Raw genomic sequence first — 144,179 nt, forward strand, 5'->3', positions numbered from 1 at the left:
CTATTAAAACTTATAGGCATAGCATTTATTTGTTATTAAGCAGTAAATTAGGGAAACAGCTGTATGCAGCAAGATAGTACAGAAATAATTACCTAAGTAGTCTAGGCAATAGCTCTAGATTTTTACACTTTATCATCTCAAAATTTAAAGACAGGTTATTTTTATTATTTTATTTTTTATATTATTATATAAAATTATATTATATATAATAATATTATAAAATTATATTATTTTATTGTTTTCATGATAAAAATCATTACATAAGACATCTTTAAAACTTATTTTTTTATTTTTTTAAGATTTTATTTATTTATTTGTCAGAGAGAGAGAGCAGAAGCAGAGGGAGATGCAGGCTCCCTACTGAGCAAGGAGCCCGACGTGGGACTCAAGCCCAGGACCCCGTGATCATGACCCGAGCCGAAGGCAGATGTTTAACCAACTGAGCCACCCAGGAGTCCCTTAATTAATTTCTTTAAAGTTAAAGTGCAAACTTTGTCAAACCTGTGGCTACCTGACCTAACAGTCTCTTTGGAGATTCTATTTGACATGCTAAAGAGGAAAGTAGGCTTTAGGGTTTGACAGACAAAGGTCCCGATCCCAGCACTGACCTGTCCACATACATTCCCTATTCTATAAAATGGGGGCAATAAGACATGATTATTGGGAAGGTTGCCTGGGCTGTCTGTAGAGATCATGGGGTGTGGCCTATAAGAGATAATGAAATACGAACTCCCCCCCCCATCGTGGTTACATATAAAAGGAGAACTTCCTGCAATTATTTATGAAAATAGGAATAGCCATACATTAATACAAATGAACATCTTGAATACAAATATCCAAGCCCAGACCATTTGTAAACTGAAAAGAAGGTGGAGAAGAGAGTAGAACAGGAGGAGAAGGGGAAGGAGCAGGAAAAGTTGGTAAAAGGAGGAAAGATGGGAGGAAGGAAGGAGAAACTCTTTTTCCACCAATTATAGCATTTGATGAAGTATTAATCAGTGCTTAGGGTTTTATTTCATTTTTATGTATTGGGTTGCTCTACCATCACTATCCATTTTAATGCCATTCATAAATGAGATGCTGTTGTTATTTTGTTTTGTTTTTTTTTAAAGATTTTTATTTATTTATTTGAGAGAGAAAGAATGAGAGATAGAGAGCACGAGAGGGAAGAGGGTCAGAGGGAGAAGCAGACTCCCCGCTGAGCAGGGAGCCTGATGCGGGACTTGATCCCGGGACTCCAGGATCATGACCTGAGCCGAAGGCAGTCGCTTAACCAACTGAGCCACCCAGGCGCCCCTGTTGTTATTTTGTAACAGGTAAAATTCGTGAATGTCTGCTCTGCTTCATTCACTAAGCTACGCTTCGTGGATAATGTCTTAGATATGAAACCAACCCAGTGGATTAGACCTAATTATTTTTACTGTGCTGCTGGGATGACAGAGAATGATGTTGACCGACCTAACTGAAGTTACTTGAGAACACAAACTTACTTTTTCATGTAGACATGGGTGGATATTACGAACCATAGCATTCCCTTTGAAAGGTAATCAGGAGATAGAAGGTTATTTCTCAGTAGCCAAGAACTTAATACAAAAACAAAAAGTAAAGCCATCCTAAGTGTTATCAAATTCTTTTGAGGAAATGCCTGGAGTAAGTGAATGTACTGATAGATAAAAAGCATGAGCAACTTGGTTAATGGAGAATCCGAAACATCTGGGCTGTCCATTTGCTAGCTGGGTGATATATTTGGCAAATCCCTTACTATCTTGAAGTTAAAATTTTCCTTGTGTGTAAAATTGGGAAATAATATTACCAAATCATATTTGTAAGGAGATAAGATGAGATAATGTATACAGTATATAGTTGAATTGCTTGTATAATTATTTTTGCCTGTGACCCCTAAAGGATAACTGTTCTGATTTTATAAAAATCTGAAAATGCTTATAATAACATTGTTTGGTCAGAAAATAGATTATAGAACCATACTCTTTTTTCCCCAACTATGAAAATCTCTGGGCAAGCAATAAGAGACCATAAAGAAATGAAAAGTTCCTTAAGTGGCATATTGTTATCGAATACTTTAAATTTTATAAATGGTACTTGTTCAATAAAACATACACAGTTACAGTGCTTTTAAAAGATATTATAAACTGGTTAGTCATAATGTAATATTTAATATGGTATGAAAACTTACCAAGGAAGTTATTCAGATACAAATAAATAACTTGAATCTTGAAAATATATACATAGTATGATATATTTTGATAAAGACACAAGTTTAGGGTGAATTTGCTTTAACTTTGTAGGACCAGCATGTAGAATGATCTCCCAGGACTAAGGGCACAGAATTACCACAACAGGAAAAAAAACCTTGGAAATATTACTTGAGTATTGGTCAACAGAGAATGTGATACTTTATTCTAAGAGTTTGGATTAAATAAAATATAAAAATGTGAACACCTTTTTTGGTGGGGGGGAAAGGAGGGGGGGGATGAAAATGGTGCCTAATCTCAAGTCCTAATAGGTGGATTAACCATTTGAGATAGGTAGAAACGACAGACATTATTAATACATTCTGTTACATATGAAGAGGTCAGTCTAGAGACTGTAGAAATCCAGGGGAAAAGAGTTGAGTGTATAAAGGACTAAATATCACTATCAGGAAAAACGGAAGTCAAAAGTAGCTCTGCTTGTTTGGTCCGTTAAAAGAATGTTAACGCCACTGATATTACTTGAGTAATATCTGACCTAATTTCTAATTTGGCAAGAGTGGAGAGTTGTGAAGATTTCACTACTACTCTTACCTGGTTTCAATATTAATCAAACAAAAGGTGGATATTCTCAGTCCGTCACTCATATACTTCCATTTATATTTATGACACAAAACACATTGCTGACTTCTTCCCCGAAACATAGCCAAATGTGTGGTATCTGTGCAGGTATATATTAACAACAGCAATACTCAGACCTTGACTAGACCCATATAAGGAGAGAAAATCCAGGGAAATGTCCCATAACAAATTCTAGGTTGTTATATTAATTATATTAAAACCTTATTTAGCTTTTCTGTCTGCCAAATATCTGATTTAGTTCTTATTATTATTTGTAAAAGTTAATTATTTATGTGTATCTATGTGTGTATACATATGTATAAATATGAATATATACATATACATGTATAAATATGTATGCGTACACAGAGAGACAGATTTTCATTTTAGATTCTCAGTGGTGTCAACTCAAATGTTCACAGAATTTACTCTTGGGAACTAAGTACATTTATAAATTTTCCTTGTGCTATGGAGATGTAATAGAAATCAGACCATGTTATCATGACTATGCTATTCAGGAGGCCAGTGGATAACCAAGAGTCTAACAAACTTGCCAGAAATCACATAATCAGAAAAGCATGGAGATCAGACCTAGATCTTTTGGTTTCAAGGTTATATCTCTTTCTTTCTTCTTTATAAGAGGCAAACATGTTAATCCATTTGTATAAATCTTCCTTAAAAATGAAAAAAGTATATCCTTATTGTGTTATTGAAACATAAAAATAATTTAAGATACTGCTTTGACTTTTGAAACCAAAAATCTTTTATTTTTTGAAAACTTTTTAAATGTGTTTTGCTTTATGCTTACTAATTTTTTAAAAAAATACAATTATTTTTTCTAAGATCAATTTATATTTCATATTTTCTTAAAATTGTACCATACTATGTAATAAATTTGAGCTGCTTCTTTATTTTTTTTAAAGATTCTATTTATTTATTTGACAGAGAGAGAGAGATCACAAGCGGGTGGGGGGGGAGGGACAGAGGCAGAGGGAGAAGCAGGCTCCCGGCGGAGCAGGGAGCCCGATACGGGGCTCGATCCCGGGACCCTGGGACCATGACCTGAGCCGAAGGCAGACGCTTAACACACTGAGCCACCCAGGCGCCCCTGAGCTTCTACTTTAAAGAAAATATTTGTTTTATTTCATCCTATCAATATTTACAAGAAGTGACATTTATTACCATAAGTTTCAAAATACCTTTATAACTATCTTAAATTCTATAATTTACCTGTTACAGGGAATTTATTTCTCTTTCTCTCATTCAAGGCCATAAGACATGGTAAATGTCCTCAGTAAAGGTCCAAATAGGTAACGACCTATTTGGACAAGAAAAATACACATGTAACCCCGAATCAGAACCACTACAAACTTCTGCACAACAATAGCAAAACTATCAACGTATCATATGCCTAAATATCGAGGGAGTGTTGTTTATTGCCGTTTTATAGGTTTGGGGTGAGGAAGTGTGTTCAACTTGAAAATATGTTCAGAATAGAAAACTATGTGTTTTATTACCATACTTTGAATAATTTTATCCTCTGCCTTTGAAATATCATCTGGGAAGAAAAGACAGCTGAAATGAACATTGCTAGTTTTACTTAACCATATCGATTCTGCTTTGAGAATTTTGAGAAAAATAAATTGAGCACATTTTGTTGCTTTCAAAAATTAGGTTTGTAGAAACAACAAAAACAAAATACCTGAGCATTTCTCCAATATTTCTTTGCTAAGATGTGAGAGCACATGCGCTGCACTCCCTCCTCTGCATCAACTTCATGGGTGCCATATTCAATTGGGTTGCATCTGCCATCCTGTGTCATGTCACATTGCATGGTGCCTTATAATGGATGCTGACATGAGGTAGCAGGCTGCCCTCACACCTGTAAATACAAATTCAGAATGCAAGCAGATGGTACATTGTTTGCTACAGCAACTGTTATGGTAAATAAAATATTTAAAACTAATTGTGGAAATGATTATAGTATCGCTAACCCTTATAGTCTGAACTGCATCTAACATGTCCTGGTACAAAGGATAAAAGTTATTTGATCTAGGGTATGCTTTTTCTTCAATCATGTGATCAAGCGAAAATTAGGCTAAGAAAAGTTTTTTTTTCTTTTTCTTAATATGGCAGTAGTTATTAAACCAGAAAGTATCGTGTGACCACAACCCATGCTACCATGATTATGTAATTTGAAAAAAAAATAGTAACACTAGTGCTTTTGTATTTATATGCAGGGACACTGAAGCCAAAATGATTTAATAGTCAATTCTTGTTTTGGAGAAAGTAACAGTAACCATTTTTTTTTTTTCCATGACCACTTCAGATTCTCCAATCGTGGCAGAGTTGCCAATGCAGATGTCAACAACCATTTCGGATATGATAACCATTTTAATAGGACACAGAATGAACAATGTTGCTAAATAAGTCCAAATGTAGCTAAACTATTCCTGAATTACATTAAATTTCAGGCTAGGTCAGTGAACACTGGAAATAAAACCTTATTATTTTCAGTTGAAAAGTTCAACATCACCATTATGATCTGACCTATTTTGGAAACTCTTGAAGTTTTTTTTTTTTTTGCTGCAGCGAGTAGCAGGTCATTTAAGCTATTTTTAAAGAATACTCAACTGTTGTGTGCTATATCATAATTATGATTAGCAAATTGATATTTTATATTATGAATAGAATTAATTACGAGAAAATAGATGTTATAATTTAATGAATCTCTGCTTAATTGTGGGATTATGGTTTTCTTTTACAATCAATATAATATTTAAAGAGAAATACAATTAAAAAGATCAATTAACCCAATGAATTAAAGATAACAATTAACTAATTTCATAATTAGCTTATATAAGCTTTAAAAATGTAGTTATTCCTTATATAGATTTTTTTCATCTTAGACTTCATGCGGATATGTGTTAGTTTTGGTTTTAAGTAAAGGAATATCAATAAGTGAAAAATTAGTCTTACTACATAGATTGGTCAATGAGTTCAAAATTAAACCCTCAAAATAAATGAACTGGTCTAGTACTTTGCAAAACATGTTTCCTGGATGCTTGACTGAAATATTTCAAGGTTTCTTCATAGCAAAAGAAATCCGTATTCAAGTAGTTCTGATATGTTCTATGTAAAAGTTTAGTGCAAAATTTGAGAAGGGATGGATATGTTAATATCTTTTATGAGCACAGAAATGAAACTGAACTTACGTTTATACTTATAGCTATATTTTTATCTCAGGAATTAGTCTGTCTAGTATGACATCACAGACGTCCAAGCTGCTTAATAATATTAGGTCATTTTTCTTTGTTTGAACTTAGCTGTAAAGGAACATTCATTCTAAATAGATAGTTTCAGCTATTTTAATTGGCTCTGCCCGTGTGTGTGTGTGTGTGTGTGTGTGTGTGTGTGTGTATTTATTTATTTATTTATTTATTTATTTATTTATTTATTTAAGGTTTTATTTATTTATTTGAGAAAGAGCATGAGCCTGGAGGAAAGGGGGAAGCAAGCTCTTCACTGAGCAGGGAGCCTGACACGGGGCTCGATCCCAAGACCTTGGGATCATGACCTGAGCCCAAGGCAGACACTTAAACGCCTGAGCCACCCAGGCACCCCCATGTGTATATTCTATAGTTGCTTCATAAAAAGAACAAAGAGCACTAAGCTAACTACCTAAATAGATGATGATAGATAGATAGATAGATAGATAGATAGATAGATAGATAGATGATAGATAAATAGGTAGATAGTTAGATAGATGATGGATAGATAGATGGATAGATAGATGATGGATAGATAGATGGATAGATAGATGGACAGATAGATAGATGGATAGATAGATGGATAGATAGTTAGATAGATGATGGATAGATAGATGGATAGATAGATGGACAGATAGATGGATAGATAGATGGATAGATAGATGATGGATAGATGATGGATAGATAGATGGACAGATAGATCGATGGATAGATCGATGGATAGATGATAGAAGAGTCACCGTATTCTTGCTGTGGAACTGTCCGGTGTTTGCTCATGCTGGTTCCCGTCCTCCAACCATGATTTCTGACTGTACTTGCTTCTTTCATTACAAACTCAGCCTCTTCTCCGTCTGCATCCTCTAGACCTCCCCTCAACATTTGAAACACTTAACCAACCCTTTCCCATTGAAATGATTTTCTATCTGGGTGCCACCCAAATATTTCTCTTGGTGAAAAACCTATCTTTAGGATCCCTGATTCATAATTACAACGCTCTAATGGACATTGGCTACTCAACTAGTCATTCATTCATTCAACAAACGTTAATCTGCCCTAGCTACATTGGCTGTTGGGCTAGAAAACCAAATACAATACAGTGTCTATCCTGTATTGAGGGAAACAAGTGTGTAAACATTGAATTCAATGAAGTCCATTATGAGAAAATATTTACAGACACATTGAAGACAAGTAAAAGTAATTTTTGCATGTGATCTTGAGGGAGAATCTCAGAGAAAAGAGAAAAAAGACTTCAAAGAGAGTAACTGTGTTGGGGTTAGTCTTGATTTAGAGGTGAAGATGGAGTCTTGTTTTAGAGGCTCTGTTAGGACATATGAAACAGTGGGACTTCACTATGAGAAAACAATGGAAAGATTACCTTTGGTTTTTTTCTGAGAAGTATGATGACCAGGTGTTCATTTTAAAAAAGGTAACTCTTCAGAACGGCCTATATGTCCTACAAACATATTGTCCAGGACATAATATTTTCCTCCTAATTTTGTTTCTCCTAGTTTCTTTCTGCATATTTTCTAAATAGCTATCTCCACAATGGAAACCCCACCTATCACTGACTTGATCCATTAATTCACCCCTTACTACCTGCATTATTTACCATAGTAAGTCAATTCTACCTCAAAATAGGTCTTTAATCCACTCCTTCCTCTCTGTCTCCAAGGAATTTTTTTTCTATCTCAGCGTCTCAGAATCCCTCACCTAAAACCCTGTACTATTTTTCTAACGTTACTCATGCCTTAATTCTTTCTAATTTATCACCAACCTTGTCACCAAGGTTGCTGTTTTAAATTAACTTTATCATAACCCTCCGCTGTTGGCTCATTACTGGGCAAAATCCAAACTCATCAGCACAGAGTCAAGATTTCCTTTCTGTCTGACCCCAACATTCTGAATCTTGAACCCCAGTTCTGGCCTTCCCACAAAAGGTTCTATAATACTGGTGGGTAGAAATGAGATTCTGCCTTTTATGCGTGCCTGGTACACAAACTCTATGCAAGTGTGTGGTATTTGCTGTTATAATTAACAAAAGCCACAGATGGGAATGACACCAAGAGAATACATTAATAGGAGAATCAAACATAAAGGTAAGACTAATGAACTGGAAAACAGATTCAGAAGCTGTCTACAGAATTGAGGTTTCTGAAACACATAAAAATGCTCAAAAATTGATTCATGCTCAAAAATTAGGAATCCCAGAAGCCCGTGATGTACAGGGCAATGGATAGCAAAAGAATATGGCAGGGGAATTCTCTGGATGTCTTTGCACATAGACCATTTTGACAGCTGAGTCCTGGATCAGTCTGAATGCCACCTACACCACTTCATCACTATCTTATTGTCTTCTCTTTTTCATGGCCTACCCATATTTAAGACTGAGCTTATTTAATTGATGTTGATGAGAAACATTCTATTCCCTATAAATAAAATATTGCCACTCCTTCAGCATATTATTCTGATTAGCACCGAAAAGAGAAAACCTTGATTTACACACAAAGAAAAGTCAAACAAAGGGTGTCTTCAGGATCTGATGACAATTTCACTTGTCTTGATTTTGATCTGTTGCCAGCTAAATCCAATTTGAATTTGTATTCACCTGTGTCCAGTGAAGTTTTGCCTTAACATCTCAAGCAAGAGCTGAGAGGCAGCTTTTCTCCAGCAGATGTAAGAGGCTTCAGTAAGGAGCAAATACATTAAGTTTCAGACCTTCCAATCTGAGTCTTCTCAACCACGTCTAAGTACTTGGCATGGAGCTGCTCACTATCCTTGGTGCATATGGTTTGTTTTGGAACCGAATCTAATTTAACTCTTGCTAAGTGCTGATCAACAAACCAGTGTCTTTCCATAATGAGATTTTATTGGTTCGTGTCAAAATGAAGAAGAAGAAGAAGAAGAAAAAAAAGATCAACTCAGTAAAAATTTCCCAAGCCCAAATTTATTCATTATCCAGGACTTTAAATTAAGGTTTGAGATTATTTCCTCTTGGATTTAGGTATTGAAATATCTTTCCTTTCACAAAATGACGGTGATGAAAGATTCTGCTTTGGACGGTAGAATCTAGTTTTCTATTTTGTTTTGTTTTGTTTATATTCTTACTAGAAAAATAGTGTTGCCAACCCAATTACCAATCTCCCTTATATATTTTGAATTTTATAGGTCTGTGAAATTTATATGTATTTTTCTACCATACATTAACAATGGTCCTTATCCCATCATTTTATTTTTTTATTTTTTTATTTAAATTCAATTAGCCAATACATAGCACATCATTAGTTTTTGATATAATGTTCAATAATTCATTAGCATATAACACCCAGTGTTTAGGCACATCACTCCTGAATGCCCTTAGCCCAGTTACCCTGTCATTTTAAAGACAATCCTCTCATTTTAACATTAGCCCTGACCTGCAAGGGAGAGCAAGCTCAGAACATGGGTATCTCTCTCAAGAGAACATCCTCTGTGGCCTTGATGGATGGTACATTCTCTGGGTGGTCCCATGGAGCATAATCCTTGAGCAGGTCCTCTGGTATTGGATAATAGATCTGTTCTAGCACGCGCACCCCTCTCAGCCTCTTTATACCTTCCTCTACCAACTGGGATAGCAACTCAGATTTATATATTTCACTGAGCTTTGTCCCCACCTAGCCCAGATCCAAAGAGCTATGCTACCAGTGTGTTTGCCTCATTCCTAGGGTCTTGGTCAGAGTCCTGTACCCTAAGAAAGTGCTACCAGGTCAATGAATTCTTGCTTACGTCGTCCTCAATTCTAGCCCTCTTAGTCAAGTACACCCAAAACTGAATCCAAAGGATGTTCCCCTGGATCCCACAAATACGTGCTCTCCAACTCTTTAATTTTTTTTTTTAAGATTTTATTTATTTATTCATGAGAGACAGAGGAGGAGAGAGAGAGAGAGAGGGAGAAGCAGAGGGAGAAGCAGGCTCCCAAGGAGCAGGGAGCCCGATGCGGGACTCGATCCCAGGACCCCGGGATCATGACCTGAGCCGAAGGCAGACGCTTAACGACTGAGCCACCCAGGCACCCCATGCTCACCAACTCTTGCAGCCCCTTTTCTGTATAGTCTCCTTCCTCCCCTGTCAGTCCCAGCAGTCCCTAGCCAGATTAGGCTCAGTTTAAACCATGGCTATCAACTCAGAGGCTCCTAGAGGTGGATTTCTGTTTCCTGTTCACCAGAGGGGAAGGATTACCTTTCCTAAGGAGGGGTGGGCCTCTTCCCCAAGCAATGACAGTTCAGGGGGTCTGCAAAGCCAAAATCTGCTAGTGCATCCATCCAGATGTCTTCCTTCATGTTTCAAGTTGTCAGATTTTTGTAAGCAGGGTCTTAAACCTAGCCTAAAAACTGGATTTTACTGAATATTTAAGCCTCTTTGGAGATCTGCAGCTCTCAGGTTCCGAGTCTGCTCTTCAGCTTTGTCCCCTTTCTCACTATGGGAGAGAAGAACCTCCTAATAAACTTTCAGAAAGGACTTCTAGTTCCCATGGTTAACATTTAACTACTTGGTAATAGCATTCAGTGTCTCATTATCTCTCTTCGGAGAGTATGATGGACTTAGTGTTTATGTCCCCTCCAAACTCATGTGTTGAAGCCCTAATATTTGGAAATGGGGTCTATGAGGATGTGTTAAAGATTAAATGAGGCCATAAGGGTGGGGACTTAATCCAGTAGGGTTGGTGCCTTTCTAAGAAGAGGAAGAGACACTGGAGGTCCCTCTGGCTTGTGTGAGGGCACAGCAAGAAGGTGGTCATCTGCAAGTGCCGAAGACACCCCTCACCAGGACCAATGTTAGTTGCCACCTCGATCTTGGTCTTCCCAGCTTCCAAAACCGTGAGATAGAAATTTCTGTTATTTAAGCCACCCAGGCTATGATATTCTTTTTGGCAACCCAAGCTGACTAAGATAGGAAATTCATACAATTTTTCAATAACCCATCAACTCTTTGTATATATTGTTTCTTGCCTATGATTTAAATGCTTAAATCATACACTTGTTTCTTTCCACCTGAATGTTTTCCTGGTCCCTGCTGGTGAAATATTCATTAGTAAGGCTGCCATCTCATGCCAGGGAGCATCTTTGACTATGTACCCTTAGCATATTGTCCTCCTTGCCTACCAAGTGACCCAGTGATGAGTGTGTCAGTCACCAAATCACATCTTACTTCCTGTTTTCTCACTCTAGGTATCACCTATGTTTGGGTTCTCTGAGAAAAACACACCTAGAAGGGATTAGCCATGTAAAGGAAATATGAGTAACTCATCTTCATCATCTTCATCAAGGTTACATAGCACATTCATAATACGAAAGGACGATCATGGAAGGTAGGAATTATGTCTAATATTGATCCTGGATTACCAATGACACAGAGTTGCCTAAAATGACTGAGTAAAAATGTATGGTGGATTGAATGGCTTTAGATTGAAAGTGTTCTCATTGTTTGGTCATTTCATGGGGAATTCCAGGGGTCCATAGTACTGAAGAGTGTAAAGAGGGCTTTTCTTTGATCAAGAAACTCCAAGTGGGGCACTTGGGTGGCTCAGTCAGTTAAGCATCTGCTTTCGGCTTGGGTCATCGTCCCAGAGTTCTGGGATTGGGCCCTGCACTGGGGGCTCCCTGCTTAGCGGGGAATCTGCTTCTCCCCCTCCCTCTGTTCCTCCACCTGCTTGTGCTCTCTCTCTCGCTCTCTCACTCTCTCTCAAATAAATAAATAAAATCTTAAAAAAAAAAAACTTCAAGTAACAAGATCTAAAGTCAGTGGAGTGTTAAGTCAACTCTTTTTTCCCATACCAAGTATGCTATAGCTCTCCTAAATGTCCTTATACTAACCAAACAGAATTATAAGGTAATACTTTGTGAAGTTGGTTTTCTTATAATGTTTTGTCTCTAGTTCCTCCATTTTGTATGCAGAATGAAAATAAATTGCTATTATTGTGTGCAATTAATAATGTCCTTGGGGGCAGGGTGGGTAGATTAGAGAGGTGGGTGTGATCCAAGCCTCAAAATGTTTAGCTAAATGGATATTTTCTAAAGGTAAGTGATCAAAAAGATATTTATCATAAGATAAATACCTGATACTATGAAGCAGGGAGTCACCAAATAATCTAATAAATTGTTTCTTTTTAAAAACCAATATTTTTTAGCGATTAAAATTTATTTAGGGGCTTCTGGGTGGCTCAGTCAGTTAAGCGATGGACTCTTGGTTTCAGCTCGGGTCGTGATCTCAGTGTCATGAGATTCAGCCCCTTGACTAGCTCTGTGGTTAGCTGGGAGTCAGCTTGGGACCCTCTGCCTCTGTCCCTCCCCCACCGCCGCTCTCTCCCTCCCTTTCAAATAAATAAATAAATCTTTAAAAAAATTATTTAGAGAAAATGGGAAGAAATGCATTTCACATTGATACATATTATTTCCTACTTCTTAATCACTAATATTTTCTATCACATATATACATGAATTATTTCATAATATATCTAACTCCATAGAGAAACATTATTTTACAAATTTACACTAAAAACAGACAATGATTTAAAAAAATAGTAAACCTGTTTCTATTTTTAATTAGTTATGTTCTTGTCTGTTTCCTTTTCTGATTATTTTTTCCCTGAAATGGACAACTTATTATGATACGTATGAAGGATTTAAATTTTAAATTAGTAAATATATTCTGAGGAAATATCATTAGGGTCTTCATTCTTGTGTTTCAGGATTTTAAATTTTTTTAATTTATTTTTTAAAAGATTTTATTTATTTATTTGACAGACAGAGAGAGAGCACAAGCAGGGGGAGTGGCAGAGGGAGAGGGAGAAGCAGGCTCTCTGCTGAACAGGAAGCCCGATGCGGGGACTCGATCCCAGGACCCTGAGATCATGACCTGAGCCAAAGGCAGACGCTTCACCGACTGAGCCACCCAGGAGCCCCTCAGGATTTTAAATTATTGAGACTACCTTGTGTATATGAAAAATAATCCATGGGCTTAGATGTGTATGCATTAGAGTGCTTACTTGGGACTGATTCGTGTTTCATCAGTGTATTGGTACGTTTCAGGACTCCTTACAAATTGGCAGCCTATTCTTATATCTCTTGATGTGATCCTCTATAATCCTTGTGGAGAAAGATGTAGAAGTAACTTTCATTGGGGTTGGGTGTGGGTATTGTAAAATGGGAAATGGGAGTGAGTATTGTGAAATGTTGCAAATGTTAAGGTTTTGTTTTTTCTATTTCTTATAAAATATAAAATGTCACCTTCTGAAGCTAAGAGGACAAAAACAACAAGAAACAAAAACTCTATGACGTAGGTTCCAGGATGTAGCAGGCACAGTGAGATTAATAAAATGTATTTTTAGGGGCGCCTGGGTGGCTCAGTCGTTAAGCGTCTGCCTTCGGTTCCGGTCATGATCCTGGGGTTCTGGGATGGAGCCCCACATCGGGCTCCCTGCTCCGCGGGCAGCCTGCCTCTCCCTCCGCCACTCCCCCTGCTTGTGTTCCCTCCCTCGCTGTGTCTCTCTGTCAAATAAATAAATAAAATCTTTAAAAAATTTTAAAAATATAAAATATATTTTTTAGATACTTTAAGCCAGCCACAAAACAACAAAGGATAGCCATTATTGAAAATAAAGCTTTGGAAAGGCCCTACAAGAATTGATATGTCAGATATTTGAAGACAGATAATTAGCTTGTTGGTTTTCAAGTTTCAAAATAAATATTCATGGTTTGGTTTAATTGAGTAAAGAAGTTTAAGAGAGAGAACTTTTTACATTGGATTTCATACGGGCATGTTACAGTGGTCTCAGTACATATGAGAGGAGTACTACAGATAGAATATTCTGTTACATACAATGCTTTAATGTCATAAAGCCCCAAAATAAATGCATAATACTGTTAAATACAATGCTTCAATGTCATGAAATCTAATAATATGCATTTTTGATGACTTTCATTGATTCTTTTTGATCCTTCACATTTTTGTCATCTGCTCAGCTACAATTACAGTCTTATGCTCGTCTTTCATGGCCCAAATTCAACCCCATTATATTCATATTTATAATAGTTCTTTGTCACCTACATGGCTGAAACAGTAGAGGCCATCAAATATGATATCCCCCGACTTTCTGCTTTTCCAAGTTTCCAGGGTCCTTATTTATCCTTTGTTATGTCCTACTGGTCTCAAAGTAAGAGATATTCCTCTTTTATCCATAGAAAATTCCTTAATCTCTGCTCTGGATCTGACTTCCTCTCAACTTCTCTCATTAACTAAAAGAGGAAGTAAGGAAGGATGGGAGGGAGGGAGGGAGGAAGAGAGGAGAGAAGGGAAGGAAAGGCAAGGACAAGAGCATTCTTTGGTTATTTTTCCAGAAAAAATTTACTTCTTCCATTTTATTTTCAGTTCACCTTCTTAGTGGATGATGCTAGAATAGATATCTCTACATTCTCAGGTCTTATTTCATCCACAGTCAGCTAAAATCTTGCTGACAACAAAGGTCACCAGTGATTGCCTACTAATGCTTGCCCAAATGGGAAAAAAAAAAAATCCAACCAATTTTTTCAGGCATTTTTTTATCTGGATTCTACAAAACATTTAATAATTTTGACAATGCTCTAACACATAGGATAGGATCTTTTTGCCAAATCAGACTAATAGAATCAGAAGTTTTACTGATTGTTGAGCTTTACTAATAATTTTAATGCTCAGATAAAGCAGAGAAAGGTCTAGGATATCAAAGGTAGCTCCTCAGGGTCCTGCGTTCCTGCATCAGTCATGTATCTCTGGTTCAGAATAATGGATGAGGTCTCTAATGAGGTCCATGTTCATCTAACACAGTGGGATTATTTAAGTTATTAATATCTCTATTTTATGTCCAGTTAAGTGTTGTACAGCTTATGTGACATTCTCCAGGGAGCCATTCCTCATGCATATTGGACTCAATTTCTTACAGGTGACCCTCAGTCAGGGACATCCTGCTAAGGGTATTTCAGAGATAGGTTTTCTTTCTTATTGCAAATATCAGAGGTCCAGGTGACAAAGAGATTGGACCAAGCCACCTGCCCATCTGTCTCCTTTCTTTCTCCCCGAGTGAGTCTCAGATGAAAGAAATGAGTAGGTCGCAGGCTAGCTTCTTTAACTTTCCCCTCCCACCCATTCACTTTCCTTTGTCTCTTTCTTTGCCTGGTTCTCTCCTAGTTCGCCTTCTATCGTCTGAATATAACTCCAGTTTCCTTTCCTGGAACTTTTCCTTAATATTTCATCAAGTGTCAGTCCACGGCATTCTGTTTACAGATTCTCTTCTGTTTTTTCTTGCTCCACATTCCCTTTATACATGCTTTTTATATTTTCTTATGTTTTGAGCCATGACCCTATATCATGACTCAAAATTTATTTTTTAAACTGCAGAAAGAAGTGTTGATTTGCATACATAAGGAGCTGCTAGACAACACTTACCTAGGTATACAACAAGCGTCTCAAATGCAACCTATTCTTAATGGAAATGAAGGTCTCCCTTCTGCTCCATAATTGGATCTTCACTTACTCATCATCATCAGTATCAACAGAGAAATAATGGGATTCTTTTTTTTAATGTATCAGTCTTAACTCAGTATTCAATGACCAAAATACTTAAACTTGACTTACCAACTGTTCTCTTTGTGCTACTTATAATTATTTAACTTAATGTTCTCACACCCTTAAGCATTATTATTATATCAATTTTTATATGTAGAAATTGAGGCTAAAAAAGTTTAATTGACTTACACAAAGTCTGCCAATAAGTGGCAAAACAGGACTTGAACAAAACTAACTCCATGGATGCTCATATTCATGACTTGCCAACTGAGCTACATCCTGGTGAACTTCTTTCTCTAAACTATGAAGGCGTGAGCAGAAAGATGCTGAAGCATCTGAGGTCTGGGCTTCTGAGCTTTGCATAGGTCTGTGTGCTTTTGAAAGTCTAAAGTAAGTTGCAGGGAACTATGAGATGGAAATGGTACTGACATGTCCTGGGAGTGAGAGAGGGAATCAGAAAGAGATAGAGGCAAGACTGTGTTAGGTAGGGTTCAAGATACTATTCCTCTAGCTCTTCAAACAGAGTTCACTGAAAATCCAATGAGTTACATAAAATGATAGTTTGTTATGGTCTCAAGTCCATCTCTGAACGGTTCAAGTGGGTGAGATTTCTTTGCCTTTTTCAACATCTTTCTTCCATCTCTGGGTCCATTTCAGTAACTCTAGTTTTTGCCATGTCTTTGCCAATAGGAATAAGAAAAAAGAAAATGAAGGGCAGATAACCTCCTTTTTAAGAATATAAACAAGGAGTGCACCAATTACTTTTATATCCTATGTCTGCAACTTTAATCACTTTTCCTGAAAGGAGAAAAGGGATAATGTGTACTGGGGAAATCTGATTATCTATGCCATAGTCATCTATACAGAAAGAGCAACAACCAAAAAAACATGAACCTGGAAATACAAGCTGACTTGCTCAGACATAATTACAGGCCCCATTCAGACATGTCTGTCCTTGTCAAGCTCATTTTCCATCCCTTACTCTGAGCAAGCTTACCCAGAGAGTTCAGCTGGCGCACACTAAATCTCCAAACCATCCACAGACTTGATTCCACACTTACTCTTTCTTGGCCCTGGGCTGCTTCTGTTCAGGCTCACCATTCAAATGAACACTTTATATACTCCACACCAATAATGCCCAGCACACTGACCATTCTATACACATTGTTACTGAGATTTATCTGGGTGCAATCCAAACACGACATATATACACATCTAGACGTCTTGTATAAGCCATGACTGTTGTTTTAAAAGATGTTAAAATTGACAGGTAATCAGGTATTTTGAGACATTTTACAAGAATTGTGTGTATTTCTGACCACTCATTTACATAATAAGTTTTCATCAATGTTATATTAATGTTCTGTTGCTGATACAAAGCGACCACAGCCTTAGCAACTTCACACAACAAACATTTATTGTCTCACAGTTTCCATAGGTCAGAAGTCAGGTATCTGCTCAGGGTCTCCCAAGGCTGTAATCAAGGGGCATGAGAGACCACATCTGCATTTGGAGGCTAGTCTGGTGAAAAACCAGCTCTCAAGCTCGTTCAGATTGTTAGCAGAATTCATTTCATGAGGCTGTACAACCAAGATCCCCTTTTGTTTGCTGGCTGTCAGTTGACAACGGCTCTCACTCTTGGAAGCTGCCCAGACACCCTTTCAAAACATGGTGGCTTACTTCTTTCAAGGCCTTCTGGACAATCTCTCTTTCTCAAGTCTAAAATGGAGTGTCACATAACACAATCTGTGAGTAACTATCCCATCATCTTTGCCATAAAAGATAATCAAGAAGGTAACTACCCTATTACCTTTCCATATCCTATTGTCCAGGACCAAGTTATAGGTCTACCCACGTGGGGAGGGGTTTGCACAGAAATGTGGGTCATTTCAGGTCATTGTAGAATTCTGCCTACCACAAATCTTAAAGTCTTATTTTATTTATATCTCCAACTTACTATAGTAATAAAGTATGTGAAACTGGTTGTAATAATTTTATGAGCTTGTCACAGTATCAGTCTTCCAAGGCAATAGGCAATCTTACTATATAGTCTGATATTGCACTAAATCATATGTGCACATATATGTATAAGTATGTACACACATGTATATATGCACACACATATATTCTTTTTTATTCTTTTTTTAAAAGATTTATTTATATATATGAAGGAGAGAGAGAGAGAGAACAAAGTGGGGGAGGGGCAGAGGGAGAAGCAGGCTCCCCTTGGAGCCGGGAGCTTGACGTGGGGCTTGATCCCAGGATCCTGGGATCATGACCTGAGCCAAAGGCAGACACTTAACCGACTGAGCCACCCAGGCGCCCTGTTCTTATTCTTAAATTGTGTGGTTTTAAATGTATTATTATGCTTCATCATTTACATACATTACATAGACTACCTAGATATGGAATAAAATAAATAGAAATCATTATTAATTTGTATAAGTGTAAATTAATGTGAACCAAATACCTCTAGCTCTCTTTTGTACATTTTCTTCCATTTTTTAGTATTTTAAAACATTTCTTGATCTACAGACAAAATATTTATATGCAAAGACCCATAAATGAATAAATGAGTGATGCCTTAAGTGGAAATGAGCGTATGTTGGCCAAAGAAAAAACTCAGAAAAAAAACAAAATATTTGCCACCATTTGTGGCTCATCTGTAGGCACACATTATGCTGCCTGACTCCTAGGTATATTCTAGACTTACTCAAAGACACACGGATGAAGAAAGGCGAGATATGTCTCTGGACAAGTTCCAGGGGCAAAGGTATTTCCAGGAAGTGCAGGGCTCTTGTGTGTTCATAATCTCTCTTGTGAGAAAAATGGTGAACATTTAAAAAAAATTATGTACAGAGTTTTTCTAAAATTGAGCCTCGAGAGGAAGGGGTGTGTATGTGTGATCTTCCCTTCTGATTCTGTAACAGAAACGTTCGGATACTAAGCATGCCTAACTTCCGGATAGAGAGCGATATCATAGGAATTTCATAGAGTATTGCATGTTTCTGTTTCCTTTCCTTCTTGGAATAGTATGTATTATGTAAAGATGGAGTGTTAGAGCCTTGCACCGCCAAACTTCAGGAAAAAAATGTGATGGTTTATCAAATCCAACTGTTCCTGGGGGAAGGCAATAGTACACGTCATTGATATCTACTATGCAGCCTCAAAGAGCACCTTCCTAGCTCCTGAGGTCCCTTTGTGATTGACTTTAAAAAAAAAGGAAAGATTTTATGTATTTATTTGAGAGAGAGAGAGCATGAGCAGGGCGAGGGGGGGACTGAGAGGGAGAGGGAAAAGCAGACCCCCCCCACTGAGCAGGGAGTCCCATGTGATGTGGGGCTTGATCTCAGGACCCCAAGATCATGACCTGAGCCTAAGGCAGATGCTTAACCAACTGAGCCACCCAGGCGCCCTGTGTTTGACTTTTTTATTAACCGACCCCCACAAGTGAGTGTTCTCTTTGCCTTGATTCCCTCATGTTTTTAGAATGTTCTTTTAAACATATATAAATTTTATATGTATTTAATAAAAAAGGGAAAAACAATCATGAACATGATGACAGAGAAAGAGCAGAAAAACTGAGAGAAAGCAGCAAGGAGGGCAGAGAAGGAAAGGAGGGAGAGAGAGAGAGAGAGAGAAGAAAAGTGGATGATAAAGAGAGATTTATGGAAAGAGACAAAGGAGAGGGTAGAGACATCCCCCTTGGCTTTTCAGGTTAATCCAAGACTTGGATGCAGGTTGGAATGTTTATGCACGTGCATGCTAATGGCGTTTTAGTCTTGGCACATCCGACTGGATTCTTCATGACATCATCATTTGCAGTGTTCCCTGAGAGCAAGAGAGTGTCTCTTCTAGTCTCATTATCTTATTCTAAATTCCCCATAAAAACAGTCTGTCCTCACTTGCTCGCTGTCTGGCATATCTCCCAAACTTAGGAATTTGACTTCTGCCTGCAGCACGCTCTTGAAACTGCCTTTTCTAATTTGACCTCCTAATTGTTCGATGCAATGTCTTTTTCATTTTCTTTTCCTTCTTTCTTTCTTTTTTTTTTTTTTTTAGTCCATCCCTTGCTAGATAGAGCTCTCTTCTTTTTTGTAAACCTACTCTAAAGTTCTGTTCCTTTGGTGTCCACCGTAGAACTCCAGCAATGTTTAAGGCTTTATAACTGTTTCTTCCAGGCTAGTTCTGAGCTCCTCCTCAGCTCCTTCTGGAACTCACAGGGTGGTGTCTTCAGGCTTTCACCCCCCTCTCCCTCCCACCATCCCTAGACCATCCCACCTGTTTACAGGATTCAAAGCACCATTCATGCTGAAGACTGCCAAATCTCTGTCCTCAATTCCAGGCAGCTCATTTGTGGCCTGGGTCACGCACCCAACTGCATGCTGAGCATAGCTCTGGACGTTCTATAAACATCTCAAGTTTCCTATGGTCAAGACCCAGATTCATCCTCTTCTTAAGTAAACCTGCACCTCTTTCTCTCTGTGACTCCTATACCCAGGGAAGAACCTAGAGGCATTTATCACCTTACTCACTCCATCTAGTCAATCTCTAAATTTTAGGATACTTCCTAAGATTTAAAAGTACACTCTTATTCTCTATCCTCATTAATGATAGCGGTAACATATTCTTTTCTCTTGTGTCTGTGTTTTGTTATAAAATGCTGAAAGACCATCCTGCATTCATTAAGGAGTCTCTATAAGCTACCATTTGCACATACATTCAAGATTAATGTAAACTAAGGGGCTCCCAGGTGGTTCAGTCGGTTAAGCGTCTGACTCTTGATTTTGGCTCACGTCATAATCCCTGGGTTCTGAGATTTCCCCCACATTGGGTTCTGTGCTGAGCGTGGAGCTTGCTTAAGATTCACTCTCTCTCTCTCCCTCTGCCCCTCACTCACCCTGCTCACGTTCACTCCCTCTCTCAAAAAAAAAAAAAAAGATTCATGTAAACTCTAAAGTTCCCCACATTCCTTACTTGTACAACCCTTCCACAATTTGTCATAATCAAGAAAACACGGTCTAAGCCTCTAAAAATGGCAAATACTATCTGGGACTCTCTCTCCCTTTTTATCATTACTTCTTGGCACTTTTTCCCTCAGAATTTAACGGTCACAGTCCCAGTCTGTTTGTGGTTCCCTTGATCACAAAATGCTGCTTCCACGTGCAGATCTCCCATAGTCCACCTTCTCCCTGGAATCCCAAGTTTGCTTTTTAAAATAAATTCCTACAGAGAGTTTTCCCGTACTGCTAGAGACTGGGGCACGTGCCCCTCCTTTGTGCTACCATCATATTAAACCTGTTACTGGTATGAAAACACTGCATTGGAGTTGTGTGCCTGTGCCTGCCAGAGAAGCTTAGGTATGTGAAGAACGGGGAAGGACTACTCCTCCCCTTACCACCAGGAAAATGGAGCTCAGGCTATAAGTTAGCAACTTTCCTTCAAGCCATAAAAGAACTTCAGTCTTAGGGCAATCAAACCAGTCCCCAAATCTGGGGGGAGACACAGGAATAAACAGATTGAGAGCATTTGGTGATCTGGGAGAGATGCCCCTGGACACCCAACAGCTGTCAAGATTCAGCTGGAAATTTATCATTCATTTCAACAGGCCAACTATGCGCTACTGAGAGAGGATGAAGTCCTTGAAGGCTTCAGACTGAGGAAGGTTTACGCCTCTTGCCGACTCTACACTGGGAGCTCCCAGGGAAGATGGGGGGCGGGTGTGGGTTCTGAGAAAGCTCCCGCTTTGCAATGCCTGGGGTTGGGGACACCTGCCATTGTCTAAATATGCCCAGACCTACTTTCCCTCTCTGTCTTACAGAAACCAAAAAAACCCAAAAAACAAAAAACAAAAAACAACAACTTAATATGCAAGAGAAAGATAAGAAAAACTGCAGCCCGAGGGCATAGACTGATTGTCACATCACTCAATTTTATTCTGTTAAAAAATGAAGAAGAAAATCTTTGGGTATGCATTCCAAATATTTATATCTAAGAAAACACATGGTCTTAAAATGCAAAGGAATTGGAACCCAAAGACTAAAACAGTAATTTAATTATAATTAGTTGTATGATTTTTCGAGTTACTGCCTCATAACATGAAACTTGCATTGATTATAAAGCTAGGTTTAATTAGTAGGTGGTTGAAAACATTTCATTATTTTAAATATTAATAGCATAAATGAGGAACAAATTTTCCTCTGGGGAACTACCTCCACCAGAAGTAACTGAGGGCAAGGTGGTAGGTCAGCATCTCATTGTCTCTTTACTTTCATCTTCATTTAGCCCGGGAAAGCATTTTGCTGAATGCCATGCTGTCCCACTATGGCAAGTTACCTCGGGAGGTTCAAGGTGTTGGACACATCGAAGCGGTTCCTCCAGAGCTGGTGGTCCTATCTCCAGCAGATTCTGATCTTCACAATCTCAGTTACAGTCTATAGCCAATGGCAACTCAAATTATGAGAGCAGAAGGGACTAACTGCACGTTTCTGTTAGGATGGTGAAGTAGTGGGACACCTGGGTGGCTCAGTTGGTTAAGCGACTGCCTTCAGCTCAGGTCATGATCTCAGGGTCCTGGGATGAGCCCCGCGTCAGGCTCCGTGCTCAGCAGGGAGTCTGCTTCTCCCTCTCCCTCTCCCCCTGCTTGTAGTCTCTCTCTCTCTCTCTCTCTGGCAAATGAATGAAATCTTAAAAAAAAAAAAAAAAAAAAAGGATGGTGAAGTAGCAGAATAGCTTTGAAACTAGTTATTTTCAGGCCCCAAATCTGACTCTGCTTTAATTAACCCCTTGACTCCTGAAAAAAATCATTAACTTCCCTCAGCTCCTGCCTGAAGAGTTTCTGTGGGGTTTAATGGCCTCGTGGCTTCAGTTTAACCTGATCGTTCCTTAAAGAAACCTGCCATTATTGTCCTTATTATTATTAGAGTTGTTTTTATTTTTTAAATAAACAGCATCAGTTTTATGTCTTTGTTTTATTTGACTAAATGGATTCCCTATGTTGGATACCGATAAATATATAAGAAAAATGTGCCGTTACTGGTACGGCTTTATTTGAATTTGCTGTAATCGTTAAATTAGAAGAGGGAATGTACCTGTTTTGACTAGGAGAGCCTTGTCCTGGGTGAAATAGTTCACAATTTATCAAGTGCTAAGGCCCATTAAGAGTTCTTTCAAAGAATAACTGTCTAAACTTGCACACCGCAGATGGAAGAGCTGATGTGCATATAATGGACTCGCGGTACATGACATTTCATCCGGCATTCAATGAGCTAAATTTAGAGCAGCACCTAGCATAATGGTACCACGGAGTCAAATAAAATCAGTGCTAGGATGGCAACCTACAAAATTCAAAGGCATTTGCAATGTTAATGCATTTGATTTATTAATCTTTTCTATTCAGCATTTTATTTGATTTTAAATGGTCAATACTTAGCATCACATTCCTGGAGAGAAAATGAATCCCTGTCATATACTAAATTTAAAATAAAAGGCTTATACCTGGTGACTAGCACTGACCCTGTTTACATTCATGATGGATGAATCAAATGCAGTAGAGAGACCATTTTCTCTGTCATTGAATTCAATTGAGATGGAGCCATTTTTAGATATGTTTGTGTCTGTGAAAGTCAATGCCTCATAAATATGGTCTGGGAAGAACCAGGTAATCCTTAGGATAAAAAAAAGACTATATATTCATTAGTCTTACCTTACATGCACGCACACACAACCCTTCAATTAATTACACAGTGCCGTGCAGTGATAGGATATATTTGGGCAAATCGAGCATGCAACTGATAATCCGGCATCCCCGATTTTCTTCCTGAATTTACAGAACTTTCATTTCAGCCCTTCCTTGAAAAGCAAGACTTGCAAATGAAAAGATCTGTATTTTAATCAATTTGATATTTGATATTACCTGTCTTTCTTGTGTTTTGTGTGTATACAAAACTAATTGCTGTATCTAAGCGTTCAAACCACCCCCACAGTATCCTTAAGTAAGCCACTGTGAGAACAAAATATTTTAATCTAGTTGTTGAATAAATAAGTTAGCAAAATGCAAAAGCCATATTTTTAAAAATTGCAAATCCTCAGTCTTCTTTCCTCACAACGGTAGGTGAAACTGGTTTCACTGGACATGTGAAAAAATAATTGTAAATGTTTTTTAATTACTAAAAAAATAATTCTACAATTGTCATACTTAGGACAAAAATATTATATAAATATTTCGCTATATGCTCACTCAACAGTGCAACTCCATTACGCTGTGAAAATCTAGGGGTTCCCTGGATTGAGGTTGAGGTCTTAAATGGCATGTGATTTGCAGAGAACTCAGGCAACTTTAGTTATAAACAAACCTAGGGCAGAATGTCAATATCTCTGAGACATTTGGATAAATATTAATATTCAGGATTGTAATGTTCTATAAATCCAAACTTTCTAAAAATAAGTAAATAATAATCGGGATTATGGAAACATAAAATAGAATTGGATCTCAAAAGTTGGAAATGTATCAGATATTATACTTTCAAATCATGACCTCTAGAGAGTAAGTGGAATTACTTTGGAAGTTTCTTTGGATTATCTAGGCCCTGCTAGAACTATTTCCCGAATATACTAGTATTAGCGATGATACCACATATTAATTGCAGTATATTTAAATCAAAGTACCATGTGTTACATCACATTTACCAGAATTATGTCACATTTGCATCTCAAAATCTCTCTCTATAGAGGGGAATAGGCCACATTAATTCCTTTAAGTCCTCAGAACTTTCTGGAGAATGGAATAATCCGCACTTTCCCCAAGTTCCACAGGTAATGAGTGGGTACCTACACAGATTTGGGAACTTGTCAGAGAGAAGAACAATAATTATCATAAGTGCAACCCATATTGTCTGTTACAACATCCATATAATGAAATACAATTCATAGTCATCAATACAGTACTCTATTCTTAGAAATGACCATGACTGTTTATAGAAATAGAAATAACAGCATGTTATATAGTTAATTGACAAAATTCAGATTTTAAAATGGTATAAAATGGGATGATCTGTTTGATTCTCATATAGTAAGCCAGATGATACAGATACATAGATGGATAGCCAATAGGATAGTGATGGTAGATAGGAAGATAGATAGATAGATAAAGACAGAAGAGAGAAAGAGAAAAAGAAAGAGGAAGAAGGAAAGAGGAAGGACGGTAGGATAGAGGAATATACAGAAAATACACCCACGTTTACACTGTAGTCGGGTTATGGTCATATATCAATACTAAACCATTAGCAAGGGCGTAGGAAACTTGAATAAGAGTGTCTTCATGCAATACTGAAAATTAGAATTCCTATTTTCTCTTTAATGTGCACTAATCCTATTCCTCTTTTATAAATCTGTACCTTTGGAAAAATATTTAAATTACTCAAAACACTCTACTTACTAATTTCCTACGATTTAGTGACTGTTAGTCAAATAAGCATCTGAAATTTTAACAGCATAAGGGTTCATAAGAGAAACCAGAATCTGAGGTCCGATGAAAGATAATAAACCATTGATCACAGGTTATTTTTTAAATCCTATTTCCTGTTTGAAAATACAAAGCTCCCTCTTCCCCACGTTCGATCACGCAGCGATTGCATCTGATGGGCCCTCCTAAAGTTCCTGCTGAGTGTTTTAGAAAAGATTAGATGACAAATTTGTGCAGTTGAATTGCAAAAACGTATGTACGCCACAACTGAGGGTTTAAACTATTTATTTTCTTTTTCAGCTCACATCGTTTTTGATTGTTGCTTTTAGATGGGATTAAAATTATAGCAGTTGAACAGCAATGCTATTGAAATAAATATAAAATATTATCCATTATATGAATCTGAGAAGTTGCCTCAATTTCTATAGTAATCTTACAAAGCCCAACCATGAAACACAAAAAATTATATTCAGAGGAGGAAAAATAAGCTCTAGTTCCTACAGACAATTTGCATTCATCTATAATTTTATCAAAACTTTATATATGCTGGAAGAACCATTCAAAGGAAGATATAGACACTCAAGAATTAGCGGGATTAGGGCAAATCTAATTTGATGGCATTATAAGTGAAACATCAGGATTGCTTTGGCCAGAAGAATGACTATTGGCTTGTAGGAAGAGTCTAAAGGAATTCTTTTTTCTTTTCACCTGTGATGGTTTTTTTTATTATTATGTTATGATAATCCCCATACATTACATCATTAGTTTTTGATGTAGTGTTCCATGATTCATTGTTTGCATATAACACCCAGTGCTCCATGCAGAACGTGCCCTCTTTAATACCCATCACCAGGCTAATCCATCCTCCCACCCCCTCCCCTCTAGAACCCTCAGTTTGTTTTTCAGAATCCATAGTCCCTCATGGTTTGTCTCCCCTTCTGATTTCTCCCCCTTCATTCTTCCCCTCCTGCTATCTTCTTCTTCTTCTTCTTCTTCTTCTTCTTCTTCTTCTTCTTCTTCTTCTTCTTCTTCTTCTTCTTCTTCTTTTAACATATAATGTATTATTTGCTTCAGAGGTACAGATCTGTGGTTCAACAGTCTTGCACACTTCACAGCGCTCACCATAGCACATACCCCGCCCCCCAATGTCTGTGATGCTTTTGTACAAATAGTGAGATTGAATTCGGGTGGTGTTAGGAATGCCTGATGCCATTGAAACATCACATCTGGTAGCATCGTCTGTATAATTATGAGCCTTCCTAGGCAGAAAGATAGAATAGTAGAAAGAATGTGAAGTGATTCGTTTCATACAATACTCATGACAATCTCAATGTAAATTGGAATTCGACTTTTTTAAAGAAAAAGAATATTTATTGGCCAACTTACATACGATGAGAAATAAAAGAGAAAATTTTATTCACAGCCATAACAATAGCCAACAAGCAACGGAGGGTTTCTCTAAACCAGGGGTCCCCACATTGGGGTGCATGTTCAAGGAAATTTATTGGCACACAAGAAGAAAATATTAGACATTCTACTTAAATACTTATATAATTATGAAAGAATTAATTATTACTAATAGATGATATTTGGTGGTAACATATTTACAAATGTAGAGTTAAATGTACAAATATTGTTCAAAATTTCATTTACTGAGAGTTCAGGGCCATGCTGTTTTTGTGTATAAAGTGCTGCAGGGACACAGAGCCAAGTTATTTTTTGACCACTTCTTTAAGCAAGGGGAAGGGGCATAATGTTAATATTTCAGTGAATACTTTGTCTTCAAATTGCTTTTAATCGTACTTTTTAAGCTTTTTGATGCATGGTAGTGCATCTCCCACTGTCATATCTGTGAGCAGAGTTTTGTTGCAGGAATGTTTCAGAACACACACTAGAAAGAGCCCTTCTCCTGCACTTAAAAGATCTACAAAATTCTGTGTCAACAACAACAAAAAACCCACAACAACAAAACATAGGATGATACAAACTAAGTAAAGTAATTTTAATTAAATAATAAAGTGAGTTTTGCAAGGAACCCAGTACAGTGGTGCTTGGTACTTAACATAAACAATTGATCCTACCTTCTGCAATTTAACATTTAAAATTCATGCTAATACAGCACCAAGGTCAGTTTACATAAGCTGACTGAAGAGGCTCTGAAGAGAGGTTGATGGCATGGGACACGGAAGAGGTCAATGAGGAAGCTGGTGGTGGAAGAAGAGGCACTCTGAACACTCAGAAGTATTTCTCCAGCCACACCTAGTAGATGTTACTAATGCTATTGTATAGAAGTATCAGCATTATGATATATATTCATATATTAAATATGTTATATATAATTAATAAATGATATATATAATATATGAAAATTTAAACATATCTACAAAATATAAATATACATATTACTTATATGTATATTTATATTTATAATGTTAGGAAAGACAATCTCCTGCCTGCAGACTTATTTTTTTATTTTTTTAAAGATTTTATTTTATTCATTTATTTGAGAGACAGTGAGCGAGAGAGAGAGCACAAGCCAGGGAAAAGGCAGAGGGAGAAGCAGACTCCCACTGAGCAAGGAGCCCAATGCAGGACTCAATCCCAGGAACCTGGGACCATGACCCAAGCCGAAGGCAGACGCTTAACTGATGAGCCACCCAGGCGCCCCAGCATGCAGTCTTTCAACGCCTGATACTCAACTGCTTAAGAATGGGCCCTGGGCCCAGAACATTTCCTTACCAAGAGGTAAAGAGCCCATAAAATTTGTGGACTTATCACTTTGTATATAGGAACATCTCGTTTCAGACTCAGTGAGTAGTCTTTCTCTCTACTTCAAGTATGTGCATCATACTGCACCTGGCCAACCCTAAAGATGTATCTGTCCTCTGGAGGGAGGGGACAGGGTCCTTCTACTGCAGCACAGAAGGGATGGATATAGGCCAATTTTCCTGCCTTGGGCATCGGGAGAGACCCCTGGCCATGGGGGACTGTTGCTCACCACTGAAGCTGATCTTGCCCTGTCCCTTTCCTATGTGAGGAAAGTTCTGTTCCATTCAGTGTTTGGCTTCATTGCACTTTCCTTCGTGACTCTGATTCCAAGGTGCAATGGGCAGAAGTGTTTGACTTCTATTGCTGGTAGTTAACACGGTGTTAATTTTTGCCATCCTCCATGTATTTGGAGTCCTCCTCTGGCATTGGTAACTGGTGCACAGTACTCTGTTAAACATATAAAATATATGTAATATAATATATGACAAATATATATATATTTAACTAAAATGTTATCTTGGCAAGAAAAATAAAATGTTGACTTGGCAAATACATGTTTATATTAATCCTTATAATCATGTACACCAAAGTTAACTTTAGTAAGTTGATCGTAATTATTTTCACAGTGTAAATTAATTTCCTCTCAAATAATCAATTTGATACCTTAAAACTTTCAAGTCAAGAACAGTTTCAATTTTTCTTAGATATGTAATCAGCCTAAACACAATGTCTATGTGATCAGAATTGAAAGCACACAAAAACAGTGCCATGACTGCATTTCTCAAAGTGCAGTCGACTAACCGCATGCTTCAGGAATGCCTTAGATCCTTGCTTAAAAAAGGCAGACAACCAGGACCCAACTTAATACCATAATTGAACCAAATTTGGTAAAATGGCATCTTTACTAGAAAACCTTGGCAATCTCCATGTTTAACAGTTCCCCCACATGTTCCTTGCCAAGCTCAGATTTGAAGATCAATGTTTACCAACTGGTAGTCAGAGAAACCTTATTCATATTTGTTACGCCACTCATAACACTTTCTCTTTTTTTTTTTTTTTGAAGATTCTATTTATTTTTTTGAAAGAGAAAGAGAGAGAGAGTGAGCAGGGGGTGGGGGCAGAAAGAGAGGGAGAAGCAGACTCCCCGCTGAGTACAGAGACTGATGTGACTCAGAGTCCAATCTTAGGACCCTGAGATCATGATCTGAACTGAAGTCAGCCTCTTAACCGACTGCGCCACCCAGGTGTCCCTCATAACACTCTTAATATAAAAATTGTGTTTGTAACTTTCAGTGCTTCCTCATTGAAGTCTCTGTGAAAGTCCATCTAAATCATTAAAATTGTATATTGATGCTTTAGCTTCAAATATGTCCTACAGCAAACAGTTTAAATTACTATGCACATTAAACATTTAAGTTTACCAAAATGGTATCCTGCTTATGGGAAAATGATAATCCCTTTTTAGGTTTGCTCTTTGTTACATGAAAAAAATTTTCTTTTCCTTCTTTATTTTCTCCTTCTCTTCTTTTTTCTCGATATAGTTTATAGCCAGGAGTTTATCATAAAAGTGATAAAGAAGAGGGAAAGACCATATTATCAATTCTAGACTAACAAAATATCCATCTGTTGTATCTGCGTAATAAGCTTTGTGCCATGTTTTTAAAGATGGTATGCAATTGCCTAAGGATTTATAACACCCATCATGTAATTAGCCAGTAAAATTTCAAAACTAGATCAGAACCCTCAAAATACTCAACCATATATTGTCTGCATAAAATTTTGATGTTTGGAGGGGATTTGGAGTGGTTTGAAGTTTTAGTCCATTTACACTTATAATTTCTGATAAAATAGGATTTACTTCTCCATTTTGTTATTATGTTCTTTGTTCATCTATTGCTTCATTGTTGCATCCTCTTATATCAAACATTTTCTAGTGTGCCATTATAATTCTATTGTCATTTATTTTGCTATATTTTGGTGTTATTTTCTTAGTGATTATCATGGAGACATAGCAAACCTTTCAATTTATAATAAATAGTTGGAATGAATAACAACTTAATTTCAATAGTATATAGAACCTTTTCTCCTATGTTATTCTGTGCCTTAGCCTCTCTTTTGTGCTGTTATTGTCATAGAAATTACATATTTATCATTGTGTTCATCAACACAAATTTATAATTATTTTATGCAATTGTTTTTTAAATAAAGTAATAGAAAAAAGAGTTATGAATAGAAAATATATTCATATCTTGTTTTTTAAATATTTTATTTATTTATTTGAGAGAGAGAGAGAATGAGAGACAGAGAGCATGAGAGGGAAGAAGGTCAGAGGGAGAAGCAGACTCCCTGCCGAGCAGGGAGCCCGATGAGGGACTCGATCCTCGGACTCCAGGATCATGACCTGAGCCGAAGGCAGTCGCTTAACCGACTGAGCCACCCAGGCGCCCTCATATCATGTTTTATACTTGCCTATGTAGTTACAATTAATGATGTCTTTTATTTCTTCTGGTGTATTTGAATTACTGTCTAGTGTCCATTTCCTTATGCCAGAAAGACTCCCTTTAGTATTTCTTATATTTCTCAATTGTATCTGGGGATGTTGTCATTTATTAGTTTCTCATTTTTTGAAGAATACTTTTGCTGTGTATTGAATTTTTCTTTGACAGTGTATTTTTTTCATTTGTTTGAAAATATAGCCCCGTTACCTGCTGGCCTTCATGGTTTCTGATGAGTCATCAGCTGGAAAGCTTATTAAGGATCTCTTGTATATGATGAGTAAGTTTTGCTCTTTTTGTCTTTGTCTTTTGACAGTTTGGTTAGGATGTGTCTAGCTGTGAATCGCTGAGTTTATCCTGCTTCCAGTTTGTTGAGCTTCTAAGATGTGTAGATTACTAATTTTCTTCAAAGTTGGGAAGTTGTTGACCATTATTTCTTCAAATATTCTTTCTGTCACTTTCTCTCTTTTTCCTCTTGGACTCCCTTTGAGAGTATAATAGCAAATTGACGGAGCTAAATTTTACTTTATAGACCACCTGATGATGTCCACTGATTTCTGAAATTCTGTCTATTTTATGTCATTCTTTTTACTTTCTGTTCTGATTAAATAACTTCAGTTGACCAATCTTCAGGGATGCCTGGGTGACTCAGTCATTAAGTGTCTGCCTTCGGCTCAGGTATGATCCCAGGGTCCTGGGATGGAGTCCCACATCGGGCTCCTTGCTCAGTGAGGAGCCTGCTTCTCTCTCTCCCTCTGCTGCTCCCCCTGCTTGTGCTCTCTCTCTCTCTGACAAATAAATAAATAAAAATCTTAAAACAAGTTTTATAAATAATAAATAAATAAATAAATAACTTCAGTTGCCCAGTCTTCAGTATGGATTAATTTTATACTGGCTCAAATCTGTTATAGAACATCTCTACTACATTTTTCTCTATACTTATTGAAAATCTTAACTACAGAATTTCTATGGTTCCTTTTCATAATTTCTATCTCTTTGGTGGTATTCCCTATTGGGTGAGACAAAGTTCTCACTTTGTCTTTTCTTTCCTTGGAGATTATTTTTTTTAGTCCTTTGTACATATTTAAAATAGCTCATTGTTGGGCGCCTGGGTGGCTCAGTCGTTAAGCATCTGCCTTCGGCTCAGGTCATGATCCCAGAGTCCTGGGATCGAGCCCCGCATCGGGCTCCCTGCTCCGCGGGAAGGCTGCTTCTCCCTCTCCCACTCCTCCTGCTTGTGTTCCTGCTCTTGCTATCTCTCTCTCTGTGTCAAATAAATAAATAAATAACATCTTTAAAATAAATAAATAAATAAAATAACTGATTGAAAGTCTGTCTGGTATATATCCAGTGTTTGGGCTTCCAGAGGCAGAGTATAGGCATATTTTCTCATTTCTTTCCAGGCCTCATAAATTTTTTGTTGAAATTGGACATTTTAAATAACATAATGATGTGATATCTCTGGAAACCAGATCTTTCTCATTCCCAGAGTTTACTGTTGGTGGGAATGGTATTTGTTTGCTTAGTGACTTTACTGAATTAACCATAAAGTGTGTGTTTTTGTCATATATGGCCATGAAACCTCTGGTTAACTTAGTGGTCAGCGAATAATTGGTCACATACCTCTTTACATACTTGGAACCATTTATGTCCCAGTTTTACCAGAGTGTTCTTTATGCATCATGGCTGTGGCTTCAGTGCTCAACCAGAGAGCTGACAACTCTGTTTCAGATCTGGCATCCACTGAGGCTCAAGGTCAGCCAGTGGTGAGAGATTAGCACCTTTTCAAGTCTTTCTGACATGTGTACAGATCCATGCATGCTTGTGGTCTTCTAGGTTCTCAGTAATATGTCAGTTTTTCAAAGCCCTTATGGACATCTCATTCTTTGATTTTTCTTTTTTCTTTTTAAGCTTTTTTATTAGCCGATTGCCTTCCTTAACTCCAAGATCTATGATCTTGGGCAGCTGGAAATAAACAATTGCCGCTAATTGTTTTTGACAACTGTCCCTAGAGAAAAGGCTTTTGTACTGGGTAAGCTCTGAGTCAGGTCAGATAAAAACATTCTTTCAAGTGGAGTCTTTGGGGAACCCCCAGACAGGTTAAATAATAACATTTTTCTTGAAATAGGGTTTTGAAGGAGCTCCCACCTTGTTTTGCCCCTACTTGTGGCTGACAGGTAACTTGTTTTGACCATGATTACAACTGTTGGTTTTCAAGCCTACTGAAGAGCTGAAGAGAGGAGAATGGAAATAACATAAGTAAAAATATCACGAGGCTCACTGTTCTTACTAAAATCCAGTCATTTTACTTGAATCCATACTCCTCAGATTCCTGCAAGCATTTTATTACTATCAAGAGTTCTAAAATATTGATTCTGCTCATTTTTGCCAGTTTTCCTGTTGCAGTTTCCTGTAATGACAATATTGGAGAGAATTTTTGGAGGTCTCTACTCCATTATTTTCACTAATGCCACTAGCTTCAATTAAAACTATATTTAGCTTACACATTCCCTAATATATTTTTTCAAAAAAGTTAAAGACATGACTATCATTCTAATATAAACACAGAAGATTTTCTTAGCTCATTAGTGAGGTAATAAATAGGATGGTAATTCTGGTTCAAAGACACCTTAAGGGACTGAGTATCAATATTCAACAGCTGAAGAATACAGAAAAGAATTTGCTAATAGATCAAAAACCGGTTAATGCCCTATAGGGCAATAAGACTGTAACTTTTGTGGTTATTCTCTCTACAGGACAGAAATCATTTGCATCTCTGCTGGAGAAAAAATATACAAGCTGATACATAACTGTACAGAGCCTGTGTCTTAATCAAGTATGCCTAATAAGCCAAACTGAGGTTCATCAGCTAGAAAATTAAATAATCCTCTTGAAGACCTGTTACACAATGCTCCAACGTAGCAGTTAAAGAATTTGCAATCCTCATTTTGCCTTATCAATTCTGGGAACTTAAATTCTTTTAGCATTTGACATAATGATTATTTATTGCTTCAAAATAAATCACTCCAAAGCTAAAGGTCTTAAAAACAACTGGCAGTTATTCTATTTATGAATTTATAATTTGGTCAGGGCTTGGTGGTACTTTATAGAACATTAGCTGGGACAACTCCCCTAGAAAGTGGAGGATCCATTTCCAAGATGGTCCATTTCTTATATGTCTGGCAACTTTTGCCTGGCTGTTAACCAGGAGCTGAAGATGAGAGCTGAGACTTCAATTTTTCTCTATGTGGGTTTCTTTGTTGATCCTGAACTTCACAATGAGTAAAAGAAATCCAGAGAAAAGGTGTATCTCATTTTTCGGGTTTGGTTTCATCACTTCTTTCTTATTCTATTAGTTGTAGCAATCACAAAGACTCACCAGATTCAAGGGGAGGAGACATAGATTCTACCACTTGATGGAGGAGTGGCAAGATTCTGGAGGTGAATGAGTGATGACAAATAATGCTGAGGACATTTTTGAAAGTACAATCTTTCAGAACCCACTTGGGTTTTGAGGGTTTTGTTTTGTTTTTTACATATGTGCCACTAGGTGATGGGTATTTGATTTCTGAACATGTGACAAAGACTAAGTGAGCCTTTTGAATAGAAAGTAAAATAAGTTGATCCAATTATTTCAAGAAAATTAGAATTATAAGTAACCTAAAGATGTCCCTTAAATAATTAGTGGTTTTCAAATTTGTGGCTTTAATAAGATATGAGTGAAATAGGGTGCGAAGATTAGATCCTAACATTTTAAGTCATAAATACAGTGTTAGGTACATCTCTTTATAATTTCATAAAAAAGAAAAACTCAAAGGTGTGGGCATTTAAAAAGTTCATGGAGCGATTACTCCACTGGCCATACTTTTGTAAACTATGATTACATCTATAACAAGTCAAATTACTTGAAAAGTGAAAATGGCAGTGCATCAACTAACTGGTTTTCGTTTTGATTCATTAATAACTTATTGAAATGTTTCTCTTTGTTCCTTATTTACTCTTGGGTGTAATGATGTAGTTTGGTATCACTGTGACCCAAACCAAGGTTTTTAGAATGTGTTTTTGCATATGGGTGGCAGTGCTTACATAAGCTTTGATGTACTAATTCATAGGATTTTAGATCCCACCTTTTATAACTACAAGAACTCGGCAGCAGTGACCCTTGCTTCACATAATCTTCTCTAGAGTTCCTGGGAATATTTCTATGTGTTTCCAAACATTTCTGCACAATTTCATTTGCTTTGGCTGCTTCATCGAGGTACCTTACTCTGTCGCTCTTAAGAATTTATGAATCCTTAGATTACCCAAATTCATGGATCACAATAGCGAGGTGTCTGCAGTGGAGGAAGAAAGCATTGAGCTCAACTCAAATTCGCATCTCACTTGTCCCTGTGGTCCCAACTGTAATAGATTCTGAAAAGTTTTGTTGTTAAAGTTATTATTAAAATAACTTCTTAGCTTCTGGGGCACCTCGGTGGCTCAGTTGTTTAAGCATCTGACTCTTGGTTTTGGCTCAGGTTATGATCTCATGGGTTGTGAGATTGAGCCCTGCGTGGGGCTCCGTGTGTGGCAGAGAGTCTGCTTGAAGATTCATACCCTCTGCCCTCCCCCCCCACTCTCTCTCTCTCAAATAAAATAAATAAATTTTTAAAAAGTAAATAAAATAACTTCTTAGCTTCTGATTTTAACAGCACTGTGGTCAATTTTATGTGTCACCTTGACTGGCCATGAGATGCCCAAATTAACATTAGTTCTGGGTGTGCTTGTGAAGGTGTTTCTAGGTTAGATTAGCACTTGAATTGCTCAACTCAGTAGATTGCCCTCCTCACTGTGGGTGGGCATCACTTAATCCATTGAGGGCCTGAATAGAGCAAAAGGCAGAGGAAGGATTTTATTCCTTTTTGGTTCCTACCTGCTTGATTGAACTGTGACATTTCATCTTGTTTTCTTTGGTCCTTGGAGTCGGATGCAAACCATAGACTTGCCTGGTTTTCAGGCCTTTGGACTTGGACTGAATTACACCACTGGCTTCCCTGGGTCTCTTCCTTGCAGAGAGCAGTTCATGAGACTTCTCAGTCTCCAAAATTGTGTGAGTCAATTCTCTGGAGAACCCTAACACAAGCATTCTCACTATAGAGAGCTCTCAAAAATAGTTTACCATGGTGGGCAGTCAGAAACCATTCATTATTCACTGTTTTCCCTCCATCTCTGACTCTGTCTCTCTCTCTGCTCCCCTACCCACTCTGTTTATCTCTACTCTTGCACATGTCTCCAAAAAAAAAAAAAAAAACCCTAAAAGCTTTTGAGAAACTCATGAAAATATGTGCCAGAGAGATGAACAGCCTACCAGTTTCACAAACATTCAAAAAGAATCTTGGTTTGAGATCAGCTGGGACACTGCTACATTGACAGGAAATAGAGGGGAGCCTGAAATTAAAGAATCATTCTTTTGAATCAGAGATGCTTGTTTAGGGCTATTTGAATCTATCAAATGACAAATTAGGAAACCGTAATGACAAGTGATCTTTAAAATATCAGAGGAACATGAATCATTTTATAAGTCAGAATGAAATTCAAAGATGCTGAACGAATTATCCCTCTGTGTCTACTGTAGAATTAATTCATCAGAGGTTCCTCTCTGATCAAAGGAAGACACATGGCATTTATCTTTCACAGAGTGAAAATGCGTATATTCTTCCAAATGTGCGATTTCCTTTTGATTTGTTTCTTAAAATTTATGGAACTTCTTATAATAATGGGACTCATTAAGGGAAAGCATAGCTGTGGAATAAAGTATAGATCAGAAGAAACAGCAAATTCTAGTTTCAGAACTTTCAACTCTGCCCCCCAAATGCAGGTGAGATATTTAGAACCCTCTCACTAAAAAAAAAAGGTCTGACCATAAAATGAATGAGGTAGAAGAATTTTGAATGAAGATAAAGGCGTTTTGTATTTTAGTATGTGTTCTGAAAGGGAACACTTCAAGGATCTAGCACACAACAGGATGCTCACCTGGATATTCATGTGGTTACTTACTGGTCACTTTCTCAGAGATGCCTTTACTGACTCTTGAAACTAAATTAGATGTTCTCCTTAATTCCTGCTTCAAACTCTCTTTCCTCTTTTCATTTATAGCCCCTGAGAAAATCAGAAATTTTGTATTTATCTATGCTCTGATTCCTTTATTTTTTGTCTCCTTCACTGAGCTGTAACAGGAATCATACATATTTTGGGCATTCATCACGGTGTTTGGTACAGAGTAAGTACTTAGTAATCTATGTAGATTGAGCAAATGATACCATTGACATATATTGCAGTATTATTAATCATTCAGTGCTTTACTTCAGGAATCTTGCCTGCTGAGAGACACTTCTCCCTGAGCCCTCTTTTTGTTACACATCTTTCTGCTTATGCCAAGAATGCAAGACTTGACTTCCCTTTGCCCTAGCCATTTCTCAGGATTGTGTTCACAGCAAAACCAGCTTAAACCAAACCACAACTTCACAGTGGCACATACATACAACAATCTGAATTAGATACAAACACATCCTTTTGCCTTAGGACATGGTCAGCAATGGAGGGAAGCAGACCAGTGGAATTCACACTAAAATTCCAGCAATGCATGCATGACAAATACTACAAGTCTGGACAAAACAGTGAGCTATTGCTAGGCAGAGATAACAGTAATATCTGCCTTTAGCTGAATACCTAGTATGTGCCAGGCACTGTGATATGGAGCTATAACTCTATTAAGTATATTGATATATTCAATATATCTAATATAGATCTATAGATATATTTCTATTGAAATTTAACAGCAGACTTACAAGATGAACCTAATTATTTTCCATATTTTCTAAAACACAGGACTAGGAACCAGTATTATGCCTAAATCACATACCCAGGAAAGTAAAAACTGTGGAATTCAAGACCAGCTAAGTATTAATCTAAACTTGTGCTCATGACCAGTGTGAGATACTCATGGCAGCATCCCAGGCAGTATTTCCTATAGATCCCAAGAGATAGAATTCAAAGTTTGGCAAAACAGGGAGACAACATCAGTGGCTCTAGGAGTTGGGGTGAAATTCTGGTATTTGCTCCTTGCTCTGCTTAATGTCATCTGACATGTATGGCAAAATGTAGTTCTTTTGGTACCACCATGACCCTCTGTCTTATCACTCTCCAAAGCATCTTCCATGTTACTTTTTTAGTTTCATTATAAGTCATCAGTGCACGTCATTACCCCACCTCCAGATATTCAGTCTTTCCATTTCTACATTGTAAATAACTTTGTTATCTCTCCCATGAAGTACTCCTTGACTACTACCCCTAAGCAGAGTTCTTTTCAACAGCCTTTGTGGATTGCACTTACCCCAGAGCATATCATATCATAAATTTGTTATCATAAATATCATATCATAAATATATATATTTTATATACCTCCTGGACTAAAGACTCATTTAGGGAGAACTAAGATCATAATCCCTTTGAAAATTTCTGGTGCATAGTAGATGCTCAAATAAACATCCCTTATGAGAGAAGTAGGCAGTAAGGAATCCATTCTTTATTGGCAAAGAAGAATGTCTCCCATCTGCTCTGGTGATATGTGAAAAGTAAAGTGAATCCCATTTAGTCACGGCTTTAATTTCTTGGATTTTGGATAATTTTATATTGACAGTCAATTTTATAATTCTAAGAGAAATTCTAATTTCACATTAGATTGCATTTGGGATTTTGTTTTATGAAGAGATATAATTTTGTATTTTTTATTGTGCCTAGGTTAAGAAAACTTTGTAGGTTTTGACTATGTAAGTCAACCTTCTTATCAGACCATCCAAGGGCAGTATTTGATTCAATAATTCAAAAGGATGATTAAAATGGTGAATCACAAAAAGACATAAATGTACATTAAGCATTTTTTTTTTTTAACTCAAAGCATAGACACACATGAGTTCTCTCATCAGTTGTGGTGTGAGTCAACATACAATCTGAAACGCTAACTCTGGATCTTGGTGTTATGGGTTCAAATCCTATAATGAACCATGATATTTATCACATCTATAACTTAGGGAAATCTATTCATTTCCCTTTCTCTTATTTGAGAAAAATAACCTTTTGAAAATTCATAGAACCCTTCCTGGCTCACGTTACACGTATTTGTTTTTTGCTTTCTTTTTCTGTTTTGTTTTCTTTAGAGGGGGCGGGTATAGGGAGAGGAAGAGACAGAATCCCAAACAGGCTCCATGCCCAACTCAGAGCCCGACGTGGGGCTTGATCTCGCAACCCTGAGAGCATGACCTGAGCTGAAATCAAATCAGACACTTAACTGACAGAGCCACCCAGGTGCCGCATATGGATTTGTTAAGATAAATAGTATATAGCATGAGGGATTTCTGTGATGGAAATGTCCTGTATCTTGACTGAGGTTGTGGCCACACAAATCTACACATGTGAAAAAATTGCATATAGCTAAGTGTACATCCACAAACGAGTGTCCGTGTAACTAGTGAAATCTGAATCAGGTCAGTGGATTGATCAATGTCAAAATCCTGATCTACCAAAAGTTCTGATCTACCATAATTGTGCAAGATGTCACAACCGGGGGGACATACGTGTACAGCACAGTGGGATCTCTCCGTGTGCTTTTGTACACTGCATATAAATCTACCATTATCTCAAAGCAAAAGTTTCAAAAAATGTATGTGGAATGTTGATCATGTAAGAGGGAATGAATACACGTACCAGGCCAGGGGGTATATGGGAAATTTGTACTTTCTGCTCAATTTTGCTGTAACTCAAAAACTGCTCTAAAAATACAGTATAAAGCAAACAAATAAATAAATAACCAGCGCAAATTTTTTTAGAAGAAGATGCAACTAATTCATACATTTTTGAATACTTCTTTTTCTGATTTATCTTCCTGATGGCTTTTTAGTTGGATAAAATCTACAAGGCATACTCTATAATTCAATGTTTCTATTCTTTAGAATAGGAAGAATTTGATGACATTTGAAGATCCATGTGTGTATAAAAGCCTATTGGACTTTATGATTTTTCCACATCCTTTAAGGTTGCCTCCTAAATACCTAATTCAGTGGAAGTTTTTTGTTGCCATTTTTAGAGATGCAATTTCTTTAAATCTCACCAAATGTGTCAACTTATTTTTGGAAACATCAATTTCCTTTCCTTTCATGTATACATTTTATCAGATTATTACATTTTATTAAATTATACAATTACAGTGACAACTGGCATAGCCTTAAACATTTGGAAAGAATGAGTGAAAAATTCAAATAGTAGGAGAGGACATCCAAAATGGGGCCACCTCCCAGGGAGGACTTGGGTGCCCAGGGTTCCCCAAGGCACAGTACAGAGCAGGAATGGGGAGGACAGTTAATCCAGCCAGTGTGCGAGGTGGGTTGCAGAGCCATCTTGAGCCTGCAATCTGCTCAACTCAGTGACTAATAGCTACCACTGACCCTGGGCAGATATTTTTCTGATTTCCTCTGGTCTCTGCACATGTTTCTCTGGTTCTGTTTTAGTAGATACTGTGTAAGCCTGAAAGACATAAAGATATAAAGTAAGCAGAAATTTGTATACATGAGGAAAAGGAAAACTTGGAAGGATTAGAAAAGCTTCAGTAACCTCATCCACTTTTTCCAACCAGCGTGGTTAACATCTCTGTGGCTGACTACGTACTAGACTCTGTTCTAATAACTTCCAGATAAGGACTTGCTAATCCTCATAGCTACCCTGCGAAATAAGTGTACTATTACCTTCCCCCCATGTTATGAAGGAGGAAAGAAGTAGGAAGACGAAGTAAACTTGCCTGAGGTTATATATCTAACATGTGACACAATAGTCTTAAACAAAGGCAAATTGGTTAGAGTCAGTGTAGTGAACCTCATCACTGCAGTGCCTTTTGCCTCATTATATTCTCTACTTACAAATACAGGATGGGTATCCAGGGCATTGTTAACTGAGGAGTTATTAAAACCAACGTCAGTTCAATATCATTCAGTGTTTCCACTTTGTTGGAATTTTCAATGTATCCGGTATCTCATTTCAAAATCGAAATTAGTATCTTTTCATAATTCTTAACGTTTCTGTTAAAATATGAAGCTATGTATTAAATGATTAGGCACTGTTTATGAATAAGTATGTTCATTAGTTGAAATTTATAATAAGTGGGATATAAGTTGAACACGAAATAAATTTTATAAATCATGAAGCACTTATATGGATGTTATGTCACCATTAAGTAAAAAATTGAAGAAAAGCCTCTAAAAGCTTGAGAAAGCATTTTCCACATACAGGAGGAGCTTTGATGTGTAACCAGCAAAGGGAAAAGACCAAAAGGGGCTACATTAATATGTTGCCAGTATTTTTAGGTGGTGGGGAATGTTTGTAATTTTCTTATATCATTTCAAATGTATATTCCTGGGGTTGCTGGGTGGCTCAGTGGGTTAAGTGCCCAACTCGATTTTAGCCCAGGTCTCAATCTCAGCGTTGTGAGTTCAAGCTGGGAGCATGGAGCCTACTTACTAAATAAATAAATAAATAAATAAATAAATAAATAAATAAAATATGTCAAAATATATTTTCCTATAGTGAAATAATATTAACTAATTAAAATGCTAACAGTGCAGAATATGTATAAGCATAATGGCATTTTCAAAAGAAAGAAAACAGCTATTATGATTGTAATGATACTGAGTCCCCTGCATTTTGCTCTGATACTCAAAGCCAGTGTCTGGAACTTCCAAGGCACTGCCCTCTTTTCTGACTGGAATTCTAATGAGGGATGCGTAAGAGGTAATATTCTATTTCCAGGAAAAATAACGAGATACAGAGTTGGAGTCCAAGAGTGACAGGAGATTGATCTCGTTTGTGCATATTGGTGCTAGCCCTGTTCTGGGACTCCGTGTCTGGAAGAGTGGAGTTCCGATTTAATTTTCCCCTGAAAATATAAAGTTCGGAAACACCAATCATTACAAAGCATTATTTAAGATTCCCTCTTATTTCATTTAGGAATTCGTAGTTTTGACTTCTGAGATTATTTATCTCACGCTGGATAACTGGCTGGAAATAATTTTAAAAACACGGTGAGGTTTCATGTTCCTACAGAATAAATCCCCATGTTATATTGGTTTGGGTGCCTCTATACATTTCAGTATTTGGTTTTCTTTCGTGTTCACAAAGGAACTGAAGGTCTTGTCGGTAACCCACTGTGCAAATATTTATGCTTTGTGAGAGGATATCGTAGGGTTTCTCCAAAAGTTTGGGTAAAATTAGTACCATGGCTCTCTCCCCTCCCTGGTAAAACATTTTGGATGGAATATGAAAAGCTTTAATAAATCCTTTGACATTTTGGTGACTGTCTTAAAGCACTAAGAGAATAAGGTCATAACACAGTAACACAGCTCCTTGAAAAAGTTTTGCTTGGCTGTAAAATTTATGATCATACAAGAACGTATCTCCTCCATTGGCAACCACAGGGACTTGGGGGAAATGTTTCCATGGAATGCACCATATGTAAAATCGAGGCTTATTTATACCACACACACACACACACACACACACACGTTTTCTCCATAATTATAAAGGTTAACACCACTTTCTAAGCTGGGGTTTATACCAAACTGGACTTGCGATTGTACTTCCGTTCATTCTGGAGTCTACTCTGGTTATGCCAACAGGAATAAAATCTTTATATATTTTAAGAAAAAAATTAACTTTAAAGCACAACTGTGTATGTCTTTCTATTTTTATTTTTTGTCCTATTTTCCAAAAGAATCAAACCTAATGATTTAAAAAAATTTTTTTTAAAGATTTTATTTATTTATTTGACAGAGAGAGACACAGCGAGAGAGGGAACACAAGCAGGGAGAGTGGGAGAGGGAGAAGCAGGCTTCCCGCTGAGCAGGGAGCCTGATGCGGGGCTTGATCCCGGGACCTTGGGACCATGACCTGAGCCGAAGGCAGACGCTTAACAGCTGAGCCACCCAGATGCCCCTTGATGAATTGTTTTTGATGAAAAAAATAACTGACTTTATTTTCAGGAAGTGTATTTTGTTACCTTTATGTTGAAACAATGCTGTTTAAAGAGTGTTGTGAGAAAGGAGATTCGTCAATTAATTGGTAGATCTTTGTCATTGTTTCCAAGATATCATACCTAAAATTAAACATCATAATGTAGAGTTATGGAAAATAACTAATGGGAAATCAGGTACCTTGGCTACCTTGTAAACTCTTCATTTGTCTGTGAATATTGTTTCCTTAAATGAAAAGTAGATGGGAAATTTCAAACATCTTTTCATTCATTCTTATGCTCTTTCTTTAATCTCTTATTGTTTATCCCTTTCCAAAATATTTATTGAAAACAGACTGTGTGCATTGTTCTGCATTATACACTACACTTGAAAGAATAAACTTTAATATATTATGAATTATTATGACATGATATCTGTAGAAGTTGTGTTTGAGTCTAGGCCAGAGTGGGAAGATGCTATTTTAATCATTATTTTTGCATCTCTATTAGTTTTATGTATATTTCTAAGTTAATACCATTATTAAAATAATGAAAATCTAGTTTCTGCAGAAGTATGTTATTTTAATGAAACATAAATGGCATACTTGACCCTAAAGCAGGACCAGGTGGCAATGAGATGTCATCTGTGCCTGACCAGACTACCTATTTCTATATTAATTGATGGGAATTTTCATTATTTTGAGTGCCTTTGAATGGGACTGATTTAATTTTGAATCAAGGGAACTTCTCCAAACCTTGAAATATAGGCTTATGAAGAAGTTTGTCAGTAGCAATTGTTCAAATTATGCACTGTCACTAATTAGCACTTTTTTCATGTGGTGAAGATCTGAGAAAAATCTTACATTTGTTCCTGCACTTTTCCTGGAGTGCTATAATATGTGTTCTTTAAACAAGGGCATGTTTAATAAAACATGTTTTGTTGGACTAATGGCTCTTTGAGAGGATTCAGAGAGCCTATGGGGATACTCAAGGAAAATCCAACAACCATTCATTCCTTAAAGTATAGCAAGTATTAGGTAGAACCATATGACATTGCCATTTTTGAAGGTCAAGTGGTTAAGCATAGGCAGTTTCTTACAGTTCAAGTTATTGTTATTTGATGTTATAAACCAACTCCTTTTCTAATTTGACAAAATTCCTTTTCTGCGAGCCTTGAGCTTCAACATATACCTTTTTTGATTTTTACAAAAAGTTCTTTGAGAAAGTAAAAATAATTTCAAAACAATAGTCTGGGCAAAATCATAAAAATGTGTGTTAACTAATGATACAAAATAAAAAGAATGACAATTTGAGATTCGTTAATAATTCTTTTTTAAGTTTAAATAAAGGGAAAGTCTTTGCTAGTTTAGATTTTCCTACTTAACAGTAAACATATTAATTGACAATAAGTTCACTATAACAGGATTTTTATTAAGAATGAGCTCTTTTTAAATGGTACAAGATAGAAACTTCTGGAGATAAAGGATATGTTGATGACATAGACTATGATGATGATTTCATGGATGTATACTTACTTCCAATCCCTCAAGTTGTATGTAGTAAATACGTACAGCTTTTTGTATGTCAATCATACCTCAATAAAATGGTTTGAAAAATAACCCATGGGGCAAAGAATAAATCAAAAGGAAATTAGAAAATATTTAGAAATTAATGGAAATAGAGTCACAACATATTAAAATTTGTGAGATGCAGCTAAAGCAATACTTAGAAATTTATAGCACCTACCCCAATATTAGAAATGAAAACAGATCTCAAATCAATGATCTCAGATTCTCCCTTAAGAAATTAAAAAAAGAGAAGCAAACCAAATTAAAAGTAAGTGGAAAAATAATAAGGACAAGGGTTAGATTGGAAATGGAATCAATGAAATAGAAAACAGAAAAACAACAAATCTGGTTCTTTGAGAAGATTAATGAATTTTATAATCCTCTAGCCATACTGATTAAGAAAACTACAAACAGTACTTTAGTCATGTTCTTATGACTTAGATTAATTGGACCATATTCTTGAAGGATACACACTACCAAATCTCAAAAAGTATATGATCATTTTAATAGTGTAGAAAAAAAGCTCTTAAGATCTAACATCCATTACTGATAAACTAAACAAACTAGAAATTAAAGTCAACTTCCTCATCCTATAAATGGCCTCTGCAAAGTCTCTATATCTAAAATCATACACAATAATGGAAAACTAAATGCTTTTTATCTAAGTTCCAGAGCAAGCTGAAAACATCCATTTCTCCGTATCTTTCAACATTGTGTTGGGGGTGGGGGCATCTAGCCAGTGAAATAAGGCACAAAAATGAAATAAGAGATATCCAGATCAGAAATGAAGAAGTAAAACTCTTTCAATTCACATAATATTATCATCTGTGTGGGAAATCTTATGAAATCACAAAAACCATTCCAGAACCAGTAGGTGAATTCAGCAAATTGGAAGATACAAGATCAATATGCAAATAAAAAAAATCTAATTGCATTTCTATATATAAGCAATAAGCAATCAAATATGTAAATTAACATTATAATTTAAAATACCATTGGGGTGCCTGAGTGGCAAAGTTGGTTAAACATCTGACTCTTGGTTTCTGCTTAGGTCATGATCTCAGGGTTGTGAGATGGAGTACTGTGTCGGGCTCCTAGCTCAGCGCAGAGTCTGCTTAAGACTCTCTCTCCCTCTCCCTCTTTCCTTCCCCCATCCCCCACTCTCTCTGTCTCTCAAATAAATAAATAAATCTTTTAAGAAAATAAAATAAATACCATCAAAAAATATGATATTTAGGAACCAATCTGAAAAAGATGGGCAAGGCATCTTTCTTGAAATCTAAACAACATTGATAATAGAAATTAAAGTTGTAAAAAATGGAGAAATATATTGTGCTAATAGATTGAGAAAAAATACTGCTGATTTTACTTAAATTTATCTATAGCTTCAATGTCATCCCAATCAAAATCCTAGCACACATTTTGTGAAAACTGACTTCATTCTAAAATGCATGCTAAAATGTAACTAAACAAGGAGTGTCAAGGCAGTTGATTACGAAGAATGAAGCCTGAGCATTTGTGAGGCCTGACTTCAGGACCGTTATAAGCCTCAGTAATCACTAGCATGAGGTATTAGTGTCAAAAGTGATAAATAGATAATTATCAAATTTGATTTTTGGCAAACATGCTAGAGCAGTGCAGTGGATAATCTTTTCAAAACCGATCCTAGAACAATGGCATATCCGCATATAAGAAAATAAAATTTCATCCATGCCATGTATAATATACACACACGTATTATCTCAATAAAATTCAAAGAGTTAAATATAAAACTAAAACTCAAATTTTTATAGGAGGAAAATCTCTAGGACTTTTGGTTAGGCAAAGATTTCTTAGATGTTATACCAAAGAAAGCAAGATAGAAGAACATATTGATAAATTGAACTGCATTAAATTTAAGGACTTCTACTCTCCCTAAGACACTGACAAGTATGAAAAGACAATGTATAGACTGGGAAAATTTTTGCAAATAAAATATCTGGTAAAGATATTTTACTCCCAGAATATACAAAGAATTCTCCAAAATATAATACAAAGAAAGCAAACAATTCAACAAAAATAAACTGGTAAAAATTCAGACCCTTCCTCAAAGATATCTGGATGGCATATTAGCAAATGTAAAGGATGTTCTGGAGTGACGGAAATTTTCTGTCTTTACATATTTGAGAGACTATAATGAAAAGTGAGTGTGGGGTGTGGATTGTAGATGACTATATAATGAAACAGGAATGGCAGAATGCTGACAATTTTCTAAAATTGGTGACAGAGCAATGAGGGTTTAGGTATACTACTGTGTTTACTTTGTATTTTTTTAATTTAATTTTATTATGTTATGTTAATCACCATACATTACATCATTAGTTTTTGATGTAGTGTTCATGACTCATTGTTTGCATATAACACCCAGTGCTCCATTCAGTACGTGCCCTCTTTAATACCCATCACCAGGCTAACCCATCCCCCCCACCCTCCTCCCCTCTAGAACCCTCAGTTTGTTTCTCAGATTCCATAGTCTCTCATGGTTCGCCTCCCCCTCCGATTTCCCCCCCTTCCTTTTTCCCTTCCTACTCTCTTCTTTTTCTTTTTTTTTAACATATAATGTATTATTTGTTTCAGAGGTACAGGTCTGTGATTCAACAGTCTTACACAATTCACCGCACTCACCATAGCACATACACTCCCCAATGTCTATCACCCAGCCACCCATCCCTCCCACCCCCCACCACTCCAGCAACCCTCAGTTTGTTTCCTGAGATTAAGAATTCTTCATATCAATTGGATATTTACCCCAAAGATACAAATGTAGGGATCCGAAGGGGTACATGCACCTCAATGTTTATAGCAGCAATGTCCACAATAGCTAAACTATGGAAAGAGCCAAGATGTCTGTCAACAGATGAATGGATAAAGAAGATGTTTTATATATATATATATATACAATGGAATATTATGCAGCCATCAAAAAACACGAAATCTTGCCATTTGCAGTGACGTGGATGGAACTGGAGGGTATTATGCTAAGAGAAATAAGTCAATCAGAGAAAGACATGTATCATATGATCTCACTTTGTATGTTTTGAAATCTTTCACATTTAAAAAATGAAAACAAACAAACAAAAAACAGGATTGAATATGCCTTCCCCTGGGCTGTTAGCTCTGGACCACCTACTTCTTGACAAAGACATGTACTCCTAGATTGTAAACCACTGCTTTTTAAAATGTTGGCTTACTTTTGTTCTCTCTTTCCAGCAAGAAATTATAGTAATTAAATGTATTTGATATTTAATTAAATTATACATATTTTAATTACATTCTCATAATTAAATATATTTTCTATTATTTTAAACAAACACAGATCTCTCCATCTATGTAGACATTTTACTATGCTTTCTCTTTGCAAGTAACTTTGAGACATTTAGAAAATCCATTCTTCCTCTCTTTCTCCCAATCCAATTCCCAATACTAAGGTTTTGCTGACCTGGTTTATTAGTTTTGGACTCTGCTGTTGTTTTCCTTGAAGAATGTTTCTTTAAAAAAAAAGCTTTTCTTAGCATTTGTATAACAAATTCCATTCATTCTATTTATTATTCATTTTATATTAATATATATTATAGAAATATTATCCATACAGAAATATACATGATGTAAATACAGTTTTATCTCTCTCTATATTTTTTGCAAATGAACTTAACTAAATACCATCAACAAAAACACTCAATATATTTGTTTTATTCGTGTGTGGTTCATAATTTGAAATTCTACCTCTCTAGAAACATTCTCCTTGGATCACTGAACCTTAATATTTATAATCTATTTATTATACCATACAGATGAATGTTTCCTAATTTAGTAATTTAATTGTATATTGCTATTTCAAAAATGTAATTGGATGTTTTCTAAAGACATTCTATATTGGAAACCAAAAAGGAAAAGAAAATATATATACATAAGAAATTATATTGGTGAAAAAAATTGTGTGACTTTCACTATGAAAATTCTATCCATAGTCTGAGTTTCCTCATTGTCTTAGAATTTCACGAAAGGAATTGATTGACAGCTAAATAAACTAGGCAAATTACCTTGATTATTATTTAATGTGATAGACAACACATAGCCACTCTAACTGTCCTATGTGTAAGTTTATCAGATGCCTAACAAGTTATGGAAGAAATAAAAAATGAGAAGAGAGGGAAGCATACAGGATTATAGTACAGAGTTCTTAGAGTTAGAATATATATATATATATATATATATATATATATATATTTACCATGCTTTACTTTGTGAAGTAGATATTCAGTGGCCATTTATCCTTGTAGTATGCTCTTGTGTGAACACAAAATATAGAGTTTACTTGGCAGTCTTCTTGCTTTATATAAATCATGTCACAGTTAAATATGTTTTGAGATCCTCTGTTGGAAAGATCCTATATGAAAATAAATGGGTTTTTATTTGCAACTTCAAAAGCAATTTTCACTAATGAGACTCTTTAAATTCATATCTGTGCCTACTTACTGCACTTGGGAACTTTAAAATTGCATTTACAGACAGTGCAAGTATATAAAAATAGAAGTCAATAGAAAATAACATTAATTAAATTTCCCAATTGTGTAGATATGTTTTATCCATATTTGTGTACATCATTTTAGTTTTTTTGAAAATGAGATCATAATTTTCTGTGGCAAGAGTGAAAGGAAATCTGTAATTATAAAATAATATGGAAAATACTATTCCTTTTTATATTGTAATAAACCATTTAACTTGAAAAGTTTTGATGTTCTGACAAACCAATTTTCCAAAATTGTAATATACATTTCCATGTTTGATTTCATCTTCACAAAGGAAATGTTAGGACAATAATTTATTTTTTAATATCTCTCTCCTCTCCCGGTTTGTTTCTTGTACCACATGTACCCCTAGTAAGGAGAAAATGTCTTGGTATCCATAACTGACTGTTGCAGGAATTTGGTGATTGAAAAAAGCATCTACAAGAGGAACTCTAAATTCTTGTCTGCAGAACTAAAACTCAGCAGACCAAGGCCCTCTTGACTGCCACAACTCAGTTGTACAATTGCACAAATTGTTAAGCTCTCAAGGGCCTCACATGTCTCTTGTATAAAATGGAGCATTTGGAAAGAACGATCTTTAAGGTCATTGTCAGATCTAATACACTCTGATTAAATCCCAGTTTGAGGATAACAAAAACACATGTGGAGGAAATAAAGCTAATGAGATTTTGCCAAGTAGTGAGAACTGCTACACACATCCTCACTGCTGCTCATAGAACAAGAACAAGAATAATGTTCATATCTTGTTTCAGTGTTGTTCAAACATTGTTTCTCCTTCAGGTCACTCGAAAGGTGCAAAATGCCCTCATTAGCCATCTTACTATGTGACACTAGAAAGACTGTTTCCTACTCTCCCAGACAAATATTTCATTCTCTTTTCTTTCCAAAACTCAAAAAACTGTTCTCCCACTTCTCACAACCAGTAACCTTGCTTCGGAATTCACTGGGATTTGAGAGCAATCTTGTAGGAACTCTGTCAATATCTCACCCTTAAAACGCCACACCTTCTTCACTCTTTGCTTATATAGTCTTCTCTTGAGGTACAATGGAAGCCTCATCTCCTTTGGTAAAATTCCATCTTCCCACTTACAGTCAGATCATTTCTTCTCTGGGTTACTCATAGCGCTTTCGATTTTGCCTTATTCTTCTACTGGGTGTTATTTAAAATATTTATCAAAGGGTTGTGACACAATCATGGATCATAAGAGCAGACCCTAAATGCTGAATATCAGTCTTGCTCCTTCATATAATCAATCCCTCTCTCTCTTTCTCTCATACCACATTATCTATCTACACACTCTACATGAACTCACTCTTTACTGGAGTCTCAAATAGCCTCCATACGTTGATTACCAAATATATATCTCTGACATGTTTCCTTCCTCTAAACTCCGAATGCATATATCCTTTTTGACATCTCCACTTGGGTGTTGCACATATATGTCAAATGTAACATGTACAAAATAGACCTCTTGCTCTCCTGCTCTGGATTTGCCCTTCTCACATTCCTTCTAAACTTAGTAAGTAATACTATCATATACTCAATTTCTTAGACCAAAAATATGTAAGTGAAACTCTTTTCCTCATTCTCCATATTCACTCTATCAACAACAGGGTGTCATGATTGAAGTTATATATGATTTTATGATAACTAAACATAAATAAACAGACTATGTAGGATATATCAAGAGACCATAAACCCTAAACCCTAAAACAACCTTCAAATTTCACCTCTGTCAAGGTCTTAAGGCAAGAGTTGAGTTTAATAAGGGGAAAAAAAAAAAACGGGTCTAATTCCCTGCAAAGGAAATGGAGAGGCCATATGTGTCAGATAAATGCTAAAAGATGTAACAATGAACATAACACATAATCATAAATCAAGGGATGCAGTGCTACAGAAAAGAATATTAAAGAATGTTCGTAGGGATATGGCCAGTATAGGAGAAAGCCATAATGATTATGTAGAGACCAACTATACTGAACAACATAAATCAGCCCTTTAATTTTAAGTACTAAAAATACAGTTTTGCTGCCTTAATTTACATGATATATACACTGTGATGACACGATGTTATCACAGAATGGTTAAATTTACTTAGATGTTTAATTAAAGAAAGGATTTGTAGGCATTATTTCACTTGGAAAACACTGTCCCATGGCTTTGTTGTGAATTGTGCTCAAGATTAGAACAATTAGGGAGAAAATGTTGCTGGTGAGGTTGGGATATTTGTTAAAATTAGTATATAAAAGCTAGTTGGGAAATTTCATAAAACTGCCCCTCTGGGACCATTTCTGTAGAGAAGTGAAGTCTGTGAGCACCACGAAAGGCACATCACCTGGCAGTGTGGGTTTGGAGACCTGGACCCCAGTTCACATCCACCCTGCGTTGCCCTGCTGGCCACATTTTCATCTCCACAACATCCACTTGTGGCAATAAGTGCTCTAGTACAGATAGTTGTGGTGGAAGTAGAGGGAAAATACCCTTTTCGGCCACACAATCATATATTTATTGAGCAAGCTCTCCTATGGAAAAAGTCCCCAAGACCAAAATTGAGTAGAGCTAGAAGAGTCTCCAGGTTAACTGTAATTCACTGTGATAACGCCTGTCCATATAACACAGGAGTGGTTATTACGTACTTCATTATATTAGACAGACAAAGCTAATGTGCAAACACAGAGGTATATAACAAGTATTTGGGGAAAATATGACAAATTAATTCAACTTCAATGCATAGGCATGTGTCAGTCCAAAAAAAGGGAAATACCCATGTGTCAAAAACAGAGCTAAATTCATAATGACAACTCTCAATAGGCCTTTAAGCCAAGGGGGTCATGAGGAGTATACAGAATAAGAATAAGACAGATGTCTTCAACTTTTGGAGCTGTAGCTCTAATTCCAGTTGGAAGATGAGACTTGCGGTATGGCCTGCCTTGTGTAAGAGTGTGGAACTGAGCCACATGCGTCTGACTAGAAGATATGCATAGAGGTTTGTTATTTGAAATAGGAATTATACAAATTTTGCTCATCAGCCCTGAAAGGTTTTCTATCCACTTGCCTACCACTTCATGCCTACAACCTAGACATAGCAGTTTGGGGTTACTGCAGCCATAATGGATTATGAGTTCCTTGAAAATGGAGGACAGTAATAAAATGGTAGAACTGATCAATAGATAGAAGGAGTAAGTTTCCCTAATTACTTGATGGAGCACCCATTCTAGCTCTGCATTGTCATTTCTAGAACTCTTACTTGTGAAAATAAACATTTATATGTTTAAAGCGATGGAGTCAGGTCTCTGCTACTAGAAGTCAAGAGTAATTGTCACCTGACAAACTGATCCTGAGCCCAAAATTCAATCAGGGAAGGAGTAAATCTCTCCAAGAGGGCACCCCTTAATTATTTATGGGCTGACTGATCATACATGCCCTCTTTCAAAAGTAAGCCATGTTAATTTAAAAACCAAAGTATTTCAAATACCTAATAAACTATATCATACCAAATGTTCAGGGTAATATCAGATTTTATTTTTCCTAACTTGTGAAAAAGTACTTCAGTTACAGATAGAGGCTTTGGAAGTAGACACAGATATTTAGAAAAATGAAACTGTAAAAGGAACTGTAAAAAATTGTCTTTAAATCATGACAGCTGAAAAAGCCATTTCATTTCCTATTTTAGAAGAAGTATTTTAGGCGTCAAAAGCAGCACACAAAACGGTTTGAAGGAAATAGTGACATAATAATAGATCGAGGCTAAAAAAGCATTCAGTGATTTTTGTGGAATTTACTTTCATCTTACTGGTAATTATATAATAAAGTGAAGAAACCAAAGGGCTTACTTATGATTTATGTCACAGACTGTAAATTTGCTAAAAAGTTGAGAGTAGAAAATAAAAACAGTTTCTGTTTTTTAAATTTAACTTTCCAATACTAATCAGATGATGACCTCTGTTTGGAAAATAATCTGTGTTAGCAAGACTGATAACCTAAATCGAATTTAGGTTAACCATACAAAGTAGATGTTGCTGTGGCCAGTTTATAATTGACTGCTGAAAGTTATGATGGTTTGGGGCAAATAGGCTTTGAGTAAATCTCAGATGGCACCAACTCAGTTGCTATTTTGGCCTGCCCACACCAAACCAGACATGCAGTTGAAGATCCCTGTATAGACATTTTGGTTAATTCAGATATGTTTAATAATAAATTAACATTGACTGTAATTTAAAGTAAAAGGATGACAATGTTTGATAGAAAAGGCCTAGAGACAACCTTTCATTTTTTTTCCTCTTATAGCTGAGAAACTTAAAGATCAAATAAATTAAATGACTTCTCACTAGGCCAATCAGTAAACCGAACCAGAAATGGATCCATGGCTCCACACCAGCAGGCCTGCTCCCTGTTAGAGGACAGTTGGTCGACCTGGCCATTTGATAGGCCAGCAAAGCTACCAATAAGTGGTTATTGACTGAACACCTTCCCTTTATCTGCCCCTCCTAATAAATATCAACATACCAAAAATCTACTGTAAATGGAATATTTCATAGGAGAATATTAAGTTTCTCATTAAAGAAACGGTACACATGTATATTCTTCCCTAAAACATCGGCTTGCCATTGTGTGGCCATGTGTTAAAGGCAGAGCAAAATTTGGATCACAGTTGCAGCTATGTGCCTGTAAGAGTCTTATCATCTAGAAGGACAAAAGGCTACACAAATAGTAGTTAACAGAATGTAGAATGAATATTTGGTCCCACAAGAATCTCAGGAAATTAACCAATAATTTGGGAACAATAAGGAAACATATTCTTATGATTTATAACCCTATAGTTACATAGAAAAATAAAATTGAAATCAATTACTATATGCAATATGAGAAGACTCAACTTACAAACCACAAACTTGTATTCTTAAGACACATATAATATGGAATATAATATATATGTCATTAGTTTTAAGGAACTGAAGGCAAAGTTTAATGGCGGAATTTTTTTCTATTTACATGGGTGAGTTGTTCAGGGATTCCTAATGCTGAGCTTTTTTGCCCTTTGGCCTTTAGTACTCTAATCCTTTGACCAGAGTGAACAAGAGAGTCATTATGCAGAATATGTACTAAACAATGAATTTGAGAGGGACCCTGAGCTCATACCACAAAATTCAAGATAGAATATCCATAATACTTTTGAACAAATTAAACGTGGATTCCAGAAATCCATGAGCTGACCCCTTTTAGGAAAGCACAACATTATATAGCACAAAGAATATGGAGGAAATTAAAAGAGGCAAAAAAAATTTATAACTAAAAACTCTTCATTGACAGCCACAAATCTAGGGGGAAAGACCGAGAATGACAGTGGTCTGCAGAAATGTAAGACATTCACCTTCTCATTCTCATACTATTTCCTCCACCACAGATAAAAATTCACTGAGAATGCCAAGTGAGAAATGGCTCCAGCTGGAATTCCACTCATCAACCAAGGTGGCATTATGGAAGTGAGTTGGGAAAAAAGAGGAAAATGGTATACAAAGAGCAGTCATTGGGATAGGAGCATCAAGAACAAGTGTGTGTCTGTGGGTTGGAGGAAATTGGGGATAAAAAACAGACAAGTCAAAGTACAAACAAACAAAAGAAACCCTTTTATTAAAGCAAACTATAAGGCTGAGGAAACACTAGGATTTCACCTGAACATAACCAGTGGCACACCCCCTTATTGATCAGGACATTCCCAATCTGATAGTATGGCCCCAGGACAAGACTTTTAATAACATCTATTATAAAAGACACATCATAGATTCCCCAGGCTGTAGGTACCTTTCATCACCTTAGACAGCTGAAGGGCTGAAAAGAAAAATACACATCTTCGACATGGACCAACCTAGACTAAATGTTGAGGCAAACAATTGGCTTAAACAACAAAAATCCCAACTGTTTGATATCTACAAAACAAATCCTTCTTGGGTGAGAAATGGTGACATTGATGGTGGTGGCAATGAGGATAGCTAACGCACTTTTGGTTCTTACAATGTGCAAGGCATTGTTTTAAATGGTTTGTATGCATTTATTCATCTGTTGCTCTCATCTACGCACTAATGTCAGTATTTTTTTCATGCCTTCATTTTCTAATTGAGACGATGGAGAGGTAGAGTGTCCTGTGGAAGGTCAGGAAGACCCAGAAAGTGGGGAAATGACTAGGACACAGAGAGCTACAAAGGATCTAGGTGAATGTAAATTAACTGTGCAATGATAATTTGTACAGTTCGGTTCAACAGTGTAGGATCCTCACTAACCCTAGAACGTATAAGGTGCACTCTTGACAAAGGGTTTTACTCCAACCATACACTCTGCTGGGAAAAGTCTTCCACTAGCTGTTTTGTTAACTTCCTCACTTCCATCAAGCCTGTTCTCCAATCTAACCTTCTCAACGAGACCACCTAGGAATCCCGTTTAGTACTGCACATGACTCCCCAAGTGCCATCACACCAAACCTGATGCCCTGTAATCTGTTCTACCTTTTGTTTCCTTTTTGGGATGTTTCAACTTCTCAAAAATTGTGTATCTTAATTTTTTTAAATTTTATCTCTCCTTTTGCTTGGTCAACAAAAATAAATCTGTTTAATGAATAAATGGAGAGATGAAAAAAGAGGTAAAATGTGAAGGGAAATATGACAACTTGGGTGACTCAAGAAGCAATAGGTAAATGAATGAACTCATGGCTTTGAGATTCGTAGAAAAAGTCCTCTTGAGAACTGCTTCACACAATGCTGGATTCAATACAATTAAAAGTGACTTATTTCAAGCCTTCAGTAATCACATTTTCTCTATAAATAAAACATTCAAAATATAGAAAAGGAACAAATGTCTCCATGATTTTTAGAAAACCAGAATAATAAGGAAAGAAATGTAAGTAATGGTAATATCATGACCTTTGTTACCTGCTTTAGCATATATACTGTGTTTGTATATGTGTGTGTATAAACATAAAACACAATATTGCCATGGTGTGGAATATGGAATTTATTTTCACATAGGCTTCTGATAGAGCAGTCTGGCAAGGTGCATCAAATGTAAATGAGCATACATACCTTTTAACCCAGAAACTTTACTCTTATTATTGCAAAGAGGTAATTGAACAAGGTGCATAAAAAGGATTAATGCAAGGTTATTGATATTGCTTTTAAAACTATCAGAATATTTAGAAACCACCTAAAATTTCATAATTAAGTACTGGTAGATCATATGACACAGCCATGCAAGGAGCTTGTTACCACCACTTAAAAAAAAAAACACGTATTTATATACATTGTCATGGAACTACACTACTTCTCACTGACTGGAATAAAACCTGTTTCCAAATAGCATGCATAATGTCATGTGTGTATGTAAATTATATACATATATATATATTATACATATGTTATATATAGTGTGTGTGTGTTTCTGTGTGTTTGTATGTATGTGTTTGTGTGTATGTTTGTGTGTTTGTATGGGTGCATGTATGTATGTCTGTATGATTGAGTGTGTTTGTATGTGTGTGTGTGTATGTATATGTTTGTGTGTATGTTTGCATGTGTGTTTGTATGTGTGTGTTTGTGGTATGAGTGTGTTTATGTGTGTGCATGTGTGTATGTGAGTGCATATTTGTGTGCATGTATGTTGTGTGTGTGTTTGTGTGCATGTGTGTATGTTGTGTGTCTATGTTGTGTGTGTGTGTTTGCATGTGCACATATGTAGACAAAGACTAGAAGTGGAAAGTCTTGTTTCTGGGATTTGGGACTTCAAGATGATTTCCTCTTTCTAAATTAGATAGCATTTTCTAAAGCAAGTATTACAATTTTGGAAAATTTTTAAAAATCCAAATTATGGGGCATCTGGGTGGCTCAGTCAGTTAAGTGTCTGCCTTTGGCTTGGGTCATGATCCCAGGGTTCTGGGATCGAGTCCTGCATCGGGATCCTTGCCCATCAGGGAGGCTGCTTCTCCCTTTGCCTGCCACTCTCCCTGCTTTTGCTCTCTCTCTCTGACAAATAAATAAATAAAATTTTTAAAACAATTAAAAAAACCCAAATTATGGTTAAGAGAGAAGGAATAAGGAGGAAATGGAGGGGGAGATAAGGAGCTATGGTCGCTGCCCAGGTAAAATCTGATTAAGGTCTGGGGTACAAAAGTTAAGTCAAGCCATGCTTTCACATACATATTCCTGCTTTCCCCTGCAATCATAATTTTATAATTCTGCCTTTCTGCAGAAGCCACTAGAGCTCACTTCCTTTCTGATCATTTGATTTTCATTGCTCCATGGATTGTGGAGGTTGGGGGTGAGGGAATCCCTAAATTCCTCCACACACAAAGGTACTAACTATGGAGAAGCTCCTCTGTGGGTTCCTAGGGGAGGACTTTAGGCAACAGATGGATCTGAATTCAAATCACTGTCTCTTCTTTACCAGCCATTTAACCTTGGTTATGTCTCTTAATTACTCTGAATTTATATCTTACCTTCAACCAGAAAAGGTAGATTGGGTGTGTAGTGGGCATGGTAGGAATCTATAAAGTCACATCACAGACAGTCCACAAATATCTATTCTCTTTGCACTTTATTTCCTCAGAGTGTTTCTAACTGAACTGAAATTGAAAAGAAATGACAGCATTATTCCTATTTCTCTTCATTATAGTGCTTTTTAAAGAAACCGTTCATTATTTTATTTCTAAACCATTAGTATAATTACACTTCTAAACAGAACTCTACGGAAATTATGTTCTCGCACCCTTGAAAGCCTCAGTTATCTGGAGTGAGTGGGTCAGCACCGTAGGTCTGTCGCAGTGCTGTTCTTAGTAGTGTAGCTTAGAGCACGAGCAAGTATCACTCTGTCTTTCCTCTTCTAGTTGGCTAGGAGATATGGACAGGTGATACTCAACTTGATCTTGAGGCACCTGAGTGGCTCAATCGGTTGAGCGTTGAACTCTCCATCTCAGTTCAGGTCTCAATCTCAGAGTCTTGAGTTTAAGCCCCATGTTGGGCTCTGCGCTGGGTGTGGAGCCAGCTCTTTTTTTTTTTTTACTTTGGGAAATGATTTACTACGAACCTATATCCTGACGCTGTAATTCTTAATCCTACATTGTCAAAATAATTTTCATCTTTATATATGAGTCCTATTTCTTTTTTTAGATTTTTTAAAAAGATTTTATTTATTTATTTGTCAGAGAAGGAGCACAAGCAAGGGGAGTGGCAGGCAGAGGGAGAAGCAGGCTCCCCACTGAGCAGAGAGCCTGATGTGGGGCCAGATCCCGGGACCCTGCAATCATGACCTGAGCCAAAGGCAGATGCTTACCCAGCTGAGTCACCCAGGCATCCCAAGTTCAACTTGTAGTCAGTTTTATTTTTCTTCATTTCTGTGAAGAACAACAAAAAAACCCTTTTACTTTTGAATAATTAAAATAAGTGAACATTTTTTTAAATGAGGAAAGATATATTTTCCATAGATTTGCCACAATATAAAAAAGGAAGCATATCATTTTATACATCTGAATTTCTAGTAATGATTCCATTTCAATTGCTCTTTTATTTTATATATGAGATTCTGCAAGTAATATTTAATAATATAAAGAAATTTAGATCTTGTAAATAGGATACTTGTATCTTTCTGATCTCAACTAAATATAGTAAAAATTGTCTTGCAGTTTCATTTTATGGAGTTACTATTAGTTTTTTCTGTCATTTTTAAAGCCATATAGTGTTTTCAAGGTGTCAAGAAATACATTTAAATTTCCACCCTAGATTTAAATATTAATTGAAAAAAGGTTAGAACAAGAAAAAATATATCAATTTTCATTTAAAAAAATTAAACATTGAACCCCAAATGAAAAAATTACATCTTAAGCTTGAAAACAAAGTAGCTAGAATCAATAATTTGTTAAATCACCAAATGATGACTGGGCATCGACTATGCGTTTCTCTTAGAATCTGGAAAATATAACAGTAAAATGGCAAGGAGTCCCCTGCTATCACAGCTCTCTAATGGAAAAGGAAAAATAAAACAAATGAAACTAAAAGTTAAATTCAGATTCTGAAATTGCAGTGAGTAAAACAGAATGATATATAACAGAGCAGAGCGGGACAGGGCTTCTCCGATGGAATCATCAGAGGATGTTTCCATGCAGGTGACGCTGGAGACTGGGTTGGATGGACAGGTGGAGTTGGAAGAGGAGCAAGGCCAGGGTCACAGAGAAAGAACGGATCTGGGCGCGGCGGGGTGGGAAGGGAGAGAGATGTGGCTCTTTGAGGACTAGTAGGGCCGGGAGGGGATCTTGGGGAGCGATATCTGATGAGCAGAGGAAGCATGGCGCCTGCCAACTCCTTTAGGGTGAAGTTAAGACTTTCTCCTACAGCCCAGGAAAATCATTCAAGGATGCTAGTCAAAGGGATGATAATCCTATTTTTTAATTACAAAGATGCCTCTAGCATCTGTATGGAGAATGGAGTCTATGGGGAGAAGGTAAGAACACACAGAAGCAGAATGGTTAGGATGCTGTTAAAATTAGTCTCGACGACTGTCAAAAAGACTGAAGTGCTCGAAGTTACATGGAGACAGGCGCCAAGTGCAAGGACTGCTTTGGAGGCTGACCTAGAAACACTCGTAGATGGGTTGGAGATGAGGCACAGGGGAAATAAAAAGAAAAATATGGTTTTACAGAATGTCCTTTGTGTGTGTGATGTTATCAAGGCAGTCTAGATCATAGTAAATATTTGTTTCACCAAAGAAATGAAATTAGTGCATCTAAGTGAAGTTTATAAAAATTATTTTAATTTTTTATATTGAAAGCACTTTAAATTTTTATTTTTCCAGCCAACAATGTCAAGAATTATTTCACAGAGAGCTCTGTTGTGGCCCTTCTCTACCTGGGTTTCAGAACTGAAATAAGGAGAATAACAGTGTTCACGATTGACCCATGACTAACTTCCGAGTGTTGTCCTAAATGGACATTTTCTTCAGTCACTATTCAACATACAAATAAGTGTTGGTAATTTGATTATTTAATGTGTAAATATTGAGTTTGATTAATAAAGTTTGGTGAGTAATTTATTGCCTGATACATACACCGTTTTATTTTAAAGATCTGAATCATATTAGGAAACATTCCCTAAAGAATATCATATGACGCCTTGAAGTATGCTTAATTTACATTTTAATGTGGCAAGAATTTTAACGATTGTGAAAATGATAATATATGAATTGATCATTATAGAGAAATACCAATTTTCTCCTTGAATACCCTTTGCAGAATGAGACTCAAATTTGTTGTAAATTCACTATACTTCACGTCTCACACTTTATTGCTAAATTCACTTCCACTTCTTTTTTGAAAGTACTCCCACCTTTACTGTCTCTAAAGTGACAAAATTGGGAAGATTTCCACTTCTGGACGTTACTGCATTGCTAGCCACCTCCATTTAACAGAAAATACGTAGAGGAAAAAACTAGGGTAAACAACCCATCCCAATTTGCCTGTGAATTTGGATTCAGCATTGAACGTCCCATATCCTGGGAAATCTTTCAGTCAGGGCAAACCCAGAGGTTTGGTCACAATGAACAGAGGCAAAAATATGCACAACATCAAGAATATACCCAATAGATAATGTTAGGTTGTTACATATAGACTCTTCTGTATCTTATTATCTGTATATTATTTTAACTCAGAGGTTCTGTCTGTACATTTTCAAACTAAATATGCATTTTAGATTCTATTTCTGATATCATGGTGATGGGTGTAGACAAATAGGATTCACAATCGAGAGATAAGTATACTGTGGGAGGGTATAATGGAGATGATTGCACATTGTTTCACAGACTCTTGAGAAAAGGGAGGGAGAAACAAAGCAAAACAAAAACGAAAACAAAGCACTGTCACCCCTTAGCTCCTCTCCAAGGCCTTGTTTGACAGCAGTGAGGGGACCTGATTTCTTAAAGTCATGTCCCCGTTTGTCATAGCTGAAGTCAACATTACCAGCACACCCACCTGGCCTCTTGGAGTTCCGTTACTTCTGGGTGTTCAGTAAATGGCCCCTACCTGCCCTCCTTTGTTAACCACTGCTATCACTTTTGGAAAACAAACTTCTCCACCTTGGCCTAGATGGCAAGGAACTGGAAAATTAAATGATATTTCTTCTGTTGCTGGCTTTTACTTTGTTTTCTCCAAATTGAACAGGATCAAGTAAAATATGGTAATTTTTGTTGGCAGCTATTCATTGTTAGCATTGATAATAAGGAACCATTTCCAGTCATGGAAGAGGCCCACAGACAAGCCAGCGTGAAGCTGAACACACAGATCAGCCACAGAAAGAACAGAAAGAAAGAACAAGGGACCTAGCAGAAAAGAACCCAATGTAAGGTCAGATCTCAGGTTACAACTCAAACTGGGGCTAACCATAATACTGTGATTTGTCTTACGGCATCTTGAATGCTTCTGCTTAACACACATGCTATTTAATTTTAATGGACATTTTACTATGATTAATAAATGTCAATTCAGCATGTTATCTTCACATTATAGCATATTCACGGACTTTATCTGCACCAAGAGTATTTTTATTGGACTTCATGTTTTAGAGAATCGTGGCACTGTTGACAATAGTTTTGTGGTTTATGTATTTTGTAGGGCTCATTTTTTTAATGGAAATTCTTTGTGAACTCACGGACATGTTCTGTTAATAATAAAAGAGGTAAGAAAGGGGCTGGGTAGTACTAGTGTCATTTACTGGATATATTAGTCTTAAGATTTGTGGCAAATAAAAATATCTTGATATTTTTTAATATAATGGGAGATGACTCAGTCTGATTAATTCAATCAGACTTCTTTTCCTTTTTCAAATTCATATCATCTTAACTTTATCTAGGACAATTTACAGAGAATACCATGAAGCTTATTACTTCTATTAAATGGATAATATTACTTGTAATAAATGTAGAAGAAATGGTTAATTTTTGACAAGTACTTTTAAAGATAAAAGTTTCTCCTGATGATGTAAGTCTTCTGTAGTTTTAGTTTTATTTCATGCCTGGAAGCCAAAGATGAGAAGCCTCATGTTACTTCTGTAGAATTATTTCAGGAATCTTTAAATTGTGCTTGTAGAATAACACGGTGGGGACAGGAAGACACAGGTATGGTGACAAAACACCCTCTTGACCCTCAGGTATCCCCAAAATTGATAGGTACACACACATATATGTATCTATTATTTCTTTATTAGTACTGGGTTTTTCTTACAGCTATTATTTGAAGAATGAGTTTACATTTTTAGAATTTTATTTTAAAAATTTTAGAATTTTACTTAAAAAAATTATAATTTTATGTATTTGATTATGACACCAGAGTAAAAGTATCTGAATTTTAAAACTATGGCATTTTTATAGGTATATGTGAATACACATGGAATATGTCTATCTCTGGCCTCCAGGCTTTTCAAAACTCTATTTTTTCATGTATTTTTCTGCCTTATAATTACTTCTCTCAGTGTCTCTAGAAAGCGTCCTAAAATGATACAGACACACCTCGTTAAACCGGGCAACGTTGCATTCTTTTCACTTGGGCGTTTCCATACAAAAGCATCCATAACGTGAAAACAGAAGAGAGTTCTTTAGAGCAGCACATGGGGAAGAAGGAAGTACTGACTGTGGGCAGTTTTCCTGGAGCTTCTGTGCTTTGTGCTGTGGTAACACCAACAGGTGCATTTTTTTTTTTTTTGCTTTTTTTTTTCTTTATTTTTTTTTAATTTTTTATTGTTATGTTAATCACCATATATTACATCATTAGTTTTTGGTGCAGTGTTCCATGATTCATTGTTTGTTCATAACACCCAGTGCTCCATGCAGAACGTGCCCTCCTCAATACCCATCACCAGGCTAACCCATCCCCCTACCCCCCAACAGGTGCATTTTTAAACTTGTCCCTTCATACCCTCTAAGAACAGCAGGTGGGAGCCACTCAGTAATATTTTATGATATTTTAACATTAGTCTTTCATTCTACATTCTGGGGAAGAAGCCATTATTTGGATGCTGTCTTAGAAGACCCTTCCAACTGTTCATCCAACATCTCAAGACCCGACTGATCTGTGGAAACTCTTGCGACAAGTTCAGTTACCACTGGACATCCGTGTTCTTCGATTTCTGTAACACCCATCTCTCTTACAGACAGAGTGCATGGAAGCTGCAAAGCCCTTTTGCTCAAGTCCACATATTATTTCCATCACAAACCTCTAAGGTAGGGATTTCTTTCATAGTATTACAACTAGGAAAACTGTATTTTTTTAAAGTCTTTTCTCTTTTTTTTTCTTTTCTATTCCCTATAAATATGAATAAAAAGAATTAATTCCTTTTTAACATACTGTTAAACATTATTTGATGTGCTACATACTTTGAGTTCCTTAGAAGTCTAATGTGGAAGAAAAAAAATCAATGCAGAGTCACATAGCAGAGGTCAGGCAGGGGTTTGATAATAGCTTGGACAGGCGCTTTTTCGTCCCACTACCAAGGAGGAATGCCTCTGGTTGATGAGGACTAATCGGAAAATGCATTCTTTTGTGATTGAAATCAAAGAGATTGAAACTAGCTCAATGTTTTCCCAAAACATTAGCGGCATGAAAATCACACACACAAAAAAATGAGATGGGTGGATAAAGCCCTTTTCATGAGTTCATTGAATTCCGATCCTCATCTGTTTAATATGCTAATAAAAAGGCATTTACTATAATGATCTTTATCACCCAGCAGGAAAAAAAAAATAACTATCTTTTAAGAAAATGTTATAAAACTCTGTAACCTGGTTAAACGCTCACTAATAAACAGTTAAATCAGAAAATCTTAAAGCGGACCCAACATGATAAAGATGTTGATTTAAGAGAAGGGAAAAGCAAAAGGCCTGAACTCAGAGCTTTCAAAGGAGCTTGGAATGAATGCAGAAAGATGTTGACCTCGGTCACTGCCTTGGGTGGTGTTAAGAGACGTGAACCGAGGAGCCTCTGTAATGAGCGAGAAGCCCTCAGCTTCTCGCTCCCTGGTGGCTGGTGTCACCAGGTAGCCATTCACAATGGCAGCCATGATCACCTGTTACTGCTGATGAGTGTCCCGTCCCCCGCCAAGGTACCTCCAGGCACCGTCCTAACAGCCTGCCCGATGCATCCATAAAATGAAGCAACTTTAACTGAGGAAAAATAATTCCTTTCTAATTTATGATATTCATCTCTTCCAGTAATTTGTTTGCTAATATGCCAGCAATCGATAGATGACCGCGAAGAAGAAATTTGTTTTCAAAAGCACTCTTCATTAAATCATACTGGCCCCACACACTGCAACTGTAGTTTGCTTCATTATTCAACAGCACTTTCATATCCCATGTGTGTGGCTTTCATTATTACAGATCATTTTTCCTTAGGATGTGTGATTTAATTTTAATGCCTGAATCTAAATCAAAATCCTCTGCTACTTAGCTCTCTGGTGTAATAAGAAAGCGACGTTTATTCGGCTTTTGTGTTTGGGAATGTTTTGCTCTCTTTCTAAATTATGACAAAAAAATCAAGAACAAAAGGACAGTGAAAATGAGGCATAAAGTTTCCTTTCCTAGATAAATATATGATTCAATCCCCTCCTAAAACAATGCTAATACCTCTGGGTAGCTTCCTAATTCTTGGTTGATATGAGCGTTTAGCAATGTTTTAGTTTGAGAGGTACGGTTATACTTCTGAGACGTAGCCTTTTGGAATATTTCACATGCTTTGCAGTTCAAAACTTGTGTGTTATTTGTAATCATTCTTTTAATTCCTGAATTGCTCCTGCATACAGTGCACTCTTTCACTGTTGGTCTCTTCAGAATGCTAGCAAAAATTAAAGCGGTTCCCAAGTGGGATTATTTCCAAGACAAGCCATAATCTAATAGAGCAAATTATTGTCTTTGTTTCCACTGGGAAGCTGGCAAGTTAAAAAGCCATCTCCCAGCCCACCTTCTGAAGATCCAGGCTCCAGCAGGTGTGGTGGCTTTGGCAGCTGGGTCCCCACCCCTCCCGGCCCACAGAGGGCCCACGCGTGCCAGCTTGAGGTAGAGCCAATTCGTTCATCTCTGAGGAAGTTTTTGAATTCGTGGTAATAAAAGGCCTGATGAAAGCATTTTTCATTTCACAAAATTTAAATTTCAGATATGTAGCTGGAGCAGGGGTACAAGTGTCAGCTTAAACCATTAGCCTCAAAATACTGTCATGGGGCAAAAAAAAGAAATAATAATAATGTGGTGTTTAAAACCAAGTAAGAAATATTTACATTTAGAAAGTAACAGTGTTATTATAGCTTCCATGTTTCACACATATACTCCAAAAATTGACATTTTCCCTTTTTTTCAGGAACGCCTCCCACCGCATGTGGGGAAATTAATGCGGAGTTGTTTCAAACTGGCTCCTGAGTTTTCCTTCTAGTAGGTTCCCCGTCGTGTCGGATACTTCTCCCTGTGCTTCCATGTGCATCTGCTGTCCTGTGGACCACCCTGCCGCCCTCCACACAGGCCTTTGAAAGGATGCAGCTTCCTGGCCATAGGGGCTGCGGCACGAGGGTGGGGGGCTTCCTTCCTTTTCTTCTTTCTTCATTCCTGCAGTATCATTCCACAAAACGATGTGGGTTTATCATACTTTAGCTTAGAAAGTAAAAGGATTATGAAGGAGAAAGGAAAGACGTTTATTCATATTCTAGGTAGACCTTTTCTCACACAGCCAGGAGGAAGCATCTATGCAGAGACACACTTCAAATGGGGTTCTTTCATGGAAATCATCAGTTTCTGACCTGACCCCCTTGCCCTCTGCTCCTTAGCTCTCTGAGAAAATGTTTCTCTCTTAAAATCAATCTTATGACTCTCAACCCACCTTTTTAGAAACACACTAGGTGTCCTTAACTCAACATATTTCATTTCCCGGGTCCCCACAAGTGTAATATGTTGTATTAGAGTCTATCTGGCCTCGGCAAGGCTGCCGCTGAGAGCTTTAGCATGTCATGTTCTGGAAAAGTTCACATCAGCTTGTTGGACACTTCAGTTCCTCAAAACAGTCCAGAGTGTGGCCTCATTAGAAGTTTTCACTAACTAAAAGCAATCCAAAGAGGATTTTCACTTTTATGGGGCGGGGAGGCAAACCCCCCCCCCGCCCAGACAAAAAACAAAACTGTTCGGCATTGGTTTTGCAGTGCGCACCCTGCACAGCAAGACCAGCACCGCCAAGCTCCTTTCCAAAAAACCACACTCAACATCTCAGCATCCAGCTGTCAAAGCTTTAAATTGTGTCTGTGAGCATCTGGGCTTTACCTCAATTTATTTCGTGCATCCGTTAGCAGGATGTGTGCTAAGATATCAGACAAACCTAGGAGAGATGAATGGTGGGGTTTGGGAATGCTTAAATTTTTTTCCACACAAATTAATGGTAACTGCTTTTTCAATTTATGCCATTTCTGCTTTCAAAAGATTTCATAAGGGATGCTCTACTTTCAGATAGTGAGGGAAACCTGCAATGGAAGCATGTTAAGTCTATGCTCCCTATTTAATATTCTACATTTTTAATCAAAATCTTTCAATTGTTGTGACTGTCTATGTAGGGTAAGAATTCAATGTTGCCTTGAAGGAAAGTTTTTTTTTTTTTAAAGATTTTTATTTATTCATTTGTCAGAGAGAGAGAGCGAGAGCACAGGCAGGGGGAGCAGTAGAGAGAGAAGGAGAAGCAGGCTCATCACTGAGCAAGGAGCTCGATGTGGGACTCGATCCCGGGACTCCGGGATCATGACCTGAGCTGAAGGCAGACGCTTAACGACTGAGCCCCCCCAGGCGTCCCTTGAAGGAAAGTTTAATTAGAAATATAACAATTTGTTAATAGTACATTGTATGTGAATTTCAAATACAGGTGCATTTTCTTCAGAGAAAGACACTTTACACACTATCATTCTGAGTATTAGAAACAAGATTTCTTTTTCTAAGAATTTGTTTATTTATTTGAGAGAGAGAGAGCATGAGCAGGGGGAAGGGCAGAGGGAGAAGCAGACTCCCCGTTAATCAGGGAGCTCTGATTCAAGGGGCCCCAGGCAGATGCTTAACTGCTTAACGGACTGAGCCATGCAGGTGCCCTAACAAGATATCTAATGTAGGTATTTACAACCAATTTATGTACTGATTTTTTACTATCATAAATATTTTAGTTGTAGTAAAACTATAGACCACAGTAGAATGGACATACACACATTGTACTGATTGATGTAAACAAATGAGGCCCATGTGTATGCCTCCCTACATAGTGTGCCCACTTTTTTAAATTGTTATTCAGATGAAGTTGAGAAATGCCAAAAGTAAACTTATTATTCTCAAAATTGCCTGAAGCTTCTGAATAGAAACTATTTCCTTCCAGAATTTGAGAAATATATTTTTATTACATATTTGCAGTCTATAATAGTCAATTGTTATTATAACCAAATCATCATTTGGTGGATTTTAAAAAGTGAAAAGGATGTAATACAAGAGAGTAGAGACCAACAGGCCATGTTTGAACTTGACATTTTGTGTATCTTTTCTTTACAGAACACAGATCTTTTTATGACTGCAGCACAGAGAATAACAAAACTTGGATACACCTAAAATTAGTGTAAACCCTCAAAGAAGGGCCTTCATTAAGCCAGGAGGCTTGGAGTATTATACAGGATTGAGCCAAGAAGGAGCCAGGTTGGGAAAAATCTCTGCTTTTCTGTAAACTACTTTTGACTGCTGTGTAAACCTCTATTTCCCACTAGTTGATCAATACCTAATATATAGGACCTGTAGTGACAAATTCCTTTCATAATTTAGACCCAGGAAAGTACGATCTCTTTTGATATAAATGGCATCTTTGGTATTAAGCAGTGATATACCATACCCTGTAGTATTTTTGCTTTGTCTTTTTTCCTTGGATAACAGAAGTGTCTGGTGTAAATTTAATATTCTGTGGGATAATAATGACATAGGTGAATGGTATTTTGCCATCACCTTTAACATACAGTTTTAGGTTACTCTTTTAAGTTTTCTACCCTCTTTTATGCAAATAGAAAACCCAAGAAATCCTAATTTCTGTTTAGAGTCCTTTTCTTGTCTAAGCTGTTTGGTAAGTGTAGTAGATGATAGTAGATCTATAGACATTATTCAGGCACACATGGCAGAATTAATACGAAGTTGAGGTCCGTTGAACTGATTTTATTCTTTAATAGTTTGCTTTAATGTAATATAACATAAAAATGTTAGCATTTGAGAAATCACAGATGAACAAGGTGACGTGACAGGATGCACAAAATAAAGCATTGGAAGAGACAATACCTCTCACCAGTTCCTTGGCGCGTCCAGTTCACTCCTCGTTGCCTCATTCGGGCTCTCTCACTTGTGCTCTGGGTCTCATTCTTTCTCTTCCATCCCTATCAGAGGAGTTATCATGTAAAGTACCTCTTTACAAACCATATAAATTTTATAGGCTATACTGAGTTCAGTAGAAGGGCATTTTACTACCTACTTAACTCATCTGAGGCTTGGAGGGAGGGGGATGAGAGCCTTGAGCTCTTCATGTTTCATTTTTGCTCGCTTTTGTCAGAGCTTTCAGAATGCATCATATCTATAAGGCAACACCCTGTCCACATTTCTGCACATTGTTTGTGTACAAACTCAGAACTGCCACCTCACATCACAGTACATTGATTTTTAATGCTCTTTTAATTTAGGCTAGAGATGCAGAAATCCTAGCTCAGTTAGGCTGTGTGCTGACCTGTGTTTGAACTTTCTTTCAGCTGCGTCCAGGTCCCTATTAACATAGTTTTGAACTATCCCATTTGGATGAAGAAATCCCAATATTTTTTTTTTAAAGGGAGAGATTATGATTATTTTTTTAAATAGCTGAGAGCAGTCAATAATGACGATGAAATTGGGCAATGGCCATTATTTTGCTGGATTGAAGCATACACGTACCATTGGTGCCTGGTCTTATTTGCTCTTTAAAAGTATTGCTATCATTTCTTCTATAAGACATTGCAATTGGTTTGTCCTTTTGGGGATAGTACTGAGCTAAGCGCACCTGCTTGGAATCGCATAAACGTGTGGCAACAGTGCCACCCAGGCTTTTTTGTGGGATCTGATGCATGAAATTCTTACAGGAAAAGTAGGATAATGCAGCATCTGATGACATAGGTATGTCCAAAAAGATAATCCTAGAATTTTAAAAAAGAGTGGAAAGTTTATTTTGTAGTGAGCAGTAGAGAGATTGAAACAAGAGGTGAGGGAGATGTGCAGCATATAACAAGCAGTCAGTGAGGGGTGCCTGGATGGATCGGTTGGTTAAGTGGCTGCCTTCAGCTCTTGTCATGATCTCCAGGTCCTGGGATCGAGCCCCAGGTAGAGCTCCCTGCTCGGCAGGGAGTCTGCTTCTCCCTCTCCCTCTGCTCTTCCCCCCACTTGTGTTCTCTCTCTCGCTTGCTCACTTTCTCTCAAATAAATAAATTAAAAAATCTTAAAAAAAATAAGCAGTTGGTGAGCATAGGAACAGCAGAGTGACAAGTTTTGAACTTTCCTAAGAGTCTTCTTTTGATTATGGTAGATGTATTTATTATATTAGCTAATGAGGTAAATTTATTTTTTTGTTGCTTTACTCCCTCCCAAGCTAATTAGTTTGGTGGAGCAAAGTAGAAGAAAAATATTCAGAAGATAAAACTCTTCTACCCAATATATCACATTTACAGTGTTTGAATAAAGCCTTTTTTAATTCCTATAAAGCTTTCATTTCTTAAATTCTACTCTGTAGCTTGGAAGCCTAAAAAACTAAAGTGTAAGTTTGCCTTTCAATTATTGTCTCCTTATTGATATGCCATATAGTGCTTTGGCTCATTTCCTGCAAGACGGTTACCATAGCTTAAATATGAAGAATTATGCGAGAGTATCTACTGCAAAAAAAAAAAAATCATTGAAAAGAACTATATTAATCCTAAAAAAACTAAAGCACTATGCTGCACAATAAAAATATTTCCCTTTTTTTTGCTTTTTCAGTGATAAATTTTAAAAAATCAGATATATGCATTCATTCACAATGTGTAAGTTCACGGTGCCAACCTACACATATAAAAAAAGTCTTTAAAATGTTATATTTTCTGTAGTAAGTTACAATTTATATATAACAAATCACAATGTTCAATGAATTTTGATAGTTGGATACTCCTATGTAACCACCACCTCAATCAAAATATAGAATATTTTCATCACCCAGAAAAGTTTTGTTGAGTCTTTTTTCCATCAGTATCCCACTGCCCACCATATGTTTTGATTTCTATCACCCAATAGATATTTGCTTTTTCTGAGAAATCATAAAAACAGAATCATAGTGTGTGTGTGTGTGTGTGTGTGTGTGTGTGTGTGTGTGTGTGTGGCTTTTTCTGCTTAATACAACATTTATGAGATCATCTATGCTTTTGGTTATATTAGTAGTCTCTTTTAAAATTGCCTAACAGTACTTCATTGTATAACTTATAGGACAATTTGATTATCCACATATTGATGGACGTTTGGGTTCTTTCTAGTCCAAGGCTAATATGCACTAGACTACCATGAATATTCTTGTACAACACTTTCTTTAGGATATATATTTTTACTTTTCTTGGATAAACATCTACCTTTCTGTGAAACTACACATGGTTTTCCAAAGCTGTATTTTTTTTTCCAAACACAACAGCAATGTCTGTGTTCTTGTCAACATTTATTATTTTTAAACTTTTTAACTTTAGTAATTATCTAGGAAATATATATTCAAATTAAAAGTATACTTGACTATGCATCTCCTATTAGATACAGATATTGAGCATTTATCTCTTTATGTGCTTATTGGCCATTTATAAATATTCTTTTACAAGGCGTTTAAGTCTTTTGCTCATTTTTAATTGAGCTGTTCTTTATATATATATATATATTTCCTATATATATTCTAGATGCAAATTTTGCAGATATTTTCCCCCAGTGGATGATGGTTTGCCTATAATATTGATTTTGATGAAGTTTAATCAATTTTTATATGGTTTGTGCTCTTTGCAAACTCTAAATCTTTGTTGAACTCAAGGTCGTAAAAATATTCTATGTTTTCTCCTAGAATTTTATAGTTTTAGCTTTTACACTTAAGTCTATGATCTAGCTCAGATAAATGCATGAGTAAGAAAGATTTTTTTTTTATGTGAATGTCCAGTTATTCCAGCAACATTTAATGAAAAGATAACTCTTTTCCCAGTAAATGACTTTGGCACCTTTTCAAAAATAATTGGTGAAATGTGTGTGAGTTTATTCTCAGGGATATTTTGTAATTTTTATTGTAAAGGTCTTACATGTCATTTGTGATTTTTTCCTAAGAAATTTATGTTTTTATGCTATTGTGAATGGTTATATATTTAGTGCCCTATTACCTGCTTTTAATATTTAGAAATGTTATTGCATTTTCTATACAGATCTTGATTTGAGCAATTCTAATAAATGAATTTATTAGCTCTAGAATTTTTCTTTGGTATGTAGATTCCTTAGAATTCTTGCCTAAATAACCATGTCATTTGTGAATAGAGAGAGTTTTATTTCCTTCCTTTGTTTTTTTTTATAGTTATTGTCTCTCTGCTTAAATTCCTCATGTGTTCAAACACATTGTTCATATTTTACATCAGATCTTTTAACATATTTATAGTTTTTACTTAAAAATGTTGTCTGAATTTTTTAACATCTCAGTGATCACCAACTCTACTTCTACAGACTATTTCTCCTCTTGGTCATTAATCACATTTTCCTACTTCCCATGTCTTGTACTTTTTAGGTTTATTAGTGCATATCAAACACTTTGGGGAAGAAAACAAAACAAAACAAAAAAAGTACATAAAATATGAACTGCTTAATATTTACACCAGAAAAATTCACATCGCTCCTTTTGTTGATATCTTAGAGTGTGAGGCTGAATGAATTTATTCTCTAAGTAAGCTAGTTTGGAAATTTGGGGCAGCATTTTTAGATTCAATTCATTAACTGCTCCAAAGATTCTGAGGGCAGAATCAGGGCACTCCCTTCAACATTGCCTGAAATCAAAGCCTCAGGAAGACCAGAGATATTGTTAAGATGTACAGCCATTAGCTTTTCAAACATTTGATATGTTTCCTCAAAATGTGGTTGTCAGCTTTTTGCATCACTGGAGAGTTTTTTGCTCCCTAGTGCTATCCTTAGCTTTCTGTGGCTTGAGAAAGCTGTTTTACTGGTCTACCTCCATCTTTTCAGAGCTGCTCTGTGCCTGTGAAATCTTCAAAGAGATTTCTCTTGGCTCCCTTCCCCTATGTCCAGCCTCAGCGGGCACTGCCTTCCATGTGGAGAAGGCTCCACAGAGGATATCTCTAAGCAATACTATTCACCTGGAATTTTCTTTTTTTTTTTTGAGAAAAGTGCCTAAATGCCCTAGATGAAGGTCAGTGGAAACATCTGAATGTGATTGTAGGTTGACTGGAACTAGAGCTTTTGGTTCCCTTCTTCCAAGTCAGCCTTTACAAAGCTGCTGCATGTGTATTCCCAAGTGTCTTAGTTCTCTTCTTCTCATCTATGGCATAGGACTTGTCCAGCAGCAGTACAAACAGCCATGGGTCACATCTATCTAAGAAAGGCTCCTCACTCTTTGCATTATAGTTTATTTAGATTTACAGCACTTGCAGCCCTCTGGTGGGTTAAACAAACAGAAACAGATCTATGATTTTTTTAGGCCCACTTAACCTTTCTATTCTTGGAATAAAGATGGAAACAGCAGCTCTTGTGATTTCTACATCCTAACTGCAAATGTAAGCCATTGTGCCTGACTTTTCAACATATTCCTAGTGCTTGGTTTTATACTTTGGGCTATAGAAAGTGATATTTATCTGTACCAGGTAAAATGGCATCTTGAAGGACAAATTAATTATAACTAAAACCAGAATCTAACAAAGACAAGAATCTTCTTCAACAGATGCTATGCCATATGGCTAAAGTTTAATAGAGAATACAGTCAAGTATGGAAAATAAAAGTTTAATAAATGCAATTTTCCATTTCATGTTCCATAGGAAAAAAAAATCATGGATACTGACTGGACAAAGTGTAAGTTCACTGTAAAAGAAAACTCTTAAATGAATGATTTTATAGTCTTCTGAAGTTAGAAATCTAATTGATTGCACATGTATTTTCCCTTCTTTTCCTACATCCATTTCATTTTTATTTTATTTTGATTTTTTAAAGATTTTGTTTGTTTATTTGACAGAGAGAGACACAGCAAGAGAGGGAACACAAGCAGGGGGTGAGTGGGAGAGGGAGAAGCAGGCTCCCCGCTGAGCAAGGAGCCCGATGAGGGGCTCCATCCCAGGACCCTGGGATCATGACCTGAGCTGAAGGCAGCTGCTTAACCAACTAAGCCACCCAGGTGTCCCATCCTTTTTTAAGTAAAATACAAAATTGGAAAAAAATTCTAACATCCAGAAAGTTGATCTAATTATACTTGAACCTCTAAAGTACGCAACAATAATACTTATATTGTTAATTATATTTCAACTAGAAGGACAAAACTATTTGAATACCTTTATATTAACATAAGCATGACACAAGACGCCATCTTAAACTTTTTGATCTTTTAATAGATATTTGTACTCCATCTGTTTTTATGAGTACCTAGAAAGAACCTCTTTTAATAAATGTAGTCAGCACCAATAGTTTTCTGTCCAATTGCTGGAACTCAAGAAGGAAATAATATTTGCCAATTAAACTCAGGAAAAGAGTGACAAAAAAGTAAATCAAATGTCCTGATCCAGCATTGCCCAAGAAGTCATGAAAGAAATAGCAGAAACAAAATGTAACATGCCTACATGGCAACTTATATAGAAATATATTTTATCTAATTGAGTATTTATGAAACACCAATAACTTACTTTCATATTAGAGTATACAAGTGCATTTGCAAAAGGAACCCATGACACTTTAAAAAAATTAAACTTACATGACTAATATGAAACTTACATAAAACATGACTTTAATGATCGTTGTTTGATAATTGAGCAGACTTCCAAATGAGCTTGTTATTCTTCTATCCAGTTGAAGTTATTCATTTTACTTTTTCAAATAAAATAAATATTTTCCTTGTGAAAAAAAGGGGAAAAAAGACAGCCTTTTGAAGTTTCTATCAGGCTTATTTTTTATGATTCCCCGATTGCCTCATTTTGTCTTATAACATCTCTGCACAGGTGAGGGATAGATGTCATCTTCATTCTGTCATACTTTATTTTATTAGTGGGACACCTTTGGCCCAGAGAAGTTTAGCAATCACAGTTGTTGCGGGGTGCAGCGGGGACCTTATTCCAATTCTCTCCACTTCACAGATTCTGCTGCTCATACTACAGAATATGGTTGTCTTCTGACACAGATTCTAAAAAGAGGCAGAAATAATATAAATTTTCCCAAGAGGAATGAACATCTGCTTAAAGAAAAGTACTAATTTCCAGTGCAGTAAAGAAACACATTAACTAATTAAATTTAATGTGAGGCTTTAAAGTTTTAGTATTTGTTTGTACATCTAGGAAATGATTTCTACCCACAAACATCAGGATCGTGTTGTGACAAATGTCAATGACTTCCCGACAGTCCTTTCCACATGGCCACAGTACTGAGGTGACTCCAGCTGAATGAGTGGTCATTTTCAGAGCCTGTCATTTAGAATCTTGTAAGATACAAGGTGTTTTTCCCAATTTTATATGCCATTATTATTGGCAGAGGGCAATCTAACATTCTCCTCCTGCAAGACATAATTTAAAAGGTAATTTTTCTATCAAACGTGTAATGTTTCTGAACTCTTCCAGGTTCATGTTCACATTCGCATTCTCTAGAATTTTCTTTATTCATGTGTTACAGGTCTAATCATTTTATATGGGATTATTTGTTTTCACATGTATTTTACTAACTAGGATTAAACTAATTTTTTAACTAAAAGTCAGCTCAATATTCAACACATAACCATTGTTTCTTTTAAGATTCTCAAACCAATGAATGAAAAGTGAATAGCCCCATAAAAGGAAGTATCTGGATACCATGCGTCCAGGGTAACATTTGGAGACCCAAATGATTTCACGATCGTCTCATATTGAAGTTCACTTGGGTCTATGCTGCATTTTTCATGATCTTCAGAGTGATTTTTAATGTGAGGTCTGTACTTTGAACTCTGGCTCTGGACCACCAGCACTGAGGGTGAACTTTATTAATTTTTTTTCTTGCAAATAATCATTTCACTCTGTTTGTGATATAGATATAGTGAGATTATTTGTATAGAGTCTTTAGTAATAAACCTTTGCAGTAAAAAAATAGCAACTTAATGCAACACAGTGGAGAATATAATTGAATAATAAATAATTCTGTGAAACATATATTTTTATGTCATTGAGATGAAGTAACCCATTACCAAATACCAAAAAAAAAAGAATATATAATGTTTGCAGCAAAGTTATGAAGCTTAAAGCAAAGTTTCTTTTTACACAGTAGAAAGAAATACAAAACTGAAAACCTAGCAAATATTAACAAGAAATGTATTAAGATACAAATATAAAAATGTTTATATTTTTAGGTGTATTAGAGCTTTTGTATATTAATTGCCAATATTTATCCAACCTAGCTTAAGTTGATACGTGATATTTAGATTTTTCTAAGTTTAAATGAGAATATTTAATATAAGCTCTAGAGAATATAAATAAAAATGTTAATTCACCGAAATTAAGAAGATGAGATTATGAAAATATTTAATATTTTCTTAGGGTATTGCAATATAAAAGATGTCACATTATGTTAACTCCTTAATAGCTCTGATTAATACCATTAACATAAATGGGTGAGAAAAGTATTTTCAGATGGATTGACCAAGATCTCATATTTGGTAACTGCCACAGAATACAAATATTTTTGATTCAGTGCTAATGTCACCATTACATGGATTAATAATGCATCTTGTTAAGAACATAAAGACTATGCTTATATGAATTATATGACATTTTTGAAGTTAATCATCAATTAAATAATAGAGGTAGGTGTCATACTCAGGTCTTTTATACTCTATTTCAAGTGAGGATGTAAAAAGTAATAATATTTACATGTCAAACTTCATCAGATCAATAATCTAGTCAATCCAGTGTCAGGGTATCTTAGTGATAGCTAGAAAATTTTAGAAGAAAACAGTGACTTTCACTGGTTCTTTTATTCACTTATACATTCACTATTTTACTATTTTATTTGTTCTTCAAATGCTTAATACATTTGATATGAACTTGTTGATAAGTACTTGATATATATATATATATCTTAAATAAGCATATAATTATAAGTAAAGCTCCGTTAATTAAATTCTGGGGAAAATAACTTTGAAACTTACAAAAATATATATTAACATTAGTAATGTAATTGGTTAAAAAATGGGAAGTAGTGTATGACCAGTGTCACAAAGAATTGCTCATGGAGAAGATGAAAAACCAGTAGAATTCTGCAACCTGGAGAAGACAAAAAGTACAGAGTCACGAGAGGAAGGATAGTGTGATCAGTGAATGGTGAAATGGGAGGGTGGGGACACAAGATTTTGCAAGTCTTTATTTTTAAAATCCTACTTAAATTGTCATACCTCAGATCTTATTGTTACTACTACTTGAATAAAGCCTCCATAATCTTAATTTGGAGTACTCCACTTTCGGAGAGCTCACTCACAATTGCACAGTGATTCTTCCTATATTTCAAAGGCAATAGGATTTACCATTTTTCTAAAACTTCCCATTTTCCTCATGCCCTAACTTCCTCTTCTACCTCTTTCCTCTTAACCTTAATTCAGTGGTCAGTCATTACAAGAACTCAGTTACACTAGCTTTTACCCTGCTTTCACTTTATCAGACTCCCTTGATATTAACAATCATGGTTAAATAAAATTACCACTACTCCTTACTCCATACTAATGTGGCTGGAACAGGTCCTGGGTCTTGTCACCAAAACATTTGATAAAATAAGAGAAATTTCATACTTTATAGTGTTCAACCTCTGAATGTTTCAACAGGTAATTTTTTCAACCCCCATTAGGAACGTAATATTTTGCAGGTTTATAAAAGTGGTATTGTATACATAAACATATCATAACTCTTATGGCAGTGAGATTCCATAGCCAGTAGTTCTACTTAGAAAGTTAGTTTCCATTTAGTAGTGTTTGCCCAATGTTGATCATGTTAATCATGAAATTACCAAAGTCAAGAGCAATATAAAACATGTCAAATCACAAACATGGAAGAGCATACATATTTAACTGATAAATTATTCACATCATATATTAGTGTGTATTTGTAATATGTTTAGGTCTTTTGTTAATAATCTATCAACCTGCTTTCATTGGGTGTTTTCCCAAAACACAATTAGCCTGATAACTTATCAAAAATAATTTCTCAAAAATAAAAGCTGTGATTGCATTCATTTTTAAAGAAACTGTTTTTGCATGACATCTGTTATTTCGATGTAATTTTTCACTAAGACATTTCTTAATAAATCACATTATACAAATGTTTTTAATATGGCTAAGCAATTGAAATTCCTTTTGAAAATCTCCCCTGCCACAGATCATATGGGCACAGCAGATATCTCAGTCTCAGAAGCCCTTGGTGTATACTTGGGTCTAGTGAGGATGAATACATGAGTTAAAAAGTTCAGGGTAAGGCCTAGAGCATTTAATGACATAAAGGATGGAAATACCACTTTATTAGCTTAGAGGGCACATTCACCTTTTTTTTTTTTATACGCTGATACCATATCAGTTATATCCAGAGACAATATGACTTTTTAAAAGAAAAAAAATCATGCTGATGTTTCTTTTATGGAAAACTAGATTTTTAAAGGCATTAATTTATAGTAGTACTGTACCAGTGTATAGATAAGATTTCTTTTTAAAAATTTTATAGATGTGGATTTAAGTGATGTATTTTTTTAATATCCAAGTCCTAAATTTATTTATATATATATACATATATAAATTAATTTAATATATATAAATATATGTTCTTTCTGATGACATTTTTACTAGTGTCTAATCTTCTAAATAAGAAAGAAATTGGGAATTTTATGAAAATATCCTAAATATTAATTAACATTATATATTTCACAAGTCACTTGTAAACTAGGAAACATGTACTAAAGCTTAGTGTCATATTCCATATTACTTCATCAGTGCTCAGTTGTGGAGTGTAAAAGATTAGATTGTAACAAGATATACTGTAGTATGACCACATCATACAGATCCAAGGTAAAAAATTCTTTAGCAAAAGTCATGTGATATCAGGTAACTTTTATAATTCTACATTTTTTATTAATCTTATAATTGTTAAAATTCTAAAAAACCCTGATGCTCATTAAAGCAATCTTTTCTACCTCTGTATATCCTACTCTTACCAATAACTTGGAAAATGTGTTCCTTTACCTTCAAATAACAATAAAACTTGTTAGAAAATCTGAAGAAAAGCATCTCTATATGCTCATCTAAACTAGCATTGACTGCTTCTGCTTCTGCCCAACTCAAAACCAAAAGAGATAATAGATTAAACTGTATTTATAAAATTAATAGAAAACATTACAGCCATGCTTGGAAACAAACATGGAACTCAAAGTCAGACTAGTAAATTAAAATTAATGCAACCATTGGCCAGTAGGTGCCAAGATCGGAAAATGGGGCCTCAGATGCTTCATGGTAGGAATCTGAAACAAAGGTATTTTTTTTCACAGCCTGAAACTTGCAAGAATTTCTGTGTTTAGAAAAGTTCTGCCCGTAGGGATAGGGAAGATGCAAAAATGCTCACCTTCTCCCCAGTGTCAAGGTTAGAGAAAACAAAAACAATAACCACAAACCATTAAAACCCAAGACCTGTTCCCACCACGCTCAAAGGTTCCACTTTCCACCCCTCTGTGGCCCTAAGCCAAGAAACCAAAATGAAAACTTGCCCAGGAGCAGAGAAATCCTTCCTGAGCACTGGCCAAACAAAACAAAACAAACAAACAACAACAAAAAAAATACAAAACAAAATGAAACAATGGTCTTCTCTCTAGATACTTTGATGATATGGAGCAAATGAGTCACAGTACTCCTTGGGGGAAAACCAACCCTGAATGAAAATAAAATTACAAGAGGAAAAGATACTCAAGAAGTTTAATTACAAGAGGTAGCAGAGTATTTTTCATTTTCTTCAATGAATGTAATAAAATAATAACAAGGAGTATATAACATAAATAAATCCAGAATTATTAAAGAGATAAAAGAAACTAATAGAAAACTCACTGTATTAGGAAAAAAAGGAATAGTGTCATCTCATCAAAAACAGAATTTGAGGAGACACCAAATTTGAGGAGACACCTGAGTGGCTCAGTCAGTTGAGCGTCCAACTTGGTTTTGGCTTAGGTCATGATCTCAGGGCTGTGGGGTCTAGACCAGCGATGCCTCCATGCTCAGCATGGAGCGTGCTTGTCCTTCCCCCTCTGCTCCTCCCCCTGCCCATGCTCTCTCTTTCTCTCTCAAATAAATAAATAAAATCTTTGAAAGAAAAAAAAAACAGAATTTGAGGAACCACATTTTATATTACATGGTGCTTGATACTGTGAGAGCTATGAAATTTTTTAGACATTGTTTATTTATTATCAAAATAGTGTATTGTCACGGCTTTTCATAAACACAGAGAGGATTGAATTACAAACATAAACTTCCTCGACAAAACCACAGTGTCCCACAGATTCAAGGAAGCATAGCATTCTGAAATCTTCAGACTCAAGAAGATTTTCATCCTTCAGAAATCCAGCAATGACACTGTGTTCTTACAAAAGAGTTCATCTTTTTTCTTAAAAAACAAATTTAATTACATTGGTACCATTGGTTTGCTTTTGCTTTATTATAACATTAATACTACCCCAAATATTTAAATACACATATAATCTGCAAAAGCACATTATGTTGTTCATAGAGTACAATCCCTGCTCTTTGACAGTTCTTTTTTTCTAAGCAAAGTAACTAAATACTTTCTTTTGTTTTTATTTTACATGACGAAAATGATTTGGATAACATTGAAGATTTTAGCAAGCAAGTGTAAACACATTTCAAAATGTGCCATGGAAAAATTTTTCCTGAAGCTTCTGTGACATAAAGTTGGTTTCTTCTGAAAAAAAAAAAGTACAAAAATATTTGCATAATATTGTGGTTTACAAAAAAAAAATTGTGGTTTACGAAGCATTGTCTCTTAACTTCCCATCTCGTTTTTACAACAGGGCTATGAGAGGAGTAATTCAATGGTTTGATTTAGATTTTAAAATAATAAACATTATTGAAAATCAGTGCAAATTGTATGGAGACAAGGGGAAATGGAAGACCTAATAGAAACTTCAGTAGCATGGATTAAATACAATGGTGGGAAATAGGGTTTGCGGAGAAGACCAACAGTTGATAGTTCAGTATATATTTGGGAGTTAGATTCTTTAACTATTAGAACGTGTTTTAATGTAAGTGTTGCCTGAAATACTTGTCTCTATCTATCTATCTATCTATTTTATTAGAATACATTCTAGTGCAGATAGGTGACTGAAATACTCATAGATAACTCCGGAGTTTTACCTTAAGCAACTCATTCCCTTTACTCTTTGTTCTCCCCATTCTTGTTTGCTCCACCAACACCAGGCAATACTGTGATTCACGAAAAGGAACATGACATGATGTCATTCAAGACAACGGGGTGTGAGGAAGCACACCACTGTGAAGAGCAATGTCCAGGGAATGGTGCAGGATGTTACATCTTGACATTCTCCCTATCACCCCATACAGAGATTTCTTATTGACTCTCAAAGGGAAATGGGCACATGAATTTAACTTCAGTTGTACTAGAGAACACAAATGTCAAGGATGGAGACTCGTTTTCTCTTTGCCACCACAGAGAAAATAAAAGGAGAAAGGAAAATTATGTACAGTTAGAAAACTCTACGTATATATGTATAAGGTGATACATGTAACAAGATATATATATATATATTTATATATATATACATATATGCAAAGTTAGTGAATATATTGAAAATAGAGGTTTGATGACTCACTTGAAAATTGACAATAAAAATTCTTTAGTAGCTTGATCCCCAAAATATTGGGATCAAATAATTGATTGAGATAAATATTCAGGAGCTTATTTAGTGCATTCCGTTAGCGATGTTAGTTAGAGCTCACAAAAGCACAGAACTGTAGTCACTGTTTGATCTCTTTGCTGATAGAAACATTATGTGTTGGATTAAATCTTCAAATTATTGCAAAACCCAAGTTTGCAAGTGAATTCATGAAAAGTGAAAATTGGGGGTTTTACACAGCTCTAAACATCATGACTGTGTAGGAAAGAAAGGACAAGAAACAGTTTCCCACTATTTGATTATCTATTCATTTATCATCTGTCTTGTCTGCATTTTCCTCTGAACACCCACAGAGGACTGTATAACTAAAAGGTTTTCCATTATATGTAATTTTAAAGAGCACAAATGGTATGCAATCATATACAATGTGAGAAAAATTATGACCATCACCATCTTGTCTCCAGAGAGATTCACATTCAGCTTCAATTTCCTCCTAGAAAGCCTGAGACAGGCATCCTTGATAGTTTTCTGAGGGTCATGGGTGGAGAAAGGGCAAGCTTCCTACTACTCCAGTAGGAATGTGTCAGTCTTTTGCTGACTACACAGGTTTTACGCCCACGCACTGTAAGACTGAACTGTCAGGGAGGCACAGTGCCCAGAACACAAAGACCATGATCATCTTCCTATTATAGTGTCTCCCCTTCTTTATCTTAAATTTCTAGACATTTCTGAATCTCTAGAAATGGTCTGGCTTCCATTTCCACAGAAATATGAATGGCAGAGAAGGCAAGCCGTTCACAGGAAGCCTAGTGTTTCAGAGGTTTTTGGATAGAAAGAAGAGAAGCCCACTCAAGTTCTAAGGAAAAGATGGATGGGGGATTTAGTATAAGGAGACAGCCTCACCTATTATCTGGCTGTTGAGAAACTTGCTCTTTTATTTGCTTCTCATGATATCTATTCCAACACCACTAGCAAAAATACTGCCTCTTCCTACAGTTTCATTGTTCATGCTGGTGTTGCCGGCAGGGCTTCTTTCATTACTGGGCGGGTATTGAGTATGCTACGGGCAGGAAGGTCAGTCTGGAAGTGGAGTAGGAGGGAAGCTCCTAATAAGCTCTAGGCATGTTGCCTCTGACCGCCAGGTTTCTCCGTCTTTCAGTTTTTCTGTCTTTGCCAACCTAATCTCACTCTTCTCATTCCCTCATGATGTCTAGGCGGTGAGGAAAATCAACGGACACATCTTTGTCTCAAAACAGCAAATTTGTTGAGTGGATCCCTCATTTTCTAACTTGATTTCTTCTGGGACTTTAGAAGCTTCAGTTAATTTCTATACAGAAATGATTATTTTTATTATTATTTGAAAGTTACATATTCAGTGTTTCTTGTGTGCCAGTCACTGAGGTACTGGGAAACAGCAGTGAACATGTCAGATGAAATCCTGGCCTGATGGACCTAAAATTCGGATGGGTGATAATTAATAGGTAAAATGTATCATTTTAAGCAGTGATCAATGTTACAAAGAAAAGCACTCATAGCAGCATGAGGAATTTATTCTGCATAATTATGACAAAATTTCCTTGTATGTTTAAAATATGTTTTGGTCGTATATAATAGTCAAGCTTATTTAAATAAGCTTGAGATATTCGTTGGAAAATGCATATTCTCACTGCCAAGGCCCCAGTAGAAAACAGGATGCAAAATGCACATGATCCCCTGATTTGGGAGGAGAGGCAAGAGGGAGCTGACCCAAAAACCCAGCAACCTCAGGCTCCATGGTAACAGAGGTGGTTTACAAAGTGTCTTTTGAAAAAAAAAAATTGTGAAAGTAGTTATGATGGGGTCTACTGTTTTCAACTGGTATAAAATAATTTACCAGAAAGTTAAGAACTAAAACATCACATATTTATTGTTCCCTAGTTTCAGTGAGTTGGGAGTCTGGTCGTGGCTTAGCTGAATATTCTGTGCAGGGTCTCCCAAGGCTGCAGTAAAGGTATTTTCATCTCCCACTTATGTCTCCGTCCAAGCTCTGGGGCTTTTGACAGAATTCAGTTCTTTGCAGCAGAGGAATGAGGCCCTCAGCTCATGGAGGCTGCCTGCCCACAGTTTCTGACCACGTGAGCATCACATAGGTAGTCCCAGGATGGCAGCTTGCTCTTTGGGTCAACGTGGGAGTCTCTCTTTCTAGTCCTAAGTCTAGAGTCTAAGAGAGTGTAACCATTGCTACAGAATGTCAGAGGGTGATGTCTTATCACCTTTGCCATGTTCTGTTAGAAGCAAGTCAGAGGGCCCACCCATACTCCACAACAGGGGATTTCACAAAAGTCTGGACACTGGGGTGACAGGAATTATCAACCACCCTAGGGTCTGTCTGCCACATGGAGTATTTGGGAAGAGTAAAGAAAACAATCTTTCTTTTTGTAGTTATAACTCAACGGGACCCACAGAATCAGGTGCTAAAATACCATAATTCTTCAGCAAGTATCAAGTTGCTCTAGTTCCTATGTTAAAAAACTAGCCTTCAGTTCAAGGTGCTTACCTCAGCCTGAGTTTGTCTCTTTTCTTTCCTTAGACATCACTGAAAAAACATGAAATGAGGAACCACACAGCCAAGGAAAAGAGAGGGGAGCTTTAGCGTAAGAGATTTTTTCAGCAAAGTACGCAAAATCCCAAAATGAAACAAAAAAATGCAAGGACTCCATCAGCCTCCAATAAGATATTTGTGGGATCTTTTTAAAGGAATTGAACTATACTGGGGTGCCTGGGTGGCTCAGTCGTTAAGCGTCTGCCTTCGGCTCAGGTCATGATCCCGGGGTCCTGGGATCGAGCCCTGCATCGGGCTCCCTGCTCAGAAGGAAGCCTGCTTCTCCCTCTCCCACTCCCCCTGCTTGTGTTCCCTCTCTTGCTGTGCCTCTCTCTGTCAAATAAATAAATAAAATCTTAAGAAAAAAAGAAATTGAACTCTAACCTTCTTCTCTAAGACACTGATCATTAATTATGTTAGCAGTCATGAAGTGAGGAATAATATTTTTCACCAAATCTTACCCTGAGTGGCAATTTTCAGACAACAAATCTTCTTATGTTAGCCATAAATGTGATATCTACTCACTAGTGAGTATTTACAAAGTAGAGAAAAAATAAATAAACACAAAAAACAAATTAGTCGGCCATAAACCCTTCATTCAAAAAAAATTCAACATTTTATTGATTAGTGTTAGGGTTCTTTATTCTTATTAATCCTCATATATTTTGAGTTCATAGTGCAAAGACTACTGCTTTATTTTTTCACTTACGGCATTATAAATATTTCCATAGAATACTATTGTTTGTAGTTATTCAATAGTCCGTGCTAGATTACATCCTCATTTATTTAAACATTTTCCTATTACTGCACATTTAAGGTTGTTTCCAGTTTTACATCTTCCAAATCAAGCTGTTGTAAAAATCTTTGCACATTAATGTATCTAACTCTTTGTGTGGACTCTTAAAATTAGTTGTGGAATATAAATAGCTGCTTCCAGTTCTTGTCCAATGTTCCTAAGTTACTTTCCAAAAATATGAAATGTGCTTGTGCCCACAAAGTGCAAGATTTGCCTTCTCAGTGCAGCATTATTATTTAAAAAAGTAGAATCTCCAGGTTGTGAGATCGAATCCCACGTCGGGCTCTGTGCTCACCAGGAGTTTGCTCTGCTTCCAGTAGCAGATGGGTATAAAATTTATACTCTATACATAAAGTCCTAAATTTATATTTTAATCCAACTCTGTTAGGCTTTGTAGTGACTGGCGTTTCTTCCTGGATTCTAGCCCACTGATAGTTCCTTGTGAGCTTCCATCATTTCCTCCATCTTTATAAGGATGGGGGTCAGGGGAGAGACAGCCTCAGTACTTCTGGTCAGACATCACAGAAGATGGTGTTTTCTTTCCTAGTTAATAGGAGGCTTATGCCCATCATTCTATTTATATTTGCTCCCCACCACGTCCACTCACTGCTATATGTTTTTCCTAGTCATTATCACCTTATAGAAGATATTATAATGTATTCATTTATTATGTTTATCAGTAACCATTCTGTAAACCATACTAGAATATAAATTCTGCCAGGGTTTGTTCGGGGTTGTTAACCCTGAATAAGACACTAGAGCTGTCCCCACATGATAGGTGATCAATAAAATATATATGGGACACATATAGGAACTTAAATGCTGGCACGTGACATATAATCAATTCATAGTACTCTGTAATTAAAGGGCAAAATGTCAGGTACACTGCCGGGTTGGTGATAACGGGTGCTCAAAACCTTTGTTGAATGAAGAAATGAATCTGTGAGGGAATGAATTGTTTTTGGAAATATCTCTGATTCCCACCTGATGATAAGTTCATCACCTAGATAGCCTAATTACCCAAGACTATCTGGTGTCAGTTACCCCCATTGCAAGTGCTAGTTAACTGGAAATAGTAAACTGTCTTTACTGGGTATGCATGCCCGAATGACGAAAATGAAAGTCACCTCCAAATACCAGACACATAGCAGAAAAAATTAAATACATTTTTTCACTGAAATTTCCTTACTCACCTTTTCATTTGATAAACTTTCATTATGAATGTATATCTTCTGATATAGATATCTAAATATCTATATTTATTTCATTAAAAATAAAACATCCATGCAAATTTCAGAAGTGAAGCATGAAGGTGATGTCCCTGGGCTGTGGGTACGGAGCCCTCTCGCTATGACCGCAAGCCGACAAAGAAAGAAAATCAATTTGCAGATATGTTCCTGCAGAACCTTGAAAATTTATTTCAGGAGCTGAGCAACCAGTCACCACCATTCCCACAGTTCTGTTTCTAGTTCTGACTTTCTCAAGTCGAGATTCTGTAGATTGGGTACCCCAGGACATGCAAGTCTTAGGCTACTTTGGATTTGATGTGAAAAAGAATCCCACTGTTCAAAAGCAAAGGCTTGTCAGGACAGAACCAACATTTTTTTCTCCCTCTTTCTGTGTAGTAATATAATTCAAGACTAAGGGGGAATAAAAGAGGCTATTTTTTCTTCACGAGGAAAAAAAAAATCAAAGCTCTTAAAATTCCCTAGTGATTTTTGGCTTTCTAGTAGTGTTTAGTTGATTCCCCACGGCTACTATTACTTTTCCCGATCAAAGTTGCTTTTCTTACTTAATATCCTCTGCAGAGCCGCGGTGCTACCGCCTGAAAATTCAATAGAGAGGGAAAGAAGATTCTATCTAACACTTATAAATTGTGAACAGCTCATATTTCCATCATAAAGGCACACTTATTTGTGCATTTATGACTTCCTTGGGAATATTTTGCCCATCCTCTAGGAAATGCAGGACCCTTCGGAACTTTGGGAAAGAAGGAGGAAGTCTGTCCTGTCTCCAGGACAAATGTCTAACTTGGTCGTCAGACTCTTTGTGTGTGCGCACACGTGTGCATGTGTACATGCGTGTGCACATGTTTGTGCATGCCTAGGAGTGGAGGAATCCAATAGATCTGGGGGACACAGCAAAAAGAAAATGCAGTTCCTTTTTAGAGATTGACTCTCAGTGAAATGAGGTGTAAGGCAATTATTTAAATAAACTTAGAAGTAGATAACAGATAACTTCAAGTATAGAGGAGACTTCTCTTTTTCATAATTTATTTCAGCAAGTTAGAAAAAAAAATGAGAACCTTATAAGTTTATTTCAGCTGGGTGCATATTGTAATCATAGCAAGCTCACTTGCCTTGAGAAAAGCTCCTGACAAAGCAGGAGACTAGTGACACCTCTTTCTCATTACGGGTTATTTCCTCTTAAATGTGTTATTTGTGTAAAGTGAGAAAATCTCCACTTTTTGCATAGAGTGTGTTTACTTCTTTTAATAGAGAGCACTCAAAACCTTAACAAAAGAGCGTGCATTAGCACTCACATTTCCTCCCAGTGGTGCTCAGTGGCATTTCGGAGCCGATATCCTGCCACTGGGCTCGATGGGGAGCACTTCAATTCAGCTCTCCCTCAGTAATACTTAGCAACCACATGTTGTGCAAAGCTTCCTGAAAACAGTACAGTGAAGAAAAACTTAAGACTCTTTCCAGTCTTTTCTTATCTATGGATGTCTTCAAAACAAATATTGTGGCAAATATCTTTATTTTAAACTTGAAAGAATTTCTGCTGTCCTTGGTTTTGGAGGTGTATTTGTAAAATTGTTTTTGTTGTTGTTAAATTGTTTTAAAGTGACCATTATAGACGTGGTTAAATGTATATGTTAACTATGTTAATAGTGTTTGGCAAACCTGGATTCTCTCAAAATATATAGATGTAAGTTGAAATAGCGTAGGATAAAACAAAACAAACGAACTATATAAAGAAATCGCCAACATTCTATCAAGTTGATAAAAATCTAGCTAACTTGGCTTATAATTACTCATCTGTTAAATAAAGCATTTCCCTTCTAGAGCTTTAGTGGAATCTTGCAGAGAGAAACAATATTTTCAGGATCATTTTGTATCATGCTTCTCCTGAACTAAGGCACATTTCTTTTTAAAACGATTGACTTCAGTTTTCCTGCAGAAGTTTAGTTTCATCTTGACATTTTGGATCGAACACAAGGGTTTTAAAAGGTAATTGGTTCTTGCGGTGTTATTTTTGGAAGAAATACAGAAAAAAATGTAACGACAATGCTTATATTAATTGCACAATGTAGTAAGAGAATTATTTATTGTAAATGTTATAAATCTGAAGAGACACATCTACTGAGTGAGACTGCACAAAAGTTTTTGAGGTCTGTTTCCACACTTAAAATTATGGCAGTGTTATAATTAATCACAACCTTATCTTGCCTTAAATACTTCTATATTCTCAGAAAGAAGATATATAAAATATGTTTTTCACCTTTATGCAATCTAATTTTTCATTTTCCTATATACATAGGGGTATATGTGCAGAGAACTGTAATGTTTGCTCCACTATAACTTTTAAAGAGATTGTTTTATTTTTGGCCTGATCAGACCAATTCTCTTATGATACCTCTTAAATCAACATTTTGCAATATACTTTTTTATTATTACATATTTCCACTTATGTTTCATTTTGAATTAGTTATTGCTCATGGAATTAAAGAGTATTGTGAATTGTGATTCTTTCTAAGTGAAGGCACAATGTGATGAAGTCTATTAAATGGAAATGAGCTATATCTATGTATTATCAATAGGTGGCAGCTTTGGAAGGGTGTCCATATTTTTCAGCACAACTGATGGTATATTTCATTTTGTTACATTAAAAAGAACAATAACTAGACATAGGTTTTTAAGCCATTTGATCAATTTTTTCAATACTTTCAACTGCTCAGTGATTAACCTAATGCACGATTTGGATAATTGCGAAAAATCTAATATAGAGTATTTTATCAAACCTCAGGAGTCAGCCAATATCATTTTTAAATGATACTAATGTGTTATCAAATATTGCTCAAAGTAATTTAAAGTCCTGAAGGGGAATTTCCTCAGGAATGTTCTCTACCCATAATTTTTTCCCCACTGATGTTAAACTTAATTTTTACATGTGTACACCATGAAAGAGTCCTGAGTCAGATTTATGAAATCAGTGCCTATGGAATAGTATAAGCAACGGCAGCGTATCTAATAGCTGATAAGTTCAAATTTCTCTTGCATAAGTCTAAATGTACAGGAAGGTTTACTCTCTTCTGTTTGAGCAACTTTTAGGTAGAAAACAAAACAAAACCAAAAAAGGGTCTTCATTCTGCTCTTTCCTCTTTGCCCTGGAAGCAGATGTTAATATTTTATATACAATTTTTGTTAACCAGTAATTGGCAATAAAGACAAAATGATTTACTGTTTCAAGATTCCTCAGTGTTAACTAATTAAACCAGCAGCAGACCTGGAACACAGGACAATGGCAAACTTTCAGATGAATTAATTTTATGGAAGACCAGCTGAGTAATTGGACTCCAATTACAAGCAGTTTAGCCCCATCATCACCTTCATATATAATTAAATTCAATTGGTTGATACAGCTTCTATTTTTATGAGGCCACTTACCAGCTTTTTGAACCCCACTGTGACTTTGGATTCAGGCCAATCAATTATTAGTCATTTCTCTTTCAAATGGAAATGCTCTGGATTAGTCATATTTTCCATAATAGTCACATTTAAAATATCTCTCTTTTAGTAACTTGTGATATATTTGAATCTCACTTTTTGATTCTACATAGAAAATGTATTCATTTATGTTGAAATATAATAAGATGAACACAGATAGGGCATGGCTTTATGAATTTGAAGCCTCACTGGGATGACATCCTGTAGCATCTCATTTGCAGATGTATCTTGTATTCTTGGAAAACAGCAGGATGGACATTTACTTTTTTTTTTTTTTGGCAAAAACTCATCAGGAAATCACTTCGCTTATTATTCCAAAGTTCAGGCTATTTAATTCCCCTGAAAGGGACTTTTTCTATGTTTTGGGAAGTACATACCAATATCATAACAAAACAATTCATTCAAATACCTCTGTAATAAGTATATATTGAGATAGATGGATTGACCATGAAGTTTGGTCTGCATGTGCATAAATTTCCATTGTTTATGATCAGAAATGTATACTTAGTTGAAAGTATATTTTTAGGACAATACAGTTTTGAAGACATTTTATTTATTGGCATTTATTAAGCATTCTGAAAGTTTAGAGATGCTCTATTTGTCTAGAAACACTCCTTTAACAATAGGAATTATTTGGGGGATATTTTTGTTCAATTTAATCTAATCTATTAAAAGGACACAAGTTATTAAACAAACAAAAATGATTTCTGAGGTCTTATTATCCATCATAATTAAGTACAAGCTACTACATTGATAAAGCAGTTTTGACTATACTACAAATAGCATATTTGTCCTGAGAGTGATTTTTATTTTGTTTAAGGTTTTATTTATTTATTCATGAGAGACAGAGAGAGAGAGGCAGAAGCAGAAGCAGGCTCCCCACCAAGCAGGGAGCCTGATGTGGGACTCGATTCCAGGACTCTGGGATCATGACATGAGCCGAAGGCAGACGTTTAACCGACTGAGCCACCCAGGTGCCCTCTGAGAGTGATTTTTAAAACATTGTATCTCATCAGTGGTAAAATAAAATTTAACTAACAGTTATAAGGTGATACCAATAATAACCCTTCAAAATTCAGATGATGAAATTATTTCCATTCTCATCTAAGTGAAAGGGAGGCCATCACCTCACAAGAAAAGAAATTGGAGAAGCAAGAGAATGGTCTGAGATCAGCTCAAGAAAATAATTCATTTCAACCAAACAATGCAAACAGTGCAAGCGGCACCTTATTTTGTTGCCTTGTGGCTCTAGTTTGAAAGGTTTTGCATATAACTTGAAGTTTTATTTTCTACCCTCTATTTCTGGCTTCAATATTCTGAGAAAATTCTGATTTAGAATTCAGCAAATTATTGAAAAGGAAGTGAAACTTCTCAAAGACACATAAATTGCAATGGTAGGATAATAATTAATATTAATCTCCAAATGGCAAAAACTCTGACTTGTGAAGATAATTTTCATTTAGTTTTTCAAAATTATAGAAATTATATCTAATCATGCAGATGATTTAAACTACGTATAATTAGATAAAAATAGTTTACAAATATATATAAAATAGTTTATATATAAATAGTTTAATATATATGTATGTATACATAAGCTATATATATGAGGCGAGGTATCTAATTAACCAAATAAAGTTAAAATGGAAAAATTTCAATTTTAATCTAATAATAACATATCATAAAAAGCATATTTCCTAAAGAAGATAATTTTAATATTGTCTATCACCCCCAATTCTTATCTCCATTTATGTAATTTAGTTTCACATTCTATGAACAATTTCATTAGGAAATATTCTACATATTTAGCAAAGTACACTGGGCCATTTCTGTAACTACACTTTTATCAATGTTTGGTCTTTTCCATCTGAAGATAAAAGAAAAAAAAATTCTGATATGGATATATTTACAAAGCAAAATGTCCTTACAAAGAAAAATGTCCTTACTAAGTTATTATTTGTTACAAAATAATAATTTTCTTAGAAAACTTTCTTCTTATAGGATTATGTCTCTTATAGAAAATAGGAGATGATGTAGGAAAGAATGTTAGGGTTTGAAGTTACTGGCTAAGAAAGAATTCTTCAGACGTCCTCGGTGCAAAAAGGTGGTTTTATTAATGCACGGGGACAGAACTGCATTGAGGTCCTGAGGAGTGGCCCATTATATACTTTCAAGTTGGGAGGGGATTAGGGATAGCATAACTCTCTAAGGAATTCTGGAAGCAAGGTTTCCAGGACCCTGAGGGGGCTAGCTATTGTTGGGAAAATGTCATTTATTACAGTCTAATAAAATCTTAGTCATGAGACTCTTCAGATGTATATCAGTGGGCCATATGCTTGGGGGATGATTGCCCAACACGTATCTTGGAGGGTTTAGAGATTAAGGAAATTTCTAAAGGAATTTTCATATGTTAAAGTAGTCTTACAGGATCCTGAGGGTCAGACTAAGGTTGCCTTTTGCCCTTAGCAAAGTATTAACATTGAGACAGTTGAGTCCCTAAAGGAATGTCACTCTGTTTCAAGGACTTGTCAGTGGGCTGTAGGTAGTAAGGAAATTTAATAATTTTTGTTCTGCCTTTGTTTCCCACATCAGGAAATATTTGTATATATATCTGTATAGGATACATCTGTAACTCAGTGCCAAGGATTGCAGTGGAAAAAGGTAGATTGTAACAGCCTTTAGTAAAAATGTAATGTTTTGCTTTCTAAGGAACCTGTGCTATGGAACCTTACTTCAATCCCTCTCCCCATAAACATCTACATGGAATCCTAAAGAACCAAATGGAGAACCTGTAGATTGCTTTCATTAACAGCCAAGCACTTATAAGTCTTCCTGGACAGAGATTACAAGTTACACATTACATAAAGTTACTCATACTCCCTGAGTCTTTTATCATGTAAAATTTAACTACTTATTAGCACAACTCCACATGGACATAAGGGAAATCAAGTCAGTCATCAAATAATTCACAGTCCCACATCAGAATTATGTCTAACACCACTTTTCAATTTCATATAAGAGGGGAACAACTCAGTTGTCCACTTTGTATCTTCAGGACGAGTGTGAGTTGGCCAAGGGTATAAAAACATAAATTTCACAATAAGTACACTGTACGTCTTAAAGTTTAAGTATTCTCAATGAACTGCAGAAGCAACGTGCACAAATCATAGAACCTCCGCTATCCTAAACTCATTACCTTGTGACTGAAAATAAGTAGATTGATGGATGATTAGCATAACATTTCTGAAAACTAGAACATCAATAACAAGGGAAATGATGAACCATCTCCAGACTGTGAATAATAATTTTACTTTCCTTTCCTGATTTATAAATACTGTCCATTGCATTTTGTTGCATGTTTTGCAGCTAAACAAGGCATTAGAATCGATATTATTAAATCTAGTTGTTTTATAGATAAATTGAACATGAAAGAAAGAGAACACATCTATGTTTGGTCAGAAAACTTGGTGTTATGTTCAGATTTTTACAAGCAAGAGTGTTGATTCCCCTACATTTTGTGTAGCTTCAAAGTTCATTAGCATCTTCTATTTTGTGTTCATATTTGCTATATAATGCATAATATTAATATACCTACTCAAATGTTAACCTATTATGGTAAAGACTTTTATGTAGAATTTTTTAAAAAACCGAGCAACTCCATGATGAAGATATTTTTGTTTTCTTTAAATCTATGCTTTTGTGTGGGGGGTATAAAATAGTGGAAATGACAAAAATAGATACTCATATTTTGGGAAAGAACATTTTCATGTAGTCAGTAATGCTATCTAAATTTTTCTAAAATATGTAATCAATTTCCACGATGATATTTGATTTTATTTTTTGTACTACAAGAAACAAAAAAGGACGAAGAGTGATTTTAGGGAAATTGGATAAACTCCAACTAAATCTAGGAAAAGCCGAGAGCAATAATATTCTCATTTCATAAGACAGGAAACACAAACAATTCATGACCTGTTTTCATTTGCTGTTGTTTAATCAACGCAGGTTTGTTTTTACTTCGGGAGCCATCTTAAGCCACCAGTCTCATATTATACAAAAAGGGCTCCTAATCAGAGGGAAGAATTGAACTTTGCCTTCCTTGGGAACAGAATAGGCTTTCAGGTGTCATCTGAATAAGGAGAATGTGTAATCCAATGTCTGTCTGTTTCTCCTGCTTCTCCAAGAAAAGTTTAACTAAGATATTCAACATCCCCATCCACAAACAGTCTTCTTTGCCTACAGTACAACAAAAGCCCATGTGTGCCCTGGTGTCAGCTTCACAAAGTGCATTGAGAGAGCTGGCTTCCCGGGCAGAGAAGCACATCAATAACCCAGTGGGAAGTGGCACCGACAGAAGGTAAACACGGGTCAGTCCGGGAAAGCCTGGTGGGTGGTGGGGCACAGATCTGCAGACACAGTAAAGAGAATGACATCAGAGGGATTCATCTTTCTTTTTAACCTGAATTCCCAGTTATTAACTAAGGCATAACATCATATAAACACAACAAAGGAAGGCTTAGCCACTTTCAGCTGCCTTGCAGATGGCATCTAAACGGCAGACTCAGGGTCCCTGGTGCCCATTGTGTGGTGAGCGTTATTCAGCTTGGGGAAAAGGGACGCAGAAACGTTCCGGTTTAAGTAAATACGATTCAGTCACGTATGCCACCGGGTTTGCCCAGTTCTCGGTCATTATTCATTAGGTACATGGGAACCCCATGTGAGATTTTCAAAATTCTGGGCATAATTTTTCTGTCAAGAGTTGGCAAAAGAAAATAATACTATGTAGCCATGGCTTGTATGCCAAGGCTTGTTTTGTTTTGTTTTGTTTTACAGCTGAGCAGGAAATCATTAGTTTTTACTTCAACTGGATTTAATAAGACTTTATGGAAAGATAGTTCCTTTGATATTCATCTTAAATCACAGCAATATACCCTTATTATGTTTCTATGCTAGCTATAAAATCAAGGGAAAGCATAATTGGGAAATGGTAATTCAATATATTGAATGAAATTCCATGGCATCACAAAGCATTTTGGCATCAGAGATGGAATCACTTCTACGAGAATTCCAGGCTCTTTTCCTAGATTTTACTTAGCGAGGGAAGGAGCGTAGCTCTTTGGACATCTGTGTTACAACAAACAGGAGGTATGGAGATATGCCATTATCCACAAAATACCCTTGCATCAGATAAATTGAAAGCTTCACCTTATTAATTTTTTCACCCTAGTAATTTAAGTGTTTAAAGCACATGAAGATTCACTTTGAAGTATTTATTTTGAAGGATTTGGAAAAAACAGTTACAGGATATTTTTTTTAATGGAAACACAAGCAGCATTTTCTGACAACAGTTCTAAAATTGCATATTCCAGTAACCCACTCAAATACATTTACATCTGTGAAATCTACCAGTTTAACAAGTTCTATTTTTCCAATACCATTAATGTAATAGACAAGTAATAAAGTGATTTCCCTATACATCTAATAAAGAATTTTTGAATAAAATCATGTTTGGTTACATATATACTTCTTTTATACTGAGATAATATCAGTTTGGTTCCTGTATTTTTAAATATAGTGAAGTATTATAATAAGAGTATGTTTGGGGGGCAGCATTACCATTATTTTATAGAACAATCTTGTCCTGTTAGGCTGTTAGGACAGTAGGTGGACAAGCATACCCATGTTATATTTAAATGTATGTCTGAATGTAGTTCTTCCTTATTAAATCTGTATAGGATATTTGAAAAATAGAATTTTAGAAAAGGCAAATAAATTCAGAGCAGATTTTAGGGAAATAGTGAGTAGTCATTATTGTTAAATTTAACTAATAAAATGAAACTCTGCGATAGAAATTTATAAATATGTTCATAAGTATAGCAATATGAATATGTATTAGAATTTGCTACCAATTCAATTACTCTTTTCCACCTCATCAGTTAGGTAAAAGCTTAACCAAACAAATTAATATTGAGTAGTTCCCCAAAGGGCGAGGACCTTGGCTTTGTTGTAATGAAGAGGAAATGAGTTCCAGATATGTGTGTCCTTTGGGGAAAATGGCAGAAATTCAACTTGAGCAGGAGTGCCCTATTGATCCCCCTTCTCCAAAGGTGGATATCATGAAGGCAAGTAAGTAATCCCTCAAGTAACTAGGGATTTAACTGTTACATAGACCAAAATCAATATCCTTGAATTCTATAGTCAAGCAAGTATGAAGTTCACCTGTAATGTCTGGATGCCCTCCGCTTGTTAAATAGAAGAACAGCGATTATCTCAGTTTCAGTGGAGAGACAGAGTTTTTTTTCCTCCACAATTATAATTTAAGGGATATTAAAAAAGCATAAATACTACCATGTAGAAATTGTTCGAAGCAGATGGTAGCTTCAAGGTAATGTTAAAGTATTGTTGTGTATTTTTGCCATTGCCTTCCTTAAAGGTCATTGTAAAACTTAGTGCAATAAACTCACCACTTGTGCTTAGCCATTTCATAATATAACTGAGGAAAATGGCTGTCTGCAGTTTTGAGAAATCCAGTTAGTGCCACAATTTTAGTTTGAAAACCTTTGAGAACTATTATTTTCATATATTCATTTGTTCTTTCATTTATTAGTTAAATATCCATATGAGTGAATAACATTTGCCAAGAATTGTCTAGGCCTTAGGAATAAAACATTGGCTAAAATGAGAAATGCCCCACTCATGGGAAGAGATAATTAACCATAGGGAGAGATGAGCTTTTAACAGCTATGGTTGATAAGCTGTTGATAAGTGCTATGAAGTGGAATAAGTTAGGAGAGCTGAAGGAAGAGAAGAAGGTTCCACATATGTATGTATGAGAAGGCTGGGTTCCAGGCAGAAAGAACAGTAAGAGCAAAGGCCCGGTGGCAGGAATGTTTGGAGAAGCTCGGAGTTGGCCAAGGGGACCTAAGAAAGGAAGCCAGGAAAAATAGTGGTTAAAGGGATGAGGTCAAAAGGGTAGCAAGCAACAGGCTAAGGCTAGAGTATACAGGGCTTTGAAGATCAGGATACGGACATTAGCACTTACTCTGAGTAAAAAGGAAATACTTGAAAAGATTCTGAAGGGCGACATCTCAAATGGATCCATTCAGTTCTGGGACTGGAGCTCGAGCGATCCATGGAGGATGAAGGATAGAGGATGAAAGACTGGATTGAAATGTTATTGGAATACAGATGGGAGGAGATAATTCAGAGAATAGCAGGCTAACAAAATGTAGAAAAGAAACAACAATTGAAATTAACAAAGCCTTCAGTTGGTTGTCTAGAAATACTAATGCATTTGCTGGGTCGAAATCTTTCCTTAGTTATAGAAAATTTTAGTCAGTTTTTCTCTAAATGATTATGGTGGTCATTCTGTCTATTATTCCTTCTGGAATGCTTTTAATTCTTTAGATTTTACCTTAGTCTCACTAACCTTCATAATTTCTACCTATTTGACTTTCTGTAATTTTTTGATAATGTTTTGTTTCCAATTCAAAAAACTTTTATCCAGCAGTATTTAATCTGTTAAATTATCCCAATTTGAATATAATTATGGTATTACATTTTTCATTTCTAGAAATATAATAGCCTCATTTCTAAATTTATCATGAAGAATAACAAATGACCAAGATTCACGCCTTTCGTCCTTTCTCTCATTGATCCAAATACTCAAATGTCATGTTTTATTGTTGTTGATTCCAGCACGTATCATATTCGAGGATTTGTTTCTGCTAGACCTCACCCATGGTAACTTTTTTCCTTGTTTCTTCCCATTTCATGACTTTGTGCATCTTTTTTGATTTCCTTTCTCAATTATTATTTAGCATCCGATATTCTTCATTTTCATACCCCATTATTTTTGCACTGAAAAATACCTAATCTAAATGCTCTATCCAGCATTTTTAATGTGTTCAGCCAGAAGGTTTTGCTGGTTATTTATCTACCACATTGGCTCAAACAAAACATTCTGTATAATAATCTACATTTTGTTTCAGAAAACGATTGGTGAGTGTCCAATTGCATACAAATGATAGACAATCTCATAATTCCCCCAAACGAAATTTGAGAAATATTTTCCTTAGTAGAACCAGCCTCAGAAATATTATGGAAAGACATAATATTGCCTTTTAAATTTTTTTGACTTTTTCCAGTAATTTACCTTGATTTTGGCCCATCACAATTACCGATACTGCAGGAGGAAGTACAGTGCAGTGGAATACGGCACTGACCGACTTGCTCAACGGACGTAATCTGGAACTCCATTTCCCAGAATGCCGTTCGGCACGGTGGGCCCAAGGCCTCCTCGCTGTCGCCACGTCCTGTGAGGACCTGCGGTTTTCCTCCCTGGGGCAGCTGTGGCTTACTGCTCGGTGCGGAGCCGCAGCTGGTCAGGGCCGACGCCGGCTCCCCCCGCAGCGCCTCTAGGCCGCTTGGTTGTGTGCGTCCACTTGAACGGGGCTGTGGGATGCACAGACCGCGGGTCCGACGTTGTTTCCGAGCGTGTCAGTGAGGATGTTTCTGGAAGCGACTAGCCTTTGAATGGCTAGGCTGAGAAGGGCAGGCCCTCGTCAGCCCTTGAGCGGGCCTCATCCAACCCCCTGAGGGCTCCCGTGGAACTTAAGGGCAGGGGACGGGCGCGCTGGCTCCGCTGGGCCTGGGACACGCCCCGGGCGTGGGCAGGGGCCCCGGTCCTCGCGCCTTCAGACTCAGGAGCGATTTACACGCCTGCCCCCCCCCCCCCGTTCTTGGGACTTTGTGCTTGGACTGGGACCTACACCCCTGCCCCCCGGTTCTCAGGCCTCGAGGCTCGGACTGAGCTCCACCGCCGGCCTTCCTGGGGCTCCCTCCGGCCCACGAGTCCACAGACCGGGCGGCTTCTCTGGCCCCGTAATCACGGGAGTCCGTGCCTCCAATCTCCCCTCCTGTCCCCCCCCGTCGTCGCTGTTCCGTTTCCCTGCAGACCCCCTCTGTCCCCCCCGTCGTCGCTGTTCCGTTTCCCTGCAGACCCCCTCTGTCCCCCCCGTCGTCGCTGTTCCGTTTCCCTGCAGACCCCCCCGTCCCCCCCGTCGTCGCTGTTCCGTTTCCCTGCAGACCCCCTCTGTCCCCCCCGTCGTCGCTGTTCCGTTTCCCTGCAGACCCCCTCTGTCCCCCCCGTCGTCGCTGTTCCGTTTCCCTGCAGACCCCCCTGTCCCCCCCGTCGTCGCTGTTCCGTTTCCCTGCAGACCCCCTCTGTCCCCCCCGTCGTCGCTGTTCCGTTTCCCTGCAGACCCCCTCTGTCCCCCCCGTCGTCGCTGTTCCGTTTCCCTGCAGACCCCCTCTGTCCCCCCCGTCGTCGCTGTTCCGTTTCCCTGCAGACACCCCCCGTCCCCCCCCCGTCGTAGCTGTTCCGTTTCCCTACAGACCCCCCTGTCCCCCCCGTCGTCGCTGTTCCGTTTCCCTGCAGACCCCCCTGTCCCCCCCGTCGTCGCTGTTCCGTTTCCCTGCAGACCCCCTCTGTCCCCCCCGTCGTCGCTGTTCCGTTTCCCTGCAGACCCCCCTGTCCCCCCCGTCGTCGCTGTTCCGTTTCCCTGGAGAACTCGGGCCGGCAACCCCTCCAGCGCGGCCGGCCCGGGAGGAGCAGGTGTCCGCAGCTTCGCGGGAAGGGCAGGGCGCGCACGTGCTCGGGGCGGATGCAGCGGGAGCTGGGCGCGCGCTCCGGGCCTTCCTGGCGTTGGTCCTTCTGACCTCAGGTCTCAGACTAGCTGCCAAAACAGCACCCCTGTGTGGCCTGTGCGACCCGCTGTCAGGACGGCGCAGGGGCCAGTCACGGTGGTGCCTCCCTCTGCAGCGTGGCTCGGGGCGGTTGGGCTTAGCCGCTCGAGCTCGAGCAGCGGCCTGCAGGGAACAGCCGCAGCCTGCCAGGGCTTGACCCGAGCTCGCTGTGTAGCCGCTGTGTGACGCCGGGGATCACGAAACTCTCTAGGCCGCTGCTGTCTTCGTCTGGGGAGTAGAGAGAAAAATACTTCATAGCGTGGCTGTGATGATTAAATATGTTATTGCATGGAAAGCCCTTTGAGCACTGCCTGCTTCCAGTAAGGGTTCAATAAATGATGACAGGGACGCTGCAGTAGTAGCAGTACTAGTCGTGGTAGTGTAACGGGGTGCTCATGGGAGCAGTGCACTTACCTGCCTTTTGTCTGAGCTTCAGGAGCTGAAGACCCTTTAAAATAAGAAACGAAAACGATGAGACGTAAGGAACCAATGTTTGAGGAGAACACTCCTCAGACAGGAACAGTCGTATGTTATGTCTAAAGATAGTTCTTTAGTTCTTTTCTTCTTCCAAAATAAGATGTCTTTTCTTCCTTGTCCCCCCCCACCCATGGGCTGATATTGTGATATTTGGACTATGTATCGAAGGGATAACACAATTTCAAATATGCACAAACCATGCTTATGTCCCTTCTATATTATCTTCTACTGGAAAGGATGGTAAAAATTAAGGCATTTTAAGGAAGGACTTTAAAGATCAATTGCCACGTAGATTATCAAAACCAGTGTATCTACCAAAGATATCTGTATTTCTAACACACACTCGCAAGGAGCTATTACATACTGAAAACATTAAAGGCCAATATTAGAAATGAAATGCATTAGGACCTTAATTTATGAGCTTAACTAACTTCTGGGTTTTAATTCAACATTTCTTGTAATCCTACTCTGCTGAAGAGTGAAGGTTGGGATGGCATGATTTCTATAGGGGGCAACATGGAATCCTGAAAGCAAAACAAACCCAGAACACTGGTTTTTAGGGGCGTTAAGTTTCACTGACCCGTCCATTCACTCATTCACTCAATGGTTGTTTCTTGAAGGTCTCCCCTGCTCTCCCAGCTCTTCCCCTGGCTAGCCTTGAGTCCCTAACCCAACCCGTCAGGATCTCAGTTTCCTCATGTAAATTTTAGGAGTTGAATTAATCCACTGTGTTCCTTTTTCTGCTGTAAAATCCTACAATTCTACAGAATCCTAAAGAGGTGTATGCAAGATTAGATATCATATGTGGCAGGCTCTTATGGCAAAGGTCCCGGGATAAACACCTCACAGAGAAGTTTGAATTGATAAACATGACGTGCTATCTCCAAATTATATTTCAAAATAAAACTTTAGTATTCATCAAATCCCTTCAAGAAAAAGAAGCAGGGAATAATCTGGGCTGTGTATAGTCAGTGAAATCTTGACAAATTCTTAGAGCTCATCAGGTTACAAAGTAACAGTGAGAGAAAAACAGAGCTCCCCGCCATTCTGTTATTGCTTTTCAAATATAAGATACTTTCCCCTTCTCTTGGTTACACTGTAAAACCCTGATATATTTGGCAGATTTTCACGAAAAAGGGGATTAAACCATATGGATTGAGAAATGCTATTCTACCTCAACGTTTCACTGATATAAACTGCCCTGACTTTTAGCACTGAGGTGCTTCAGGCATAAAGAAAGCAACTGAGTCAGGGCAGTGGATTTTTGTTTGTTTTGTTTTTAATCTTTGTGCAAATAGCTGGAGGGGCCACTATGTATTGAGTAACTCTGAGAACAGAAGTTCGAATTCATTCTTATGCAACATAAAAAAAAAAACAGTTGGAAAACAAATTATTTGTCGGGTATTTGAAGGGTTTGCAAATATGTAAGGCCTGGGATTTCTTTTCTGTACATTTGAAAGACACAACTGGTTTGTTCAGAGGTCTTTCTACATTTATCTGCACTTCAGTTACTTAAACAATCTAAATGTACTTTGACTTTTGCCAAGGAAAGAACCTGGTTTATCTAAACAACTGTCAGATATTATAAAAGATATTTAACCACAAGATGTTCTAGCACTTAACCATTTTAAGAAACCAGCATTGAAGATGAGACAGCCTTGGATCACCAGCTGGAAATGAATAAGATTTTTAATTACCTTTAAATCATGACTAATGTAAGTTGAATACTTTAACCCCTGAATATGGACTGGGAAAAAAAGTTAACCAGTATAGCTTGTTAATGGTAACCAACACACAAGCCTTAAAAATACCATTTTGGTACCTAAGAATCTCTGCTGAGACTTTAAATTCTACATGGAAGAGCAGGGAATAAAGTTAAATTAGTAACCAAAACTTCCTTTCTTTAATGATTGCTGCTATGTCACTCAGATAGTTGAAGTGAAAACACTGTAAAACTGTACACACCTGAGACGGTGAATAGGAATAGAGCCAACATTTGGTGGCCTATAGTAGAAATATTTTCCACCGAAAACAGAGTTGCACCTAATAAACGAAATTAAAGTAACATTTACATATTGTCATTATCATTAAAGAATCAAAGGCACTGTAAGGACAGCTCAACCTGTGTTAGAATCTGTAATTATTAACAATTGATCTAAAAAACAGTAACACAGTTGCCCTTAAGCATAAATTAGAGCGTATTTGGAGAAAGGGAAGTAATATGGGCTGTAGAACAGTGCTGGGAACTGCCCCCATCATTTACTGACACATATTTGAAAACAGAATATGTTGTTCTTTCTGTATGAGGAATACTATTGCTATGCTGTGATTTTTTTAATAGTTGATCTGAGATTTATTCAAATTCGATTTTTTTTTTTTTTACTCTCTTTTTGTACATGGATAATTCTATCTGGTCTTAAGAACAACAAATACAACTGAGGTTAGCAACCCCACAGCTAAGTAATTGATTCCTTTTAAAATTTTTAATAAAATATCTAGTTGAAAATACTTATACCGCTGAGAATGGAACAAGTCAGCAAAATTAGAGAGGAAGCAGATTGGAAAATAGACAAACTTTTTTTCAAAACTGGGGAGACAGAATTCAGACAACTGGACTAAACATTTGATTGGACCATCAGCTCTAGGATTTTATGACCTGGGGAAGTAGGCTGAGACAAAAAATGTTGTTTAAACAGCAAAATTATGAAAGGCATAAGTACCTTCTACACTCATTCTGTGGTTTTGTGCATTCAAGAGAGGAAAGCTGAATGTAGGGTGGATCTGTATTAGGGTTCTCTGGAGATCATATATATATATAGAGAGAGAGAGAGACAGAGAGAGAGAGAGAGACAGAGATAGACAGAGAGAGAAAGAGGGAGAGTTAAAGATTAATTTTCAGGAATTGGCTTAGGTTATTCTGGGGGCTGGCAAGTCCAAATCTGTATGTGCACCATCAAGCTGGGGAGCCAGGGAAAAACTGATATTGCAATTTGAGTCCTAAGACAGTCTGCTGACAAAATTCCCTCTTGCTAGGGAAATATCAGTATTTCCCTTAAGGTCTTCAACTAATTGGATGAGGTTTACCCACATCATGGAGGATAATGTTTACTCAAAGTCTACTGATTTAAATGTGAATCTCACCTAAAAATCTTCACAGTGACACCCAGACATATTTGACCAAGTATCTGGCCTAGCTAAGCTGACACATAAAATTGACTGCCCCAGGAGCCATATTGGAAACCAGTAGAGAAACAGGTGCTGGGGCTCTGGCTTTAAAGATGAGTCAGAAAGTGGATAGAGTGAGAGCCAGCAAATAAGGTTCATGTAAAAGGCAGACTATGTGCTATAATAAAATATTTAAAAAATGCTGGATAAACTATAACAAACACCCCTGTAAAGGATTAACTGAGTTGACACAAAACTAAAATTGCCAAAAATGACAGGAAGCTGTAAAAAGAGCCTTCAAGTGGCTTTCTCTGTGGGCCTGTCCTCAGAATCTTTGAAGGTTCAAAGTTTCTTGGAGTGAGAAATAGTGAAACGGTCTTTGGCCCACAAAGGGGGAAATTGAACTGTTCACTAAGTATAATGGTATAAAATAATGAACTAGTTTCTAAAAATAAAATCTGCCACCTGGATAGAGAGAAAGCAGGAAACTTGTCTGTCCTGCTCTAGGCAGAAAAGATGATAGGAAATAAAACATCCCTCTCAAAAATGTATTACCCCAAGCTTGACTTTAGAATTGGGATTCACAGTCCCTGAATAGTCAAGGAAATTTCAAGCAGCAAAATTAGCATAAAAATATGTAACCCACGGGATACCTGACATAGCTAACATAGATATTTCTCTCGGGATCGGACCTCAGTAGGGGGCGCAGAGGAATCCCTGAGACACAGACCCACCGAGCAGAAACCTCCATCCAAAATTATAAATACGTGAGGGAAAAATATCCACAATGAGTAAAACATCAGTGGAAAAACAATCAGGATTAGTACCTTTAGAAATTAATAGATTTTTCTAATACTGCATATAAACACGTGGCTAAAATTAATAAACAAAAGTTGAAATCAAACATGTTACTAATAAAAAATATGAGGCAATGTAGACAATGAGTTAAGACAATAGTAACCATAATAAAGACTAATTCCAGGAATCAAAAAAGAATATTTGACTAAAATATATTCCCTATAAAACCAGGAAATTTTTGTGAAGATTATATTGTTTAGGCATACAAAAGAAATATTTGCCACATTCTCTAACCATAATGATATTGTTGCAAATGATAAAAAGTTAACTAAAGATACCTCATATGGTTGGAATTTTAAATACACTGCATAATGATTCAAGGAAGAGCTGATAACACTTATTAGAAAATATAACTGAATAAAACAAAAGAATTGAAAAGTTTCATTTAACTGGTATTCATATAAGGTGTTAACGAGAGGAAAATTTTTAGGAAAAATGCATTCACTAGAAAAGGAGAGATGGGCTGTTTTTAGATTAAGAAGTTCTCAAAAGGATAAGAGATTAACTCAAAGAATGTAGAAGAAAATAAGTAACACAGAGTTGGGATTACCAAAATTAATACAAGTAATATCAAAGAATAGTGATGGTCCTATGACTATTTTTTTAAAGATTTTATTTATTTATTAGAGAGCGAGAGAGAGAGAAACAGCATGAGAGGGAAGAGGGTAAGAGGGAGAAGCAGGCTCCCTGCTGAGCCGGGAGCCCGATGTGGGACTCGATCCCAGGACTCCGGGATCATGACCTGAGCCGAAGGCAGTCGCTTAATCAACTGAGCCACCCAGGCACCCGATGGTCCTATGACTATTAAGAAATTCAATCTTGAACAAAAAAACCTACCCAGGAAATTCATCAGAGTCACCTATCTTTTTAGCGGGCTAATGTTACCTTCATACCAACACCTGACAAAGAACCAGAAAGGAAAGTTATACACCAACCTCATCGATTAACAGAGTCACTAGCCCTAAGTAAAATATTAGCAAACCAATCCTGCATTATTTTCTAAAAATACATATACAGGTGCCTGGGTTGCTCAGTCAGTTAAGTGTCTCACTCTTGATTTCAGCTCAGGTCATGATCTCAGGGTCATGAGATTGAGCCCCACATTGGGCTGTGCGCTCAGTGGGAAGTCTGCTGGAGATTCTTTCCCAGTTTCTCTGCCTCTCCCCCCACTCATGTGCACTCTCTCTCTTTCTCTCTCTCAAATTAATAAATAGATCTTTAAAAATAAATAAAATATGCATATAATGAGGTTGGGTCAAATCACTTGAGAGCAAGACTGGCTGACCCTTAGAAAAATCTGTCAATGTAGCTCACTACATTAACTGATTAATGCAAGAAAATAAAAGATTATCATATAGATGCAGAAAAAGCATTTGAGGAAATTTCCACACCCATTCACATAAAAATAAATGCAAATAAAAATTTCTTCAATATTAAACTTTCTAGTAGCCATAGATTAAAAACATAGAAACAGATGAAATTAATACATTTAATTAAACTCAATACAAAATATGATTCAGCAAATTTTCTAAATTTTCAAAAATTATCAGTGAGATAGTTTGCATTCTTTTTCATACTCTTTCACTTCTGGTACACTTAGAGCACATCTCAATTTGGAGTCACCATATTTCCAGTGGTCAATAACCACATGTGGCTATTGGCTAGCACAGCACTAAAGCATTCCAATAAAAACTTACAATTATCCTACTAAAGGGTAAAATAAAAGGAATGAAACATAATGTTTTTCATCGGTACTTTCATTTAACGCTGTAATAAAGGAACTTAGTCCAACATTAAGAAATTGGGATGAGGGTGAAACTAGTCTATGAGGCAGGCATACTAAGCCACTAGGCCATCCCCACAAGGAGCTCTGGAGGTAGAATGACCCTTCAAAGTTATTCTCTAACAAGTAGAAATGGCCAGGCCTTTAAACCTTACATGTCCTTAATGACCTACACAAGGCGGACATGTGAGGTCCAGCGATGTCATGAAGGGGTTCAGAACGGAAGGCTCTCCACCCACTGTTATCCCAACAACTGGAAGGAGCCGTTCATAGCAGGGCTGTGGGCTGCACTTCCCAGCACCCGCTACACCAGAGCAAACACAGGGCTGGGTCTTTTCTGCAAGCTCTGACATAAGTTCAGAATAATAGTAACCTCTGGGTGAAGGAGAGAGGGGGCAAAATACTGTCAGAGAATGATAAAGAGAGGGAGTCTGTGATATTTGTCGTGTTTCAGTTCTTAGAACTTGTGAAGAGTGATGTGCAAATTATTTTCTATACTTTTTTTATGTGCAGAATATTTCATCAAAAACAAGTGAATGATGCTTGACGGGAAGGAAGAGGGAGAGACAGAGAAAGAAAGAGGTGGGAAAGAATGAAAGACAGGAAGAACATTACAAGAAAGTTGGGGCGTGCGGGAAGGTTAAAAGAGGTTCTCACAAAGCAAGGCATCAGTCATTTGCAAGAGAAAATGAACAAAACTAATGTATTTTAGAGCTTTTCTGTAGAGAAATAGAAGTAAACATAGTTGAAAAACTAGATTAGAACCATGCTGGTTAGCTACTGAGTTCTCTGCTGAGGAGTATGGCCTCATTTCATAGGCTTTGTGGGGAGCACTGAAGGAATTTTGTTCATAAAGGTCTTATTTGTGGTGGTCCAACCTTGAAAAAATAGTAAATCGAACACATAAAACCTACCCCATACAAAGCCTATGTTTTCAGAGTGTAGGTTGTTTTAGTGTCATTTGAGGTATAGATTTGATATTGACCTAGCAAAAATATTTCACAGTCATAGTGAATTTTTCCTAAAGAGGAAAAGAAATTCTTGTGCTCCTTCAAGTGTCCTCTGAGCTTCTATACAATCAGTAAGTATGAACGTCTTCATTTTATATATAGCATCAATCTGAAGTGAAACAGCTTGCAGCAAATCATTCATGTAATGCATCTTATGTGCACCTACTTAAAACAAAGAAAAGCATAGGGGTATTTAAAGAAGTCTTAAAGATAAAAAAAGCTATCATATTTTTAAATATATACATTTAAAGTGTGCCTTACCTAGTACCATTACTAAATTTAATGTCTAATTTGGCCTGAAGTAATCAAGAGAGTCAGTCTTTAATGGGGCGAGACATGTTTCTATACTCCCTTTCTGTAAAAATCATGTTTTTACAGGGTATCTGCACCTTTTTTTTTTTTTTTTACCCTTGATAATAATCTTAGATTCCCTCTTTCTGCTACTTAGCGAAGTTTTACCTTGGTGTAAGAATCCTTTTTAATGAAATATATTAGGCAATAACTATGTCAAGATCGGCCTGCCTTCACTAAACTGTGTTGTTGTTCAGGTGAAGTTTCTGAAAGCTATCCCCACATGTCTCCTTTATAGACTCAAGAGATTTTTTTTTAAAGATTTATTTATTTATTTGTCACAGAGCGAGAGCGAGAGAACACAAGCAAGGGGAGCAGCAAGCAGAGGGGGAAGCAGGCTCCCTTCTGAGCTGGGAGCCATACAAGGGGCTCCATCCCAGAATCCTGGGATCATGATCTGAACTGAAGGCAGACACTTAAATGACTGAGCCACCCAGTTGTCCCTAGACTCTAGGGATTTAACAGGAATTTCCTGACCGGACCTACCATCCACTAACCCATTTTGTCTTTCCTACTTTCCCTGACTTGTGTGTGTACGATCAAAATTCACCAGTCCTGAGTGCACGCTGGGTCTTTGCTGTGTAATGCAAAAATGCTAAGAGACACAGCTTACTGTGCTTATGATTATTGATATATATTATCCTCTCCCATAATATGTTATTTATGTCTTAACTATGTTTTCTGGTAAATTTTGTCTTAACCTCTAATAATTAAAAATTGTTTTCATAGTCATCGTTCAGTCTGTCTCCTGACAGGGATTGTGCTCTATTATTTCCCTTGATTTTCACAGCCCTTCTGGAAAGGAATTATTCAAACTGTTCTACAGCTTGATGAGCTGAAGTCAGTAACCTGACTGAGGTCACACAGATAATAGAACTAGCTTCGAACCTGGCTTTTTCAGATTCGAAAGTCTTATACATTTAACCAGTGTTAAACTTTTTTGTTTGTTTATTTTGCATTTGAGTGACTTATAGTCCAATCATTGTAGCACAAAAAGAATAACTTTTTACAGAATGGCATTTTACATTAAAAAAAAAATCTATGTTTTAATTTATACCTCTATGCAAAAGCAGCATGGGGTTCAAGTTGTGCTTTGCTTTGGGTTGATGCTTTGCGTTGAGACTGAATCAAAAATAAGATTATCAGATCATTTTGTTTTATCAGGAAAATGCTTTATTTCTGTCACACTGAAGAGTGGAATCATTCTTAGGCAAGATACTTATCAAAAGTCAATAATACAATTAACAGTTAAGATAACAAGCGGAGATTAGACCACAGGTTTAGATATTTGGAATTAAGAAAATGCACCAAAGGAGGCTGACAACTTGGCACAGAAGGACAAGCGCTGTGGGTCCGAGTAAACAAACACGTGCCTTCTGGGAAATTCGACCTGACATTTCAGAGAACAGTAAGCCAAGAAGACAAGTTGTCATTGAGACAGAAATCTGATTTCAGCCTAAGAGATTTCACAGTGAACCAGATCAGGACCTTTTAGAGACCGCTTCTAGAAGATTATTTCTGTTCTCTGTGCAAATACCGTTTCCCTTCTCTGGTTAAATCTGAATACCTTCATGGTTAGAGCTGTGAATTGTGTAAGACTGTTGAATCACAAACCTGTACCTCTGAAACAAGTAATACATTATATGTTAAGAAAAAAAAGAAGATAGTAGGAAGGGAAAAATGAAGGGGGGTAATTGGAGGGGGAGACGAACCAGGAGAGACTATAGACTCTGAGAAACAAACTGAGGGCTCTAGAGGGTAGGGGGGTGGGGGATGGGTTAGCCTGGTGATGGGTATTAAAGAGGGCACGTACTGAATGGAGCACTGGGTGTTATACGCAAACAATGAATCATTGAACACTATATCAAAAACTAATGATGTAATGTATGGTGATTAGCATAACATAATAAAAAAAAATCTGAATACCTTCGCTCATGCATACATTCATTTGTTCATTCCTTAATTGATACATCTAGGCATGCGTAGACCCAGCTGCCAACTCAAGAATGCCTTATTCCCAGTACCATGCTTCTTATAGAGCTATTACTGTGTGGTAACACTGAAATTAAATAAAGGTTAATGCACGGGTTGAAGACCCCAAGTCTTACGTACGAATCAGTGGTAAGTGCAGTGATATAATGATACTCTGTGTCTTGAGTTATTCATTCATAAAGAAAGCACTGGATATGAATGAAATGTATAACCTGTCCAGCTTTAAAGGGCATGAAATCTCTCTAACAGTGATGTGCATGAAGGAAACTCCATCCTGGGACCTAGGGCTTAATGAGCAAAAATAAATGAAGAGCAGAGTTGAAAATGTATATTGAAAGTGGTATTAGAACAGGCAAAGTTAGCCTATGCAAATTAGGAATAAATATTTTAAATTTCATTTCCAAAAGTTTTTAAGAAATATTCATTTTAATAGCTAGTAGTTTTAATTGATAAGTTAATAGAGTATTTAGTCTTGGTCTCATGCATTTATTTTTTCTGGTAAAGAAGAAATGTACTGGGTTACTAAGTTTATCTGTAAATCAGTACTTCCATAAATAAAAACAATTGGAAATAATAGTTTTTTTAAACAAATATAATCCACATGAAAGATGATTTTGAATACTTAAAATTATAAATAATCTACATCTCTCTGAACTGTGTTTTATTTCTTTCCTAAATGTTACATTTTCCAATCTCTTTCAAAGATGTCTGTTAAAAACACAACAAAACACACAGCCAAAAAAAAAAAAAAAAGATGACAAAGGCTCATATTTGTACCTTACATAAATTCTTTTCAGAACACACTAATCAGGCTTGTCAAAACTAGCCTTATAACTGGATCTATCTTAAGTCCAGTATTTTCACATTTGAACGGTGAATGAGAGGCCATAAATAGTGCACTAGCTACTAAAGAAATAAATCTTCTCTGTACTTGAAAGCTTCATAGCCACAGGGTTATAAAATAGGAGGAAACTATGGACCAAAGAAGGAATTTCCATTTATTTACTATAATATTGAGGACTGGTAGAGAAAAAAGCTTTAAACTTTAAATTTTTAAAGGCTGTGAATAACAGCCCCAGGCATGTAACAAACAGGTGAATAATAGTTACCTTAGGGACTAAACTGTAATTATTGCTGTCTACCAAAGAGCATGTAAAAAATATGCTCCTGAAAATAATCATATGTTTAAATATTTTAATGCAAATAAAATATATGAAGACTCTTTAAAAAATATATCTAAAATACTTTTAAGACGAGTCCTTATACCAATGACTGCAATCTTCTTATTCACTTAAAAAAAAATCTTTTTTGTGGGGGACGCCTGGATGGTTCAGTTGGTTAAGCTTCTGCCTTCGGCTCAGGTCATGATCCCAGGGTCCTGGGATGGAGTCCCACATTGGGCTCCTTGCTCAGTGGGGAGCCTGCTTCTGCCTCTGTCTGCTGCTCCCTCTGCTTGTGCTCGCTCTCTCTCTCTGACAAATAAATTAATAAAATCTTTAAAAAAATTTTTTAATAACTTTTTTTTTTTTTTTTGAGAGTGAGAGAGAGAGCAGTGGGTAGGAGGAGAGAATCTTAAGCAGGCTCCCCACCCAGTGCGGGCTCCATGCTTAAGTGACTGAGCCACCCACCCCTAAAAAAATCTTTCTTTGTTTGAATCTGGGATGTGCTTTCTTTCCCAGCAATATTATGTGAATAATCACTTTTAAAAGTTTTAGGTAGTGAATGAAAATTAAAGTTAAGTATTTTCAAAAATTGTGATCATCTTTGAAATGGTCTGGAATGTTGTAAATATTATACTAGGAAGTTCAATAGTCACTTTTTTCTACTTAAGACTTTGGCCTTGCATTATTTTCTTTTTAAAAAAATCTGCATAAGGGCTGCCTGGGTGGCACAGTCTGGTAAGCATTTGACTCGGTTTCAGCTCAGGTTGTGATCTCAGGGTCATGAGGTTGGGCTCTGAGCTCAGTGCAGTCTGTTTGGATTTTCTCTTCCTCTTCCTCTGCTTCTCTCTCTCTCAAAAATAAATAAATATTTTTTTAAAAAAAAATCTGCATAAAAGGGGCACCTGAGTGGCTCAGTCGGTTAAGCATCTGCCTTTGGGCCCAGGTTCTGATCTCAGGGTCCTGGGATCGAGCCCCACATCGGGCTCCCTGCTTTGCCTCTCCCTCTGTGTGCCACTCCCCCTGCTTGTGCTCTCTCTCTCTGTCAAATAAATAAATGAGATCTTAAAAAAATGTCTGCATAAAATTTGACATTTCCATCAGACAACGAATAAAATAATATGTTGCTGTTGGTTGGAGTATTCTGCTCCATCTTGCTCTTAAATTCCATTGTCTTCCTAGTGACCTGGCTATGCCATGACACAGCCTAACTTTCTGGTAAGGAGTGACTCAAAGAAACAATAGGTCCTTCCTGGGACATGGCTTGGCAAGAACAGGAAGATGATTCCAGAAGGAATATTTTCCTCCTTGGTGTCATGACATCTATAGTTTACTTTTCCTTAGGGAAGAAATGCGTATTTACAGATTTTCTGTTATAATTTAGGAGCATTGGCTTATATCTAGAAAGGTCAACTCAAATTAGTATTAGTATGTTGCACTTTATGCCAGGTTTATGGAGAACTTGAACTTCATCTCTGAATTGTAGCTATCTCAAAGCCAGTGTCCCCTTATCATTCAGAGACTCACCCAGATTTAAGTCTAGAGTTAAGGTTTTCATTTGCGGGCAGGGATTGAAGAGACAGTGACACCCATTATCTGGTTATGCCCCTACATTAGCTCTTTGGTCATACCCTCAGTGGCCTGACACATGAGTGAGTTGCATTTAGTTCTTAGTGTGTCATAAATCATTTGTTTACCCCAATAAACTCATTAAGTTGTTTTAAGTAATGGCAATAGATTTAGGATTATTCCTACAAGAATATCAGCTCGTTTTCATCCTGCTGTATTTTTCTGAGAGGGAAGGGCTAGGGTTGTGGTTATAGCTAGGATACAGAATTGTGCATATACTAGAGCCTGGAGCAATTGGAGTGTCAAGAAGATCACATCCTCTGGCTTGTCTGTAGCCCGGAAAATGACTACGATACACTATTGATCATGCACATCTGGGGTACTGCACATCCTAGAGATACATGAAATAAGACTAGCATCGGAAATGGGCAGGACAAGGATTTGGGCATATGAGTATGGCACATATGCTCATAACATACTAAAAAAAGTCTACTTTCCCAGTTCCCTAAGAAACTTCTCAAAATTGTTCTTTATATGCAATTTCCTTGTAATATAGTTATACTATACAGTGAATTTACTTCAAAAGAGACACCTCTGTGAGTTTTGACTTCCACTTCAGTTCCTTAACATTTCTGCCATTTGTTTACTCACCTCAATATAGTACATAAACATTCTTAAACAACGAGAATTGATGAAGGGTTTCCTGTTGGGTAATAAAAATATTCTAAAATAAAAAGAAAATGTGTCACACTGATTTTCTAAGATGGCCTTACTTGGACATTTTAAAGTCTAGTTGAATGCACATGGTTCATTATCCTTGGGAAAGAAATACTAGTACCTCCCCCAAAGGAAAAAGAATAGAAAAGTTCTTTTGCTAATGTGAAGATGAGCTGTTAGCTGGGTGTATGTGGACTTTTCACCCCCAGTTTGGTGCATTCTCTCATTGCTCTATGTACTTATACTTGAAAGTAATGAATAGTTCCATTCATTTTACAAGTTGATCCTTCCCTGAGTGCTTTTAGCATACTCTGCCTTTAGAGGAAGTGGATTTGATTTAATAGAAATTGAGTCAGTGTGCACAAAGAAGTTAGAAAAAAGGTTTCTAAAAAAAAGACTGCAATGCACCATTTTGATGTTTATCTGAACAACTACTTCTCTTTAGCACAAGAGGAAAGAAAACACTTATAGAAAGGCCATAATAGCTCAAGCATTTTAACTAATAAAACCCCATTAGTATTTTTTGAAAAATTGATGGTGCCTAACCAAAGAGAATGGGTAAGTCAATTAGGAAGTATGAAATATGAAATTAATGGTCTTACTAAATGTCTTCAGATTGAAACCAGCCTTTTGGTGCTGACATTCTCAAATTTAAGGAGTTCCCTCTTTAAAAAAGATCCATCCTGGAAGTCTTAAATATGATGGTGATTTTTCTCTCTCTTCTTGTATTTCTCTCCCTTGACCATAAAAACTTATCTCTCACCTTTGTTTTCCATGGAAAGAGCAGCAAGTGGCACTATTTTACTTATTCTCTAAACCCAAATCTTTCAAACACAGTCTAAGATAGGGTCTAATGTCACTGTGACAGCTTTTATGCAAGGGTTAAGCATTATCATTTTCTACCTCATTTCCTCCTCCAGGACACCTTGACATTAGAAAATAACTTCACCCAGCAAGTTAATTCATTTAAGTACTTGGCAGGCCATAGACAATTGACTCTTCTTGGAAGGCCCATTAACGAGGAGAGGTGTTCTAAATCAGACTTTCTATGGGGACCGCACGGAAGTTAGTTTATAACTCAAGATGCTGAAGGTTATTATCTGTCCCTAAAATTTTCCAAGCAAGAATCAGCTCATCTTTGTGCTAGGCTATGTGACTTTCTGAGTCTTAACTGAATACTTGTTCACAGACGTAAGTAGGAAGCACTATTACAAAACTGTCAAAGCAAAGACTTTGAAATTTGACAAACGTAGATTTGAGTCTTGATTCTGTCACATAACTGATGTGTGATTTTGAGCAAGATTCATAGTCTCTTAGAATCTGGCTCTGCCTCTGTAAAGTACGAATCATCCTTCAACAAGCTTTTAGAAGTATGATAGGAGTTAATGTATGGGAAGTGTTAGTAAAGTGTTTGACGATAAGAAATTAGACTGTAGCTTCTACTAATATTTTCATTACAACTACCATCTGCCCTTGGGAAAACATGAAATTCATCTGTTTCAGTTCCTCATCTACAAAATGGAACCACAGCACCAGGTTCATAAGCTGTGGATGTGTGTGAATGTCAAGAATAAATGACGCTCTGCTTATATTTCCTAAACCTCAGGAATAGATATATGGGTTTTTAAAAAGGACACAAGATCTCAAAACTTAAAAATTATGCTTTAAAGATTTCCAAATAGTGACCATTATAACAGTGGTAAGCTACCCAGGTAATTCGTTAGTACAGGTTTGGAGAAAAGAATGGACTTTGCTTCAGACCTCAGCTCTGTCATTTATTTGCTATATGTCCCCGAGTAAAACACTCAGCCTCTTTATGGCTCAGTTTTCTCATCCTGAAATGGGGAAAAATTACTTTTCCACAGAAAATCTGTGAGAATTAATGACAGTATACATGGGGTGTTTGGTATAGAGCCCAGCACATACTTCTAATAAGAGCGTGGATAAAAATAGCTATAGTTTATTGAGCATACATATTTCTCAGATGCTATACTAACTGCTTTACATGAGTGAAACTGTTTGACCACAATATGACTATTATATTTTATATGAGAAAATAGAGACCCAGAAAGGTTTATTTTCATGTCGAAGGCCACAGAGCAAGTGAGTTGTTGCGCAGAGATTGAGTAGGTACAAAAAAGAAGGTATTATTATAGTACACACAATGATGGCAGATTGGGAGGGGCTTAGAGCCTATAGTACACACAATGATGGCAGATTGGGAGGGGCTTAGAGCCTATAGTACACACAATGATGACAGATTGGGAGGGGCTTAGAGCCTATAGTACACACAATGATGACAGATTGGGAGGGGCTTAGAGCCTATAGTACACACAATGATGACAGATTGGGAGGGGCTTAGAGCCTATAGTACACACAATGATGACAGATTGGGAGGGGCTTAGAATATTTGAAAGATCACTGGATGAACTCATGTCTGGCTGCCATCTTGTTCCTATCACTAGTGACCTAGCCAATTGCTACTTAACCTTTTCTTTTCTCTTAAAACACCAGTGATGAATCATGAATGGTTTTAACAGTGATTGCTTGTTGACACCTCATGTGCTGGATACATCTTTTTAAAAAGATTCTTTATTTGTTGAGAGAGAGAGGAGAGAACCAGTGGGAGGGTCAGAGGGAAAGGGAGAGAGAAACTTTTTTTTTAAGGTTTTAATTTATTTATTGAGAGAGAGAGAGAATGGTAGAGAGAGAGCATGAGAGGGAGGAAGGTCAGAGGGGGAAGCAGACTCCCCGCTGAGCAGGGAGCCTGATGCGGGACTCGATCCCGGGACTCCAGGATCATGACCTGAGCCGAAGGCAGTCACCCAACCGACTGAGCCACCCAGGCGCCAAGGGAGAGAGAATCTTAAGCAGACTCCATGTGGAGCCAGAGCTAGGGCTCGATCTCACGACCCTGAGATCACTCCCTAAGCCAAAACCAAGAGTTGGACTCCTAACCAGCTGCACCACCCAGGTGCCCCCTCGATACTTTTTATGTACATTGTCCATCTATTCTTGACAACGTCCTTACTAGTTACTCTGATGTTCTCTGTCTTTTAAATAGTGATAATCAGACAATGAAGCCAGGTTATTTTTCCAGATATATGTATCAAGAAATTTGAGGAGGCATGCATAAAACAGAGGTCTTTCTGACTATAAAGCCTAAATTTGTTTTACCACAATATATTTCTTTTTGAAAGAATCTCATAGACATCTATGAACTGTAGAACCTTCAGAGAGCCAAAAGTACAACAATGAAGGTGTAGTAAGAAATATATAAAGGATGTGGAAGATTTGGTTTATGTCTGCAAGACATTAGTGATTCTTTAAAGAACGATCATAAATAAGCAATTCTTTAGTACCATATGTGATATTTATGTAACTATTGTTACATGTAAACATATGCGTGTATTCATTACTATATGTATCAAGCAACCATTTATCATATACATGTCTATATTCTGTGTTACATATAAAATACAAGAATAAACTTTGCCTTGCCATGGGGCGTCTGGGTGGCTCAGTTGGTTAAGCCTCTGACTCTTGATTTTGGCTCAGGTCATGATCTCAGGGTCCTGAGATGGAGCCCCACGCTTTGTAGTTGCAAAGATGGATCATTTATTTAAGTTTCAGAAAGCAAAAGAACAGTATCATTCATACATAAAGAAAGGAAGTGAACAGGAAAAATGAGACAAGGGATAAATAGCCTGATGGGAAAATAACAGAACTTCGTTTCACAAAAAACAAACAGGAAAGTGTTTCTGAAATGAGGGAGCAGTCACAACTATTAAAAGCTTGAGAGAGGTTGTAGAATATGGTGTCATTTGGTTTCAAGAGATTTAACAAGTGGCCATTGGTGGTCTTGACTAGAGGGTTTCAATAGAGTACTAAAGTTAGAAACCAAACTAGAATTAATTAACAGTGAATGGAATGCAAGAAAGTGGAATAGCCTATTAGAAAATCTGCCAAGAGTATTTTCCTGTGAAGGGGAGCAAAGAAATGTGACAATAGGTGGAGGAGGATATGGGGCCAACAATGGGCTGTGGAGTTTTCTCAGCGGTAGTATGCATTTTGTCTTGTTTTAAGAGAAAAAAATACCAAGTGTTTTAAAATATTTTTATTTTATTAATTGACTCCTAAAATGGAAGGTCCTAAGCCCTTTTAAAATATAGGCTCATGAGCCGTACCTAGTTTATTGAATTAATGGAGGCTCAGAAATCTATCTTTTTAGCAAGCTCCTCTGCAGATACACACGGACACTACAGTTTAGGAAACGCTCATTTCAATAGCACAGACATCTACGTCAAAAATGACAAATATATACATGGAACTGCATGTTTTATATATCAAAATTACTTGAGAGTCATCATCGATTTCTTCATACTCTATGTCTATTCTCTAGCACTTTTGAAGGTCAGGTGGGGAATTTATGCACATATAGAGTGCTAAGTATGTTGCTTTACAATCTGTTCCACTAATGATCCCAACCACTAATGCCAGGTGGACAGTGATGACACATAGGTGAAATCTATTTCTCATTACTGAATATGTTCTCCTGCTTAAGGAAGGTACCAGAAGAATGGGTCCATTTTCCTGTTTATTCTAAATAAGAAAACTCTCCCTTAAGAATACAATTTGCTTTCTGTATTTACTACACCAGACTTTAGGGACTTTGGGTAGCAGCAAGTGCTATACGGTCTACGCTCCTCTATCCCCAGATACCTCCTTGCCTTTGCATTTCTGAGAAATTACACGCTTCTTTCACAGGTGCCTCGACTTTGTATGTAATCCTCTTGGTTATGAGTTCTCTGCCAAACACTTCCCCATGACCTCTTATTTTTTATTACCCTAAAAAGTCTTTTTTGGTTTGTTAAGACAGGTGTAATCACAATGTTTCTGAATCTAATTTCCATCTTTTCTGCATGAATCTGATCCTGTTACTTTGCTTTCATAAGCTCTAGTATTCTGTTCTGTAAAATGGAATCAATGACACCTGTCCTATAGTATTAAGAGTCAGTGCATTGCATAATATCATCTGGTAAGAAATAGTATGCAGTGAACCGTCTCATTTCTCTTCTTATCTAAACTACCAGAGAGTAGGGGGGAAAAATACTTATATGATCCTTGATTACTGTGTGTCTTGCTTAATGTCTGTGAGAATCTACCCTAATAGAATTGTTTCAAAGATTCTGCTTTCCTAAAAATTTATGATTTTCTATAAGCTCAATGCCAGTAAATTAATTAAAGCAACACTAATCTTTTACAGGGAGACAAAAAAAATCCTGTTAATCTTAGGCTAATTATACATAATAATTTTGAGAATTTGCTCATTGCCTGAGACCTTTCTGTTTCCTGGATTTAAGCAAAAGTATAGTAGCTGAATTTAATGATTGTTGATACTACTTCATCTTTTCTCTCAAATTAAAATAACCATGGGAGCATAAATTGTGAAGAACGAATATCATATGAATGCAAAAATATATTCTTGTAAGTAATAATAGATCACACCATGCACAAGCATCATATTAAAGTTTCCACTAATATTGTTAAAAAGGTTCATATTGTTAAAGAGAAAAGGGACTTAAGATTGATAAGTATTTAAACTTAAATAGTTATTAGCAGGTAACATATGAAATTTCTTTTAACACAGATTTTCCACAATTTATTCTGTAACAATGCCTATCTGATTTTTTTTAAAAAAAAAATTAAAAGATAAGTAGAGTTGAGCCTAAGGTCATGATGTGTTCAAATGCACTGGGACCATGACTCAGCTAGGCCCTTAAAAGAAAATGAGTATTGGGCGCCTGGGTGGCTCAGTTGGTTAAGCAACTGCCTTCGGCTCAGGTCATGATCCTGGAGTCCCAGGATCGAGTCCCACGTCGGGCTCCCTGCTGGGCGGGGAGTCTGCTTCTCCCTCTGGCCCTCTTCCCTCTCGTGCTCTCTGGCTCTCATTCTCTCGCTCTCAAATAAATAAATAAAATCTTTTAAAAAAAAGAAAATGAGTATTTTGGAGACTTGTACCTTCAGAGTTTGTTCAAGTAACATCAGGCAGAATGTTTCTGCTTGAATCTTGTAACACTTGGACTCTGTATAAATCATGTGGATTAAAGATCATTTGATGATTGGGTACTTCTACATGTGTGAAACACAGGATTGAAAAAAAATAATAATTACCTTTAAAAACCAGTGAAAAGTTTTGAATACCATGTAAAATCCTCCCTAGCAGCACAGTATCACCGGGCAGCACCCATTTCTCACCTGGTTTTCATTCTTTTACTGAAAACCCAAACGATGGTACGTGCATGACCGACACTATATGGAATTGGTAGCACTTACACATTACGACCACATAATTGGAAATACTGGCTAAATGTGTGCTTCTGTAAGGAACAAGCGCATAATTATTAGAGATATTTATATTTCAGGTCTCTTAACTATATCATCATTTACTCCATAAAATAGGGTGCATGCATAATATTAGCTTTCTTGTTTTTAGGCAAAATGCCAACTAACAAATAATGCAACAGGGCTTTATCATATTAACAGAGAAAACAATTTGAGATTTCTTCCTTATTTTTCCAGTTATAAACTCAATAGCATTTTTTTTTCTATTCTAAACAATTCTTTCACAATGATCTTTGCTTTGCATTAATACTAAACATTATTGTCTTGATTCCCCTATAAGCTTCCAAACTCACTGAAATCAGAGCCTGTGTTGTATGCCTCTATTTATACTTCACCTTGACATGAGAATTGCTTCAATTTTGTAAAGGTCAACAATTTGCAAGGAATTGAATCAGTGGTTGAAGGCATATGTTCAAACACCTGTGACTCCCATGCGTTGCTTCGAGTGCACTTTGGGTGGAAAGTATTCTTCCCTCCATTAAAGCACTCAACTCCAAAGGGCTTTTCCCTTTTCCTTTTTTAATTCTTACAATACCTCTTTATTGCTCCTTTGATATTTCTTTAATTTGGCACAGATAATAGTTCATGGAGATCCAGAATACAGTTCTCCCCTTTGCAGCATTAATTTTTAAGTTTGTTTGGGTTGGGAATGCGATTGTTGCTTCAGTTCTGTCCCGTTGTCTGTGCACAGGCAGCATAACATATGCGTCGCAATGGAGTGTGTCGGGTATGAAGAGCCAAGCCATTAGGCAGTGCATTAAGCAAAGCCTCTCCAGCTAGTGCACTGAGCATGGCTGGATCTTAGAGAGGCCAGTCCTATACAAACAGAGCCCTTGAGATGCATTTTCTTGCACTCTCTTTGTTTGTATTCTCTGATGTTTGCAGATGCTATGCGAGTCTTTTGATTGATTCCATTTGGTTGGTTCAATGAGCATGCCCAATGGGCTTTGTTCCCCGTGAGTTGAGACAGCAAAGAACTATAATGAAATGTTTCCACCTGCACATAAAGATCTTATCATACGTTACAGCAAGCTTTATCACATTCAATGCTGATGGATTTTCTGAGACTCGTTAACTATTAACAAAATGCTCTTTTAATTCCTCTACAAAATCCATAAACATCAAACGTCCATAGTCCAAAATGTCTAAATGACCTTTCCTCCACCAAAACAATCAAACTTTAATATCTTGCAGTATATTAGGTAGATGAATCGATATGAATACTTTTGATTAACAATTATCTGAACAATTCCCTCATTTCTGCATGTAATTTTTTATGTTGAATGGCCTGTGAGGTATGTATGACACATTTCAAAAAACTGACCTGGCTAGTGCTACCTTTTACATTTTGATGTAAAAATAGATTTAAACAATGTATACATTTATTTGCATACTTATTTGCTTATTCCCAGAGGAGATTTCTCTGTAGTTTAAGATGCAAAGAGACTGAAAAGAGAACTCCACTTCAAGTGTATTTGCTTATAAACTTTTTCCTCTAATGAACTGTTTCTCAGTTATATTAACTTCTTAATTATGTTGCTACTTTATCTAAAACCACTTCTTTAAGACTGTTAGCTATTTTTCCTGTTGTTTTCTTAATCTGTTGATAAAACTTTACTCAATCTACGTTCCAATAACTTACTGTTAGACTGTCCGTAATGATCATATAATTGTTTTCTTCCTGTAGAAATCAATTTTATAAATTCTCTTTTTAGCATTTGTAGAACGAACAAGCTCAAGTACATCAGAATTGTCACAATTTATAAAAATGCTGTATTATGATATTTATTTAGAAAGTTTCCAGTACATGCTATATCTTTACAGACACTTCACCAAAGAGGAAATAAAATAAGTACATAGATTAGTGCCAAGTATACTAAATTATAGTGAGAAATGTAAATGACCAAAGCAGTCAGCTCACTATTTTGTGCTTAAAAGTTAGACATAATGTAAAATATTTATGGTTCTCACACCTGAGACTCTGCTGGTGGAGATAAAAAATGAGGGTACAGACTTTTTAGAAATCAATTTGATGAAACTTGAAAAGTCTCAGGACTGTTCACATCTGAGAATTATGTCAATGACCTCAGGTATTGCAGTATTTATATGCACAAGGATGTTCATTTGCAGAGTGACTGAAGATACTAACATTAGAAAGAAAACACAATAATGTCCCCCAAATGTCAAAAATCAGAGGACATGTAGAACATACTGGGTTATAATAACGTGTTGTTCAGACACCAGGCTTGTGTTTTGTCTGTTTAAATGTCAATGTCAACACTTACCAGCTGAGTTACCTAGGGCACCGGGCAGCTACAGGACCTTATCTAAGCCTCTAACACCTAAGGACCTCCAAAGTTCACAGGCCTGCAAAATGCTTTTTTTAAAAAAATATTTTATTTATTTATTTGAGGGAGAGTGAAACAGAGAGAGGGAGGGAGAGCACGAGCAGGGGGGAGCAGCAGACTCCCCACTGAGCAGGGAGCCTGATGTGGGTCTTGATCCCAGGATCCTAAGATCATGACCTGAGCCTAGGGCAGATGCTTAAACCGACAGAGCCACCCAGGTGCCCCAAAATGCTTTGAATTGGGGCAACTGGAAGGTCATTTATTCCCAGGGCTTCAGTGGTCATCCATGGTAGGATTCCAGCATGCTGACCGACACTCTCCAAAACCTCAAATCAGAAAGCATATTACATGTCCTCTGCAGGGTGATACTGAGTTCTCCATCCCCCTGCTGATCTGGTCCAGGCAACAAACAAATGAACATACCTGGTGTAACACCCACGTTTTGTTTATCCCAGGTGATTTCCAGACGATTACTTAAAATTTAATAGTATACCTTTTCCTTCTTATGTCTTCGTGAGAATGATGAAAACACTCAGACAAGACCCATAACAGTTAAGGCCCTTAACCAGGTTAACAGAGTTAAATACTAGTTCTCCCATCAAATTTCTCAGGACCAATATAATTACTTTATCTAATTGTTTTAAGATGAAGATAAAATTTGCTTTTCTTTAAAAGTTTTGTCTTGCTCAAGATACCCATTTTAACTTTTTTTCTTCATAAATCTAATATTATTTGGAAAAAAAATGTTGGAAATATTTCAAAATATAGGTTGAAATTATATTCGTTCTGAACACAAACTCAGTTATTACAAACAGATAGTACATTAATATATTTCCTTTAAATTAGTTAAAATTTCCTCAAAACCCTGGTATCCATGCCATTCACCAGTGTTATGCTGCAGTCCCTTCTCACTGACTTGCTCTGGCTGTGGGCTATAGGGATATAGTTCCTTCTTATGAAGCAACACAGGTGTCACATGCATTTTGTAATTGGACCTGCCTACCCTTGTCCCTTTCCCTTTCCCATGAGAACATACCTGGGCAAACCTGCTGCCAGGTAAAATATGCGGAGCAAAGTCGAAGTTGTTGTTCCAGCCCATTTTGGCTCAGCTGACAAAGCCCAGTGAGTGACTGCACTAAGACCCAAAGATATACTTAGCTAAGCCCAGCCTGAATCATTCTTTCAGAGAACTGTGAGCTAAAAAAAAAAAAAAAAAAAAAAAAAAATGCTGGTTGCTAAGTCAATGATTTGGTGTCTTCTATGCAGCCTTATAGATGCTTGATAAGAAATAAATAGAATATATTTTGCATGCATAAAATAAATTTTCAAAAAATGCAACTACTATGAAAATCAAGGAAAGCATACCTTCTTTTGTTTGGAAATTGCTGAGACTTAGTTACAATTATTGACAGTCATATGACCCAAGGCAATGCCGCTCATGGTTTTCAAGTTACAAATAGAATATGCTTGCATCAGTCTGCACTTTAGATGCCATTTCCATAATTATTTTACGTGTAGGGGAGATGGATGTATAGTCAGTCCTCATTATTTATAGACTTCTTTTGAATTTGCCTACTCACTAGCATTTATTTGTGACCTTAAATCAGTGCATCCACTGCTTTCATGGTTCCTCAGGAACATGGGCCTGGTAAAAAATTGGTAAAAGAATTTGAAATGTGGAACATGCATGCTCCCAGCTAAGGATAGACAAGGCATCAACACTCTACCTTCCTGTATGAGCTTTCATATTGTAAACCAGTTGTCTTTTCCAGCTCCACTTAAGGTCTTTTTTTTTTTTTTTTTTGTACATTTTGGTGTTTTTTGTTAGTCAATTTGCTGCCTAAAATAGCTCCCAAGCATAGTGCTAATGTGTTTTCTAGTATTCTTAAGCATAAGAAGGCTGGGATATGACTTATGGAGAAAATATATGAGTGAGATAAGCTTCGTTTACATGTGCAGTTCTCATATTCTTGGGGGTGAGCTCAGTGCTAATGAATCAACAATACAGTATGGTCAGGAAATGAAGAGGATATTTGCTGATCTTTACATGACATTGCTCTGCAAAATGTTAAAGTTAACTCCTGCAATGAGTGCTAATGCTGTGAAAAAGATGGGGAATTCAGCTAACTTGGTGGATTCATGAGCATCCACTGACTAAAAATGAATTACAGTGGGCCACATCATTGTGAAGCTGAAAACCAAAGAAATTTTCACATTACTCAGAGTCAGAAAAATGTTAAACTCTGTTCTCAGCTAATGCTGACTGGCTTCCACATTTCATAAGGTGGTACAGCATGAAAAATGTGAGACTTGCAGGAAGAGGGGGTTCTGCAGATCGGGAGGATTTGGAAGAACTTTTAAATATCTGCTAAGTGTCATGCAGGAGAGGGTTATGTGGAAGAACAGGTTTTCTACACTTATGAAACTGATTTTTTTTAATAAGGATGTTGGCCAACAAACTTACATTAACAAAAATGGCATTTCAGTTGATGAAAGTTTTGTGCTCAGAGAATCACAGACACTTAACTTTATATTTCCCCTAGGAGCAATAGCTTAGTATTTGCTAATTTAGTGTTTATAGCAACTTTATGGAACATTAGTACCATAGGTAATGAAAATCAACTGTGTGTGTGTGTGTTTCAAAGAACACGTTGACAATATGAAGTTAAATATGGTGTTCCTTCTCTTCTCATACCCATCTCATACCCAGTACTCATTGTTGCAGGTAAATGTAAGATCTTAACCGCTTCATTTTGGCTGTCAGGGTAGTTGTGCCTCAGCCTTGAAAAAAAAACTATCATCTATCTATTATCTGTCTAGACATAGATGTAAAATTTTAATGTAAATCACTATTTTCATTTATATTATAATTTTATCATTTTATGATACATGTGAAGTTGCCTATATTAAATATGAGAATTTCAGGATTATGAAGGGAACATTACAAAAAAACAATCTGGAGGCACCTGGGTGGTTAAACATCTGCCTTCGGCTTAGGTCATGATCTCCAGGTGCTGGGATGGAGCCCCTCATCAGACTTCTGCTCAGTAGAGAGTCTGCTTCTCTCTCTCTCTCCCTCTGCCCCTCTGCACTGCTCGTTCTCCATCTCTCTCAAATGAATAAATAAAAGTTAAAAAAAAACAATTTGGGTCTGGTAAGATGAAATGCCACTAAGATATATTACTTATACATTAAAAAGAGGTCAGAAGCTCTCTAAATTATAATTAAGAATTTAAAATATAATTCTAGTGAGGCAGGTAGGCCAGTAGAGGAAGATTATTTAATAAAAGATGATGTGAAAGCTATTAATCATTTAGAAATAGCATATTTAGATTCCTGATGCAAACCTTACATCAAAATAAATTCCACATGAAATTGATTACATGTAAAATCTGAAATAATAAAATATAAGAGATACTAAAAATATTTTTCAAAGGACAAAACTTTTAAATACTATGGAAACACTAAAAGAAAACTGTTGAGTGTACAAAAAGTTTAAAGCTGGGGCAAAAATCACCTTAAACAAAGCTGAAAGACAAAAAGAAAAGTGATCAGACTTTTTCTGATTAGATTAAGAAGGAGTGAATAGAGGGTATAGGATCAGTAATGGCAAGTCAGTAAGAGATTTGTACTTACATCTTGGTAGTAGACTATGTTGGTACAACTTTTCTGAAAAAGCAGTTGCCATATACATTAAAAAGAACAAAAAACAACAAATAAACAAAAAACCTCTAAAACATTTAACCTGGCAATTCCACATTTAGGGATATATCTCACGTAAATAGTTAAATAGTACACACTACACACACACAAACACACATACAAACACATATACGCACACCACACATACATACCATACATGTATCATATACATGACATTCTTTTTTTAATTATGTTTAATTAGCCAACATATAATACATCATTAGTTTTTTTTAAGATTTTATTTATTTATTTGAGAGAGAGAGAATGGTAGAGATAGAGAGCACAAGAGGGAAGAGGGTCAGAGGGAGAAGCAGACCCCCCCTCCCCCCCCCGCTGAGCAGGGAGCCCGATGTGGGACTCGATCCCGGGATTCCAGGATCACGACCTGAGCTGAAGGCAGTCGCTTAACCAACTGAGCCGTGCAGGCGCCCCATCATTAGTTTTTGATGTGGTGTTCAACGATTCATCAGTTGCATATAACATCCAGTGCTCATCACCACACATGCCCCCCTTAATCCCCGCACCCGGTTACCCATACCCCCACCCCCTCCCTTCTGTAAACCTCAGTTTGTTTCTTGGAGCCCAGAGTCTTTCATGGTTTGTCTTCTTCTCTGATTTCCTCCCATTCAGTTTTCTCTCCCTTCCCCTGTGGTTGTCCGCACTATTGCTTAGGTTCCACATATGAGTGAAACTGTATACACGACATTTGTCACAGCCTTGTTTATTATAGTGAGTTATTAGAGGCAACCTAATTTTAGCAGGTAAGGATTTACTGAGTAAAATTGTTGAAGTTATTTTATTTTAGGGAAACTGTTGATAGGCTAAAGGAAAGGATTGAAATCTCAGCAAAGAGGAAGAGGAGGAGGAGGAAGAAGAAGGAAGTCGGGGGAAGGGAGAGGAGAAGGAAAACAAGAAGCCTCTGCGCCTGCCGTCTGGAGTCCAGAGAACCATTTAGAATGAGTACTGACAGGTTTTATTTACAGGGGTAATGGAACCTGAGAAAAGAAATGTAGGTAATTCTCTAAAGATAGTTTCCTAATTTAGAAAATGAAAAAAAAAAAGAAAATAAATTCCAGGAATTGTGTGGATTAATCATAATTGAATTTATGACTCATTTGACGTTTAAATTATGTTTTCACCTTTATATGTTGTTATTTGATGAGGCTTATCCAATAAAGATTGGCCTGCATTTCTGTTTTAATTAGGATAACATTTCTAGAAATGAACAATCAGGTCAAAGCGCAGTTATTTTCAGAAGGCTTTTGAAAAATAAAGGCAATTATTTTTACAAAAAAATATATATCGATATGCTCTTTTTAGAATTAAGAAAGATATTAAGACCATCTCACACCTGTCAGGATGGCTAAAATCAACACTAGAAACAACAGGTGTTGGCAAGGATGTGGAGAAAGGGGAAACCTCTTGCACTGTTGGTGGGAATGCCAACTGACACAGCCACTCTGGAGAAGAGTGTGGAGGTTCCTTAAAATGTTAAAAATAGAACTACCCTACGATCCAGTGACTGTGCTACTAGGTGCTTACCCAAAGGATACAAAAATACACATTTGAAGGGATACATGCACCCCAGTGTTTATAGCAGCATCAGCAACAATAACCAAACTATGGAGAGAACCCAAATATCCATCGTTGGGCGAATGAATGGATAAAATGTGGTATACATGTACAGTGGAATATTACTCAGACATCAAAAAAGAATGAAATCTTGTCATTTGCAACGACGTGGTTGGAGCTAGAGTGTATTATGGTAAGTGAAATAAGTCGGTCAGAGAGAGACAAAAACCATATGATCTCACTCATATGTGGAATTAAAGAAAGAAAACAGATGACCATATGGAAAGGAGGAAAAGAAAAAAAAAAAAGGAGCGGGAAACAAGCCATAAGAGACTCTTTATGATAGAAAACAAACTGAGGGTTCATGGAGGGAGGTGGGTGAGGGATGGGCTAGATGGGTAATGGGTATTAAGGAGGACACTTGTTATGATGACCACTGGGCATTGTACGTAAGTGATGAATTGCTGAATTCTAATCCAGAAACAAATATTGTACTGTGTATTAACTATCTAAAATTTAAATTAAAAAAGGAAGGTATTAAGATTTGTCCAAGTTACACATATTTAATATTCAAAACAGATCTAAATTTTTCTCTAAAATTTCAAATTAAAAGAATCAAGTAAGTGTAGATGACTCCTTTTGTAATCAAGAAAAGACATGTCCTTTCAATTCCTACCAAAAACAATAATTCTTCTTTTTGCTCCTCTCCTTTTCTTTCTATTTTTGAGGCAACAAACCTAAATCTGGGGAGCAACTAAGACTTAGAGAAAATAAGTTTCAAACTATGTAGTTTTGACAGGGGTTTTATTTTTATTCTGCTATTGCTAGGGCTCAATGATGCTCTATTGAATCTTACATTTTTCTTTATATCACTGAGAAATAAAATGTTTCAGATGGACTATAAGTGCAATTTTATGAAGAAAAGAAACTATATGAAATTGACACTTTTGTTCTCAACATATCTGTTATTGGAGTTATTTTCGGTTATAAATCTGTTTGCTCTAAACAAGAACAAGTTGTTTTTGCTGCCATAAGAATAGAGTCAATATAGTTACAGGAGAATGAGTTGCATTCCATACTTCCTGCCCATCATGAACTAAATTGTCAATGAAGTAATTCCTAAGAAGCTTTATTATTAGTCCCCATGTGACAAGCAGAAAGAGCAGCTTGATTTTTAAAGTCCCAGACTGTCTTGCTGGTACTTATTGAAACCACATTTTTCTATATAAATGTAAAACATTACCGTAAAAGTCATTGAAAAGAATAAGTGCAGACCCCCACCATCATATTTTCACTGAAGTACTTTTCTGACTCTAACTGCCCTTGGAGAAATACCATTTTCCCTTCCTTCCTACTGATAACTCGGTATGTCTCTCAGAGTCTTTCCTTCAGTTCTTGCATTGGCAGGAAGGAGTGTTCAACACTAATGGCAGGTAATATGTGTTGCAACCCCAAGTCCTTTATTTTTCAAGGTAAAAGATTTGTGTGTTCTTACATCAGGCGTCATGTTATTTTTTCAAGTAGAATTTTAGTAAAACTCTTTCAGATATTTGTAATTTTTTTTCAGAGTTCCTCACCAGGTTGATCATGTCAGTAAAAACGTATAGTATTTTCGCATCAACAATTGGGGTACTGTATTTTCCTTCCATCTGCTAGAAATGTCAATGGATTTATTGAGTCAATTTAAATCCCCTGAAGCAACCTCTTTATTTTTATGTAAATATTTAGCTTTTAAAGTTCAGGACTATTTTGAATACTTGTCCTTGGTCTATACAAAATCTTCACTACAACTCAAACAAACAAAAAATTAACTTTTATTTGTGTTACTGTGTTCCATAAAAATGTCAATGCATATTTTGAGAAAAATTTTAGATTCTCGGTGCTATCTTTTATGACTTCCCAATCACTAATTTGACATAGTTGTTTTAAATTTTTTATTAATTATTAATTGAGTTATACTCTGAGCTACATGTTGAAAATCAACACAAAAAAAATTCTTCATCATCATCAAGTTATTTCTGTCATACCAAGCATTATCTTCAAGGCACTGTCATTGTGAAATATGGAATGTGCCTAATACTTAAAAACAAAGGAGTGAAGGGAAAGAACATACATAAAATATTATTGTTCTAAAAAATATTGCAATAATATAACATAAGCAGGGTTTTTTAGCTTTACCTTCACAAGAATATTATGAGAAATAATGAATTTCTGTAGGGCTGAATGCAAGGCAACCTTGGGTTTGCTGGATTTGAGTTTTGACAAAACAATAAATGTGACCGTCTTTATGCTGTGCACTACACGAAAACCCTGCCTTGACCAAGTCCAGTATATACTGGTGCCAACTGTTCATTACAAATGATCTCAGTCTTTTGAATAAATCCTTGATTTGCTATTCCAGTCCTTTCACCCCACCCCCACCTCTACTACTTCTGGTTTGTAATTCCAGGAGGCTACTCACCATTCCTCAAACACACAATGCATTTTTATGCCACCATGCTCTAATTGGCACAAGAGTTAGACATGAGGAATCATCCAAGCACCATTAAAAGGGGAATAAAATTGCCCTGGGAGATTAAACTGTAAAATCAACATGTAAAGAAGAAAATTCAATTTAGAGAGACTGAAAGCCTCCAGGGTCAGCAGGATTTACCTCTAAAGGATTAAATATATTAACATATCTAAAGAAAGAATAAAAGAATTCAGAGGAACTGTGAGAGAATCTGAGTAAGCCAAGAATTTGGGGAGGGATGTAGATGAGCTCATAAAGTGTCAGAAAAGGATAGTCAAGAGAGATGATTGTTGAGAGCATCTATCAAACAAAAAACCTACTATATACAAACCATGTGTGTGTGTGTATTTGTATACACTCATATACACACTCACATTGATACACACATTTATCTCTATCCATGTATGTATCTATGTATTGTCTGCCTGTCGTCTATCCATTCTTGTACACATACATACACATATGGTTGCTAGATATCCCCTCTAAATTTAGACTCTCAGCCATTCTAATGAGTGGAATAAAAGAGAAAAAGTTATATTTAAATTTTAAAATGCATATATATTCTATTTCTAATTCATATTTAGAAATAAACATATCTATCTCAAAGGGTTTTTTCCTAAATATCTTCACTTATTCATGCATCTATCCATTAAAATGTATTTTTTGAGGGGCACCTGGGTGGCTCAGTCTGTTAGGCCTCCAACTCTTGATTTTGGCTGAGGTCATGATCTCAGGGCTGTGGAATCAAGCCCTGTGTTGGGCTCCATGCTCAGTGGTAAGTCTGCTTGGGATTCTCTCTCTCTCCCTCTGTCTCTCCTCCGACATGTGTGTGCTCTCACTCTCAAATAAATAAATAAATAAATAAATATATAAATACATATATATATATATATATTTCTTGAATAGGTTGCCTTCTCATTATTAAATATTAAAGGAAAAGTATTTTTTTACCAGACGATATATCCAAATATATTCTATTTCATTACTGAATTCATGCATTGCTCAAAACGCTAATATTTCTTCAAGTCCGTGCTTTCATGAAAGAAGTCTGTATAGACTTCTAGAATTATTTTGACAATTGTAAAATTCATAAACAGCCCAGTATTTTGCAAAATTTATGTCACTTGCTTTTGTAATGCTACACCATTATGTACATGTATACATAAAGACTTTTTAAATGATAAAATAGAATTTTATGTCTTCAGTTCTATGTTTTTTTCAGTTTTGTTTTTCATAATTGCTTTCATTTTCCTGGACTGAGATTACAAAATATTTTTCTCTATATTAATCTATATATCAGTGTGTATATACATCTGTATATCTGCATCTATCTATATATATCTGCAAAGCATCTGATATTTGCTCATTAGAGTTTTACTAATTTAGATCAATATCCCAGAATCTTTGGGAGAGAGTGTGTTCAATTTACTGAGGCTAGTGTAGGGCTCTGGGGAAACAGCAGAGATAAGAACCACCCCGAAGCTTTTGTGTTCCTGAGTAAACCATAAAGGAGTGCCTCCCCCTGTGTGATATGAGCCCCACTTCCACCCTCCCTCAGTTTCTCCCTTGTGCTATAAAATGACATTCTCTGCATTTTTGAGAAGTTCCTCACTAACGGAATGCCTCCATACTGCAATGGCTTGAGGAGAATCACAGACGTAGGGCTGAGGAAGTTAATTTTATGGACATAGACATTGGTGAATTCATCAGGGAGCTCCCTTGCCTTCTCTCTCAGTATGTGTCACCATCGGAGCCATGGCAGGTGTTAATCCCCTTGTGGAATACCCTTCCCACACATCCTTGTTTGCAATTTACTCAGATTTCACAAGTTTCAGCAAAAATGTCACTTTTTTACAAAGACTTTTCTGACCCATTATGTTGTTATTATTTGTGTTTTTTTAATCCTATCACAATTTGTTATAATTCATTTCTTATATATGCGCATCCCGCACAGAATGCAGTTTATATTTTTGTTGAAAAGCACACTGACAAACATGCTGTAGGTAATCAATAAATGTTTCTTGACTGCCCAGTGTTGAATGAATGACACATGGATAATGAATAGATGCATTAGGAATAGTTCTCACTTCTTGCAAGGGCCTTACCTTTCCTTATATAAATCCTACAAAGACATATTAACCTATATACAGTGATAGTAACATCATTTGGAATCAGCTCAGAATTACTTTTTATGATGTATTTCACTCTACGTTAATATACTTTTTAATGGCATTCATACCTGCTCTAATTCCCCCACCCATGATTGGGAAGATAGAGAATTAGTAATTTTGGATACTTAATTGACAAATTTTTTAAAGAATAGAATCACATCCTAGGCCTGCTAATAAATATGGCACTGCCCAACAGTAACTAAGGTATGCCATTTTCCAGAGTAGTTGTGTATCTTGGAGTAAATTATTTTACTAAATATACCACAAATCACTGGAATATTTTATGGATGTCCCAAGGAGCCTTACATCCCAGACAGTAATTTATCTGTGGGAAAAATTTGGGTAAATATTTGTAATTTAAACAGTGAAATTTTTATAATAAAGAGACTGTAGTGTACACAGACATTATACAAATTGTAAATGTAAGACTCTGAGAAAGATTGCTGGTGTTGACTGGCAAGATTATGTCCTGTAGTTATAGAGGAATGCACGGTATGGAGCCCATGTGAAATCATGAAATCCATGTTTTCAGCTAGCTTAGGCCATGTAGATTTCAAATTGTTTTTACACCTGGTTAAAGTGTTATTTTTGGATTTTTTAAAATGCCTAATTTAAAAGCTCAACAGCAATTTGGCCTATAAAATAACACTGTTATTATAACATTGTGATGAGATAAGATTAAATGAATCAGAAATGATGCATTAATTCCATATTACAATATGCATGGGTTTAAACATTAGGAGGGTGAATGGTCTTGGTATGTAATCAAGGATTTGCAATTTCCAAACATTTAAAAAGTAGCTGATGTTTGCCCGGAAAAAACTGTTGCTAGGCTCACTAATCTCAATTCATTAAAGTATTCTGTGAGTGCAGGGTACAAAGCTAGTCTTAAGCTGCCCCAGCTAATACGCCCACAGGACACTGCACAGTACTTACTGGAGCCAGCCAATGGCTATATTGAAAAATGAAAGAATTTTCATTTTAGTGATACCCAGTATACATCTCAAACAGCGAGGCCATGGCAGTCCATAGCTCCCACTTTTGAATCCTTTCTGCCCAGCCCCACCTCATGCCTCAGTTCCTAGGTCTGTGACAAATCACATCACTATTCGGACTTGCTCCTTACATTTGTTTGGGTTCCTGTGCTAAACATCAAAATCACATAATTGACTGAAATATGGGAAAATGTATCTCTTTTTACTTTCAGATAATATTATATTATCATTTATGCTAGGTTTTTCTGGTGATAGAGTGCTGAACTAATCTAAGCTAACAATTTTAATTATGGACATTTTGACTTTGGATAAAGAGTGACAGGACGTTTGCTAAAGAGTTGCTGTCTGTTGTTTCCGTGGCTGTTTTCTTGGCTGTTTTTCATGCAAAAGCTTCTGAAAAAAAATTGTTTTTGAGGAGGTTAACTTTGAAATGCATTTTCCCATGCATTTACTAATGTTATTGAAACAAATATATAGAAATTATGTTGAAACAAAAATGATAACTTGTGAATTGTATAATTTTAATAAATGCTTAATATCAATAATGCTCTCACTTACATTGTATTAGGACCTCCTGAGGTGAAGTTAAGCATCTGTTTGGAAATCTGCTAATTTTTGACAGTTGATCCCCTTTCCCTTGGGAATTACCCTTTCCTGTACCACATCATTCTGAGGACAGGCATTCAACTTTGCCAACCGTGGGGATGGGTATATGACTCAGGGCAATTGAAGTAAACCATCTTTCCAGAGAAGCCAGTTAGTGTAGGAATGGTTAAACCTGGTCTGTTCAGGGTTCTTTTGGTTGTGTATTTTTAATCCCCACCCTCACCTCCTGATCAGATCTGTTCTCTATGAGGATAGAGACCCGCCTGAAAATAAAACTGGCAAGACTTGAAAGCTCAGAAAAATAAGTAGTCAGTTTGTCACATAAAGGTAGATAATATAAGCCTGTTGTATCTTAGGACTCACATAATGCACCTTTCATAATCCTAGCTTTAGGAGATTGGATAGAAAAAATTAGGACTTTCAATATGTGTTGGCTACTATCTCCCTCTTTCAGTAAGATCCTATAAGAAAATGAGCCTTAGCCCAAACAGGCCGTTAGGAATAAGAGAAGAAAGAGAATATATCCGTGTTTCCATAAACACTTTCTGCTGGTGGTCAGCAATCAGTAGGTCTAAAAATCATAATAGTATGCCTCGCAGTTTTAGAAAAGTATGTCAAATTCTTGGTCCTAAGCAGAGACATGGAGGCAATAATCAATCACAAGAGACAAAAGATTTCAGTGTAGGCAGAGATAAAAAAGAGGAATGCCTCATCACACAATTATTCTGGATACTTCTTGCTTGGCAAAGGCTACGATTGTGCTGAAAAACAAAACAAAACAAAAGTCAGTTTCTGGTAGTTTAATACAACCTCCTTACCATATCCCTGTTTCAGAGGCAGAGGCCAAGATGGAAGCAGAGGAACCAGGAGAGGCTGAATGGTAATGTCTATAGGTAAGTTAACACATTCTTCAAGGGTACAGTGCCTGGGTCATGTGTCATGAATGGAGAAGATACCTGATTTTGCAATTGGCCCCCTTTTTTTTTTTTCCAATCAGTGGTCAAGGACTATTTTAGGGAAACTGTCCCTATGTCATATAAACCTATCAGGTAGTTGTCTACCCATCAATGTGATCTAGTCCCCATGCTCTCCTTAGACATATCCATGGGAGACTGAATAAGGGGCGTGCTCTCTGAGAAGAGACCAGAGGACGGCAAGTTAACTGACCAAGAGACTTACTCAACTGTGAAGACTGAAATCCTTGATATATCTGTGCAACAGGATATGGTCTGAACAATGGATGCACGATATTCCTTCTTTGTATTGGAGTATTTTCTGTTACATGTTAGCTATTCATAATTGCTTTGTTTAATATATTTTTATTGTTCCCAGTAAATATACATTTTGTAAGCAGAATGATTAGTCATTTGGGTGTAGGTAGCTGACTCATGAAGAATTACATTTGGCTGGGAAAAGTGCCATTTATTCAGAGCAAGGACAATACCATTTTTCTTTTCAAAGTTAAGACTATCAGATCACCTGTTTCGGGGCCATCCGATTTGCAAATAAAGCTTATATACATCTTCAAAATGTGATTCTACATGATCTCAATGTGGTCGAATAGGACCCTCACCGTTAAATGCATCCTGATTCAACATTGTCTGCTGTTTGTCCTGAATCGGTGCATCTTCATACCGATTTGCTTTCTGTTTTGTTTCCACCATCTTGGACCAATACTTCCGTAAAATACAGAAAAAGTGAAATTTAAAATCATAAAATATAAACCTAAACAATTTGTTATAAGATTTAACAGACATAAATTACTGTTAAACTAAAAATTATTAAAGACTCACAATTTCTGTACATATTTCATTGCAGATGAGTAACGGACAGTTTGCAGCTTCCATGTTGAGTAACAGGTTTATGTTATGGGGGTCCATTACCTCTTAACACTGTCTTTACTCAGGTTGAGATTCACAGTGGCAAAGAGATTGACTGACATGTAGTGAATCTCTAATAAATGTTTGGTTAAATTCTAATAAATGAATGATTGAATATATAAGAAAGCTCATTAAATTAATATGTCAGAAATTCCTAATTGCCTATCCCGATATCTATTTTCCTTCTTCTTTTAATGAAACCCCTACATTTAATTTAATTTAATTTTATTTTCAATTAGAGAAGTTTCAGCTGTGTAAGATTAAAAGCCCCAAGTAACAGCGACTGAATAATATCAAACTTTAATTTTTCCAGTGAAAGAATCTGGAAGTAGCAACCCAGGTCTGCTGTGACTTCTCCATGGTCACCAGAGACTCCGTTCATGATGCGCCCCCACCACTCTGCCAAACGTCACGTCAGTCACATCATCTTCATCCAGCATGCTGCTGGAACCCCAACCAATATCTCCACATGCCATGCAGTGACTAGAAGGACTGGTGCTTGCACTCTTTCTCTGGAAACTTTATTCAAGTTCCACAACACCCTTGCTCTACCTCTGACAAGGTACTTAGTCATGTATCTACACAAATGTTTTAGAGAAGCCATGAAAGAGTCATCGTTTAGCTGAGCAGCAGGGCACACCGGCTAAACTGTAAAGGCCTCTATCATAAAAATTGTAACACCAGGATCATGGTATTGTAAAGGAATCAAGAGATGAAAATGGAAAAGTTAGAGAAGGGGAGCAAGATTCAGTTTTTGATCTCAGTTCTGAATGATATTAGGAAAATCACATTGCCTCTCATTCTTTAATTTCAAATATGGAAATTGTATCAGGAAATCTCTTCCACTGCTATTGTCAGCACCTTCCACATAATCATAGCTATTATTTCTATCTGTCTCTCTCTAATTTACTGGCATTTTCATTAACTTAATCTTACTCATTCCTCAAAAGAACCAAGTATTTTCTTTTTCGATGGTGAAAGTGAAAATTCAGTAACTTATCCAAAGTCAAGCATCTAGAAAGAGATGGAGTCAAGATTGTACTCCCTTATTCTGTGATGATTCCATGAAATTGTGTTCAGTATTTATAGAAAAATAATATTGATAAAATTATCTTAAACGTGTGTTCCAGGTTGAATGTCTATTTATCATCTCTTAGTTCAACATATTTTCATTAAAAATTTATTTCCTGTAAGAAGTGAAATAGAGTATAGACATTTTGTATTGGAGTCTTTGACCAAGGTTCAGGTTCAGAGATGTTGAGGAGCAAACAAGTATCAATATCCTTTAACAAAAAATGTATATTTTTTCAAAAATTTTTATATGTACCTAGTTCCTGGTTTCTAAATGTGCATTTTTAGAGAAGTGGTTTGACGCTCAAAAAAAGTGTACTCTACATTTTTAAATGCAGGAGCATCACAGTCTATTGTAGTAAATGTAGGTTATGGAGAGTTGAAGATACTTTTTATGGTATGACTTTTGCTGTTTTGGACTATATTGTATCCTTTGTATTCACATAAAGCAATGTTTTATGATAGTCACTAGCCCACTACTTTTTAAGTACAGATATTGTTTCATAGTTTATTTGGGAAAGAAAGGGACTGGGCTTTAAATAATTACAGTTTGGTTTGCATACAGTTTTTGATAACTAAGTATTGGATTCATTTCACATGGGAATTTGTGTTTCCCATATGTTCCACTGGAATTATTATTCTAATAAGTCTTGGGCCTCCATGTGAGACTCAGTCTAAACAACATTCATACACAGATCACATGTGTGAAATCAAATACTGAGTAATAATTATCTCTACCTCATAAAATCTGCCTCTAAATTTTAAATTGAACATTTATCAGTGTTTATTTTACTTGCTTTATTAATGAAATGTTAATGATAAATTTGTTGTAATAGAATGCAAGATTTTTCAGTTAAACATAGTCCTCTTTTTTTAAAGATTTTATTTATTTATTTGAGAGAGAGAGAGAATGAGAGATAGAGAGCACAAGAGGGAAGAGGGTCAGAGGGAGAAGCAGACTCCCTGCTGAGCAGGGAGCCCGATGCGGGACTCGATCCCGGGACTCCAGGATCATGACCTGAGCCGAAGGCAGTCACTTAACCAACTGAGCCTCCCAGGCGCCCAAACATATCCCTCTTGTAAAGTTTTCCATTCAGCTTTCTGACCCTTCTTACCAATATCATGTATTTTTCTTCATCAGTCAAAATCTTAAAATAAGATGTATGTGTTTTAATTATTATGTTTTCTCCAGGAAAATTCACCCCAGCCTCATGAATTTGTATGTAGTAGTATAAAATCAAAATTTTAATACTTCTCTCCAGGCTGGAGCTCAGAGTACATTTTTCCCACCATAACTGGGGTATCTTGAGGTCACCCAAAATAAAGGTACATACAATCTATAGAAATAAATCCTAACATATAAAATACACTTAATAGATATTTTTGAATAGATGAATGAATGCCTAAAAGTGAACTCATAAATGTATTCCACAAATACACTAGACACAAAACTTCACTTAATAACCAATAGTGGCTTTCTTCGAGAATGACACGAAGATCCGCGTGGTGATTGCCTTTGCCATCCACCTGCTCCCTTCATCTTCATCCTCTTGATCATCACATTCTGTTGGACTAAAGAGCATTCAGATCCACTCAATCCTTTGTCTTCAATGTTACCACTTCAGTTTCCTGGTCTTAATTTACCCTCCAAATTGATAGTATGTCTTTTCCCTTACAATTGTTTTCTTATTTTAAAAACCCTCAATGGATCCATTACCTGCAAAAATAATGACTAAATTTCTTACCTTGCCCTAGAAGGGTCTTTATGATCTGGCTCCTGCCTTTCTTTGTGAACTCACTTTTTGCCAAAAACAAAAGATTTCATCCCAACTGAATTACTTGCAGTTCTTTGAAAACACCACCTACGTGTCATGATAATAGAAAATCCTGATTGCCTCTCGTATTCTAACTTCTCGGTAAACTTGTGGTAATCTGTCTATCTAGTTTCAGTTCCAAAATCACCACCTCTGCAATTCCCAATTCCCCAATTTCTGCTGAGCAAACTGCACCCTTAATTGTACATCGAGTTATAGCCATATGTCTATCTGTCTGCCACTGAAAATGAGTTTATCCAGTATCCAGCACATTTTGGATGATCACTAAGTGTTTTTGAATGGATAAATTATTGTCATACTGATTTTTGTAATATCAAAGTTATAAAAAACTACAAAGACTGAAAAAGATTTTAGAAACACTAGTGTTGTATTTTTTTTTCAGTTTTTGGGTTAGTTTAGCTTTATTGTTGGCTGAAAAATAGTGGCTATTTTGTAGTAATACTAGATAATTGTTTTCTAGCCATCTATGTAGTAAGAAAAGTTGAAGATCACTTCGCTAAAAGGCTCAGTGATAAGTTGACAATAATTTTCTGAAATGTCAAGTTTTTGTTACAGATTTTTTGTTGCAAACCAAATTTTTCTTTTAAAATTCTGAATGACTTTTGAGTGTTGAATTCTTAATCTAATAAATTTTTAAGAAACACCGCCTTGTTTTACTATTCATTCTTTAGTATATGTGCATATAGAAAAGGGAGCTAGGGCTCCACCCTTGTGTGCTGGACCAGCATTTGCTTTGGAGAATTGGGTGTGAGCACAAGTTCTGTCTTTCACTCCTTCTTGCCATGGTCCATTTGCATGGTTTTTAACTTCTGTGATTCTTACTTTTATTTTTATGTTACCTATTTTTTTAATCCAGATAACACATGGATGTACCTTTTCAAGGTAAAAGGTACTAAAATCAATGTCATTATGATAACTGGAAATAAGCAGCAGCTTGTTGTGACCTTCCCCCTTCCTAAGACTTGCACAGTAATCACACTGACAGCAATGAAGTCATTCGGGGACGTTCAGTATCTTCAGATAAGACTCTTCCAAATATTCACATGGTGTGAAACCTGCAGGTGGTGTTCAGAGAATAGGGTGGTCATAGGTGGTTTTGCTCTTTGGCATGGAGGGTGTCTTTAATTCCACCCTCTACCTCATGCTCCCAATAGCACTGACCTTCCCCAATTCATCAGAAAGGACTCTTTGGGCTTCAGTGGAGGTGTAAACATCTGTCTGCCCAGGATGGCCAGGATGACCCAATGGTCCCTTATGAAGACTTTTGGCAAACTGACCTCTTCTGCTGTCATTTCCAGAGTGACTGGGGCTTGTTTGTTTGGTGGCCTCTTTATGAGTTTTAGACCTTAGCTGCTTCTGTTTGCTACATCATCAGTCTCAGCATGTTCTCTGCCTAGTTTCTAGGTTACATTAATGATACTTTTTATGAATATGGAAATCAGGTTGATTTGCATTTTATTTGCAGTTTAGATATTTTCAAGAACATAAGGGGTCAGGAAATATTTTATTGTGCCATCTTGTAATTAAAAGTTGGCCTTCCAATTTTCAACACGAGGATGATAATGCCTACCTCATAAGATTGCTGTGAAGATTTGGAGACAAGAAACTACATAGCTTCTTAAACTGCTCAAGTTTGAGAATGACTTGAGATTTCTTTTATCCCCAAGACCCCTAATAATAATAATTTTCCTGGATAGAATTGCATAAACATGTAAGAGCACCTTCTAGCTCAGAAGAGGTGTGAAAATTTGTTTTTCCCATTTAATTTGGCTGATATTTTTACACAGAAGTACAATTACAACCTTATATAATTTCATTGTCTATATTTTAATTATCTAAGTTAAATGGAATGCATTCAAGTTTTAATTCTGTTTGCAGAATCAATACTCAATCACAACGTGTACTGCCAGTTTGAATAAGCTTTCGAACAAATGAAGGGAAACAATATCTAAATAACTTGGTAATATTTTAAAGCTTTCAGAGAATTAATGATATTTAAGAACATCTCGCTGTTTATTTCATACTTAATTATATTTAGAGCTAGACCAGGAAGAATACAATTCTAGTATATTAAACCGAAGAAAGAGAAAATACTTCCTAAGCCATCAAATATCCACATATCCAAATATCTTATTAAAGGAGATATTGAACATTTTTAAACTTGGCATTCTCCACAAAAGGCTGAGATAGTTCAACTTTAATATCTGAGAGCTCTCAGAAATTAGCTCCTCTATTATGGCAACTTAAACTAATAAGAGCAGATAGCAACATTTTATTTTTATTTTTTTCCCTGTCACCACTGAGTAATGATTGGGTTTCTTTACACAAAGATAGCGGTGAATTTAATGCCTATTGAAGATGTTCAAGAATAAAATAATTGCAAAATTGGTTTGTCATACTATTGAAACACAGGTGTGTAAATCATATTGTGTGGTGGGCCAAAAGCGAAATGAAGTCAGCCACTAGGGAACGCCGAGGTAAAAAGGAGTTACAGCTAACTGGGAAATAAACAGCAGCAGTAGTAGGAAAGTAGTTTAAAATTAACTTCAAAACATGTAGATGGCAGAACAGCGTGTTTCAGGGAAAAGGCAAATATGCAGTGATGGATGGGCCTTGGGTGTTTCTTTTTGCTAATGCTTCTGTCCTCATACATTTGCACAACACACAAATCAAGGCAATCAGAGACATCACACTCTTCAGTCTCCTGTTTTAGAGTTCCACGTTATGGTCCGATGTTTCTCTTGGCACTGCAGTGAGGGAGAGAAGAAGGACCAACAGAAGAAGAAGTGATGGATTCTGGGGTGAGGGGCAACGGGAGTCTTGGTTCCTCAGCTTGTGCCCCAGGCTGTTCTCCCTGGGTGGACCTGATCTTAAACATATTGTGGGATAGTTTGGACCTTATGCACAGCAATTGTATCAATTTCTAAACATCTGCATTTGTGTTGGCACACTTCTCAATCAATTGAGGTAGAAAATGAAGAATTTTCTCCAGAGGGAAAATAACATTTTTGAATGGTTCTCTGGCTTTGATATTTTCAAAATGAAGTCAGTGGATTAAGTTAGACATGACACTGAAATGCTGTGCGTGTAACACTATTCTGTGGCCTAATAATGCTCCCAGGTTTTACATAGAAATAGTTTTGATGCTTCCATGTAGAACCTGATTTAAATACCACTAACAAAGTCTAACGATGTGAGGTTTAGAATCTTAATCAGGGAAAACCGATTTTTTTTTTATTTGGTATTCTCCACAAAAGGCTGAGATATTTCAACTTTAATATCCGAGAGCAGATTAATCCGATTGGATTAGTTTAAGTCACTTATTTTTGAATCACTTATTAGTGAAATGATTTTCTTTTTTTTTAAACATATATTGCAAACATATTTTTTAAAGAGAGAGAGAGCGCAAGCAGGGAGAGCAGGCAAAGCAGGCAGAGGGCGAAGCAGGCTTCCCGCTGAGCAGGGAGCCCAATGCGGGGCTTGATCCCAGGACCCTGGGATCATGACCTGAGCCGAAGGCAGACGTTTAATTGACTGAGCCACCCAGGCGTTCCCAGGTGAAATGATTTTCAAAGTTTTTAAGAGATAGTTAATAAAACTGAAAGATATTTATGATTACTTCAACAAAATTATTTAAAATATGTGACTTAATTCCTAGTCAATGAGTAGCCACACAGAGATCTTATTAGAAGATACAAAAATAAAGAGTAACCAGTCATTTGAAGAAGACAGGCTTTGGCACATTTACTGAGGACACCTGGAAAAGTTGGAGGAAGTTTTCTTAAGCTGTTGGGAAATAGTTCTCAATAGGTCTCTCACATTCCTGTGTCCTTAGGAGCAGAGGCACTGAGTGCCCAGATAGAGCCTTTCTTACAGTGTTGCAGTCACCGCCCTGGAGGACAGACATGGTGTCTTCCTCTGAGAAGCAGGCAGGCAACCCTACTTCCCATAATAAAATAGTTGGGTTTTCTAGGCTCAGGGTCCTACTTTCACACAACCCACCACGTGTGAAGATGTCGCTTGGGCCTCTTGAATTACCCCCTGGGAGTTGAGCTCAGAGAAGTGCAGCAGAAATGCTGATTCTCGGCTCCTGCGATTGCTGTGGGGAATCAACTATGCTTCAGCCCTGACTCGGGAGTTTCCTGTCTCCTGGGCGCTCATGAAAATGTGGCAACCTGAACTGTTGGCTTTCAGTGGAATGAAATCTCAGATTCTTCCTGGTTCTCGACAAAGTTCACCTTGACACTGGTTGTAAATAGTTTGCCCAGTGACCCTTTCATTTTGTGGAAAATATTTTGTTTTATTAATGGGACACAAAGTTTTATATTAAAAATGAAACTATGTAGATTTAAATTGGAACAGTCTGTTCAAAATTAAGTCATAATTTGCACTTTTCCATTTTCATGTCAATTTTAGTTAAGGTTTTAAGTACTTTTTTATTTAATCACAAATTAAATCACAAAGTTCAAATTATAATACTACATAACCCAATAACACTTAGTCTGGTGAAGTAAGATATTCCAATCTATATAAATATCCTATTAGAATGAGCTATATCACTATGAGATATCAGGTTTTGAGGACTAGTTTATTAAGAAAGAAATGGAATGTCATTGGTCTAAGAGTATGCTAGACAAAGTATGAACCACCTCATTTTCTAATAGGACTTCGTAAACTGTTTATCATCATAAAGTGTCAGGGTAGTCTGATATTTGGAGGAAAATAATGTGTAGTCAGTTGTGAAATACTTTCTTTTATCAATTTATGATGAAATTCCAAGTTCTGAAAAATACTTCCTTTATGTACTCAGAATAATTTCTTTCTACTTTTCAGTTATGGTAGATGTACTTTAATGTGAATGTAAATAAAAAATGTATAAATAAAATGCTTTAGTTCAATGTTAACTTTATAAATTTCATTTTCTTGAGCTAGGGTAGAGGGAAAAAAATGTAAAGCATTACCTCTTGGAAAACATTTTTGCCCACAGTCTTCTCTTTTATTTACTCATCTATTAAACAAATGTTGAGTCCTTACAGTAGATATGAATTGGAGCAACTATCCAGCTCTCTGCAATTTCTCCAAAGACTCTAACAGTGCTACTTTTTCTTATTGTTGTCAAGACAGAATGACCCAAATTAGAATTAGCATATTTACTCACGCACAGACACTGAACGTGATTGGTGCTACTCAGGTTTCTGATTTCCCTGAGGCTTGGTTGTTTAGCTCTTCTTTAAATTATACGAGTCTCCCCAGTACTCATCCACTAAAGTCCATAACCACAGTTTTGCTCATGTTAGAATTTGTTGCCTGTAATCAAAAGGATATCATTTATTATGTTTTAGGCAATGGGTATGTTTAAAAAAAATGAGCAAGAGAGTCACTATGATCAAGGATCATACAATCCAGTGGAGACAAGTAAATCATCAGTTGCAAAAACATGAGATAATTAATTGCTAAAGCGAGAATAAATCTTGGGTTCCATGGGAGACATCTGACAGAATTTCAAGCCAGCCCTGTTTGACAGGGTACAAGGGTGCAAAGGGAACTAAATTCCTCTACTTTTCTTCATTTCTCACGTCATTAAACATGATGAAATTGACCTGGAATGTCACTCCCATTTTAAATTGCATATCTAATCTTCTCACCACTCTCGATGTAATCTTCTCACCACTCTCGATGCCTCTACCATCGCAAAGTTACCCCGAGAGAGCCAACATCCATTTAGGACTACGTGTACTATAGAAAGGTGATTTTCAATTCTATCAATCCCACTTGCACCCCCCCTTTTTTTAACAACAAAAAATTAATATCCAGAAAAAAAGAAAAAGAATTCTAGTTAACATAACTTACTTTTTAAAAGAAATCTTTAAAACAAAATCAGTAATGCTTTGGAATATAAAGGAGGCACTAGAAGGTCAAGTAGTTTAGAATACAATAATACATATTTTGATATGAACATACTCAGGTACAACAGCATTAGAAAATAATAATCCATGTTGTTCAAGAGTCAACTGTAGTTACATTCTTGAAAAGCAAAGGGTCTGTTAAAGTAATGCAAAAAGACTTTGGTTTCTCTGTGAAATAGCATTAGATTCTAGGCCCAAATGATTTATCAGATTTTTAGCCAACATAAATGTCTAATAGTACTTTAGAAAGAGAGGAAGGACACAGGACAATTATATGTGCATAACTGTCATATGTCTTATGGGCTGTTTAGTTTCCCTTGACTACACCCAGTAAACCACAGCAAACCCCAGCCACCAAAATTATTGTGACAAAATTATCTCCACTGACTTCCACAATGTTTCCAAAGGAACAGTTCTACCTTCACCTAGAACCACAGTCACGAAGAAGACAGTGAATATATATTGTGAACTATCATAAAAATAACCATACATTAGACCACAAGGGAAATTTCAGTCAATTTCTCACATTTTATATTATTAAAAGCCATAATTATTGACCACAGTTCAATGAAATTTGAAAGTAACATTAAGTAACATCGAGAAATTAAAACACACACACATATTTCTATTTCTATCCAGTTGAGAGAGTAGAGAAGAAACAGAAACTTAAAATAATTCACATCAAATGACAACACTACCTATATAAACATAGATAAAGCAATACTTAAAAGGGAGTTATAGTTTTATTTATTTTTTTAAAGATTTTATTTATTTATTTATTTTATTTGAGAGAGAGAGTGGGGGGAGAAGCAGAGGGAAAGGGACAAGCAGACTCCGTGTTGAGTGTGAGCCTGACACAGGGTTCAGTGTCGGGACCCTGATTTCAAGACCTGAGCCAAAATCAAGAGGCGGACACTTACCAGAGTGAGCCACCCAGGTGCCCCAGTAGTTATATCTTTAAATGCATTTTACTGTAAATATAAAAGTTTTAAAATAAACAAAGAAAATTTTCAGCTCAGGAAGCTAACAAATTTAAAACAATAAAATAAAATTAAAAACCAAGATCAATTGAAGTAAAGAAAGAATACAGATACAGTAGAAGTTAAAAAAAATCCACCACCAACAAATTAGAACTGATTAATAAAATCTAAAGTGTTCTTTAAAAAGGCTAATAAATTAGGAGCTACTGCAAGGTGCAATATCACATAGAGAAGGACAGGGAACAGTATCTGGAGCCCTCCCTGGGGCTCCATCCCAGGACCCTGGGATCAAGACCTGAGCCAAAGGCAGATGCTTAACCGACTGAGGGCACCCAGGTGCCCCCTTGATTTGTTTTGTATGGTTAAAATAAAATAACAAATAACAAATAAAATAAAACCTTTTAAATGTTTCCTCAAATACCGGCCATAACAGAGCACAATCTTTAACTACTATCGGTGTGGGGGTTATTTTCCTCATTCTGGTGCCATTTTTGTTACTATAAGATGTGGGT

The sequence above is a fragment of the Eumetopias jubatus genome, unplaced genomic scaffold (genome assembly GCF_037043125.1).
Source record: "Eumetopias jubatus isolate StellerSeaLion01/CBP00866 unplaced genomic scaffold, mEumJub1_p1.0 scaffold_3, whole genome shotgun sequence".
Lineage (NCBI taxonomy): Eukaryota > Metazoa > Chordata > Mammalia > Carnivora > Otariidae > Eumetopias > Eumetopias jubatus.